General features: G+C 47.0%; 1 protein-coding gene and 1 pseudogene across 1 annotated transcript; both read left to right on the top strand.

Annotated features, from left to right (window-relative positions):
• The first annotated feature begins 37,544 nt into the window (after nucleotides 1–37,544).
• LOC146856181 (coagulation factor XI-like) lies at nucleotides 37,545–122,493 on the top strand. Its single transcript, XM_085654234.1, has 11 exons — nucleotides 37,545–37,638; nucleotides 71,202–71,260; nucleotides 82,862–83,009; nucleotides 90,044–90,153; nucleotides 96,254–96,416; nucleotides 98,532–98,641; nucleotides 100,799–100,967; nucleotides 105,696–105,799; nucleotides 109,862–110,021; nucleotides 118,424–118,536; nucleotides 122,306–122,493. Exons 2-10 carry the CDS (start codon nucleotides 71,206–71,208, stop codon nucleotides 118,518–118,520), a joined length of 1,116 nt encoding a protein of 371 aa, XP_085510360.1. The 5' UTR covers nucleotides 37,545–37,638; nucleotides 71,202–71,205; the 3' UTR covers nucleotides 118,521–118,536; nucleotides 122,306–122,493.
• On the top strand, nucleotides 101,740–102,352 carry LOC146856182 (large ribosomal subunit protein eL19 pseudogene; annotated as a pseudogene).
• Nucleotides 122,494–144,179: the final 21,686 nt, after the last annotated feature.

The raw sequence follows: 144,179 nt of genomic DNA, 5'->3' as shown, positions 1-144,179 counted from the left end.
TGTCCTTTGCTGTTTACCGTGCGAGAGTTCCAGCACTGGTGCTTGCCATTTAGGTCTCTGCCAATTAATGTTGGGATGTGGGGGTCCAATAAAGCATCCAAGTCCTTTGGGCTTAGCTTGCCCGAGGTGAGTAGGCGGCAATCAGCCATAGGGGGCCTGCAGATGTCTAGATCTGTATGCCAGTTGCTTCAATACTCCCCACTGGTGGTAGTGAGATCTCGTGGTGCTTCACTTTTGTGCTGACAATCACCGCTGTTGCTCCGCCCTTGGCTCCGGTGGTGCGATCTGTGCAGTACACCCTGTGGTTTGCTAAGTTGAGCTTCTGGCTTCCTTGGAGATGGGTCTCAGAGATAAGTGCTATACTCACATCCATGGTTTCCATCAGGTGCAGGAGTTCTGCAGTTTTCTTCTGAATGCTGTTAGCATTCCACATCAAGAAGAGGGAGTTTCCTTTAGATTTTGCTGCCATTGCGGGTGTTTTCTTCACCGTGGAAAAGTACGGTGATGAGATTCGCCACCATTGTCACCAAAGGGTGGATGTTCATGTCTGCGACTGTCTTCGCAATCTTCGTGATGAGTTCCTGCCAGTTGATGGCTGAGCCTATTTCACAGGATGGTGCTGGGGCAGTTGGTGGTGGTGATGGTGGTGGGCTATCCTGTTTGGGTCCTGTTACTTCTGCGTATGTTCTTCCAACCACACGCGCGTCGCTATGGCTGTTGTTGGATTGCTGGTTGGGGTCCTGTGTGCCAATGCGGGTTTGTAAGTCTTCCTTTGTCCCTGGTCTGTTGCAGTTGAGTGTTGGGAAGTCTTTTGTGGTTGGGGTGGTTTGTGCGGTCCATCCTTCTTTGCCTTCTGCAGGTAGGGACAGCCGCGATAGCTTGCTGGGTGGGGTCCTGTGCAGTTAGCACATATTGCTGGTTCGGTTCGGTGTGCTCACCTCCACAGCATACGCACTTTGGCTTCTGGTGGCAGAAAACAGAGGTGTGCCCCAAGCGCTGGCAGTTGTAGCACATGACCGGTCCTCATTTCCCTCTAAGTCAGAGGTCTTCAAACTTTTGGATGCCGAGATCCCCCTGTCAACATTTTGAGGCGTAAGGACCCCCTCTTGACAAAAATGTCTAAACCTGTTGACTAAATTGCGTGGGATGAAAATGTAAATAAGGTTATGTGATGCCGCGTATTTTGGGATAGCATTGCTTCATTATTTTGATATTTGTTACACACAGTAACGCTGAGGAAAGATTTCACCCAATCAGTACCCATTTATAACCAAAATACAGCAATTATCATCAGAAAGATTTCAAGTCAACCTTTGTGAAGGGCCTTCCACTCTGCAGCAATACGTGCTGCCACATTAGAAGCTCACCTGGCCCTGACCGGAAGAAGCAGGGGTCCCTTAAAACCCTGGCGGTTTTGTGTAGAGTTAAGCCTTTTACCCATGCAGCTTTCCTCTCACCCCCTCCCTTCCATCCCTCTCTCCTCTCCTAACCCCGGATCCCTCTCTCACTTTGCAGGTCATTTTCTTTCACCCCTTTTTACAACTTCTGAACTCTCCCCATTCAACCTCTCACTTCACCTTTAATCACCTCTTGCCATTCTGTCCTTTCACTGCCCTCATCTCTAACAGTCTCTCACATTTATCTCATGGCCTCTCTGGCCCTGTCACCTCCCGTGCCCCTCAGCACTTCTCATTCACCTCGTCTCTTCATTCAAATTTTTGTCTATTTGTATCTTACACCTCTCCAGTCCCCCCCATTCCTCTTTCACATCTCCCCTATGTTCTAACAGAAGCCCTCACCTTTGGATCACACTCACTTCTTGCGTGTCCACACTTCTCTTCGGCAATTCACATTTCTCCTCATCCCTGACCTCTTCAATCAAATTCTCTCACTCCCTTGCTGTCCTCTCTCATTTTGGGTGCGGATGCAAGTTCAGAATGGGATGAATGAATGTATGATTACTGACGGGCTTGTTTGAGTGAGTTGCATATTGAGTAGTGAGGGGGACAGGTGAGTGAAGTGTCACATGAGTGCAGGATGAGTAGTGTACTCGTGTGACTGCAGTTTGAGGTATAGTGTGAGCAGGACAAGTGCATTTTGAGAGCAGAGTGATCACTGTGAGTGCAAGGTGAGCGGGTGAATGGTGCAAGTGCATGGTGATCAGTGTGAGTGCATTGTGATCACTGTGAGTGCAAGGTGAGCGTGACAATAAAGGGCGAGAATGAGGAATGAGTTGTCTGAATGCAGGGCGCATTCCCAGACCCATGAAGTAACTCAGCATGTTATTGACGGGGGCGTAGACTTTAAGATCTAAGTTAAACTATTGCGGCATTAATCGGGGATCGAGGGTGAAGGAAATAAATAATGTGCTGATCCTGCAACAAACTTCCAGTCCTATGGTTAGGGTTACCAGCAGATTATTTTGATGGCCCAGTCGGTACAAAAAAAAGCAGTCACCTAAAGCGGTATTTTCAGCGCTTATCTGTGCATACTTCCCAGGGCCGGCTTTAGTGCTGGTGGTGCCCTGTGCGACAATGTTTGTTGGTGCCCCCCCAATGACCACCCCCACCACGGATTCTCTCACTAGCACCCTTTAACAGTGACCAAGTCTCCATAACCCCACACTCTCAGATGCATTGAATTAGTTATATAGTGCCACTCACACCAGTGTAGGGTGTCCGAGCACTTTGCATCACACACACACATTACACAGAGACAATCAATCATAAGTGTGTAAATCAGTGTATAGGAAATGTTACATAAACCAAAGGACTAAAAGTGTAGGAGTCACATGTCATCCATACCGGTCGGCAGTATAGTTTAAGAGTGCTTGGTGTGGAGAAGCACAAACTCAGAGTCGAAAAAGAAACAGCATAGTTGGGAGTTTCCTTTAATAATAAGAATTGATTTCTAGCCAAATTAACCCTTTTTGCAACATTAATCAATGGTCTAATAATGTATTCTTTGTAGTGTGCATGCTGTTCTAGGATGAAAGTTAATAGCTCACTATTCTCTATTAGGACTTTAAGTTATAAATTGCAAGTAACAAAAGGATGTCTCTTTTGAAAGCAGTAACCTGCTGATCTGTTTACATCATACGCGCTCTGTAATCTACTTGGTACACGTTCTTTGCAGCAGGCATATTAACCCTCTGCACTAACATCACCCAAGTCAAAACCTCAACTATACAACATTCTGATCTCTCTCCAGGAAGATAATTAATCACACAAGTTATCTTGACATTTATGTGAGGCCTGGTAATTGCCGGGAAAGAAACGCTGCAGCAGGTGCTTCAAAAGCACAATAAACTTTCACTCACGGCGCCCCCAGGAAGCCAACTTTGTATTCCTTTCCATGAAATGCATTCTCACACTACGGCAGTGAATGTAAAATCCAAATGTAAGGAATAGGCACAGTGGGGACCCAGGGGGTACTGGAACCAGCAAAAAAACCTAAGCCTCTGTAAGCAGTTTACAAAGGCATGTTAAATGGTCTTTAAAGACCTGTGAAAAAACACGGGGGTGCCGGAGATAGGAATCCAGACACTGCCCAGCTGAGCCCCCAGCAGCTCAAGTTTCACTGCAGCAGCCCTGGCTGAGACACAGGACGGGAGAAGGGGGGGGGGGGCTGAAGCCCTTGGGCCTGGGCAGAAGTGTGACTGGGAAGGCGCGACCCCCTTTGCATCACTCCACGGCCCCCCTGGGGGTCGCGCCCCACAGTTTGAAGACCCCTGCTCTAAGTGCTTCTGTGGTGACGTGCAACTGCAGGGCCGTGTGACTGCTGAGAGGTCTGCTGGCTTCCCATCCTGGCTTGCCAACAGGGTTACCACAAAGAGGGGAAACTTCTTGTTCCTGTCCGCTGGAGAGGCGATCTGCGTTATATTTTGGACTGGAAGTCCAAGTTACGATAAGTCTTGAGTGATGTGCCCAATTGATGCGTTTGCTGGGAGCCCCCGTATTACAAAGTGCTGGGCTTTTGCAGCAGTCAGTAAAAAGGTGTGGTACTCCATTTTCTGTTCTGTAAGCATGCTGGTCACGCTCCTGTAGTCCTCTGGTGTGGTGAGCATGATCTTGGCGTGGTCCTGCCGGGGCTTGATTGTGAAGGTGGAGGTGCAGTGTTCCTCCAGTAGCTCCACAAGGACCTTGTGGGTGGCTAAGTTCTTCAGGATGATGGGAGGGATCCGTAGTCGCTTTGTGGGACCTGAAGAGGTCCCGGGTTCAGATCCCGTGTGGTCCTGTGGGTGGGCGTCATTGTCCTGGGTACTTTGGAGAACCAGATAGCGGTTTGTGGTTGGAATCGCGTTGCTTGTGGGGGGTGCGCAGGCAAGCTTTGTTGCTTTTTCTGGTGAGCTCGGGCACGAGTCACGTCCTCTCTTTGCCTTAGTGTTCCATTCCATGTCGTCTTCGGTGTTGCCGGATTGAGTAGTGACGTCTTCCTCGATGGTTGGTGCTGTTTGGTGGGGGTGCAGTGGGGCGCCTTGGGTAGCCGGGCGAACCAGAGGGCGAAGGCCGAGCTTTGGGGTTCAGCTGCACAGGGTATGAACTCTCAGTCCCTCTCCACTGAGGTGCGCAGCCTGGCCCCTGTCAAGCCAGGGAGGCGCAGGCCCAGCACCTTAGAGGAGTGGGAGAGAGGGCGGAGCCGGTCGGACTGCGAGTCTTCCCCCGAAAATCTGAGCGCAAAAAGAATCAAGCAAGGCGCATAAATGATGAATCTCAGTACAAAATTAATCAAGCAGAGCGCATAAATGATGAATTGCAGTGCAAAATTAATCAAGCAGAGCGCATAAATGATGAATTTCAATCTGAATAAAAATCAATCAAGCAGAGCACATAGATGATAAATTGCAATCTGAATAAAAAAATCAATCAAGCAGAGTGCATCAATATTACATTGTAATCAGAATATAAAATCAAACAGAGCAAATTAAGCAAGCAATCAAACAAAAATCGGTATGCAAGATAAGTAAAGCAAGGAAGCAGGGCCCATCTATCACAAAGGATAGAAAATGGCGCTTACCAGGTCGACTTGCTGGCTGGCTGCTTGGCAGGGATCATGGGGGTCAGTCATCAGGCATGTCGTTCTCTGCTGCGAAGAACCACGAGCGTCGCTGATCCAGGGATCACCACCGAAGTCCCCACCGATGCAAGAAAGTCCGATCCCCCGTCTGGGCGCCGGCACTGAAGCAAAATGTCCGCCCGCGAACGTCCGATCATCGTCTCCCGAACGTCGGAGCATCCATTATTTATAGGCACGGGGAGATTAAGTGATTTGCCCAGAATCACAGGATGTTGAGCCGATGCCAAGGCTCGAACCCGATTCCCCAGTTCCAGAGTAGGTAGCTCTGGTTGTTACGCCACATCATTTTGTTTTATTTTTTTTTACCTCAAACTAACATTTGTGTTAAGTAAACCTCAATATAATGATTAATTAAAATAAATACAGCAGAGAAAACACATTAACAACTTGGCAGTCGTGATAAACATTTGCGCTGCATGGAAAGGTGTTGAACAGAGGGGATTACTGGATCAATCCATTCACTCCTTCTCAACAATGCATTCTTGTGGGTTAATAAGAATCGTTCCAAGCTCTCTTTATGCCGGGCTGAAGCAAGCACAAGACACTACAAAACTAAAGTGATAATGTTTTGGAGTGCGCACTGCAGAAGCGGACGGGCTCTGGGCCAGGGCCGGTTCTAGAGGTAGGGCAGGTGGGCTAAGCCCTCCCAAGGTAGCCCCCTGGCCCACCCAAGGCTCATTTACAATTAGAAAACTTTTGTTCTGTTTTTTTTTTTTTATGTGTTCCATGGACTTCAGCCTCGGATTTTCAGCTTTTTCAGCGTTTTGCTACTTGAAGTGTCTGGGACAGGTGTGAAGTTAGTCGGAATGGGAGTGTGTGTGTGGGGAGAGTGTGTGTGAGAGAGTGAGGGAGACTGTGTGCGAGAGTGAGGGAGTGTCGTGTGTGTGTGTGTGTGTGTGTGAGAGAGTGAGCGAATGTCCGTGTGTGTGAGAGTGAGAGGGAGTGAGAGTGTGTGCAAGAGTGGTGTGTGTACACTTCAATTACATCAAAAGAGACCTACCTAAGCTCACAGCACTCAAGAGACGCCGTGTAACAGAAAGAATCTGAAAGGATTTTTCCATCCCAAGAACAGTGCTTGAAAGCATATGCACAATTGTACAGCTATCTCCAGTCTGGTAACATCACTTGAACGACCTTAAGGCACAGACACCACACTTCGGCAAGCTGGTGGCTGTTTTTATTGTCTCCCAAAAAACTATCTTGCAAGAAAGTGTCGGATTTAGTTATCTGAGCAACTACAAATGCATTACAGCACTGCTGTAACAGTCTCTAAACTGATAAGACAATATAGCTGGCTAATGCTGAAATGCTCCTACAAGCTGTGGCTTCACTAATTCAAATTTTGCTGCTCACACTTTCATTTCCGACACAAGAGTGCGACTGCAAGTGCTGAAAAAACATAAGTGTCCTGGCATTGATATTACATTTTGGAGTTGCCAGCTGTCCCTCAGCTAGATCACCACAAGTATTTGAGTTTCAAATAACTATGACGTTTTGGGAATTTGAAAACAGAGTGCAGAACTCACATCGATTAATGTTATTAGCTTCTGAGTAACCCGCAGCTGTGGACGTGGCTGCCTTTTCATCAGAAGTCTTGGAAACAAGGCCACAGTTTTCACAACTGTGGTGCTGAAGGATTGAGAGCATGAACATTCTAGAATCGGGACAAGAATAAAGAATCGGGACAAGAATATAAGAAGAAGAGACACAGATAGATGAGAGACGGAGAGTGATTAAAGGAGAGAGGAGGATAGAAAAGACGATAGCAAGGAAGAAGAGAAAATAAAAGAAAAGAGCTGAATCAAATAAAAGTAATGGAGTGAGAAGGAAAATTCACAAGCGCTCGCCAGGTAGCCGCTGTTTATTTTTGCATCGCGCTTTTACTTTAAAGTGAAAGTGAGATGCAAAAATAAACAAGCGGCGCAATGTCTCCTATTTTGTTCGGCCCATCCGGAGTGGCTCGCAGGCTTGTTTACATAACATGCCTCTGCGATAAAAAACTGCTTCACGACAGCCGTGAAGCAGGCGATCCAGTACGGATGGGCCGGATAAAAAAGCCAAAAGGAGGCACCCTAGAAACCTTATTTCCAATGGTAGGCCACCATTTAACATAAACGGTGACGCATGCAAATGGAAATAAGGGGCTGGGCTTCAAGCCCTTTTCTAAAACTCCTCATCTGCAATAAATCTCGCCGAGTGAGCTGCGCATGTGCGCAGCAACGCTAGGTGAGACCTAAAAAGGAAGTCTTAGGAAATATGCAGGATCGTGCCACAGTTGCTCGACGATGATGTCAAAAGCAGCACATTAAACTGGGCCAGTCAGTGCAATACCCATAGCTACCAAGGTTTCAGATTGCTATCTGTGACATTTCCATAATTTCAGTGTAATTATGAGTGGCATTTCAATGACTAGGAGTGACACTTTCTGGCGAGCAAAATCAAGCACTGAAGACGAGGGGAACATACAAATATCAGAAATTCCACCCATTTGAGAAACAAGAAACTCTTAGAAATTCATAAAACTGGAGAGCATCACAGCGACAGTGTGGACTCCAGGGCCTCTCTGTCCCACGTGGTACCCATCCCAAACAGTATTTGAGGCCCCAACAATATTCTTTTCTCAGCCTCCTAGTAGTGCTGCAGGTCAGACTGGCAAAAAAACAATAACATTGATTCAAGCCTTAGCAAGCCTTTGCCTACTGGGCCCCTGGATCCTCCTAGTGGCAACAAATCAAATCAGATGTTGCAGAGCATCACTCAGTGGACTCCAGGCCGGTCTTCTCTGCCCAAGTGGGACAGGATGTGAGGCCTCAACAACAGGGGTCTCTCTGTCTTCTCAGCTGCAGTGCCTAAATAAAATTACAAGTCAGTCAACACAGTCAGCTGACTAGTCAGGGACAATAGGCAAGTCTCAGGCTGAGCCACACAGTCCTGTCACATAGGTCACAGCCGGCAGCCAGGGCGATGTAGTGCTCTCAACCCAAATTATTAACTTGAAGTGATTCCGGTCGGTGTGCCACTACTGGCTCCAGCCCCGCAGTCAGCAGGACAGATGAGCTCTCAGCTCATCTGCCTAAGTATAGTAAGTATTATGGGCCCCATGCATCAAACCAAAAACCGGTCGCAAACGGGCAGATTCTCAGAGTCTGCTCCTTTGCGACCGGTATTTTTGCATTTGGGATGCATCATCCTAATGCAAAAATCGCAACTTAAGAAATCGCTAGAATTGCGATTACTTAAATTGTGATTGCATTTAAGGAATCGCAAATTGCGATTGCCTAAATGCAATGCATTAAGCTAAAAATTATTGCCATTTCGCTATTAGGAATCAAACTAAAGTTGATGGTCATTTGCGATTGCTTTGAAAAATGTGGAAAATGGGAAATTTCAGGGGTGCAACAGGGTATCCTTTTGGAACCCTTTCATTCTTGAAATTGCATGCGCAATTTGCGAGTACTATGGAGTACTCGCAAATTGTGCATGCAATTCCCACTGATTCCTAGGGGCCCCTAGGCCCATAGGAATGAATGGGAATCAATTGCTTAATTGCAACTTGAAATTCGCGAGTCGCAATTAAGGTATTTTAAGGATTTTTTTTTTTTTTTTTTTTTGCGAATCCTACATGCATTGTATTTTGCGATTTCTAAATAGCGTATCGGTCTAATTCGCTATTTAGAAATCTCAAAATGCGTGCTTGATGCATGTGCGCCCAAGAGTCTAGCTGTCAGCGCACAGAGTCAGTACTACCCGCTGACTGACTCGACAGTAGCACCACCGGGCTGCATTGATTGGGCAAGCCTCAGGCTAAGGCTCTACAGTGCAGCAAGCAGGCCCGGTTCTAGCACGTGGGCCGGGTGGGCCAGGTCCACCCAAACATGAGCTTGGCCCACACAAACAAGAGCCTTGGCCCTTGCAGTGAGGACATAAAGGCCAATAGAAAATGGCATCTTTATTTTAAAACTTTCCTCTGAACGTTGTTTTCCTTCCTTTCTGGAAGTTACATGATTGGGCCTGGGCTCTTTCTCACAATCACGCATTTCCTTTTAGAAGGTGAGCTGTGTTGTGCAGGTACAGTGGGGGATGGCAAAGGGGGAAATTATTTATTTTGCAGTGAGTAACTTCCATCCTGCTGTGTATGGAGAAAATAAGTTTGTTTATCCTTATTCACTTTTCCTGACCCCTGCAGCAGCTTATCAGATCAGGCTGTGACACACAGTTTGACTAACCTAGTAGGTAAGAGAATGTGTTACTATTTGTTCTTATTTTTAAAATCTGCACAGGCCCAGCAAGGCACATACTTTGTGTTTGTTTCATTTTCAAAGGTTTTTCATTATCATGGCCATGGATGCAAGACACCAATAAAAATGTCTAGGTAACTGGTGATTAATGATCCTGCCAGAGAGCAATCCTTTGTCTGCTGGTAGTTTTGAAATGCGGAGAAGATGTATTTTATGTGGATAGCTCAGTGGGTTACTACCCTTGTCACAGAGATTATTTTGTTACTTGCAGTTCAGGAGTTACAATCCTAACATAGAACAGTGACCTATGAACTGTCATCAAAGAGTTGCAAACAAACATAAATGGTATAGTTAGAACTTCACTTTTTTGTGTTGCTATATAGTTAGAACTTCCCCGGGCTTTCATTATTTTAATGTTGCTAAAAAGAGTTAGGGCAGATATATATTTTTATTAGTAAAGCCAACCCCTAACCACAGGGGTATGCTTTAAATCCTGAGTTTATGCTTTCCCATCCCAAACCCTCTTAAAATAGACTGCCCACCAGTATAGATGGCAGCTGATTCCTACACCTTGTAATCTTCTTTGGCTTATGTGACATTCTATATAGGCTGATTTACATACTTGTATGATTCATTGTCTCTGTATAATGTATAGATGATGTTATGTACTGTGACACCCTACACTGATATAAGTAGCGCTGTACAACAAATGAAATGTACATGAAAGAGTGGCTACGGAGAGATGAGGGGCACTGTTGGAGGGTGGTAGTAATGGTATACGCGAAGAAAAAACACTGGTGGGGCGCCATAAAAGACTTTCGCGCTAGCGCTAAAGCAGGCCCTGTTATGGCCCTTCTGTTTTTGTTTATTAATTAGCAATTCGGTCATTAGGGCAACTGTGGTATATATTTTAAAATGCGTGCTAACTTTATTTACTGATATATTCAATGTTTTAAGTTTGAAGGTGATTTTAGTAATGTTCTTTACGGTAATAATGAAAGTGGAGCTGGATGGTGGCTGATATGGGGCTGGGGCCCAGGTCAGCTGTGAGATAAGGTGCACAGGAGAGGGATGGTAGAAAAGTGGATAATCGGGCCTGGAAGATCTTGTGTTGAAGCCTGGCCTGCTGGAATTTGAGGGTTTGCACTTAGATCCAGACATTGCTCTTACTTTCAAATAACTCTCCACATGCTCTGTATAAACACTGAATCGATCTGTTGTATCATGGTGACTGTTTGCAAGTAGATATGATGTAATCTAGGTCGTGTAGGCTACGAAATGAAGAGACAAATTGGGGCTGCAGTGGCCCACCCAAATGCACCCTTGGCCCACCCAAATAAAAATTCCTAGAGCCGGGCCTGGCAGCAAGTGCTGTTTTATTGCAAAAAGTACGTCTTCGAGTGGCTCGTCCTTGAACTACACAGTGTGTGACCTGAGACCAGACAGAATGAGACTCTCTCTGTCTCACTGTGTGCGATTGCCGAGAACTTCAGCTGTGTAACACAGCAGGGCAGGCAGCGGATGCAGACTGGGCACTAAATTTATAAAGCACATTTTATTAGCAATCAGTGACATGATTAGGTTACTCTCTAACACACACAGTCACGGGCAGATGGACGGAGACGGGGAGAGGGACGGAGACGGGGAGAGGGAGGGAGACGGGGAGAGGGAGGGAGAAAGAGGGAGGGAGACTGAGAGGGAGGGAGACTGAGAGGGAGGGAGACTGGGAGAGGGAGGGAGACGGAGAGGGAAGGAGAGAGGGGGAGAGGGGGAGGGAGGGAGACGGAGAGGGAGGGAGACGGAGAGAGAGGGTGTGAGGGGGAGAGAGAGGAAGGGAGACAGGGAGGGAGGGAGACAGAGGGGGAGACAGAGAGGGGGAGACAGAGAGGGGGCATATGTGTATGCCGGGTCTGGTGGCTCAGTGGACGAAGGCGTCCGCTGCAGAGACCTGTGTTCCACCTTATGGTCACAGTTTTTTTTGTTGCTCTAGCCCCGCCCCCGCCCCCTCCCCCAATGACCCCGCCCCCAAGGTGCGGCCCTCGGCCACAAACCACACTGTAAATTTGGCCCCCAAGAGAAAGTTTGTGAGTACCCCTGCTCTAGAATCAAGCCCGAGCAGCCCGTTTGCTACAGGATGATTTGTTGCAGCCACTCCACTGCCAGGGCAGTAGGTGGCCCAAAAACCAAATTGTCCGGACTGTCTCACCCTCCGCCTTGCACAGATAAGTACGTGACTGTGTCTCCCTCCCTCTCCCCGTCTCCCTCCCTCTCCCCGTCTCCCTCCCTCTCCATCTCCCTCCCTCTCCGTCTCCCTCCCTCACCGTCTCCCTCTTTCTCCCAGTCTCCCTCTGTCTCCCCGTCTCCCTCTCTCTCTCCGTCTCCCTCTCCGTCTCTCTCCCTGTCTCCCTCTCTCTCTGTCGCCCTCCCTCTCCGTCTCCCTCTCCCGTCTGTCTCTTTGCCTCTCTGTCTGTCTCTGCCTCTATCTGTCTGTCTCTGCCTCTATCTGTCTGTCCCTGCCTCTATCTGTCTGTCCCTGCCTCTATCTGTCTGTCCCTGCCTCTATCTGTCTGTCCCTGTCTCTATCTGTCTGTCCCTGTCTCTGCCTATCTGTCTCTGTTAGTCTCTATCTCTGTCTGTCTGTTTCTGTCTCTCCCTACTGCCCTCTGTCACCCTCTGTCCCCTTACCTGACTCTCACACCCTGCTGTTCTCTTGTCATTCTTTGTCACCTCTCCCCCCCGCCCCCCTCCCCTTTTGCTTGTGTGGCAGCTGAGGCAGCTTCCCTTCCAGGGCACACACACAGACCCACCCAAGTATTTCACAGGTCTTTAAGAGACCATTTGCATGACAACGAGTCTTTGTTGTATTTCACCTCTTAGCGCCCCAGCAGCTCCACTCGGACTATCGCTGGAATCCCCGGGCCCCCACAGAGCAGAGTCTGTGTTTGCTGACACCGTTAAAAAAAAACCAAAAAACACCGGTACGATGTCTGCAAGGTCCGCGGGCCGCTAAGAAAGGCTTGCCGGGATGCTGGCGGCCCACGGGCCGTACTATGAGTACCCCTGTTCTAGAGGGTCATGCTCACCACACAGCAGCAGCTGCACACAGTCAGTGCTGTGACTGCTGCTCCGGACTCCAGCAGCTGCTGTGGTCTGTGGGTTGGCTCTCATTAGCGTGGGACAATCAAGTTTATTTTAAAATGTGACTGCAGCGGTGCAAGCAGCACTGCCATTTGCAGCAGTAACACTCATATACCTGCTCAGCCACCCTAGCTTGAGCCAGAGGTGGCAGCAGAACGTAGCATACGTACCACCTTTGTCGGCCGGGCCTTGACGTCAGGCTGTCACAGTGGCGCCGCGCAGTGTGGGAATGCACTACTAGGCTTTTAAAAAACGATACTCTGTAGCAGCCTCACTGCAGTGTTCTGTGCTGCTGGCAGCGTGCCCCCGGGCTGGCAAGTGACGTCTGCGGGAGCAGCCTCGGCGCAGGCCAGCCACACATGTGCACGCGCTAGCTGCCTTTCGTGGCCAGTAGTGTACTAATTTAGCACTTCGTGTGACGGCAAAGAGAGTGGCATCAAATGCGTGACAATGCATTTCAGTGCGGTGATGCGGAGCACCACACTGAAATGCGTTAATCTAACGCCTGATGTGTGGTACTCGGCAGGACTGAATACCGACCTGGAGGTCCATTGCAGGCACTGAGGGTAACATCTCCATGAGAGAACGCCTCCCATTCTTCACAGGGCCTCTCACGTGCACACACCCAGGCTCTGCCTGAAAGAGAAGGCAACAAGTTTTCCTTTGACCTGGGTCAGCAAGGCCGCAGTACGCTCACACACAACGTACTGATAAGTTGAGGGACCCTCTTCAGGTAAGGGAGGCCGTGGCCCACCCCACATCCTTGGGATGCAAGGGTGTGCATTACACTCCTTGCTAGCATATCACATTCTTTTTTTTGTTTTCTTTTTTGCTGCTAATGCATCCGCTCTGCGCGTACTAGTTCTTCAATTGAGACATCCATGAATTAAGCTAAGGACACTAATTTAATTTTTAGCCTCCAGTTTCAAATTCGTTCACACTTATACAGCGTTTTAAAATTTCCAATTTTGCATTTAGCTTTTTCAGGTGTATATACTTTTTTTTTTTTGCTATGCCTATTTAATTTTCTAAAGAGACCCATGAGCAGGCAAAGCCCCAACAGCTGTGGACCACAGGTTAAGGATAGCTTCTCTAATTGGTTTTCTGGAAAGAACATTTTTAAGTCGAGCCTAGTCAGCGCATGCGCTGCCCTCTCGACATGCTGTATCTCCTTCTGTGGGCTTTCACCACGCCAATCACACGCCCATCACTTTCATTCGTTCCTTGGGTAGCCTTTTAAAATTCCTTTGGTGTGATAGGTAAATGCTTTACTTTGTCCCACCTTTTGGCTGTTTTGTTCCCTCCCTGCAGACTGACCCTTTTACATGGATTATTTCACCATCGGCCATATATAGTGTCAGTGCACAACTTTCTCTTTGCCTCTGCTTCTTATCTTCGTTTATTGCCTGTATTCCAAGCTCCCCTCATGTGGCAAAGTGCCGTCCGTTGTCCGTGTTGCCTTTGCTCCCGCCCCCCTTCCCCTGTCCCTTTTGAAAACATGTGGTGTTATTGTTTTTTTTTCTAAATGCTACTTTTTTATTAGAATACATGTGCCTCTAGCTTCTCCCTAGCAAACACATGCGGAGCCTGCTGCAGGTGCCTACTGTCTTCATTGGAAGGGTTAGCTTTCCCCACCCCCTCACCCTTGTCTTCCGATGCCTCCTTGGTGGCAGCGTGACTTTCCTCCTGCGTGTTAGTGCTTTATTGGTGCTGCCCCATATTTGGACCCATGGATTCCAGATGCTCCTCCATTATCTTGGAGATCCCTCCCCCAAGACTCCTTGTTTGGTTGCGGATCATCTTCAGGGCACGGCAGTCAGCAAACTGCTGCTCAGATGAAGGAGCAGTTTGTTTGGGAGTTCAGCAGCGGGATAGCGTCAAAACACAACCTTTCAACTTCGAGGCACATGGTTGCAAGTCCTGAACATGGCTTGGGTTGTTGTCTTGAAGACTCTAGGATTGTGTTGCCGCTGGGCTGTCAGTTCTTGCAGGATGGTGTTCCTTGACAAGCCTTCGTGGCCCACTGTTCTGCTTGGGTCTTCGGATCAGATAGAACCCGCTCAGCAGAGCCTCTCTAACCCAAACCAGAACGTTACCCCCTCCCTAGGGCCTATTTACACCTAAATAACCACATATATGTACCACCTAAGGACAGGGAATTCCTACTATATATACCAAGACCTACAAGTCACAGCCTTGCGGTCCCAAACGGACCCAGGACTTCCTGCCCAGACGGCAGCCACAGACTTCCTGCCCAGACGGCAGTCACAGCCTCGCGGTCCCAAATGGACCCAGGACTTCCTGCCCAGACGGCAGCCACAGCCTCGCGGTCCCAAACGGACCCAGGACTTCCTGCCCAGGCGGCAGCCACAGCCTCGCGGTCCCAAACGGACCCAGGACTTCCTGCCCAGACGGCAGCCACAGCCTCGCGGTCCCAAACGGACCCAGGACTTCCTGCCCAGACGGCAGCCACAGCCTCGCGGTCCCAAACGGACCCAGGACTTCCTGCCCAGACGGCAGCCTTAGCACAGCCTCGCGGTCCCAAACGGACCCAGGACTTCCTGCCCAGACGGCAGCCACAGACTTCCTGCCCAGACGGCAGTCACAGCCTCGCGGTCCCAAACGGACCCAGGACTTCCTGCCCAGACGGCAGCCTTAGCACGAGTTCATCCTATAATTACCACGACATCAGTGTTACTATATATCAGATCACACAGAGACAGCTAGTTGAGCACAACTTGTTCCCTAGTTCGAAGGGCTCCTTTCTCCCTTACTCAGTTACCACCTACCTGATCAGGATTAACATCTGTTCATGTCAAGTCACAGCTGACTAGAAGAATAGGTTACCCTCTTACACAAGAACACGTAGCACATATTGCTTTACTACAAACTGAATACTTTATTTAGTTATTACATGCACACTCACGGAACATAATACATATCACATAACCTGCAAAGAAAAGTGAAAGATTAAGTTGTACACTCTAATAGTAAGGGGTTGACATCTCCTTGGTCGTATGTAGCCTGCACTCAATGGTCATCTAGGTTCCCTTCTCGTCTGCGCCTCGGCTTCGCCTGGAAGTCACATCTCCGCAATCACGGGTTTACTCCCGTCTCCCTCTCCGAGTCACTGGGACCTCTTCCTCATCGGCTACTCTCTTCTCTTTGGAATATCTATTTCTCGGTTTTTCTCCACCTCCAAGTTTGTCATCTGTCTCCCCTGGAATAAGTAGCAGCTTTACTACTAACGGCCGGGTGCCGCCTATGGACTAGAAGCAAGTGCCAGCATCTGCCTCAGACTTTCACTAATATAGAGGTGCATTTTCTCATGGAAAATTCCAGCCCGTAACCTGCCGCCCACCAAATTCTTGTACCTCCCCGTGCCAAGGACACGTTCCCAGCCGGCCGGCCTGATGTAGTGCCTTCGGCATGAAGAAAAATACAATCCTTCGATAAGGGCCGGCCTGAACCTGTTCTCTCCAAGCGAATAACACCTCATAACTAAAACATCCCCTTTACCCTAGAAACATCTCAAGCTGCCGGAGCAGAAAGAAAGATGGAGTCTCTCCCGTTTGAGGCCTACCAGGCCTGCATTCAGCACGGCTCCATGAAATACCCTCACTACAGGACAGGTTATCCCTAATACTAACGAATCTATCCCCTAGGCTATAAGTGCAAGCCCTGATCTATGGGGAGGAGCACAGAATCATGTCGAAGTGCCTAGTAAATAGGCTCCATTCACTACTCTAACCCTTAGACTTGAATGGAAAGAGACTGAAGTCACCTAAATCACCCTTCAACACGATAAGACCGGAAAAATCGAGCAGTACATTTCACCCTTGACTTCAGTCTATTATACATTCATTAAATGGAGCTAACATCTGTGGAAGAATAATATGAAACAAAGCTAACTGATCTATGTCTAGTACCAAGTGTGCAGAATTGAAATAATGAAGGAATACACTGAATAAAGCAACAGATAGAAATCAAAACAGCAATAGTAATCAAAATACCACCTAATATTTGGCGTAGCAAGTGTATATCAGGTAACCAATTAAAGAGCCAGTCAAACCAGCCCTGGTCAATGTGTTTTCTAACTTCTTCTGTTAAGTCACGCAACTTGTCGATGTGAGCACGAATGGATTGTGTATGGTCAGACAAGTTAAAACAACAGAGACCTTCAAAGTCCGAGCAATCATGTCCATGTTTAAGCAAAAGATAATCAATGGCTGCTCTATTTTGCAAAATGGCCCTACGTTCACCCTGGGCGTCTAATAGCATGTCAGACAAAATTGTAGAAGTATGATTAATAGATTTCACCATCCAGCAGGCCATTTTCCCAATAGATTTGGCATTATAAACCGCCAAAGCAGGAACACCAATAATTGAAACAGCTAAGCTAAGGTATTCAGACTTGGAATATAAATGCAAAGATGGGTCACAATCCTCCTGTAACATTACAGTATCTCGAAGCACACGAGAGTTGGCATTCGGATGCGATGCGAACATCAACAAACTGAGTCTCGTAATGGCACAAGGGCCTCCGGAAATGTTTGCAGGGACAAATGGCCAGGAAGTATTACCACATGAGAAAAGCCATCCGGCAGGTAGTAACATCGTGCGATAGTGACTGGGGGTAACTACCAAACTATTACAAGTCATATTGTTCTGAACTGAAACACATGTGGTCGGTGTCCTTTGAAAGCACAAAGTCCGTTCGTGGGTTGTAAACGAAGTGGCGCCTTTTAGTTTTAGGCGCAGACATTCAGAGATCGCACTAGGATTACACGTAAGAAAGAAGCACAAATCACCTTGTGTGATATTATAAGTAAGTAATTGGGACTGGATGGGGGTTTGCTCGTTCGGCAATTCAATACACAGGGGGCAATATACATGGGTAGCAAAATCACCCAGGAGAATATTGGGACGGGCCTTCGAGACATTAAAAATATGAGTTAAAGTTTCCAATGAGGCGGGGACAGCAACCAGGCAGGTCGCCAGAATGTCATGAACAGATCTCATCGGTGTCAAACAGAAGTGAGGGGCGTCAGTCACCCTCTTAGCCAGTGCGGTCCAAAAGTTCGATGATGAATCCCATGCAGCGAAGGAACGCAACACTCGGGTTCCCAGTTCATCCCGGGTTGATAGGATCCCTCCTTTCTCGTCGTACCAGTCCAAAAACAGTCCGGCTCCGACACATCCTGCAGCAACAATCCAAAGAATGATCTGAAAGAAAACCAAATACAGGCATTAATCATTCTCGTAAATAACATTTATCAGCCGGGACCGCTTCCCAGCTATCTTTCCCTGGTCTCATAACCAAAATGGTATTATCCTGACCGGTGGCAATGACCTCTGCTTGTTCAGGGGGATTCTTAGGCGACTGCACCCAAACTCTGGCCCCAGGATTATCCGTGGAGCCAAAACCTTTCTGGCCACGTACAGTTAGCAACGTTGGAGCAGTGCCTTTCATTAATACACCACTGAAAACAGGCATTATGAGTAATTGAGCCACTCGGTCAGTGCGATGTATCAGTAAGTCAACCTCACTGCTATTCAGCAGGAGCACCTTAATCTCTCCCTGATAATCACTGTCGATAATTCCTCCAAGCACCTGAATGCCTTTTACAGCCAGCCCCGATCTAGGGGCGATCAATCCGAAATTTCCAGGTGGTATCTGAACACCAACACCTGTCTCTATGATGACTCGATCTCTACTTTTTATAACAATGTCATCCATAGCATGCAAGTCTAAACCTGCCGACCCTGGGGTCGCTCTGCATGGAGCCAAAGCTCCGGGAGTAATTTCCCAATACATCACAGTTTCTCTGATTTCATTAGGCATAGCCTCAGCATTCGGGGGAAACAAACGCATAAGTGGAGATTCAGCATTTAAAAAAGGACGATTATTCAAAATCAATAGTGCTTGGGGCAAAAAGTCTCGCCAATTTTTATACTTGTCATCCGTTAACTTACGCAGCTGGTCCTTTAGCAGGCCATTCAATCTCTCCACCAGGCCCGAGGCCTGTGGGTAGTAGGGGATATGGAATATCCATTCAATATTGTTTTCCGCACAGAATTCCTGTACCAATCTTCCACGAAAATGGGATGCATTGTCAGATTGAATTTGGAATGGCACACCATAGTACATCATAATTAATTCTAATGTTTTAATGGTATTCAATTGGGTAGCTTGCTTACAGGGAAGGGCTACCAGCAGGCCACTGTATGTATCAACAATAGTGCAAACATATTGACAATTCCTATTCATGGGAAGTGGACCAATGTAATCGATCTGCCAAATTTGAGCGGGCAGTTTGCCGCGATGTAAATGACCTTTAACAATTTGGGGCACCTTACGCCGTCTGATATGCTGACAAACGGGGCAGTGTAAAATAACATTTTTGATTAAATCTAAGGGAATATAAATTCCTCGATCAGCAGCCCACCTGCTAGTGGCCTTCTCTCCAAAATGTCCTGCCTTCTGGTGTGCCCATTTCGCCAATCCCGCAATATCAGAATCTTGCCTGTCCACCGCTGCCTCAGCAATTTTAGACTTCTCATCTGCAATGTTATGAAAAAATTTGTCAAGAGAATCTATCGGGGTGTGAGCGTCCACATGGAAGATTGTAACAGTACTCTGTGGGAGCATCTCCCAAATTTCTTGCCATAACTCTTTTCCCCATAATTCTTTGGAATGTAACTTCCAATTATGGGAATGCCAAGTTGGCAACCAAACAGCCAGTCCATTGGCAGTAGACCAAGAATCAGTGAAAATATGACATGTACCAGGTAACTCTTGTTTCAAAACTTGGTAAACAGCGTAAAGCTCGGCAAATTGGCTGCTTTTACCTTCACCAGTTGTGCTCAACAATTTCTGAGTGATCGGATTATAGGACACCGCCTTCCAGTGCCGTGTCATCCCTATAAACCTCGCTGAACCATCAGTGAACCAAACATGGTTTCTTTCCGCTGCGGACAAATCATCAAAAGGCTTACCCCACTTGACAGGAGACTCCTGTGCTAAAGGTACGGAACATTCACTCTCAGTCTCAGTCGATGGCGCTCGCGCCACCTGCTCATGTAAAGAAGCAACTCCTTTCGGGCCCACACGTGCCCTGTCTTGTATGTACCATTTCCATTTAATCACACTCGCCTCTTGAGCGTGTCCAATTCGGTGAGTTTTCGGCGAACTCAGGACCCACTGCATGATAGGAATTTCCGGACGCAGAACTATATCATGTTTCAAAGTCAATTGCTCGGTATCCACCAGAGCCCAATAACAAGCAAGTAACTGTTTCTCAAAGGGTGTGTAACGCTCACCAGCATCAGGTAACTTTTTGGTCCAAAAACCTAACGGTACTTTACTCCTGCCTTGTTTCTGCCACAAACTCCAATTTGCATAAAGGCCCTGTACAGACACATTCAAATCCACGTCACCATCACGTACAGGCCATAAATCCAGAGCATGTTGAATTGCCTCTTTTGCCAGACTAAACGCATCTTGCTGTGGTTTATCCCATTCAAATGCATTCTTTTTACGCGTGACCCGGTACAAGGGGGCCAATATTTGACTCAAATGAGGAATGTGCTGGCGCCAAAAGCCAAACAGACCAATGAAGCTCTGGGCTTCTTTCCTATTTCTAGGAACTGCAAAATCAAGAATCTTCTGTTTAACCTGAGGGATCACTTCACGGTGCCCTTCATGCCAATTAATACCCAAAAATTTTACAGCCTGGGACGGACCTTGCAATTTATCTGGGTTGATTTCCCAACCTTTCTCACGCAGGCACTCAATGACTCTGTCTAATTGGGTCTGAACTTCCTCTTGTGTTTCGCCTTGGATCAAAACATCATCAATATAATGACATATCTGAATTTGGGGATGAACCGGTACCTCAGCCAAATGCTCTGCCACCAGCCGGTGACATATCGTAGGACTATGCACATAGCCCTGGGGAAGACTTCTAAACGTCATCTGACGCCCGTTCCACGTAAAACTGAATTGTTCCTGACACTCTGGGGCAATCGGAATTGAAAAGAAAGCATTAGCAATATCAATGGACGCGTACCATGTACCTGGATGCTTTTGGATTCTCTCAATTAGTGTAATAACATCCGGTACTGCAACAGTCAAAGAGGGTGTGTGCTTGTTCAATTCTCGATAATCAACGGTCATGCGCCAAGAGTTATCACTCTTACGCACCGGCCAAACAGGATTATTCCAAGCAGAAGTAACTGGGGTTATGACTCCTGCATCCACTAACTCCTGAATAGTGGTACTAATCTCCTCATGACCACCTGGAATACGATACTGCTTCTGACAAACCACTTTTGTCGCATGGTGAACTTGTATGGGGGGCATTCTTAAACGACCAACCCGTATAGGTCTGGACGATATATAATGCGTTGTTCCAAATTGGTAACATCCGTCATCTAGATGCAAAGTCATTCCTCTCAAAATATCAATCCCAATTATGAATTCTAGAAGTGGCACTACTAGTACAGAATACTCTTTTCTAGGAATTCTACCTATTCTCATTTCAAGCAAAGTTTGAACTGCAGGGGTTTCTTTTCCACCTAATCCGGTAATAGTAAAAGGCTGACCTGTAAACTTCTTCGGTTTTCCATTAATAAGAGTGGCCTCCGCTCCTGTATCTACCAATGCTCGGGCCCTTTGGATATTACGATGTCTCCAATAAATGTCAATATCTACATAGGGTCTATTATCTCTGTGAGCCCATCTGTGTACCGGAGCTTGACCTCTTTCCTAATCATTCTTACTGCATTCTGTATACCAGGATAAATCAGGATAAAGACTCTCACGCTTCTTAGGTATCGGTACCTCCTGTTCATATCCATTCCCAGTACGGAACGGATTCGTATCTTCTGCATTGTACTGCGGGTTACGATCGACCAAACTGTGACGATCCTCTCTCCTCCTCAACTCAGGGGATTGATCCCTATCATCTCTACGTCTGCTGTAAACATAGTCAGTTCTCCCCCTTTCTCTTTCCCCCTCTCTCTCCCCGTCTCTCTCTCGACGGGGGGACACATCACGTGCAGAACGTCGATCATCACGACGAACAGAGCGCCCACGGCGGTCGTCATCACCGCTACCGTCAGAACCACCACGATCACACTCAGTGGTCCGAACACGCCGGGCACCCTCCTTTCGATCCAAGCCACGTTTGCGAAACAACTCCCACAAACGAGCGGTAGTCTCACCATCAATGTCCTCCCTTCGCACACCATCAGCCAGAAGACCAGAAAAAATATCACGTCTAGTAAGTTTATTTTCACCAGGAGTACGAGTGTCAGGCCGGGACTGACGTTCAGGTTTAAACCACTCACCCAACTCACCGAGTTGGCGCACCGATTCCAAAACCGTAGATAACACGTTACCAGTCTGATTAATCAATAAAGTCATCATGACCTGCTTATAGGCAACAGGGGAAGATCGAATGATACGGTTCCGCACAGAAGATGTCAACGAACCATCAAGCAACCTGTCAGCAGTACCCAGAAAAATTGCCGTTTTCATCACCTCCTCTTTGAGACGTTGAGCAGCATCACGCAAAGTATACCACGGCTTGTCATTCACAGGCCAGTCAGATTCAGTAGGATATTTTACATTACAACCCTCAGTCGCCAATTGGAGTAAAGAAATCTGACCAACACCATTATAGTTACGAAAATGATCCTGCACAGTAGAATCCAAACTCAAGGAACAGAACTTTAAACAATCGCCAGTATCCAACATAATACCAGCAGCGCCCAGTTCATAAAGGCGCACCATCCATGTGAGCAAGGACTCACCAGCTCGCTGCCGAAATCGCTGCAAAATGTCACTAATTTCCTGCTGAGTAAAGTCTTCTAAACAGTCCAAAGAAATACCCTGCGGAGCATTGGGAGACTGCTGCAACTTCCGACGGAAAACTGGATGCGCAGAAACCGCGGGACGAGCATCACAAGGAGCCCGATCAGTACTCGTAGAGGGACAATCAGTGTAAGAAGCATTGATCCCACTCGAAGAACGAGCGTAATCACGGGGTGCACCATCAAAGGTGCGAGAAGCAGACTTACAATCATGGCGGGAGCGAGAAGACTCGCGCTTGGCAGACTCCTCACCCGAGGAACAAGAATCAGTCGAGTTCCAGATATTACCATCCCATTCATCAGGATTCCAATCCAGCCCGGCTGTCGCCACGACCAGACGCACCTTTCGCGTCGAAACCCGACCGCGCCTGTTCTTGTATTTATAACGAGCAATTCGCACAGCCGCCCGTTCGGCAATAGTTTGGTAAGTCTCAAGTTTATCAGCAAGCAACTTATTTTGACACCGCAACAAAGTATGAGAATTCTGAATCTCAACAAAGTACGCTTCCACATCTTTAAGAGATATCTGTAACTTCAACAATCTCTCATGCAGAATCCTGTATGCAGACAAAAGAATCCAACCTCTGCGCCCCAAAATGGGAATCTCCTCACCCTTCGATACGGGTGCCTTCTGCAAACAAGCAATCACATTAGCCGGCTCTGCCAGCTCCAAAGAAGAATTCCAATTCTCACTCAAACCAGTAGAATCAGCCCACTCACGGGCCAAGGCTTCATAAGGCGTTGAATCCCATCCGGGAATATCAACGGGCAACTTAAAAGTAGATTTAGACCTTCTAGAAAACATCGTGAAAAAGGAAAAAGAAGAAAAGAAGAAAGAAAAAAAAAAAAAGAAGGAAGAAAAATAAAAACTATACACAGAAATATACAAAAATAAAATGCAAACAAAACCACGCACGCGCCGAAAGCAAACACAAGACAACCACAACGCACACAGGTTTCGTAAACGGTTCGTGACGCCAAATGTTCTGCTTGGGTCTTCGGATCAGATAGAACCCGCTCAGCAGAGCCTCTCTAACCCAAACCAGAACGTTACCCCCTCCCTAGGGCCTATTTACACCTAAATAACCACATATATGTACCACCTAAGGACAGGGAATTCCTACTATATATACCAAGACCTACAAGTCACAGCCTCGCGGTCCCAAACGGACCCAGGACTTCCTGCCCAGACGGCAGCCACAGACTTCCTGCCCAGACGGCAGTCACAGCCTCGCGGTCCCAAATGGACCCAGGACTTCCTGCCCAGACGGCAGCCACAGCCTCGCGGTCCCAAACGGACCCAGGACTTCCTGCCCAGGCGGCAGCCACAGCCTCGCGGTCCCAAACGGACCCAGGACTTCCTGCCCAGACGGCAGCCACAGCCTCGTGGTCCCAAACGGACCCAGGACTTCCTGCCCAGACGGCAGCCACAGCCTCGCGGTCCCAAACGGACCCAGGACTTCCTGCCCAGACGGCAGCCTTAGCACAGCCTCGCGGTCCCAAACGGACCCAGGACTTCCTGCCCAGACGGCAGCCACAGACTTCCTGCCCAGACGGCAGTCACAGCCTCGCGGTCCCAAACGGACCCAGGACTTCCTGCCCAGACGGCAGCCTTAGCACGAGTTCATCCTATAATTACCACGACATCAGTGTTACTATATATCAGATCACACAGAGACAGCTAGTTGAGCACAACTTGTTCCCTAGTTCGAAGGGCTCCTTTCTCCCTTACTCAGTTACCACCTACCTGATCAGGATTAACATCTGTTCATGTCAAGTCACAGCTGACTAGAAGAATAGGTTACCCTCTTACACAAGAACACGTAGCACATATTGCTTTACTACAAACTGAATACTTTATTTAGTTATTACATGCACACTCACGGAACATAATACATATCACATAACCTGCAAAGAAAAGTGAAAGATTAAGTTGTACACTCTAATAGTAAGGGGTTGACATCACCTTGGTCGTATGTAGCCTGCACTCAATGGTCATCTAGGTTCCCTTCTCGTCTGCGCCTCGGCTTCGCCTGGAAGTCACACCTCCGCAATCACGGGTTTACTCCCGTCTCCCTCTCCGAGTCACTGGGACCTCTTCCTCATCGGCTACTCTCTTCTCTTTGGAATATCTATTTCTCGGTTTTTCTCCACCTCCAAGTTTGTCATCTGTCTCCCCTGGAATAAGTAGCAGCTTTACTACTAACGGCCAGGTGCCGCCTATGGACTAGAAGCAAGTGCCAGCATCTGCCTCAGACTTTCACGAATATAGAGGTGCATTTTCTCATGGAAAATTCCAGCCCGTAACCTGCCGCCCACCAAATTCTTGTACCTCCCCGTGCCAAGGACACGTTCCCAGCCGGCCGGCCTGATGTAGTGTCTTCGGCATGAAGAAAAATACAATCCTTCGATAAGGGCCGGCCTGAACCGGTTCTCTCCAAGCGAATAACACCTCATAACTAAAACATCCCCTTTACCCTAGAAACATCTCAAGCTGCCGGAGCAGAAAGAAAGATGGAGTCTCTCCCGTTTGAGGCCTACCAGGCCTGCATTCAGCACGGCTCCATGAAATACCCTCACTACAGGACAGGTTATCCCTAATACTAACGAATCTATCCCCTAGGCTATATGTGCAAGCCCTGATCTATGGGGAGGAGCACAGAATCATGTCGAAGTGCCTAGTAAATAGGCTCCATTCACTACTCTAACCCTTAGACTTGAATGGAAAGAGACTGAAGTCACCTAAATCACCCTTCAACACGATAAGACCGGAAAAATCGAGCAGTACACCCACACCCTGGGAGGGAGGCAGCTGTGGAACCATGGTACCAACTGAGCACTTTGTCAGTTGCCTGCAAGGAAGTCTCCGGTCCATCTATGGTTCTAGTGTCTGAATCGTACAATGAATGTACACGTGTCACACAGGTTAGGCCCGTGTCTATCTGGCGCTTGGTTCCTGTGAGTTACATCAGTTCTGGTGTTGGTGGTGGGAGGCACACATGCACTCTGTTGGGTTTGTGGGCAGCTTCAAGGCTGGCATCCTTTCTTTAACCACATCATTAAGTTTATTTATGTCTTATTAGGTTCTTCATCTCATGGTTTCTTTTTTCTTGCAAATGCTGTCCCTCCCAGCAGTTCCCCTCTTGCTTCTCCACCCCTCCCTTCTCTGCGTTGCTCCCTGCGCAGCTGTAATTAGTTACTCCCCCTGCACCCCCCTGTTTTTTTTGGCTGCTCCAATTTGCTCCAGAGCTCCTCTTTTCTCTGTAAAGCACCTTTGTGTGCTTTTTATTTTATTAATTTACTGCTCCAATATGACTGTCCATTATCTTGAAAGGATACATTAAACACTAGGCGGCAACTCCTGCTCTGTAGGCAGATAATGTTCCATGTGTGAGTTTGTAAAAATTCGACCCACACTTGGCCGTCCTATTTATGCTCTAAGTTCACAGAAGCCGTGCGTGGTGTCAGAGTTTTCCGTTCCATACCGTATAATGTAATCCAACTGGTTCAAGTTAAATTAATCAAGATTAGAAATCCCAGAATGCATTAGGTTGTAAATAATGAATGAATAAATGAATGTGTTGGAAAAACAGTGCCTCCTGTGACCTGGAGTCTTGGCTAACCATTCATGAGACTAGGGTGCGGCCCACCGCCTTTGGTTTACTGCTTAGGCCTCAAAGTACAACCCGGGGCCCCCTGGTCAACAGAAGCACCGAGTTGCTGTTTACTTGACTCAGCACTAACATTCAAAATATGTTAAATAAACAGTCAAGTATTTATTTACAGACTAAATTAAAGTTAAAGAAAGGCAGTAACTAGGGTGTCCTGCACCATAACTTTAGAAACACCTTCATCTAAAAAAAGACAACTTGCAACAAAAGTGTAAAAGTATGATGAAGTATGTTCAAAATTCTAAAATGTATTTCATTAAGATGAAGAACAATTTTACCTTAGAACATCATATTATAGCAGTGCACTGAAAAGCATTTGTTTAAAGTGATAGTTTTCAAATAAGAATTTCAAAACATTCATTTGTCCCCTCCTCCCTCCCCCCCAACCGCTCTGAGAACAATGCCAATAGTGAACTAAGAGGCAATCTGTTATGTGGCTTGGGGTAGCCTTGTTTGCCAACTTGGCGATGCAGCGCGCGCAAGGTACATTGTTTTATTTATTTAATTACTTACCTTACTCCTATCCATTGTATGTTGGACTTCACTACCCCCTCACCCTGCCCCTCCCCCGTCCTGCCCCACAGCACTCCCTTGGCGAGCCGCCACTGCTTTCCTGTCACGCCTAGCTGCACACGCCGGCCTTGGGCAGAGCTCCCACCCTCCATGGCCACTGGCCCATGCAGATGACACAATAAATGGGCCCTTTAACACAGGGTCGAAAATAATTTGTATTTGGCTGGGTCTGAACTGGGGTGGCAAAGTGAGCTAAAGACCGGTGATGGATTCAACCCAGATCTGTGACTAGGGGCGAGTGTCTGAAAAGTTTCAGCGCTCCGTCCATCATCTCCTTGTATTTGCTTTGTTTGCCCTAAGTTGGCAGGGTATGCCCATATATGGGTCCCTTGCTCACTTTGCCACTGGATTCAAACTAGCCTGGCTGATGAGGGGTGTTACCCCAAAACCGGTCTCAGGTTGCTTGTTTTCGGCATAGGAAAGTCCTGGCTTGGCAGTTCGGGCTGGACTGTTCCATGAGGTACAGGATCAAGACTCATTTGCATATGGCCGGGTAACTGGGGCAGCAAAGTGAGCTAAAGAACGATGATGGATTCAACCCAGATCTGTGACTGGGGGTGAGTGTCTGAAAATGTTTAGTGCTCCGTCCATCATCTCCTTGTGCTTGCTTTAAAAGCACAGGCATCAGAGCGGCCACCCCATGAGTTCATTTTACCTAGTAAATGATGATAATTCTGTAATTACACCTACAATGTTTCTTTTTCATAAAAAGCTGTAACTGCGTACATAGAAATAATATTTCCCAGCAGTGAAAACCTCAGAGGCCTGTAAATCTAGACTCGAATCTGTCCAACAGTAGGTCGTTCAATCGTCCAAAAGCCGGTGTATGACCTACTCTGCCCCAGCATTACCAGCATCACCAAGGTACTTGACTTGTCTGCTGTGTTCTCTTTTAATAGTTTCCTGTCATAAATGTGCTATATCTATTTGGTCTGGTTCAAGCTTGTTTGGTTAGTTTCCCTGCCACACCAATCCTGCCAGTCAGACGATCCACTCACTATGGAGAGGAAAGGCTCACAGCCCAAGTTTCCCTTCACATGGAGATACTGAAAATATGTTGTCCCCATCACCCTCTTTTAGTTTTTCAGGTGAACATGACCATTCTGCTTCACATGAACTCAAAATACTCACTGGTCCCACTTCAGCATTAGTGCAGCATCACTTCAGCACCAGCGCAGCATCACTCAGCACCACGTCAGTTTCACTCAGCACTACCTCAACACCACCCCAGCATCACTCAGCACCCCCTCTGCACAAGCACACCACCACTCTAGCCCCACCTCAGTGGCACTCCACACAACCCCTGAATCAATGCAGCACCACCTCAGCATCAGCAAAGCATCACCTCCACACCACCACCAGTGCAGCCTCATCTCAGCAGCAACTCAGCACCAACACCGCACTACTTCAGCATCAGAGCAGCATCACCTCAGCACAGAACCAGCTCAGCACCAGATCAGAACCACCTGTGCACCAGTGCAGCATCCCCACCTCAGCATGCTTCAGCACCACCACAGCATCACTTTGCACCAATACAACAAACACTCCACCTCAACATCACACTGCACCACCTCACCATCAGCACAGCACTTCCTGAGCATCACCACAGCACCACCTCAGCACAGGACCATCTCAGCATCACACCACCTCCTCATCAGAGCGCCATCACCAGTGCAGCCCGACCTCAGCATCTGCACAGCACCACCTCAGTATCCGCACAGCACCACCTCAGCACCAGTGCAGCACCACCTCAACATCAAAACAGCACCATATCAGCACAGCACCATCTGAGCATCAGCTCAGCACCACCTCTGGATCAGTGCACCACCACCAGATTTTCACCAACTTAGCATCACTCAGCACCCCCTCCCATCAGCACAGCACCAGCTGAGCAACACCACAGCACCACCTCAACACAGCACCATCTCCGCATCGCACCACCTCCTCATCAGTGCACCACCATGAGTGCAGCATCAACACTCAGCACCAGCGCACCACCACCTCAATATCAGCACAGCACCATCTCAGCATCAGCACAGCACCACCTCAGCAGCAATTCAGCACCAATGCAGCACCACTTCAGCATTAGCGCAGCACCACCTCAGCATCAGTGCAGCATCACCTCAGCACAGCACTAACTCTGCATCACTCAGCATTACCTCAGCATCAGTGCAGCACCACCACCTCAGCTTGACTCACCACCACAGCATCACTCAGCACCACCTCACCATCACACAGCACCCCCGGAGTATCATTCAGCATCGCCTAAGCATCACCTCTGCAACACCTCAGCATCTTTCAACACCAGGGCAGCACCAACTAAGCACCACCTGAGCACCACCTGAGCAACACCAAAGCATCATTTAGCACAACCTCAGCATCACTCAGCACCATCTCAGTATCACTCAGAACCACCTGAGCACTACCTCCACACAAGCACACCATCTCCTCAGCACCTCCTAAGTATCACTCAGCACCAGTGCAACACTACCTGAGCACCACCTCAGCATCACCGCAGCACCACCTCAGCATCATGACAGCACAATCTCAACATCAGCACAGCACTACATCCTCATCAGTGCACCATCACCAGTGCAGCACCAATTTAGCATCAGCACAGCATCACCTCAGCACCAGAGCAACATCACCTTAATGCAGCACCACCTCAAAATCAGCATAGCACCATCTCAGCATCAGCACCGCACCATTCCTCATCAGTGCGCCACCACCAGCGCCGCCCCACTTCAGCACCAGTGCAGCACTACCTTTGCCCAGGTGCAACATCAGCTCAGCAGCAACTCAGCATCAATGCAGCAGCACTTCAGTATCAGTGCAGCACCACCTCAGCCTCCCACAGCATCACCTGCGCACCGGATCAGCCCCTTAATTTAGAAACAGAGCTGAGCAAGAATCAATCAACACAAATATATCTGCAGCCATACAGTATAAAATAACCAACAAACAATTAGATTGTAATTTGTTAAATGATTTGGATAACTACTTGTATTATCGATACAAAATAGTTTTCAATCTTTTTTGTTTAAAAATTATTAGAAAGCTTCACTTTATTAAAAACATAATTTTCAATTATGTTGTCCTGTACAGTAGTCAAATAAAACAAGCATTGGCATAGCCAATAGGTCTCGCTTTTGGGACCTTATAAGTATTTAGTTATGCAGCACAATATCCTTGGTGCAGCAACATGAACTGTTGCATGGCTAAGCACCTATAAGGTCCCAAAGGCGAGACCTATTGGCTATGCCAATGCTTGCTGTGTTTAGCAGCCTGTGTGTGTTTATCTGTGTGCTGGGGCGTGCATGAGTATGTCTGTATGACTGTCTTTGTGTGCGTGCCGGCGACTTTGTGTGTGTGTATGTATGTTAGCTTGCATGCCTGAGCTCGTGTTTAAGGGTATGTGTTCATGGGTAATTTGAAAGCCTGTCCAACTGCCGGGTGGTCCAATACAGTTTGGAGGTGATTGTCCTACATTGGTGGTCCCATTATTGATGGAGGACTGTAATACTGGCGTAGGTTTCGCCGTTCCTCTTGCATACTCACAGGATCATCTCGACCCTTCTCTCCCACCTAACCCAGTGCCTGCCCCTCCTGCCATCTCGGTGGCATCAGCTCAGGAGATTTTCACATCCTTGGAACATGACATTAGGGAGATAAAACACCCGGAAATCCCATCAGTCCCTCCTTGCAAGATTATGAGTTGGAACGTGGCGGGTATTAGGGCTAAAATGAATGACTCTAATTGGCAGGAATTCCTATGCTCATTCCACATAATATCCCTACAAGAGACTTGGGACACACAAAATAGTTTTTCTATGGATGGCTATTGCCATTTCCACATTCCAGCCAAACAAAGTGTAGCAGGGAGAGCAAAGGGTGGCTTGATCACGTTGTTCTCCCTTGAGATAAAGGGCTCACTTAGGCAGCTTGATGCAGGTTGTCCAAACTGTTTAATTGTGGAACTTTCGGCTCCCGATGTAAATAAAGTTTTATTTATTAATCTATATAACTCAATGGATGCCGACAATAATCTGGACCTTTTAGAGCAGTTTCTTTTATCTTATAGTTCAAGGTCGAATTCCTTTGAGATTTTTCTGATGGGGGATCTAAATATCCACCCCTGCGATAAATTGTGTCGAGGTGATGATCATGAGGATCCGCAATTCTCGGCCGCCCCACATTTTGAACACTCTAAACAGGGGGAAAAATTAGAATATCTCCTCGCAGAATGGAATCTTTATGAATCAGCCTGTGGGGAGGGAGAAAATAGGATCCCAACCTTTAAAGGGAAAGACAAAGGTACAATCATCGATTATATTTTTTTGAGTTCTTTAATGCTAGTCCAAGTTGTACGTTATTTTACAGAGGTCTCTATTTTTAGTGATCACAACCCGGTGATTCTGGAGATAATCCCGGGTGGCCGAACATTAACGTTTAGGCATCCGTCACAAAACTTGGCGAAAGAAGTTGTCCTAACTGATCAGGGTAGGAAACTCCGGTGGACTAAAGTGGTTCCAACTACTTTTTTGTCCGAAGTTCGGTCTCAAACCGAAACGGAGTTTAATATTTGCCTAGATCCTCAGTCTCAAGGCCCAGAGGTTATAAATGCCTTTAACATTATCTGTAAACAAATAAATCAGAATCTATTGGTTAAAGGGAAGCAAAAACCTCAGTTGGAAAAAAGATGGTTTAACAAAAATTGTTCCCAATCCCACGCTGACCTTCTTAAAGCCTTGAAAAAAATCCCCAGAGATAGGGATCTTGTAATTTCGAAAAGGCTAGTATATAAACAGGCCTTAGCCCAAAGAAAACAGGAACTAAGGGAGGAAGCTTGGGCAAATCTTCTATCTACTGACACCCTGAAAGATAGTGGGAAATTTTGGGCAACTATAAATCAGCCCTTGTTCTCTAATGAGGATACAAATCACGAATTTGATTGTAATATTCCCGACGAGGCATGGCTAACCCATTTCGAAAAAATATACAGCCTGCCTATAGATGGTAATCGTGCTTCATCAAGCTTGCCACAAAGTAATTCTTATTCCCTGGACTTTCAGGTTCCTGAAGTAGAAAGGGCCATAGAAGAAATGTCGCGAAACAAGGCCCCGGGACCTGATGGGGTCCCTGCGGATCTGTTTAGAGCTGATCCACATACTTGGGCAAATATTTTAACCAATGTATTCAATAGGACTGGGCTAAATAATAATAGTTTTCCTGCTACCTGGGCAACCTCAATCATTATTCCAATTTTTAAAAAAGGAGACCGACAGGACCCCTCCTGTTACAGACCAATCTCCTTGATAGATTCATCTGTCAAAATACTGGGTAGAGTGGTCTTGAACAGATTAAGCGAATGGTTGAAGGGGAGTGGGATCCTGTCGGATGCACAATACGGTTTTAGACCTAAACGGAGCACCATTGACCAGTGCTTAAACTTGCACCTTTTAATAAATAAATATACAGTGGCCAAGGAGGGGTTTTTGTACATGGGTTTTATGGATCTTTCCTCTGCGTTCGATCTTGTCAATAGATCTAAACTCTGGAATATCCTATTGACCATGGGCCTCCAACCTTCCCTTGTATATTTTTGGGCCGATCTTCACTCGGATTTATCAGCCAAAATTAGAGTCAATTCAAATGGGCGATGCACGAGGCACTTTAGGTCAGACAGAGGTGTCAGACAGGGATGTATCTTGGCCCCCTTGCTGTTCACCCTTTATATAAATGCTCTCGATTCCCAACTGGGAGAGGTATCTTTAGACATCCCGCGTATAGGAGACCAGGTTGTCCCGGTTCTCCTATATGCGGATGACGCAGTGCTTCTGGCTCGCACTGGAGTAGGGTTGCAAAAGTTGCTGGATGCCTTCGGAGATTTCATGCAAAATCTGGACCTTAAAATAAATGCGAAAAAATCTCAGGTCCTGATTGCGGGGAAGGGAAGGCAGAAATCCAGGGTTAAAACTTTCTTTTGTTGTGGGGATGTGGTAAACAGGGTCTCAACATTCCCTTATTTAGGGGTTGTTTTTGATGAAAAGGGCACCTGAAACCCACAAATCAATAGCCGGAGTGTGGCATTTGCTAGGACAGTTTCGGGAGTCAGAGGCTTTGTTAAAAGATTAGGGGCTAGACCAGTTGTAGCCCTACTAAAAGTTTACGAGGCAAAATGTCTAGCTGTTGCAACGTATGGTTGCCAGATATGGGGCTACACCAACCATAATAAAATACAGCTTATTGAAAATAAGTTCCTACGAGAAACCCTTTCTGTTCCACAGTCCACTCCGACTTTCTCTACACACACGGAAGTGGGGATTGGTTTTGTGACAGACCTGATTAGAATCACCCCTCTCCTTTATTGGCTCAAGATTTGGCTGAACAAAGAAATTACTTTAAACCATGTAATATTGAATAACTGTTTAAAACTGGATAATGTAAATAAAATATCATGGTTAGCATACATAAAATCTGGGTTCCAAAAGATAGGTCGCGAGGCCCTCTTCCGATCACCAGAAACTATCACGAAGAAGGATCTTGCAATGATCAAAACTGCCCTTGAGACCTTATTTTCCTTAGAACGTGAGGAGCTAGAAATGACAAAGCCAACAGTTAGAGCCAATTATGCCTTGATCAGTTCCCCTGGTCCTGAACCATATCTGATTGTTGTGAATGCCTCATACCACCGGTTCCTCCTAATCAGATTTAGGTTTAACTTGGTGCACTTTTCTCTGGGCTTTTTTAAAACCTGGTGCACTGTGGACCATGCAGAACCCTGCAAATGTGACAATAGTTCAAGACAGGACACTCTACATTTTTTAATGTTCTGTAGTTTTTACAAGGATTGCAGGAGGAAGTTTTTGCTGCCGATATTGAGGGAGCTGGGTTTTAGACAGGTTAGGCCAGCACTTATATATTTACTGCAACTAAGTACCCCACGAATTATGTTTCACGTCGCAAGCTTCCTGGTCGCAGCTATGCGTATTAGGAAAAAAATTGTTTTTCCATTGCAGGTTTTAAACTAGATCATTTTTTAACTTTTTACGTACAAATTTTATAACTGTAGTTTTTACATTATTTATATCTGAATGCGAAATAGGTCATATTATGATCGGGATTCATGGCATGAATTGTGTGTTTTATTCAATGTTTTTAATTGTGTTTGTTAGGATTGTATGTGTCTTTTATGATATTAATTTATCGAATAAAGGAATTTTGACTGACTGACTGACTGAAAGCCTGTGAAGGTATACGGCCCAGGGGTTGGCAAAGCCTGAAACTGGGTGCTATGGAGTGATTTGAACTCTGAGGCGTTTGCTGCTGTATGCCCAGGCTCACCACTTCCAAAATCCACCAGCCACCACTGCCACAACCCCTGGCATTCAGCCCTTCATTGAGGAGTGAGGCTTCTTGGAGGGTAGTGTGCTGGAGTGTGAGGGATGTAACACGCCCAAAGGGATCCACAGATGGACAGAAAGTATACTCTGGTACTGTTCAGGGCAGATCCAGTTAGAGACGCAAATGTAACTAGTCCTGAAAGGGAGCTGTAGTCTGAAGGATGCAGGTGCAAGTAAACTATTGTATGCCACTTGTGTACTAAGGGCCAACATATTAAACATTAAAGTATGAAACGTGCTTTCCTGGTCGTTGGGTGGGTGCTGTAGAGCTTGTATATGCTTGTTGGCCCCCTCAGCACTTTTGATGTTCCTGTGATCTTCCGCTAACCTGTCTCGGAGCCTTGATACTGCTGCTAGTCCTTTGAGCTCCAGTATTCACATTTCTTATTTAAAAAAATTTGATGGATGCCCATTGCGTTCTTGACAAAACTGTGGCTGAATGTTGAAACTCGTCAGCGTAACAAAGGAAAGAAAAAACAAATTAAACCCCAGTTGCCTTGTGTGGTGGCCAACTTAGAATGCTGGGTCTCATTGTATATAAAGTGGGGATTATTTGGAAACTTCTGCACCTGTACTGGAACTCAGACTGTAATGATCGGTACCATTCTAAAAAACAAATATGTCATGCCGCAGAATATCCCATTATCAATAGGAGACGAAGTTTGTTTAGTGAGAGTAAGCCCATATAAATCACAGAGAAATGCGTTTCGCAAAAGAGCAGTGCTACGGAATGTCTGATTGTAGTGAACCACTTTCAACAGTGAGAGTAGAAAGGAGTGCAGCAAACAGTATAAAAAGTCTGTGTCTCAAACTTCTAACCACGACACTACCGCGTTTCAAAAAAAATAAAAAAATGTGCAGTGCTGTTGAAGTTAAATATTCTGCTGATTTTCCGTAGTGGTTTCCACTAGTAAAGGTAAACGGGACGGAATTCAAGTTCCTCGCGTCAATGTTTTCCTTTGTGACCTAATTCTGTTCGCATTACATTAGTTCTTCAAATTTTAATACAATGGCAATTTAGTCCAAAAAGTGATTGATATGAATATCTAGCAAATTAACTTTTTTTCCAATATGTAGGCATATGAACTGGCGGTATGTAGACACTATGCGCGAATGCCTTCATCTGGGAGCCATCACTTCATTCGCTAATGATGCGACCCAATTGTCCAATGTCCAATCAATGGACAATTGAATGCAATATGTCATTCGACAATATTTCTTCCCGGGATTACGTCGTTTTATCGGGTACTAGATCCATTGAGGTTTCTCCTACTCGAGGAGATCAAATGGGCAAAGTTAAATGTTGATTGCTTCAGACAGCACGGGTGATTACTTGGCTAATACTCTTCAGTTGTTACATACAGCAGCTGCTGCCTTTAGCAACCCCACAAGCAAAACAAATGAGTTCTTGCTGCTGCCCAGTTAGACAGCTCAGTCAATGTGGCTATTCGCACTCGAGAGTCATGGACTGGTGAGGCGAGCCTCTCTGCTGTCCCCCGTCCCACCAGCTCAGCCCCACCTGAGCACCCATGCAGCACCACCACATCAGCACGACTCAGCACCACCTCAGTATGACTCAGCACCACTTCAGCACCACCTCAGTATCACTCGGCATTACCTGAGCACTACCACAGCACCACCTCAACATCAGCACAGCACCACCTCAGCATCAGCACCACCTCCTCATCAGTGCACCACCTCTGCACATGCGCAGCACCATCTCAGCACAGGCGTAGCACAACCTCAATATCAGCACAGCGCCATCTCCTCATCAGCACAGCACCAGCTCCGCACCAGCGCACCACTACCAGTGCAGCACCACCTTAGCACCACGCAGCTCCACCTCAGCAGCAATTCAGCACTAAAGCAGCGCCACTTCAGCATCAGCACAGCACCACTTCAGCACAGCATCACCTCAACACAGCACCAACTCTGCCCTCTGAATCTGGCATCTGATTCTCCCCTCCTGTCCGTCCACTGCTCGTGTTGTAAATCAGGTGCTATTTCCGAACCTCCACCCTCCCGCTGGTTCTGTCTGGCCCCTAACACACAAAAACGCCATAACAAACAAGCATCAGAACAGCAGGAAGAAGTTGCCAGCATTGCAAGGATAAAGAACTAGAAGACATTTATTATGTTAATTCTCTGAACAGGGCTGTTCAGTCATACATAATGTCTTCTTGGTTATAGATAAGGCAACAAAAATGCTTCTAACACTTTTTTGTTATAACCTTTCAACATGCTGCACAGCAGCCACACTGTTCTACACCGCAGCTTAAAGACATTGGCAAAGCCAATAGCTCTGGCTAAACACTTATAAGGTCCCAAAGGTAAGACCTATTGGCTATGCCAATGAGTGTTTTTCAAGGTCGCCCAGAGGAGTAATTGACAAAATACAAAAGTATCAATGTGGTAACAACCCCATATCCGTGGGGTGTTTCCCTGGGCACAGGTCAAAGAAGCTGAAAGGTCAGCTTATCCATATTTAAATAAATACACTTATCAAAAAGTTATTTTCAAGAGTTCTTTGTTGTGTCAATTATTTTTTACACAGTCATTTGTTGAAACTTCATTTCCCAAAATGCAACATTCCTGGGTTGCTTAATCCAACATCATCCCTATGCATTTCGGCCTGAAGCCTTCATCAGGGCACTGTCTCCAAAATCAAAATGAATCATTGTTTAATAGTGGGGAATTACATAGTTCAACTACCCTTCACTGCAGGCAGCGCTATTTTGTGTACGAATTTAAATCTATGAGTGAATAGGTATTTATATAGGCAGGTATAGAGATATATTTATAGTCGGCTTTTAAGCAAGAGTGCATATATAAATACGCACACCGCTCCTTACAATTGCGCTTTGTAGGTTGCCCCAGCAGTTTTATCTGCGACCCGTTGTGTGTCCAACTTAAATTATCTTCCAGTTACGCCTCGCCCTTTACTTATCTTCCTCCTCGGGTTGTAAGTGGGCCGGATCTTGCCGGTGCCCAGCACCGGCAGTTTTATAAAATAGGTGCTGAGATTGGCCCCTGTCGGGCTCTACATTTTTGCCCTCACCATCCGGATGCAAAAAACATAAATCTCACCTCTGCAGCAGTTGCACCCTACACTGCCTTTGATGTAACTTCAAAGAGACTCGGTATAGTCCTTTCACAGTCTCATCATTTCAGAATTGAGCATTTTTAATCTGCTATACTACGAAGCCGTAGTTGTTACGTTTTTTATCTCATGCAACTAACAACCATTGACAAAGCCAATAGTACTGGCTGGTTGTAAGTGTAATGTTAATTGTTGCATCATTTATTTGGCTGTAATGACAGAAGTTGCAAAATACCAGCTAGGTGGCACACTATGATGATAAGCATAGATTTTCAGTTTCTGGGCTTTTAAGCCACACCCTTAATTACATCCGTCGCGCTCCTTTGAGAGACCCCCAGTTTTTTCATCCCACTTAAAGCACTGTTCCTCCCTGATTTAACGCAATCACCTGCTCCCTTCACTTCTCGGCCTGTCTCTGATTTCATTCACCTGTCCGTCGCCCTCCGCGTTAGCTAGCCCCGCCCCTCAGCCGCGTCTTAAATAACGCGCTCTTTGTCCACAAGAGGCGCTTTCGCAACCACCCGAACAGAGACAGGAGCGCCCGGTAGAGGCTGCACAAGGTGAGGAAAAAAAATTCTCCATCAACTAAGACCATCTTTAATAAGAGGGGCGGGTGCGGATTAGAGTTTCAGGGTAACGTGATATCTAATTGTACGTTTAATTGAAGGTTTCATTGTAACTTGTGGTAATTGGTGAAGATGTCATAGTGTTACCTACGCACAGCGTCATGTTGGGAAGGCGGGTGATTAGCCGGTGCCTAAGGGTCACCTGTGGTCCGTGTCTCTAGGACCTCAGTCAACCTGCCCCAGAGCCTTACTGCCTTCCGTGGCCCCCGCAAGGCCACTGTGGTGTAATATGCAGGCAGAGTCGGCCCTTGCTAACATAGCGCTCCTGGGCGTGGGCGGGAAAATGCGTCGCCCTTGCTGCTGTTAGTGAGTTAAACTAGGCACTAGGGGGTCCCGTTTGTGTTAACTGGTCAGAACCTGCCTGAGCAGGGACTTAGCACAAACAACTCCCTGCTCACCTTAATCACCGATTGCTTAGCTGCCCCACATAGATGAAGGATTTGTTGATGTCTGCCAGCAGGGGTCAGCTGGTGAAGGGAGGGCAAGGAAGAGGACTAAAGGGGTTTAAAAAAAAAAATCCCCGCTGTGTTATACTGAAGGACTAAAACGGCTTTAAACTGCCAAATCAGACAGGGACATGGCTGGCGCAAGATGAGGGGTGCTGCAGTGGGTATACCTTCTGCACTCAGCTCCACGCGCCCCTCAGAAAAGTGGCCCATGACGGGCCCGGCTCGCCTGTGTTGAAGGGCGGCCGGCCCTGATAATAACCCTCGCACTGCGCCTAACCGGTGGAACACATCCACCCCAGCCCCCGTTCCGCTGGCGACCCCAAGAAACTTCGCCAACAAGGATGGTATAGTTGTGGTCGTTGTTGGCCGCAGATTTTATTATGGTTACATACATATCTGGCATGACTTCGGTCATATTGGGTTACTTGCGAACTGCCATGTCTTTGGGACACAAAGCCCTGCACCCCCATTCGCAGTTTGTTGTACATCCAGTTCGTAAATGACCCGACCCCCCCCCCCCTAACCAGTTCTGTCGTTGGTCCTTGGCAGTCCTTATTTGGTCCTGTTACCACCGGGACCACCATTTGGTTGGTCACCCCCGCTCTCTGCGTGTAGGGAGGGGTAGCCAGACTTTAGCGTGATTGCCTTTCGATGCTGCCCAATGCCGGGACGTGATCGCTGCACCAGCCGCTTGCTCGTCACACAGTTTGAGAGGGCCTAGCAGCAGGCTAGACCGAGCCGGGATCCTCTCCGTGACCTGGCCTTGCAGCGGAGGCGCACCTGGGTAATCCGGCGTACCGTCGCGCAGAACTTCATTTCTCCAGCACTTCGTCCTTCCAGAACTTCTTCCCGTTTGCACGATTCCACCGTCGGTGCGCCGCTCTCCCCGCTCCACGAAGTTAGGAGCTGCTTGGGGGAGCGGTTCCTTATATTCCCCTTTTTGCTTCCCACCGTTCCGGGCAGCCAACCCCCATTGGGGGGTTTGTACCCCGCGTCGCCCCCCCATTGGCCGATGGAGGGGGGGGGGGGGGTTAGTCGCCACCAGGCTGGCCTGTGGGTGGGACGGGCTACTACTGGTTGCCGCTTCCGGTCACCTGAGGCGCCCAGAACTGGTTTTTCTTGCCAACTTCTGCGCGGGTTATGGCGCCGGCCCCTGAGCCTTCCCCCCCTCTCCCCCTCCTCCTCGGGGGAGAACGGCGGCCTATGCAATTCTCCCTTTATTGTACGCTGCTCTGCAGTCGCGCGAGGTGTGCGTCTTGCGTGATACTGCTTCTGGAATGTTTGCATGAGCGTCAGTGAATGTATTTATTTCATAGGAATTTTGTAAACGTACCATTTTGAGCACTAACAATGAAACCAGATTATGTAGAAGGTATCCCTTATCTAGAAAGTTCTTGTAGACATGCTTTACAGTAGCACTGCTAAAAGGAATTTAAAAAAGTGGTATGATGCAGCCAGAATTACTGTACCCCCTCCCCCCCCCCCCCCCCCAAAGGGTATATGTGGCGCAGCAGCCAGAGCTGTTGATTCTGGAGCTGGGGATCCAGGTTAAAGTCTCCGCATCGGCTCAACATCATGTGATTTTGGGCAAATTACTTAATCTCCCTGTCCCCATGGACCGCCTGGTAACCCTCACGGTCGATAAGCCGTGCTATATAAATCTACTAGTTTGTGCTGGATGCATCATACTTTTCTTCTCTTCTTTCTCTTCTCCTTTCTCCCTTTTTCCCCCCCCCCCAAAAAAAGTCCCTTTCCAGGTGCCACACAACTCGGAAGGGCCCCAAACACAATGTGGACACATCACATATTTGAACCTGAAACGGCACCTTTTTCTCCAATGTGGGTAGCGGTGTATTTTGGGCCCTAGCTCAGCTAGTACCTAGGCAAGCCAAGTAAACCTGCACATTGTAAAAACTAGACACTGGGGAGGGGTGGGTTACAGCTTTGTGACTTGTTTGGCTCCCACTAGGTTTTATCCAAAAGCCCTTGCAAACATCCAACTTTCGTAAGAAACCCATTTTCCTCATATTTCTGTGATGTAAAGTTCTGGAATCTGAGGAGTCATTAAATTCCCATTGCCCTCGGTTTGGTCCACTTCTGTCGTGGGCACTAGGCCTAGCCACACAAGTGGGGCAGCGTTTTTTCGACACAAGTGGGGTAATGCTTCATGGTAGGAAGTTTGTGGATTCTGCCAAGTCCAGATGTTTCCAACTCAGAAATGTAAAACTGGTATCTTAAGGCATAGTTTGAGGTTTGCATGGCATTGTGATTAAGAGAACCTTGTGAGATCCATGCAAGGCACACCATCCTAGAATTCTCCTGATTTATCTAGTTTAAAAAAAATTCTGTGTTCTTCAGGTTTGCATGGGTGGCAAAACACAGCCCGTATACCCCTATTGCCGATCACTTGTAGATTTTAAGGCCTTTTTTGTCTTGGTCTCTTAGTCTACCCACATAAGTGGGGTACTAGTCTTATCAGGAGACATGTGGGAACTCGGTGTGGTAAAACAATTTGTGGCTCTCTGCAGATTCCAGAACTCCATCACAGAAATGTGATGAAAATGTGTTTCTTAGCAAAGTTGGAGGTTTGCATGGGCTTAGTTACCTAGTCTGAGCCATGCAGGTAATGTACCCCTGGACTCACCTGAGTGTCTAATTTTAAAAATGTGCAAGTTTTCTTGGTTTGCCTAGGTGCCAAATAAACTAGGGCTCAAAATTCACAGCTACCCACATTGTACAAAATGGGTACATTTTCAGTGCAAAAAATGTGATGCATTTATGTTGCGTTTGGGGCCCTTTCCTGTCACTGGCACTAGGCCTAGCCACACAAGGCATGTGGGAATACTGAGTGGTAGGAAATTTGTGGATTCCCATATAATCCACCACTTTCTGTCACAGAAATGGGAGGGAAAAAACCCAGTTTCTATAGATAAACTGAGGTTGCATGAGACTCTGGGTAGAATTATCGAGTCACACAGGTCACAGGCCCCTGGACTCACCCGGTTGTCTAGTTTTCATTAATTTGTGGATTTGGTAGGTTTTCCTGGGTGGCGACCCAGGTAAGCCCCAAAATCCATAGCTACCCACATTGCAAAAACTGAGTTGTTTCAGTCAAAAAATAATTTGCTATGTCCATGTTGCCGTTTTTAGCTTTTTCCAATCATGGACCACCCACCAACAAATTGGGGTCAATTTGTATATGGAGACATGTGGTAATGCTGGTTTGTTGTCTATTTGTGCATCTCAATAGACAGCAGAAATTTCAAACACAAAATATAAATAAATAGGTGCCTTATCCATCTATGGACGTAAGGTTTGGGGCCTTTATGGGAAAGTGAGCACAATCAAAGCAAGTTACAGCAGGCTGGACACCTGCAGTTTAGTTTGGAAAAACAAAAAGGCTTTCTTACTAACTGCCTGATTTAAATTTAGGTGGGCTGAGAAGACTTTGCTGGCTTGGCGAAAGATTTAATTTTTGCTATGCTGAGACTACTCCACCTGCCAATTTTAGAAACTGCCTCCATTGGCAGGAGCCACCACTAACGTGGTTCCTGTGGATGCGTTTTTTTATGCTTGATGCAAATCTCCATCAATATGATGGGAGCTGTGCATCAATTTTATTTCCAAAAACAAAATCCCAAAGCTGTATTTTCATTTTGAAAATAAAAAACTTGACCCACTCACCATAAGAGGTACCTTTCGTGGCGAGTGAGGGTCCTTTCAGTGCTGCTTACCACCAAGGAATTCCAGGTGGTGACGGGCAGTGAAAAAAGACCTGTATGCTCACCCATCTAAATTAAGTGGGCAGACGGAGGTCAGCCTCTGATGGCCCCTTACTCAGTCGGGGCATGACCATGCCAGAGATGGCAGTACTTGTCACCATGGTTAAACCAATGGTTGTCTATATATAAATCGGGCGGGCAGGCAGACCATTAACTTGGCAGTAAGAATACTCTGCTGCTATTGCAAGAGTATCCATAACACAATGTAAATCTGGCACTACATTTTTAAAGTTAATCCACCACTTACAATTGGCTGGTGTTGGCACCTCCTGAAAGTGCTTGCTTCAAAGAACAGATACTAATCACAGTATCATAATATCGAAACTAAGCCTACTGAAGGCTGAGCTATAAAGCCATGTCAAGGCACCAACGGCTTAAACCCAATGTGTTCACGGGCTAGTCACGCACCACATGCAAGACTTTCATGCTGCCAGCCACATGGCACAATCCCACAGAACAGTGTACTGACATCAACATGCCTCCGCCATTCAAGGGCCCAATGCATTCACATGCCACAGCAGCTGCGGCTTGCCGAGGGAGTGCAGCGGGGCGGATGGGCCGGGGTGGGGGAGGGGCAGGGCGCGGTGTAGTGGAGTCCGCCATACGACGGTCAGGAGTAAGGTTAGTGATTAAAACTATTTACCTTGCGCTCACTGCATTGCCAAGTTGGTGATGCAGCGAGTGCAAGCTAAATAGTTTTATTTATTTAATCACTTGCCATACTCCTGTCTGTGGTATTTTGAACTCCACTACCACCCGCCCGCAGCACTTCCTCGGTGAGCCACCACAGGATGGAATCCCCATTCAAAACATCCTCTCAACCGGTCAAGTTTAGTGACATATCGGCGCCATTAATATCGATGTCACAAATTTTTTGTTAAATCTTTTTATATAAATAATATATTTGAATAATATATTGGAAAGTAGCAGCAATATAAATTAATACTTTGGGCCTTATTATGAGTCTGGCGGTCCACTGAGTGGCAGATTTACAATGACGGTCTCCCGACCACCCTATTACGACTAGGGAGGTCAGACCGCCCTGGGACCGCAACTGCCAGGGAACCACAGTTTCCTGGCAGTTGTGCAGAAGTCCTGATGTAGCAACATGCTTGATGGGATAGCCACCACTGTCCCGCCAAGCATATTATGAGTTTACTCTCTGCCATAATTTTCATGGCTATGAGCCCACCACGAAAGCTGTGCCAGAGAGGAAACCGAGGGGGCCCCCTACATGCCATGCGCCTCCCTGTGTGCATGCACCCCAGTACCTGCAGCAGGCCATGCAGGTGCTGCCTTTGATGTTCCCATTGTGCTGCCTAGTAAAGGCTGGGAACTCTAAAGAACAGCCCGCCAGACCAGGAGAACTCCTGACCTGGCTGGCGGTTTGTACATGGGTTTGTAAGTGCTAGGCTGTCTGACTCCTGCACTGCCAAACGAGTAACAAGGCCCATATACTGTAGCCACTACTATTTGTAAAGCAGTACAAAACATTGAACTCGGGCGAGGGGGGGGGGGGGGGTAGCTTCAGGCTCACTAGCAACACTTAATTTACAGGCCCTAGGCATATGGTATACTCCTTTACAAGGTACTTGCAAGTTAAATAAATATGCCAATTGTTGTGTATACACCAATTTCACCATGTTTAGGGGAGAAGCACATGCACTTTAGCATTGGTTAGCAGTGGTTAAGTGCTCAGTCGTATGGCCAACAAACCGGCCGGGGGGGGGGGGGGGGGGGTGTTAGGATTCGCGCAGGGAATTTGAAATAATAAAACAAGCATTTACACTGCAATGGTCTTGGCATTGTTTAAGTTAGAGCTATTGGCATTGCTCATGACCTTTATTTTTGATTTTGTTTTTAAAACATTTTAAAGAAACTGCATTGTTTACAATGTCAATAGCTTAATCTCTCTCAAATGCGAGACCTATTGCATTTGCACCCACAGAGCCACCTACACAGCTATTCACATAGAGCAACCCACACACAAATAGAGCCACCCACGCTTAGAGCCACCTACAAAAAAAGCCACCCACACAGGCACACACTAAGAGGCCCACACATACACACACATACACACACACACACACACACACACACACACACACACACACACACACACACACACACACAGAGACCTCTGCAGCAAACACATTAACCCACTCAGAGGGGGGTGCATACACTCAGAGGGGGGTGCATTCTTGAATTCTCTCTTCTGAGGGAGAAGTCCTGGCTCATCACAGCACCATCTCTCGGATACTGACGGAGGATATATTCTTGCGTCCTCCAAACACTTTGCGAGAGACGTGCCCTGACCCAGCTGAGCCGCGCCTCCATTTAAAAAAAACACTGGCAGACACTTTTTCAAAAGCCGGGCAGCTTTTACAGCCTCGTCCACACATTCCAAAACATTTAAATGCGTACATAGAATAACTTTTCGTATATATGTTTACAGATAAAAACTAAAGACGTACCAGATTTGGGAGCCAGGTCTTGCCAGAGATAACCCGGAGTGGTAGGAGGGATAGTCCCTCGTTTGTTTCTATGACCTGGGCAGGGGTTCTGTGAAGCCAATGCCTAGACCAGCATTGTATTACTTTTAGCGAGTTATCATGGGGTAACGGTGAGGCAAAAGCCTCTCTAGGAAGGAGTGGGACAAGGAGGAAGACGGATGAGGGGGGAGTTGCGTGTTCCATTCTGCTCCCCAGGGACGGGGTTCCCCACTCTGAATGTCTAGGCGCTAGGTGAGTGCACCCGCTCAAGGTTTCCCCTGCGCCCACTGTGACCCCCGTGCATGGAAGACTGGACTCTCACCTGCCAAGGACCAGCGAGAGGGCTTGGGGGGGGGGGGGCTCAGTCTGCTAGCACTGATTACCGCCGCTCCTGGCCTCGCCTCGGGAAGGTGCAGCTGACTCTAGCTCACCGGCTCCGGATTTAAATCGCCCGCATCCGGCACAAAAGCACAGTGAGCGCGGCGCCGCCTCGCAGCGCACAATCCCCGCTCTCTGCTCGGTTTCTTTTGTAATCTCCCCTCGCTTTTGTCAGACTCCATTCCAGGCTTGGAGGGCCTGGTATTTTCCAGAAATAAAAGCCCGTCTTTCTGTGATTCCACTCGAGGCGATGCATTAACAAACAGAGCGCGGCACCGCCTCGCAGCGCACAATCCCCACTCTGTGCTCGGCTTCTAAACCGCATCTCTCGCTGAAGGACACGAATAGCAGCGTGCTGCTGGCCCATATCACTTTAAGGCGTGCAGTGACTAGTGCGTCATGAGCAAGGCAGTGAAGAGCCAGTCGACCTTTACGGCCTTGGACCCTTCAGTCGAGGTATGAACAAACCAGCATCTCAGACAGGCCACAGTGTGTCTAAGCCAATTAACGGGTTTGTCGCTGATCCACTAATTGCCTCACGCTGATCTGCAGCGCTCGCGTAGATCCCCGGGCTACACCTCGAAGAAGCAGTGTTCGCTCCTTCCTTCGTGCAGTTTGCGGCTGTATTCATTGAACGACAAACATTGAAATCCCTTCAGAACATTTGTGGGGTGATCCTTGGACTAACTAATGTCTGGGCTATTAGGCTTGAAAATGCCATCGCAAGGAGCTTTCAGCAGCACCTCTGCTTGCAGTCTCCTCTCTCTGCCATCTGAGAGCAGGGGGAATGGAAGACGAAACGGCGCGTCATTTTCGCATTGGGGAACGTGTTTTTCTTTCTCTCCTGCCATTGGCTGGAATGTTTACATTCCAGAGGACCGAAAGAATCGAAAAAACACGCCCCTGAATCCGAAAAAGACGGGGCTTAAACGGACAGACACCCCTCTCCTCCAATGGCTGGCCTCCATTTAGGAAGCCAGCCAATGGAGAAGAGGGGCGGGTTCAAGCCCCGTACTGAACTCAGTAAATCTCGCGAGCGAGACTGCGCAAGCGCAGCCTTCGCTAGCCGAGACCTTTAGACTTCACTTTCTCAGTCCTGTGACGTTGCAGCTCCTGGTAGGGTCCTGTTTTCCTGCTTAATAGTAAGCGGGCAGCCTACCTCCTCTCCCCTAAGCCAATTGCAACGCTGCCATGGTATTCATAATGAGGCTTGTTAGTACCTCCTTATTACCACCCTGTCTCCAATTGGTACAGTCCATGATGGTTTGATCTTTTACGGTCTTAACTCTGGAGCATTCATAACCAGGTCCGTGAACTATTTACTTCAATAAGGGACACAGCACCCATGGGGTGCCAGCTTTGGTAATGGTGGCCGCTTCTTAACCTTATTTGCATTTTGTTTTCTGCAAACTTTAATATGGAGCGTGGCGCGAGACCTATTGCATTGTTTCACAGCAGTTCTAATTAATGCTCTGAATATTTCGTTGGCCTGAAATTATTTTAGTGTTGGCTAGAGACATTTGTGCCACCAGTTAAACATTTTGAAAATACGTGCCCGTGTTTGAGGGCCGCTTCCATTTACACAAGTGACAGATGTGTGACCTCTCCTAACCAAACAGTTGCAGGCATTACATGGGCAGGATCAGTTTGCCCACTCTGTTTCCTTGCCCCTTCAGAGTTTGGCCTCTTAGCTGCCACAGAGCCACATAGCTGCATTTGGGTGTCTGTTACAATGACAACGTGTTGCGTACGTATCTGAAACATGGGTAAGAGTGCGTGTACAGAAGTCGAATGCCCATTCTCCTTGTTCTGTAGCGAGCACAACCTTTACGACGAGGAGTAACAGATGCAGGTGGCTAGCCCCACCTTTTGATATCTCATGTTCTTTCCTGAATCTTAATTGCGTATCAAGAGAACAGTCCTGAATAGAGATGTGAGCTAAATACAGACCAACCCTCCCCCCACCCCCCCCCCCCAGCACAGCACGTGCCAGGGATGCAGGATAAATGGCGGCACCGGGCCCCTTCCTTGAGGACTGTTTGCGAAGCCTGCTTCTCTCTTCCCCCCCCCCCCCCCCCCCCCCCACATGCCCTGAATTACTTTGAGGTGACTGCTTGTGAGTCAAGTCTGCAGACTCCGGCAGCAATATGAGTGGAATAGAATACTTCAACCAGCACCTTAGTGAGTCTCCTTGGAGATGGATGTTTGAGGGGTGGTGGGTAAAAAAGTAGGGAACTGGGGGTGGGGGAATTGTGGGTGGAGAATTAGGGGGCGGGAATAACCAGAGGATTGGATCAGTGGGTGAAGTCGGGGGTGTGGCTAGAAATAGCAAAACATACCAATTTTTACTACATTTTGCATTTCACTGACCAGTTACCGCTTTTAACGTTATTTCCATCAAACAATGGATAAACATGTTTATTTAGGTTTAATTCAGGAAAAAGCAAACACTCATAGAGAATGCAGGTTTATGTAAAGCGTGCGAAATATAAGCAGGAACAACGAGTTACCTAATGCTTTTACTCTCACTTTTCAGAAATCAATGAGTATTATTTTTTTTTTGTCTTTAACATTGAGGACATAATAAAGGGGCTCCTCCTGTACACATCTTAAGCAGGGCTCAGAAGAGAAAGGGAGTTTTCAGGAGAATCTGATCTGACTCGCATAAACCCACAAGGGCTCCTTATATTTATGTCGGCCAGCTAGCTGCTCTAACATAGTATAGTACATATGTATTCAAGTTTCACTGCATTCGGGAAGTGAACACAAAGCAGTAACCCACTGAACTATGCACTTAAAATATTACTCTTTGATATGCATGGTACATGTTCTTTGCATCAGGCATATTACCCCTCTGCGCTACCTTAGATGAGTCAAAATAGCCAATAGACAACACGCTCCCATCTCAAGCGGGTACATTGATCACCAGAGTCATCTTGGCACTTTTATTGTTGACCACAACCTGCTGAATATACAAAACTTTGCAGTGTGTTTTAAAACTCCTGCACAGCTACAAAACTGCCCCCACAAACTAAACCAGCCGCCTATCCTTCCAGTCTCCCTGGGAAATACCCGATGCCTGGAACGGCCAGTCTGGCCTAGTTACTTTAAAGCCGTTTTCATTGCAATACTGCAGATATGTATGCATATTTGATATAAATGTCATGGATCACTGTTAGTGCAAGACAGCTTCTTCCTGAATATCCTTTGAATTGGGTTCCTGCCTGAATGATGGTTTTGCACCTTTAACATAATCTTTCTAACAAGTTATGTAATGTTTTTTTAACATCTGGCCAAATTTGTAAATTTTTTTTTTTAGGGCCATGCTGTACAGAATAGAAGTGAAGGCAGAATGCAATCCTCTGATTTGCAGTCCTGTGACTTTGAGTTGAAGAGAAGTTGTATTGTGCAGAGATGGGTTTGGGTCCAGGCCTGGGTAGCTCCCGGCTGAACCCTTGCTGAGGCAGAGGTTCCTGTGTTGTGACAGAGGCTAAGCTCCCCTCTCGCTGGTTCAGAGACACACTTGCCATAAGTGGATTGGAAGCTGCGTTACCCAGACGGTGCTTTGTCTAGGCAGAGGATCACCCTGCTCTTCAGAGTAGGAACAGTGTGTCCTGCCTCTTCATGGCCTTTCTAGTAGTCCCAGATTTGGCTGCACGGTCTAATCCCACGTCTCTTGTGTTATTCACCATGTTTCCAGTTTAGGGTGCACAGGTACCCCGTTCGGTGTAGTCGGTGTGTTAAAATAACTAGTTTGTGTGCCCTCCCTGCACCACAGCATCCTCTACACAGGATTTTACACTCCTTGTTCTGGACTCCACTGCTAATCAAGGGCCGATATTGCATTGTTAACAATCTGCTCTGCCACCAGTTAATTCAGTTGTCTTGTGTTCGAACCCCTTCTTGTGAACAGCATTCTGAGGCCTGCTTGTGTGGAGTTTGCGTTTTTATAAAACAATAAATGGATCTTTGGTGTGGCCTTGCGCGGCATCACTGTGTTCAGGAGCCATCGTATGCACTAGTTCATAGAAGCTCAAGTCATCTGCTGGCTGCTTCAGAGCACTGCAAGGGGATGGAGGGCTGTGTGGAGTTGGTGGCGGGAATTAGATTTATGGCTGACTACGCCACTTTGAAGCACTAATGGAGAGCGGAGAATTAAGTGTAGGTATACGCGAGAGAGAACAAAAGTTAAGAGGGGTGTCAGAGAAGCAAAAGGTAACACTTGTATGCGTGCCACCCTTAACTATTTAGGGCTCCATTCATACATAGGGAGGACTCTTAATTGAGACTGGAGGACATCCAGGCCACGGAGAACGAGTGGGTAATGGGGATGGGGTCAATAGAACGGTCAAGACTCTTCCTTTCGGGGATGGGGTGGGTCTCAATGGACTCACTCAGCATTCTCTGCCACGAGTGGCTCTTAAAATGAAGCTAACATTAGGCAGGAGGCTTCGTCTCATTTGCCTTAATCACATTCCATCCTATAATTGTCCATATGTTAAGGGTAATAACCTGTTTCGTGCCAAGTTTTAACCCAAGCTTGTAAGCATTGTAAATGTTACTGTTACCCTGTAAAATTATATTTAATTTACCATCCTCTGAAGGATTGAGGTCTCAATTAGCCTTTCTGTGGTTCCGACTAATGGCCAGCAGATCTCAGCGGTGAGTGTTTAACTCATGGAACCACCCTACCGAATATCTGCACCTGCAACCACTGGCTCAAATTAAGCACTGCCTGCAGGCTTCATGAACTGAGCAGTGACCACAGATTCACTTTACTGGCTCTCTTTAGTGCAGAGACACAGGTGAGAAACACTATGGACCAGGCCTTGTGATCTGCACAAGTGGCATGTAGTTTTGCTGGGATTTTTTGTACAAATATTTGGACCCTACCACTGGTAGAAAAATAAAATGTTATGTTTAGCTGATATATCAGGGCAAATTTGGATTTGTAACTGATCGTCAGTGCATTGTTGACTGTATAATGTTGTCACAGCCTGTACACAATGGTCCAGCAGGTTAATTACGCATTATTTGGCCCTTGACCTGGTTGTCAATAAAGCTCCACCCATGTGCACTTCTCTACCTGAGTAAATGCGCTCTTCTATATCTGTGCAAGCCTTGTGGTAGGGTGTGCCACGCATGGTTTCATCTTGTAACCAACACAAAGCGCACTGAAATAGCGAACAGGAACCATGGACAGTATTTCTAAGGTGCCAACATACCTCAGTGAATTAATGCTAGTCATTGACGTCTCATGTGTATGGATCATGCAGGCAAAACCAATTAATCCTTCCCAGGTCGGTTAATTTGATTGTATACATAATGCTTAGAAACGGCAGAAGTGATATAAAGCGATCTGCAACTAATATTGACTTGTACACAAGCCAAGTTGATTTATGTTGCAATTTATCAACAAACCACAGGGTGGTGCTGCAACGCTGGCTTTGCAATAGCACAGCTCACATGCTTGGAAACTGATTCTATTTCGTATTTAGTCAGCCCTTTGTCGGTCTGACCTCTACCCTGCTTACGAGTGAACGAGGCTGCTACTGAGGAGCAACTCTAGAAGTAGCCATTTTGGTGCCCTACAAGACTGAAGCTGGGGAACCAGGTTCGGGTCTGGCTGGAGGCTCAAGCATCCTATGATTGTGGGCAAATCACTTAGTTTCCTCGTGCCTAAAAAAGCAAATGTTTGCAATATAGGCCTCGCATCACTAAGTTTGAGCTATTCGTGCGAATTATTTACAATTTCAATTGGTCAAACTTTCAGTACTGTGAGACCAATTGCATTGCAAATGCTTGTTTTACAAGACAACATCCCTGAACGGACAAAGCAGTGGTACACATTAAAAAAATAACATAAGAAAAATAGCAGATAAGACATTTGATATTTTCCAGCTAAAAAAAAATGCACTGGGTATTCTTTCTTCTTAACTAACTTTATCTTTATTTTAGAGGGTGGAGTGCAGAGGCAGTCCAGGCTCCTCTTGCAGGCTCCAGTGCAGGGATAAGAGCAGAGCTGTAATGGAGGTATTGGGGACCTCTAGGCAGGCACGCAGAACAATTTCCAGGAGAGGCTGATGGGCTGGGTCAGCAGTGCCTAAATCCGAGAGGTGAACCCCATCGCCTTTGAGACATCCCGTTGATTTGGCATGCAGAAGGCCGTGCCTGATGAAACCAAAGCCTCTTTGCTCCGTGAACTTGCGCATAGCGCTATTAACCTTTCTTCTAGATGCCTCGATGGCAGCGCCTGAGCGAGCACCATGCCAAATAGTGCGTGGAGTCATCTCAGACCACCACAGCTCACACGGCCCCAACAACACGCTCAACTTGCAGAAAGTATCCCTCATGTCTTGTAGTAGAGCTCTCCTTCCTAGTGATGTGAGGTCATTCCCCCCCAGGTGAACCACCAAGAGGTTGGGCGGGAGCCACCCTCCCCGGAGTCTCTGCTTAACTTTCCGTAACAAGTAGCACCAGCGCAAGCCTGGGAAACCCAACCATGTGATGTCCGTGTTGGCAAAGCCGTTCTGCCACTCTCTTGCCGCCGCCCAATGTGCCAGTCTTGCAATAATTGAGTGACCAATTACCCACACCTTCATACCTAATAAAGAGAAAATTGGTTTTGAGTATATGTTTATTAAGCGGAAAGAGACAACAACATAAGCAAACTTCAGCACATCTGCAGTAAAGGTATACGTCAATCAGGAAACCAGCGAGGGAGGGGAGCCCTAATATGATTGTGGTCACGACAGACAGCCCCCCCCAAGTGACCCACAGCCCCCCCGGCCACCCTTAGGGCCGGATGTACCGCTTGAAGCAATGCGACTGCCAGCGCCCCACCATCATAATACCTTCTGCAGGCATTCCAGCCAGGAACGCTGTGGTGGCCGCACCTATGCGGAAAGAGTGGCTGCTGAATATTTTGCCCCTAACCTCATGGCCGGACAGCCTAAGGCAGGCCTTGAGGATGTGGTCCACTTGAAATCTAGTGACCGGGAGGCCATCCTGATGCACTAGCAGGTAACCCGCCCCCCGCGGGCGAAGCAGCAGGTAGTTTCTGACACAAGCTACCGGGCAATATCTCTCATCCCCCAAGCCATGTAGCACCACTACCCTCCCTCGCCCTAGCTGGTCAGTTTTGGACTGTCTAATGACTATTTTCAAGCACCCCGGTTCAAGTTCTACGTCCTTTACGTTCAGTGCCACCCCGGAGGGGTCAGATTTAGAGCGGGCCACTAGTTCCCCTATCCTGAAGGCCCCAAAGAAGGCCAGGGAAAAACAGGCCGAGAACAGTGTAGCTTCGTACCCCGAGTGAGTGGCCCTATCCATACAGTCCAACATTCCTTGTAGCAGTGAGAAAGTAATGGGGGACCTGGGATCCGGTGATCGCGGATCCAGTTTCGCCCACCCTCGCAGTGCTGCCTTGATCACAAAAGCCTTGGTGGGATCAGCCTGCCCCCTCAATCTGGCGTGGTGGCTGATGGCAGCGAGGTGGCCCGATATCCAGGAATGAGTTTTTCCCTCCCCTCTGGCCCACAGCAAGAATTGTTGGACTCTAAGTTCCAGAGCCACCTGATCCTCCTCCCAGCCCCCTGTAATTGCACAAAAGAGGGTGACACAGCTCCCGTAGCGCTTCGCAGTTCTGGGGGCTAACGACCGTTCTCCCAGCTCCCTCATCCGTGGTCCCACTTCAGCAGCCGCCACAAGTGCGGCGGGAAAGGGGTCCCCTCTTGACGCGCGCTCGGCCAGGCCTCCCGGAAGCGGTGCCACTGGAAACGAGACAAAGAGTCAGCGGCAACATTAGAAATCCCTGGAATGTGCCTGGCCCTGCACTCTACGTTGTTAAATAGGCAGGCCCTGGCAAGCTCTCGCAGTAGACACAGGACTAGGGGGCAGCTAGCAGACTGGGAGTTGATGGCCTGCACCACCGCCAGGTTGTCAGACCAGAAGAGCACCCGTTTGGCGGCCAGGGCCCTGGGCCAGAGATGAAAAGCAACCACAATTGGGAAAAGTTCCAGGACCGTGATCTTGGACGTGACCTTTTTCCTGTGCCAGGCGTTAGGCCACCTCTCTGCGCACCACTCTTTGTCCAAAATCACTCCGAACCCTTCCCGGCCAGACGCATCAGAAAAGAGGGCCAGCTCCCGGCTGTTGGCCCAGGGGTCGCGCCAGATGACAGCCCCATTAAAGTTGACTAGAAAGTCTGCCCACATGACTAGGTCTTCACGCATCCCCTTGTTCAGCTTAACCATGTGGTGCTTCCTGCTCACCGAGGCCGTGGCTCTAGCTAACCTTCGCGCAAATGCCCTACCCGCGGGGATGACTCTGGCAGCAAAGTTTAGCTTCCCCAGGAGGCTCTGAATGGCAGCCAAGGAAACCTTCTCCCTCCCTACCACTTGGCTAATCTGATCTCTCAGGTCCCGCACCTTGTCAGCTGGCAGCCTGGCCTCCCCCGCCACAGTGTCCAGCTCGATCCCTAAGAAAGAGAACTTGAGCCGGGCCTTCCGTTTTCTTAGGGGCCAAGGGAACGCCGAAATGATGCATCAGGACCTGAAAATCAAACAGGGCTGCCCTACATTCCTGAGTGCCATCCCTCCCGATGAATAGGAAGTCATCTAAGTAATGGGGAAACCCCGGAAAAGCTGTACGTGTGCTGGAAGGCCCATTGAAGGAAGGAGCTGAAAGCCTCAAAGAAGGCGCAGGAAACCGCGCACCCCATGGGCATGCACTTGTCAAAGTAGTACATGCCGTCCACCTTGAAACCCAGCAAGTGTTGGCTGCTGGGGTGCACAGGTAGTAACCGAAAGGCCGACTCAATGTCGGCCTTCGCCAACCAGGCTCCTTTGCCAGCCCTCCTTACCAGGTCAAGTGCAACATCCAATGTACAATAGGACACCGAGCATGACCCCTCCTGCAGGCCGTGGTTTACTGAGCCCCCCTCAGGGTAAGACAAGTGGTGAATTAACCTGAAAGACCCCGGATCTTTTTTAGGGACCAAGCCAAGGGGGGGAGACTACAAAGTTGTCTAACGGGGGCTCCCTGAAAGGACCCGCCACCCGCCCCAGCCTCAGTTCCTTCTGGACTTTTTCTTTCAAGACCTGTGGGAGGACCCTGGCAGATCTGAGGTTCTCCGCATCGCGGCCGGACAGGGGACCTACATAGGGGATGGTGAAGCCCAGCGAGAAGCCTTCAAGCAGGAGCGCACTGTCAGCGGAGAGGGGGTACAGTCTGAGTAACTCTAGCATGCGGTCCAGGAGGACCGGGGAAGGACCCTTGCTGGCCAGGGGCGCAGGAGAGCAGGCGACTAGGTCAGTAGGAGGGAGAAGGAGGGGTGGGGCCGCAGCCGGGGGAAGGAGTGGAGGCGAATCAAGCCGATGGTTTGGCGGAGTCAGCAGGCTTCTTGTCCTGTTTGGTTTGGCACGAGGCAGCGGGGTGACGCCCCCCGCACTTGCTGCAAGAGTGCTGGAAACGGCACTTGACCCCCCAAGAGCAAGCGCCGGCATTGAAAAGGTTGCAAGTCCCAGGAGAGACCCGCTTGGCCCCTCCTCCCCTGCCACCCCCTCTACGCCCCCCCCCGAAAGGACTGCCTCGCTTGCTTCGCATTGAACTGGGAGCTCCCTGTCTGTCCGCCACCTCCTCCGGACCCTTTGGGAAGAGAGGCAGGACTCTTGGATCCCCGAGACCCCATGTGGTCCATCCACAGCTGTACCTCTTTCTGGTCCCATTCCATCTCTGGGCAAATGGCCATCTTTTTTCTGAACTCCATGTCATAATTGAGCCACCCTTCCCCGCCCCACTTCTGCGCCTCTGTGTGAATTAGCCTCTGGTACAGTACCAAAGCCTGGCCCTGTTCAGGAAATTTTTCAAGTATAACAGATTGAAGGATGGAAAAGGCGGCTAGCCAGTTATCTATTGTTTTATCCGGCCACTGCTGGAACCTGACCTTCTTGTCGTCCTCTTTCCCCCCAAGCCTACGCGCGTCTTGCCCATGCTGGCCCAGCAGCAGTAGTGAAAAGATGTCTAAAAACTCACGCCTCCAGATGAATTCTTTTACTGCTAAGGGGACCTCCCAGATGAGCGAGCTATGGCCAGACAGGAGCGGGGCATGGGTAAACTCCTTTTTAGCTGGGACCTGCAGGGGAGAGCGTGGTGCTGTAGCGCTAGCTAGTTGCGTGGACGCGCTGCCCCCCGGGGCGGGGGGGGGGGGTGGCGATATCAATGGCGGCAGCAGACTGCCCGGTTAGCGGCTCACCTCCTGCTGGTTGGCGCAGCTCCCCCCCAGCCGGGATGGGCCCCGGGGCCGGGGGGCCAGCGGGAGCCGCCTTCTCCTGCCTGGCGGTCAAGACAGGCCCTACCACCGCCGCCTGTTCTGCACTTCTGGGCAAGGAAATAGGCGGTGTGCACGGCACCGGGGACAGCTCGGGGGCGTGACGACATGTCCCTTGTGGCGCCCAAACAGTGGCTGCAGCGGAGAGGGCCCCTCCCGCGCTGTCAGCAGACGGCCGCCCCACCGCTGAGGCTGCCCGCGAGAAGCCCGCCCTGACCTCATCCATGAAATTTTTTAGTGTCTCATTGAGGTTGGCGAGGTCCTCCCTGGATGCAAAGTTAGTGGCATGAGAGCTTGAACTGCTCGGTGTTGGCGGGCCAGCCGGGGACGTCGGGGGCGGAGGCCCGGAGGAGCCCTTGACGGCGGGCACCGAGCGGACCCTGAGTGCAGTACGTTCAGCCGGGAAGTCTCTAACTGTGGCCCTGCGGATTCGTTTGGGGCGAGGGGGTCCCGCCTCCTCGTTCGACTCTTGTCCCGTTGTATGGCCCCCAGAGATGACCCCAGAGTCCTCAGGGCAGCTGGCCTTGAGGAGGTCTGCAGCCCAGGCCAGTCCTTTGGATTTGGCCATCTCAATAATTGCTGCTAACTGTGCGTCTTGCGAATTGCCCGGCTGGGTCTCATCGACCTGGGACGGCGTTGAGAAGAGCGCTGGGGTGCCCTCACTATCCATCTCGGACTGGGTCCTAACCTGAAAGAGAAATGAACGTAAGCCTTGGCCAATACCACTTTAGACCGGCCCCTAACCCCCCTTAACCAACCGCGCCGTCACACACGCTCCTACTTACTCTCGCGGAAGAGAACGCACCTCCTTCAACTCAGAGCGTAATGCTGTCCCAGATTTCCTGCATACAAAGAACAAAGCTGTTAAAACGTGCCCCAGGGCGATATTGTCCTTGGCCGAGCCAACCAGGAGCCTACTCTCCCCTTCCTTCCCCAGCAATTGCCACACTTACACCCTTTTTCCGGCAGCAAGCGTGATCGTCTGGTACACCTAAAACCTTCGCACGAACCTTCGCACGATCTAGGAGGAAGAGAAGAGAGGATGACACGACAATATTACTTCCCTGCTGCTCAGACCCACATGCATGGAGGTGAGGCGCGCGCAAAATCCTGGATACAAGGCATTCAACACAGGCCTGAGTTTATCTCCCAGTTCCCCGGACGCTACATTTCCTTCGCTACTGAAGAACGGGTGACCAGGAAGAACGAGGAGAGTGCCCTGCTCAATCATACGACCACGGTGTGAGATGCTACCTTTAGATGACGTACCATTAGTTTGTTGGTACTTTCATGTCCTGCAATGGCACGCGACGAAGCACAGCCTTCACGTTATGATGCTAGCGTGCGATAGTGAAAGCCAGTCTCCCGAGCTCCAAGGTACGCCGGAAGGAAACTAGGGCGGATTGTGGCACGCATGCCGAGACGCCCGGGAGGATTTGCCCAAAATTACCTGCTGAGGACGAACCCTGGTGTCCCGACCTGGAGGCGGCAGCGCATCCGACGGACCACTTCCTTCGCCTGGGCGCGACCCCCGGGCTCAGGAAATACACGTTTTGCGGTAGTGCTGTGGGCGCACGAACATACGCCTTCTGCGGCCAAAGTGCGTAACCCCGTAATCTACTGAGCCATCTTGCCAGCGTCAGTACCCTGCGGCTAATTGCCACGCCGAGCACAGAAATGCTGCGAAACAGAATTGACAGGCCCAAGTCGAGCATGGCAGCAATCTGGCAAGCATCGTCCCAGCTGCCCATGTGAGGAACAACTGTGGGAGTGTGCCGAAGCCACTCCCCCGAAACCCCATGACGTCTCCTTCAGCTGGCCAACACGCAAACGTTCCCAAGCTTGCAGGGCCAAACAGGACTGGAACGTGCAAACACGCCACACCACGCAAAAGGCCGCTGCCGGCCACGCACCCAAGACAGCGCCTTCAACCGCAAGCGAGTGAATCGTGCGTGCCCCCCCGTCCGCCTCGATGGACGGGCCGAAAGTCCACTCACTGACCACCGCAGGAAGGGATGTCCCCCAGACACACGCGCGCCCCGAGGCGGCACACATGGCGCCCCGAGCAGTGCCCACTGTGGCCTGATCCCGTCCGCTTCGCGACGCACTTTCCCCCCCCCCCCGCGGGCCCCCAACATGGCGGCCGGGGGGGGGGGGGGCCAAACGCGATAAGAACGCATGCCGGGGCAGCTGATGAGAGCTCGCAGGCTCGCAAGCGCAGCTAACGTACAAGCTTCCTAAACCCGCGAACCCACGTCCGAGGCCCCTGCGTCCCCAGGGCAGTCTGTTGTATGCCCCGTGACTCAGGGCCAGGCTCGTAGCCCAGGGTGAACCTGACTGCATACCCGAAAGGCATGTGAGATACCCCACCCCGCCCCGCGATCCACAACATTTGTCGAAGCAGGGAAGGGGGGGGGGGGGGGAGGGGGGAGGGGGAGGGGAGCGTGGGCCGCCGACCGTGACGCCACCCCTATATGATTAATAAAGCAAACAAAATCAGAATTGCAGTGTTTACGGTATTCTTTCAAACAAATGGGACTGGCTACCTTGCTCCATACCGCAGAAATGTACGAAACGGCTTGGGAACACAGCCTCCTATAACGGTATTTTTGGAACACTTTAGGTACACATGCCAAGTCTGATAAAGCTTCTATGAATTGTCGGCTCGTGACAGTAAAGTAGTTTGCGATAAATAGCGCCACCATTCTCACATTTCTCCCTCAATTCACCGCTACTTTTCTCCAGCCAATCACATCACACTTCCTTTGTGTGCATCACTTAAAATGTCCCCTCGTACTCCATCCTGTGCAGCTCTGTCCTCCTGGGATGCGAAGGTTCGTATGACTGGGAAACGGACGGCGCTGTTATTCTTCTCGCGAGGTCCAGGACAGCATCGATGAAAGGAGCCTGGCCCAGGTAACTTTCAATTAATCACAAACGCGCTTTCCCCTCAACGTGTCCCCCGCCACAACTCTCCCCCCGGCTAAAACACCAACAATAATCGCCACGAGCGACCAGGGGGGGAGAGAGGAATCGGACGCTCCTACACCCGAGCGCGACCGAGGCCTCCCGCAGGAGCCGGCTCGATATACACATAACGATGTGGGGATCAAAAGGACGCGGGGCACAGGGCCGGGGCACTGGCCCCTCGCACTCTACTCGACCGCGTGGCCCGCGACCCACAGCATTCTCCCTCAACGCACACCCGATCCTGCCCCCTCACAAACTCTTTCCCGAGCACGGCCCCCCCCCGCCCGTGGCACGCCGACCACAGGGCCCTGTCTCCTGGTACTGCCCAGGGACAAGGCCGGGGCGAGAGGGAAGTAACCGGCAGACTCACCTAAGTGAAGACGGGCGACACGACGGAGCACGACGGACTGCAGGCAAGGCAAACGAGCGGACAAGAGGGCGAGGAGGGGGCGGGGACCGAATATGTACCCCCCCTTGGCTCCTCCCCGCCGGAAGCAGCTACCTGACTGGGGTCTCCCTAGGTCAAGCCCAGGGACACGACCTCCCACCCCTGTGCCTTCCTGTGGCACTAAGGCGGCCGCCCTCAAGGGGGCGGGCCGCTGCGCAACCCCCACCCCGGGCAGCCTTACAGAGCAGAGCTGTAATGGAGGTATTGGGGACCTCTAGGCAGGCACGCAGAACAATTTCCAGGAGAGGCTGATGGGCTGGGTCAGCAGTGGGTACATCGACCAGCGGAGGGGCTCTGCTACAGCAGCCACCGTCCTCCTATTTTCCAGTTCCGGGTGGATAGCAGATTTACAGCAAGCCACGAATCACTTATCTTCCTTTCCAGGTGCTGTCGTTCAGTCTGCATGAGCCTGAAAATAAAGGGCAGGGGAGGTCAAGGGCGGGGCCACCAAAGCATCCTGATGTGACCATTGTATTGGTCACAGTGGGGGAAGGCAGCGTCCTCACTAAATGAAGTGTGAATCGCAGCAGGGCCATCGGGGTTTACAGTTTTCGCGCTAACTTAAGACTGACCCTTTCAGGGTTGCTTTGCAGGCCCCTAGATACAGAGGGGAAGGCGTTGTGTGCACTGCAGAGGCCTTCCTCGATGTGCACCACACAGGCTGAATGAAAGTTATAATTATTAAGTAGGACTACTCTTGCAGTCCCGGGGCACTTTTTAAAAACCAGTTGGGGAACAAACACATTTTTAAAAGTAGGGGCACACCGTGCCCTTCCGATCCCACCCACTTTTACCACAGGGACCTCTTTTGGGTGTGTGGGTGCCAGACGAGGCCTCGTGGTTGGGTACCAGCCAATAACAGCGCGAGGCAGAAAGGCCACGTCTGATCCTGTTCTGTTGAACTCCAGGCGGGCGTCGGGGTTCATGAGGGCCCCGTAGGCTTCCGAGCTGTAGGGTCCATGCAGAACATGGCAAACTCCCTGCCTAGCCCGTGGGAGGTTCTGAGTGAGTCCGAGCAGGAGTGAGTGAAATGGCGAGAGTATGGAAACGTAAAGGACTTATTATTTTTTAAGTCGTATGGATGACGCAAAGACCATTACATTTTACCTGGTAAACCACGAGTTCTCAGAGGCCCGGCTCTTCTCTGCCCCACCCCTCTTGTCCTGGTCCGCAGGTTTGCCGCCTAGATCCCATCAGGGTAAGGCAACTAGCCACGGTAGAGTCTTTGGCCCTATACTAGAGCGGTGCCTCTGGGGGTCAATGTGTTCCCAGGGGCACAGCTCCATCAGTAAGGGGGGGCTTCAGGTTTTCCAACCATCACTGGCACGTAATGTTAAACATTATATGACAAGCAAGGCGCATGAAAGGGGATTCAGGGGGCAGTAGAAGTGGAGGAATGGGGTTTGGTAGGGGGTACTAAGTGAGTGAAAACTACTTTTTGTAAAGTAGTGAACATTTTAGAACTGTTTGTCTGTGCTACTCCACCGCCTCAAACCCCAGTGCTCTTCATGTTCCCTTATCTCTCCCCAAGCTCTCTTGTTTTCCCCATCCTGCATATTTTTCTTTGCCCTCCCACAGGCCAAGCCAGAAGGGCCTGTGTATCGTTTTAATTTGGGTTATTTTTTTTGTTTTATTTTTCGAGGGCCTGGGGGATGTAGTTTGATGTCTATCTGTCTCGTATTGTAAAAGGTGTTTGCACAACTAAAGTTCAACATTTTTTTTTTTAACCGCTTTTAATAGCATCTGGTTGTCCATCTTATCTGCCTCCATTTCTCGCCTCCAGACTCTGCAGCTTGAAGCCCCAGCTTCTTTTTGAGACGCACTTTTAATGATGACCAAGGGTGTTCAAGGTCGGAGCCAAATCGGTTGCAAATTTTGAGGATCACCACTGACTGTAGATTAATTCTTCATTCATTTTTGCTTTAAGGTATCCTGCACACCTAGCATGGATATGCAGACACTTCTGCTTGGACCATCTGAAGTGTGTTCTCTTCACCATCTCTGAAGGGAGTAGTAAAGTGACCCCTTTTAGACTGTCACCCACAGAATCCTTTGTTTTATGAAAAGCAGAGCCTCCCTTTTTAGGCCGAGTCTAGGCAGCACGCATGCGCGCTGTTTGCAAGACCTGTTATCTCCTCTGTCTGCTCTTGGCATCGGCATTAATTGCCATTTGTTCTTTGTGCCATTTTAGAAATACTTTTTTTTTATTTTTTTATTGGTGAGATGGGTCCAATTCTTCCGCCTTTGCATGCTTGGGTCACAGCCAGGGTATTTCACTCATTGCTTGCGTTGGCCATCCCAATACGTCTGCGGTTCCTCCTGGTCATACTGATCTGCCTTTATTTTCCAGGCTATCCACCTTGTTTTAGGCTTTCAGGCTGTTTCAAAGAGGTCGTTTTGTTTGGCACCTGCAAAGTGGCGATTCTGTCTGGTAGCTGAGCTATGCCAATAGCTGTAACTCAAATGTTAGTCCTATTGCACTTCTAATGCTTGTTTAATTTATCACAAAGTAGAGCAGAGGGTTACTGCAAAGAATGCGTTATGCAGATCACAGCTGTATTTTCATAGCTCAGTGGATTCTGATTTTGTCAGATACTCGTCTTACTTGCAGTTCATAACTTACACCCATAATATACCACAGAGAGCTATAGGCTGGCTTCAAAGAGCTGCATGTAAACTGTAAGCCATTTCTTAAAGTTATCTCCTCCCCCCCCCCCCCCCCCCTCCCCCCATCTCATTATACTAATGTGGCTAAAGAGTTTGTTTGGGTAGAAATACATTTGTATTAGCAAAGCTAGCCACTTTGTTTTTATATCCGGCGTTTTGTGCTTCTCCAGACAAAGCACTCTTAAAATATACTGCCTGCCAGTATGGATGACTGGTGGCTCCTATACTGTAGTCCTTCTTTTATGTAACATTTCCTACAGACTGTAGGATTCGTTATCTCTGAATGTTTGTGATGTAAAGCAACTTGACACCCTACCCTGAGTAGCGATATATAACAAATTAAAACCATGCGTCAGATAGGCTATGGGGAGGCAACGGGGCCCCACCGTTGGAGTTTGATAGTAAGGGAACGCCAACAAAGATTGTCACATGCGGCGCCACCGGCGCTAAAGCCAGCCCTGAGTTCAGTGCTTTAAGGCAGGTAAGAACCTGAATGTGTGCTAACGTCAGTCAATGAGCTGAGTCCCATGTGCATTTCATGTTCCTTCTCTCATTGGGTGCTTTAGGCAGTGCTTAATTTGAAGCGGTGGTTGCTGGTGGGGACCATCGGCACTCGGACATTATCCAAGAGAGCGAGGAAACGCACAAAGGAGAAGGGCAGAAGACAAGTGACAGAACCGTCACAAAGGTAGAAAGCCGGAACCTGTGCGAGTGAGACAAAGGGGAAGGAAGTGTGTGGTAGTAGTTTAAAGAAGCCTCAGGGGGGTTTAAGGCTCGGCAGCCTTGGTATTAGGTGTGCCGAACACTATTGCACTGGCCGCAGCTCCCGACATGAGCTTTGGGCACCTACATGCCTACTTTTAAAAATTAGGCTCTGCTCTAGGCGACGGTGAGCTCAGTCCACAATTTTACCAGCATTTGGCCCCTGAAGTCATTCCGAGAGACGTATACCGATGGCACCAAGAGACCAGAGTTATCTAAGCTTCCGTTGCTTGACCAGATTGTGTGACCCTGGGCTCATATATTCTCTCCGTGCTTAGGTTCCCCTATGCACAAGAATGCACCGTGCTTGACCAGCTCTAGCCTTTGTTTTAGTAGAAAAACTGTTACCTTTAGTTTCTAGCGTTGTGAAGTTATTGGAAGAACCGAGGGTAGTGATCCTTTTTATGCACGTGTATAGAGCAAATGAAGAGCTATACTTTCTTGTAGTGTCTCGTACATATATATTTTTTTTAATGTAGAATGTGCCCATTGCTTACATGAATTTGAACACAATGCCTCAATAACTGAGATTAGATTTTGAAATTGCGTCATCTGTTTCTCCTTGGATCCCTGTTTGTGGGTCCTTTTGGGAAAAGAAATATAGGTCGGGCGAGCTCTGCTAATTTTATTTTTATTAGAAGGCAACGCGCGGCGCTCTATAAAGCACCTATTCATGTAGAAGTGCCCATTGGCGAACCGAGGTTGTGCTGCACGTTAGATGTGGGTGTTAAACAGAAGTGTAGCTATCAATATTGCAGCAGTTGAGCATGGAGCGCACTGCGGCCCAGTTAGGGCTGATTTTTTCAACCAAACCAGGTGGTGGGGGCTCTATGTTGCTTACATTGTTGCCCATGCTATCCTTTCCACAGCACTGATGTTCAAGAGTGCACTATGCCTACTCGTATGGAGTTCTGGCCAGTACTACCCCCTCAAAGGCACCAGATTCATCACTAAGAGGAACCACCCTTTCTCCCCCCCCCCCCCCCCACCCCCCCTGCAGTGCCCACCACGGCTCCCCTGGGATAGAACATTGTAGGGATGTGCATGAATGGAGCACGTGCAGCATGTACATTTACTTTCATTTTAAAGCCACAAAAAATTACTGAAAGGCCTTAGATTTAAGGGGCCTATTACGATGTTGGGCTGACTTGCATCAGCCAGACACCGTCTCAGAAACCGACCAACCTCCGGTGGGTGGTCCCGACTGCCTCATTTTGATGCTACCATACATGGTGCGGTTATATTCCCACATTTCCCTATGGAAGCATGTTAGTGCTGTAGTACATGCTCCCATAGGGAAATGTGAGGTGGTGTTAATCCCTGCACTCCATAGCAGGCACATCACGGTGCCTGCCACGTGGTGCAGGGATTAACCGAGGGCACCATAGGTGCGACGAACATCCTAATTGGCCCCCAAATGTCTAGCTGGTTGTCATGCGGTGTAACAATAAGGGTGTGCACGGTACTTTTTAGGTCTCTGCTGTCGAAAGCAGCGCATGCCCTGCACTCTGCTTTCGAGAGCTTCTTGGAACCCACTCAGATTCTGAATCTCTCGGAGGTGGAGTTGAAGCTTTGTCCATCTTTCTAATTGGTTCTCATCATGTTGCATGCAAAACGTAGGCTTCTCATTGTAAAGGAGGATTCTTAGTCCCTCCTTGTTGCCGTCTTGTCTCCTTTTGACCACGCCCACCAGGATTTGATCTTTTTCTACGGCAACACACCTTTATTACTTCCTGCGCACTTTTTTTTCTTTGCATTTGGCAAAGTCAGCTGCATGTTTACTTTCCCGTAGCGCTTTCACTTAAAGTGAAAGCACGATGCAAAAGTAAACACGCGACTGACTTTGCTGTACCGCACTTGTGTTTTTTTTAAGTTGTGTGCCTGTGTCTGCCCCCCTCCCATGGTTGAGACTCCGCTCCATGTGCAACGGAGACAGGGGGGTGGGGGAGGCGGAGGGCACGAGCCAAGATCTTACCGAGACAATCACAGGAACTGCAGAGCATGCAGCAGCGCGGGCGACCATGCCGATGGATCTGAAAGGTATGTGGGGGCAAATCATTTAATCTCACTGCAAAAAAAAAAATTGTCCTTGTGTAATGTAACCGGAGCTCATGTAAAGCGCTCTAATACCTTTGGGTCGAGGTTGTGCTATATGAGTTTGGAGAACTACAAGCCCGCTTTCATTTTAACATTGCAGGTTTAATGGCGACAGCTTGTTTCGCTGGTGTTTAAAGTTGCGGAGGAAGATGGCACGGGAGTGTCTGACTGCTTCTGCCTGCCCTGTGGGGTGTTTGCACCTCTCGTCTGTGCCTGGGAAGCTTGCACCGCTGCCATTACTATGCCTGATCAGTGTCTGGGATGCTTGCACCGCTTGTCATGGGATCTGTATTTTGTGAGGTTGGTGAGAACTGCTGAAGGACTTTACACTACAGACTATAAGGGAGGGTGGTGTGAAGTGTTTCCGTGTCGATCCCTTCACGTGGCCTCCAAGTCCTGCCCCTGGCCCCCATCATCAGCTGGCAGATGCCCCCCTAGAGCATGCGCGTTGAAGTGGTCATGTACTCGTGGCTGAGGGTGCTTGTGACCTCTTGACCAAATGAAGGTGCTTTGTGGCCTGGTGCCATTTATGCTGCAAACAGCAGAGCCTTATTTCCCAGGCTGACACTGCAGTTTTCCCTTCCTTAAAGTGGGGAGGGAGTGAGCCAGTCCCTGCATGATCAGGACCCCAGGGTCAGAGGCTACCCCTTGAATTTCTCCCCCCCCCGCCCCCCTCTGTCGCACAGCTCCATGATGGGGTAGACGTTCGCTGCTACCCATGTCCGCCCCGGGACCCGTAGAATGTCTGTGGAGAGCTGGAAACACTTCGAGGCAGCGCCAGGGAGAAATGTGCGCTATACAAACAAGGGTGTTACTGTAACCTCATGACTGGGACAGGCGGCAGCATATTACACGTCATCTCTGTGGGTGGCAGGACAGAAGGAGCGCCTCCTGCGGCACCCTCCATCCCGAGGAAGGACCCCCGAACCTCTACATAGGACTACATTTCCCAGAACGCACTGGTCGAGTAAATTAAAGCATGGGGCAGTGACATAGTGTCAAGGTGACTTCACACTATCCACCTGGAGGGCAGAGCACAAAAGGGTGAGTGCGCCCCAGCGCTGCACTACAACTTCCAGAATGCACTGATTTGTTCCATGAAAGGCTGGGGCACTAGCTGCACACAGGACTCCTGGAAGGCAGCCATTCTGCCCCTTACAGCCATCTCCACCACTGCCTCTGGGATCCCTACAGACCCAAATCCACCGCCTGTGTGTAAGGTAACCGGAGCTCATGTAAAGCGCTTAAATACCTTCCGGTCGTGTTTGTGCTATATAAACTGCAAAAAACACTGGCTGAACGACAGCAACAATTTCATGCTCTGTAAATATGTAATATATAATTGTACAACCCGAATTGCTTTTTATAATGTAATCTTGATTGAACTTGCAACGCGTACATATGTAACTCTAACCACTAGTATCTGTAGTAGACGTGCGTACTTACTACCATTCTAATGTGAATTTAGAGTTTTTCTGTTTCTAACTTATGTAACTCATGTCGTCCTGAAGTCCTTATGTAATTTAATTGGTTCTTTTGTAAAGGGTTCTGACACCTTTGGGTAAAGTTGGCTCTAGATAATGGCATTAAATAAATAACCGGCATTAAAAATGCAATAGGTCTCGCCTTTCTTTAAGGTAAAGCCATTTGCTTTGCTATACAATACCATTTGCAAAGCAAATGGCTTTAACTTAATCAAAGGCAAGACCTATTGCATTTTCAATGCTTAATTCTGGAAGTTTTGCTAAGTTCCCAATTTTCATCCTTCGCATAGGGCGTAAGGTTTCCCAGTTACTCTTTGCCATTGTGAAGCTAGTAAGTAACGTTTTGTTAATGCATCTGAGCCAAGCGACACATGCCTCAAAGGGCTAATAAAAGGCACAACATGTTTACAATACTCTATAACATGCGAAGTATAGATAGCAGCTCCACCTTCTTTCTTTGGAACAAATTCTCTAAAGCAGTGTATTCCCTGCCCTTCTCTTCCCGGTAAGAATTGATATTGGCATGCATACGCCTAGACTGTGCTACAAGTATGTAAGCCGGTGGATTCTGTAAAGGACAAGTCTTCTGGAATCGGGAAGGGTCGACGATGAGATAGTAGAAGTTGGTCACTTTGTTAATCTGCATCAGCTGTACTAGACACATGTCTTGGAGGGATGCAGCAGAGCTTGAGATTGACTTTATTGGCGCAACTTGACGAGTCCCCATTGAAAAGCGCCAATAACACGATCAGCTCTGTTTTGTTGCTGCGACCATGATTGGGATCTGCTCAAATCTAAGTTACTGAACAGACTGCAGGTGGTGAGTATGGCAGATCAGTCGGGCTTTGTGTGAATCTTTCTAGAGTAAAGCACATTGATACCAAGGGCTTTTGAGTCCCACCATGAGTAAGACTTTCTAGGTGAGTGAGACCCGCTGAAGTATACTTGGCAAAGATTCGGCCATCATTGGAACTGTGTGGGTGAGTGAAACCCATAGTCTGTGGTGACTGGGCCAGACCATGAGGGAGAGCATTTCTAAACTGAATAACTCGTTCAGGTCTAGTCCTTCCGGCTCACTTGAATGTGATTGTTTCTAAAGTAAGACTATTCAAGTACTGGGTGTCATAGGGCCAACCAAGAGTGAGGCTCTTTCTACAAAGACTCCTCCAAGAAACAACTGTTTCCCATTGAGATGAGGCCTGTAGGAGGGCGAGGAGGAGCTCTGTTTATAATTGGATAGCATACAAAACAAGTGGGAATTTAGGCCTCCACCATGGGAAAGTGTTCCATGCTGGAACCGGAGCAACTCTTCCATCATCCAATTTTCTTCTACATTGGACCAACACCGGGGCGCTCCTCTAGTTCTGTGCTTTGCAGGGAAAGCCTCCCATACCTCCACAGCAGTCACTGCTGTGAGGGAGCTCCAGAGATGGTCACTCCTGCCCATAGGGCCCCTGACTCCAACCTCTTAGTTCTTAATTAGACATAAGTTATTTTGCAATGAGAAACTACTCAACCACGTAAACGCCAAGGTTAGCAGCTTTGTCATGTAGCATTTTCTCTGCTTGGGTTTTCAAGCTCCGAGCATAGGGACAGAAAATGTCCTCTTGTCACTGCCTTTAATCCCTCTTTGGCACCCTTCTCTTTTCTCTCTTTAATATGTTACCTAAACGTAAAGCCTCTTCTGTTTTCTTCAAAAAGTCTGACAATTTGTGATGCCACTTCTCCAGGGTGGACATCTCAGCCAATGTAGCACATCTGAACGTATCCTCTCCTATGGGATGTGTCCACTGCTCTAGAAGTAGATTCCTCGGGACTGATGTGGTTTTCTACAATGGCTGCTCCTCTGCCACTCGGGTTGAACTCTATATAGCATTCGCTTGTTGGGTGCCCATTCCTCGATGTGAGGTGCTTGTGTCCTGCTTACGTAAACTACATTCAGCATGTTATGGAAGATTAACCGCCCCATGGAAATAAATGACAAATGTTCTGTGCCTTCTTCTTGACCTCTATTACCACAGCTTTGGTGTTTTGCCAAAACCAATAGGTGGTATCACACCGAACAAACAGCGTAGGCGAGCAGTGCATGTACCAGGTTTATCTAAACAAACCGCTCTGCCATGCAGAACAAATATTTCACCTGTCCAGATTATCAGTAATTCTCAAAGCTCATTTATACAATTGCATAACAATTCCTAGTAAAGTATGCATTGTTGGCACTTCAGTTCTCATCACATCGAAGCTTGGCGCTGTTCAGCTTCAATGCAGACTGAGAAGGAACATGTGGGAAATTGTTCTCACCTCCACCCTTCTAAACCAGTTTTTCAAGACTGTTGGGACAGAAGTCCCTTTCATCTTGACAGGCCTGCACCCTGCCCTGAGGGCTCCAGCTGCAATGATGTATGGATCACTGGTGGTCATTTTTCATCATGGGCGAACTCTGATCATTCATGTGAGCCAGGACCTAGGCCTGTCTCTTGGATTGTGGTCTTGCTTAGACTGGGAGGCGTGCCGAAAGCGCTAGTGGTAAAGAGCTACTAGTCTTACCAAAAAGGGAAGTAGTGTGCGCACAGTGGTGGCATCCATAATGGTGATCAGTAGTGTGGGCATACCTTTTTACCGGTCTACTGGCACTCGTGTAATCACCCTTGGCCTAGATGGAGCTGGCATGTAGCGCTGTGCAGTGCAAGTGTGTGCATGCTGTGATGTATGTGTGCGTGTGAGTGCTACAATACATGGTGGCCTATGGGTTCCATATTGGAAGCCCAGGGTCTTGAGGAGGACATGTGGAGAAGGAGACCTCTCAGACAGACTTGTGGATTTCTGAGAGGTGACGGACACACTAGAGGGGAGACTCTCCTGTGTACTACAGAGGATTTGTTGTTTCCAAAGTACAGCGAGTCTGATTAAAACTGAGGCAGGAGATGGGGCTGATAAAGGAATCCCGTAGAGTGAGGCTGGGGCCTTTGTAACCTTTGGTAGGCATGTCTGTGAGGCTTGCATTTGGGTGTCATCAGCAAGGAACTCCTATGGCTTTGGTTCTGGGGCTATCTGGGTTGGAGTAGCTTGGACTGTGACGGGCTGCTTCCTAGGCAAAGGACAGGACAGAGGAGTGGGCACTTCACAGAAGACACCCGCCACTTGAACTCCACAGCATCCAACACTAAATGTCATCTGTGTCTGAAAATGAATGACAATTTGAGGGCTTTCAGCTCCCCATTTTATGAACGATCGAGCAGCCAGTGGCTGTACCACAACATGGAGAAGCTCAGTAAGAGTTCTGCCTTGTGTGACCAGAAATGGGAATTAAGGCCCGTCTCCCAGCTAGGTGAAGGGACAACTCCCCGGGAAATCCAGACCACCGGCCCTGGAACAAGGAGAATCTGTGCCTGCCGGGACCAGATGACCCTATGAGAAGGAGAGCCTGGTGGGGCAAGGTCCAGTGGGGGATCCTGGTGAGTTGATCCCATTAGTGAGGTGTGATATAGCAGCTGATGCACTGATCGGGCTATTGTCTGTGTAGACTGAAGTCAGCAACCCAAATGCCAGAGCGGACCCCATGAATAAAGCTGCAATTGCTCATATACAGACTGAAGTCTGTGACTCCATACGCCAGAGTGGGCCACCATGAAGAGCAAGGTTCTTTGCCCTGAGGGTCAAGATGGATGGCTTCACTGGGTGCAGCATGTAACCATGATGAAGCATTGGCTTATGCCCCATGTGCCCAGTGTCCCCACTGAGACACAAAGGTGAGTCTGTGCCAGACCTGCCAGCATGATCGTAGGATCCTTTTGCAACTGAAGGAGTGCCCTGGATGACCACCCGCCAATCCAACAGATAACTGAACACTCCCCGGGTCTTTTGCATCCCAATATCACACGGAGTGGGTAAGACAGTGTGGGGCTGGAGAGCCCATGGGACACTTGCTCTGCCTCATAGTGCCATAGCCCTGGAACACTGACTTCTAAGGCTCAGACTGCTAGCCTCAGCACGATCAACATCAGACGAAGTATCTGTTGTGTTTTCCTTTAATAGTCGTACATGTATTTCCCCGAGGACGGACTCCATCCCATTGCTCATAGCTTCATCCTTTGAGTAAATGTCGCCAAACCTGTATAGATGTGTTTTGACTGCTCCGGTGCTACAAAACGTTTGGACCATTCTTGTCTGAGTGCCTGCAGGACACCGATGCAGGTCAGTGATGTGTATCATGTGAACAGGTGGGATATTCAGCAGTATAGACTCTTTGCTGTGGTCTATAGTTATATACCTGACGCATGGTAACGAGGGAGAAACATTACTGCTGTGACTTACCCAGCCGTGGCTCACCAGATACTGGGCAAGGCTGGCTTTAGGGCAGTGTGACTGGTGCAGCCACACTGGGCGCTGACCTGTGGAGGGGGGCGCTGACCTCAGGAAGTTTGCTGTGTTTAGCATTGACATGACTGGAGACATGGGCACTTTTGCCCGGTGGTAGTGAGAATCTGAGGAGGTCATGGGGGTGGGGGCGCCAAAATAATTGTTGCACCAGCGCTAAAACTGGCCCTCGGCAGAAGCAATCCTTTACATTTGGTGCTGCCATTACCCACCCCCTAGGAGCCCATAAACAAGTAACACAAATGTTTCTTCTGCCCACTGTGGTAAACCTCACATCGTCCATTGGATCTTGTGCCAAAAACGAAATATTGAGCATGTTTGTAGGTTCCTCATTATGTGACCAATCGCTTGTTCCCCCCCCCCTCAGCATGAGTTGCTTCAAATGGTGTTCAAATTTCACAGATGAGTAGCTTAGTGGATATCTTCTGTGTTGTGTAGTCCTGCACAGGGAGTAAATATTCATAATGGAAGAGGTAGGAGCTTTAGATACCTCTTGTCTTATAACTGGCCTTGTCACATTTACCCTGGGTCTAAGTAGAACTGACTTGACTACGGGATGATGGCAACGCTCTAATCCATGACCTATGTATATTCTAAATAATACCACTTCTCAAATGGGTCTTGCTGGCTGTTGTGGATTGACCTGCTTGCAGAGTGCATTTGCACTGCTGGGTCCATGTAAGCAACTGACCGAAATAGCTAGTAGCTTTGTAGTTCCCTTCTGCCCAGAACATTGGAAAATACCAAAACCAGATCTTAAGCCTCCAAGACATTCAGTGAAAAGTTGGATGGGTGGTGGAGCATCCATTTGTCATCCGCCTCTTAATGAATCCAAGGGCCTGAGCGCCTGGCCTTCAGATGTCAGGAGGTATCTTGGGGCCATTACTTGGTGGTTGGTCAACATGGAAAAATTAATTCGAAGTTTAGTTATACACACACCAGGAGTGCAGCACATTCCAAATTTTTTGTATTTTCAATGATCAGTGTTTTCTGTAGGGTTTTTGAAAATGCAAGTGTAAAACAATGATAATAAGGTCATTTCAGGCCCAAAATGGACCCCAAAGACATTTTACCCAATGTGTGGCTTCAAACTATTATTTGAACACACACCCCTAATTACTTCAATGCCTTTGCCTGTGTCAATTGGGTGACTTAAACAAATAAACTGTGTGGCGTGATGAACCAGTAGACAGATGTACATTATGTTTTTCCTTCCATCCTCTTCATTTTGTTACTAATCAAGTATAATTATTTTTTACAGAATCATGAAATATTTCATCATTCTTCAAGCCTTTCTTGTGTGTGCAACATCAGGTCAAGGTAAGACATTTACAGAAAGGGAGAAAGTCCTAAAAATGAAGTGGGTGGACTAACCAGGTTAGGCAAAATGCTGTGATGTCATGCAAAGTGATGTCGCTTGCAAGTGGCGTATTGACCTCTAAGGAAGTGACATCCTGTTTAGCAGATTATCAGGAGTACATGTGAGCACATTATGAGATTTAACTAATCATCTTTTCAAAACTTCAGTCTTTGACTTTGGTTTCCTGTCTAAAGGAATTATCAGCCCAAATGGGGATGAAGTTTAAAGTCTATCTACAGTAGACAAGCCACTAAGTGCTATAAGACAGGCATACTAAATGGGGCACCAGGAACGAAGTGCAGTGTCATTGCATACAAATTGTAAAAACTGCAACTGTAAATAGTTAAACTAACGTTTAACCTACCAAATGTATCACTATTATATATACTGATAATTTTAGCACGCTTTGACCATTTATCAAACAATTGCAAGTCCCACTCTGTATTTGGTATTCCGAGCATGGCACTATGAAAGTTAGTTATACTTGGATATTCTGTTTGGGTTTCTGTTTGGCAGAGGTATGCACCCTGTCCAAGCAAGAGCCAGAAGTCAGATACACACCATAAATTAGCCTGCGTTCACCCTCTGGTAGCTTGGCACAGAGCAGTCATGCTTGCCTCATGAGGCAATTTATAAAGTGTTTGTGCAAAGCTTCAAAACAGTGAGTGATGAATTTTTAAAGAATAAACTGAAAAGTAGTGCTTAGAAGCATAACGTGAAGGCCGAAGCTGTCTGGTCGTACCACACCTGATCATTTCCAAACATTCAAGCCGACCATGATGGAGCATGGGTCGGATACAAGAACCAGCTTTGGCCCACTACGAAGAACCTTTGTTCCGTTGTTGAAGCAAAGAGGCGATGTATTGGTGCTGTGCCAAGCAAAGTCAAAGATGCATCTGAACAGTAAGTGGTGCCCCGAGCAGTCGCCGATGCAATGTCCTCGGTCCTCGCAGTGTCGCTGCATCAATAGAGATGTGCTGGTTCGAAGCAGCACAACACCATCTATGCGTGTTTTTTTTGTTGCAGCACTTTACACTCGTCCAAGGGTCCAGGACTAGATTGACACCACTTGAAGGGCAAGACTCGCAGCACTTGGACTCTGCCATCTGAATCAGGTGAATTGGAAGTCTTTCATGCCCCTGAGACTGCGAAACAGGAGGCAAGCCCTTGGAGTTATGATAAAGGGATTTCTTAAGCGCACGTACACCAAGCGGTTTCATGGCAGTGTTACTATGGTTCTGGGTTGGAGGGATGCAGGTCTAGTCTCGCCCTCCCAGGCAAGGAGGGCAGCATGCAGCAGGTCCGTACATGAGAGCAAGAGTCCAGCAGAGTGGTTGTTCTTTGAACAGCACAGCAGTCCTTCTGGCAAAGTATTCACAGGTCCTGTATTGGTGGTGTTGGAGGTAAAGTACTTCTACTTAGTTGTACCTTTTTGAAGTGGGAGGGACGTCAAAAACATCTCTTTGAAGAGCACAGAGTGCCTGCCCTGGCCCCAGTGTCTCCACAGGCTGGTATGCAGCCCTTTGTTGGGGCAGAAGACCGCCTAGTCAGGTGAAGGTGTCTGCTCCTACCTCCCATTCTGCCCAGTCGCACCTAAGCTCCCTTTGTGTGTGGCTGGCTAGAGGGAATGCACAATGCCAAGCTGTCACCCACCCCGGACTTCTAGTCAGATGGACAGAAGGCACCAAAAGGTTAAAGTAATGAAATGCCAACTTTCTAAAAGTGGCATTTTTCTGAATTACAATTGAGAAATCTTACTTTCAATAAGTTGTGATTCCAGCGGCACCAAACTTGTTTTTTTTTAATTTTACCGATTGAAAATTAAGCCTCTAAAATGTAATAAGTTAGTCCCAATGTAATCCTTTGGGATAAATGGGCCTTGCAGTAGTAAACTGGACATGTAAAACCTAAAAGTTAACGTCCTACTTTTTAAATACACTGCACCTTGCCCTTGGTCTGTCCAGGGCCTTCCTTATGAGTGACCTGCGTGTATTAAAGGTTTGTGCCTGGCAAAAAGCTTAACTTGCCAGGTCGACATGGCAGTTTAAAGCTGCACACAGGCTCTGTAAAGGCAGGCCAGAGACCTGTTTAAGGGACTACTTAAGTGGGTGGCACAATCAGGGCTGCAGGCCCACTAGTAGCATTTGAGTTACTGGCCCTGGGCACACTTATTACAGCAAAATATGAAAATTTTGGATAAGCCAATGACCCCATGTTTGAAGCAGAAAGTGCATTCGCTTTACTACTGGTGAGCAGTGGTATAGTTCCAAGTTAGCAAAAACAGGTCTGAAGGCAAAGTCAGGGAAACCACAGCAAGCATGCCAGGTTTGACACTGTAAATACGTTGAGTCACTGTTCCTGAGATGGGAATTAGAAGAACGGGTCAGTCATTTTTGAAAGGTGGAGAACAGTCGGATAGACTTACTTGATGATCTCACACATCCTAAAGGATTTCATGCTTCATCGGGCGTCACGCCAAACAATTCCCAAGCTGGCGGTCTGGTAGGTGCAAGATTCTGTGTTCTCCGACAACTGTCAGCACACTTCCTCCTCGTGCATACATACGTTATGAGTCCACTGGTAAATGCGGCAATAATACCCTTCTGTTATGTAGATGGTGACGGCAAGCTCCCTCTCGCTATGACGTATGGAGCATCCTGCCCCATTTTGAATAGGGGAGCTGCCTTTAGCCATTTTCCCTCCACTTCTATCCCTGCAACCCCTACTATCACGGTGTGTATTAAAAGGCTTGCAAGCAAAGGGAACTAGCTGATTGATCACTACTACCATGATGGTCACGATATGATCATCCTCTACCATACCCTGCCACCCATCCTGATATCTAATGGGACAGTCTGTCAACTTGTACGCCATGAGTATTGCTTGCGACTAGATGATTCGTAGCTCACGTTTTAATTTTATTTTGCTCGGTGAAACTCATTAGTACGTTTTAATTATTCACCCAACTAATCCACATGAGACCACCTTAACTTGTGGCTCACTCTCATATTATGAAACTGTGGTCTGCCAATTGGGGACCTCTAGTTTGCACTGCAATGGCACTACTTCATTGAATTTTGAATTATCCGTTTGTCTTACTTTCCTTTCTTCCTTTTACATAAGGACCACTTTTTTTGCAGTGGACCTTTCTTTTCAATAATGCCATTGCACCACTAATCACTTCCCTACGGTCCTGAATCACGTAGGATCTCCTCCTGAGACCATTCAATAGCATGAAACATGTTGACCTTACCCCCTTTAATAAAACACTGCACTTGTCTAGGTAATGAGGGTCATAACTGCTCTCACAACACAACCTCTTAACTATGACAGAGGGATCACCCTGTTTAAATTAGTCTACCAAAGATACCCTCTAGTCACATTAAAGTTTTACGCCTCTCTTAACACTGCACACAGACCCGCACACCTTATGGCTAGCTCTATAAAAGATCTCCAATAGTGACTCTTCGTGGGGCATTGCAGCGCCGGCCCAACATGGAGCATCACCTGATGATGAAGCATGACGTGTGAGGACATAGTCTCCCTGACTCTTCTCCACCTTTCAAAAGCGACTGACCCTTTCTTCTAATTACTATCTCGTGAACAGTGACTGTTTAGTAACTCATCTACGATTCTGGAGCACAAGCCACTGGACCTACATCCAGCTCCTTGATTCCTCCCCCCCCCCCCCCCCGCCTTCCCAGCATCTATTGAGGCATTAGGGACCATGCTATATTACCACAGAATGTTTACCATAAGAACTCGGTAATTAGGGATTCCATTATGTAAAATGTCTCACTATCATGTAGGTAACAAATCACTTAATCTCATGTTTCTGGTATCTTTTGTTGTGATAGGCAGTAGGATCTACCTTCCCAGACTGAGTATCATCCTCATGACAATGAGCAGTCAGCCACCTGTTAACCTATGTCTATGTCCACGGACCGCCAAACTTGGGGCAGGGGGGTGCCCGCTGGCAGTCTCACCACCTTCCTTTTACGAGAGGCAGCAGCCAGAGAACCAACATTCCCTGGCTGTGAGTTATCCATATGCTTGGCGGGACTATTGGTCCCTCCAAGCATATTATGACTTTTCTCTCTGCTAGGTTTACATGGTTGTTCCTCTTCCATGTAAACCCTGGCAGACAAAACAAAGGGGGGGTGCAACATGTGCTTCCCCCCCCCCCCCCCCCCCCCCCATGTTTACCTGCATGGCATGGACTTTTCAGTACATGGTGTGCTGGAATTCTTTGTTTGCATTCCCATTGCCAGTCCTCTTTACTTATGAGTACACCAGCTTACGGGGGGGGGGGGGGGGGTGTTAGGCCTGACCAGCAAGACTTGACCACAGTGGGTACGACACCAAAAAACCCAGCCTGCGACACTGAATACGTTGCGAAACAGCGAATTCTGGTAAGAGGCTATGCTCCCTGGGTGACAACCCCTTAGGTTTTATCCCTTCCCACCCACCTTTCCCAGTCCCCCCTTGTATCATCGCTTCCTCGCCTTTGATCTCCTTCTGTTCTACCTCATTGGCCTTTGCATTTAGGTAAGAGTATTTGTTCCTGGATAAATCAATAAAAATCTGAACCATAAAAGATCAACAGGTCTGCAAAATATTTGAATTTTAACATTTAATTTTACTTGTGTTGATGGAATATTAGATTAACAAAGTGGTGTACTTTAAAAAGCGCTATTTACAAGGAGAATTAAGCAAATTAACACGTTTTTTTTTTTAAGGAAAAAGCCAAGACCTCATTATCAAGCAGAATAGAATATGCCACCAAATACTTGGATATTTTATAAACCGATATTCTAATTGCACCAAGATTGGGGAACAGTACATTCACGTAGATTAGTGTGATGGTAAATGTGAGCCTTTAATGTAAAATCTTCACTGTATTAAGAGTTATCAGTTTAGGAAGTTTAATTCCTGATGGAGTTGGATTTTAATTATGGAATATGCAGTAGTGCAGTCCATGAGCCTTAATGAATGAACCTTGATCCAGATGAGCAGTCCGAGAAGGTAGCACTGTTGGGGGATACGGCAGTGGCTGATCAGAGCAGTGTGAGCTATTTACATTTAACTAGAGAGCTTCAAACACTGTGCTCACAATCCAGCACATCACACATGCACTGAACACTGACCAACTCGTGTAAGGGAATACAGTTATCTCCCTCGGTTTCCTAATTTTCTTCCTGTCTCCTTTACCCATTGTTTCAGTGGATTTCTCCTTCTGCATTATTTCTCTTTTGCAAAGTCGTAATACTTTTCAGAAGCCTTCTCCCTTTGTCTTTCACTGGCTTTTACTTTTTCACTTTGTTCATTCTCAGTCTCTGCCACCCATTTTCCTATTTGGGATCTTTTTACCCTACATTTAAGGATCTTTCTTTCTCAACATTATCACACCTATGGGCTTGTTTCCTTCACCCTTTCTGCCTTCCTGGGTCCCATACTATTGCTCCCGGAGGCCTTACTTCATCCATCTTCTCCCCATCTCTCAATCAGGGTTTTATTTTATTTTTTGAAGCGTGCTACTCACCCGTGAGGGTCTCGAGGCACTGGGTTGGTGCAGCTCCGTTTCAGTCAGAGCCAGCTCTTGAGGTTCTTCCTGAAGATGTCCAGGGTGGGTGAGCGTCTGATGTTCACTGGGAGCTCGTTCCAGGCCTTGGCTACGACATAGAAGGCTCTTCCGCCTGCTCTGTTGCTGCAGATGCGGGCAGGTCTCTGCCAGGGCGAGGTCAGCAGAGCGGGGGTTCCTTTTGGATACGTGGAAGGCGATTCTCTCGTTGAGGTATTTGGGTCCGATGTTGTGGAGGGATTTGTAGGCGTGGGTGAGCAGTTTGAAGGTTACTCTTCTTGCTGGGGAGCCAGTGGAGGTCTCGTAGGTGTTGGGTCATGTGTTTGTGCCGTGGGGTCCCGAGGACTACTGGCTGCAGTGTTCTGGCTGGTTTGGAGCTTGTGTAGGAGGGTTCTGTTTTAGGCATAGAGGGTGTTGCCGTAGTACAGTCTGGTTACGAGTGCATGGGTGATGGTTTTTCTGCATTCGGGGGGGGGGCTCCATTTGAAGGTCTTGTGGAAGATGTAGAGACAATTGAAACAGGTGGAGGCGGCGGAGTTGATCTGGCGGGTCATGGTGAGGGAGGAGTCAAGGTTGATGCTGAGGTGCCGTGCATGGTCTGTTGGGGTGGGAGGACTCCCAAGGGCAGAGGGCCATCAGGTGTTGTCCCAGGCGGAGTTGGAGGGTCCGAGGACCTCAGTCTTCTCTGAGTTGAGCTTCAGGCAGCTATTTTTCATCCAGGCTGCGATGTCCTTCATTCCTTCCTGGAAGGAGTCTAGAGTCTTCGGTGTTCTTCACGTGAGAGAGAGGATGAGCCGGGTGTCGTTGTCATATGATACTATGCTGAACCCATGCTGTCTGATGATGGTGTCAAGGGGGGCCATGGAAATATTGGAGAGCCTGGGGCTGAGCAAAGATACCTGGGGTACTCTGCAGTTGATCTGTGGGTTCGGAGAGGAAGGGAGGGAGTCTGATCCTCAGAGTTCTCCTGGGTCCTATTTTAAGGTATTTCTTTCACACTCTCATAGGTTGTCTAACATTAGCTTTCTCTCTTTGCTCATCTTCTATTTCCCGACACCGGTCCATGCAACATAATCTACCATCTCTGGCTTCTTTAATTTTCTCTGCACAACATATCCTTTTTCAACCAAAAACGCATTGTTCAGTGAACCTTGTGAGAAGCTGGCTTGTATATGCTGCCCACTAGTTAAAGTGGGCACCTTGCACCAGTCCAAATGACCCTTATTGATTTTGGTTAAAGACCACTTTTATTGAAAGCTATCCTAGAGGTAGCTATGGAGAGCAGCCTTCAGGGTAAGTCTCGAAGGCATGTAAAGCAGCTTGGTTTACCAGATTGTAACCTCTTGAATGACCAAATGAAAGGAGAACCACACTGACTGATTATATGTGCAGTGATATAGATACATGTAGTGAACGTATATTTAAGTAAGGGGTGCATGCACCACCTTACTCGGGCTGCTGTCATTTCGAATGGTCTTCCAGGGGTGTGTTAATATATGCTGCAGCCACTGAGGCCTCTGGGGTACCTATGACCTAGGTACATAGTATACCATATACTAGACTTGTAGGGGTACCCCAGAATCCAATCTGAAGTGTACCTAAAGTACATGCAATCAATATAGAGAAAGTGGCTAGGCTGGGGTCTTGGAGAGGAGGAGGAGCAAGTCAAACAGTTTAACATCAGCAAAAAAGTGGGGGTAACTATAAAAAGCAGATGCTACACCTTGCAAAACTCAATTCATATGCTCTCGTGGCTTAGCTGCCTTTCTCCCTCATTCTCAAGGGTGCCTAGTTTGCTCTTGTGGGTCTCTTTCACTCTGTATGTTGCTCTCTAGGTTTGTCAGGCTCCTTTTATACTTTATCTTTGGGGATTTCTTTCACCTTTTCATCTTGTATTCTTTCTTGCGCCAGAGTTTTTAACGAAGTGCAAATTAATAAATTTCCCATAGCTCTAATCCTTTCTTTCTCACATGTACACATTTGTGCTCTTTAAGATTACTTTTTTCCTCTGTTTTTATATATTCACATCTCCGGTTGCTTTAAGGTTTTTCAGATTTGTGTTCTTATAGTTTGCTGTTGCACTCAAACACTAAACTTATTTCACTCTCCTTTGGTCTGCGGAATTCTCTGATAACAGTCTTCATCTCAAGGCACCTCTTATAATAAAGTGTTCTGTATTTCTATAGTCTCAACGGCTTTACTGTACAAATTTACGTACCTCAAAATGATGGAACTATGACTTAGCCTAGTTGAGATTCAAATTCATGAACAGAACAGTCTTTTTTGATCTCACTATCTTCTCTCACTTTCTCCATCTCAAGTCTTCTCTTCTTAGTTCTCCCACCCTTCGTCATTCTTTCTCCCTCTGCCTCACTTATAATTTTATTTAGCTACTTCTCATTATCTTGCTCCTCCTCTGTTTTGCGTTCTGTTCTTCCTCACTTTCTTCACCCCTTATGCTCTGCTTCGTCTGTCACCTAATCATTTTTAGGTCTCGCGCCTAGCGTTGCAGTGCATAGCACTGTCGTGCAGCGAGACCTCTTGGAGAGGTTTTGAAAATCGACCTAGGAATCTCACAAGCTCGTGCATGTGCTTTTCCTTTTGTGGCACGCTATTGGACTTTGCGTGCGTCTGGTAATAAAGGCAGCACGCCATAGGCCAAAGGCAGGCGCATTACCTACTGGTGTCGGTTACGCGCACCGGCCGTCATGTGGGTTTAATTATCGTGCCCAGACACTGGCACGATAATTGAAACCACATGGCTCGCAGTGGCGCGCACACTACTTGCGGCTTTTTCGGGATCCTTTCACAGGGAAGCGTGGTGCAGTTGCGCGAGCCATATTAAGACTGCGGAGCTCTGTACAAGGTAGTGACAGTAAATTTAAGTGGGGTGACTTCTGAGAGGGAGTGTGGGCTATTTAGTATGTAATGCATGACTCGACGCCTCGCCACGGGTAGCAAGTGCGATGTAAATGCAATTAAAACTGTGTGCAGCTGGAGGTGTGCGACGAACTGGTTCCTATTTGTTTTTTGGAGATGCGTTGCCTTTAGTGTTGCTTTGCCTCCTATTCCATTGGTCTCACTCACTTCATTAGCCCAGATGTGCCTCATCTACTTTCTTGCTGGCGCGCTTTCTGTTCTGATTCTTAACACCTCATCCTCTGTCCTCACAGTGAGGTGCTGTGCTACAGGCAGGGTGGACCAGAGCAGAAGCCTTTTACCAATGTAAATCAGTGACCATCAGATATGCAGCTGGCCATGGACCTTATACTGGGGTGACTGTTACAGGGGCTAGTGCCCATGACAACAATGAGAATAGCGCTGATGATACCAATGGGACTAGTGGTGATAACAGTGAAAATAACTCTAACAATGGGACTAGTGCCGACGACAAAACTGCATGATTAAGAGACCCTATCCTGGACCCGCATGCCTCATCAGTGTGCACACTGGTCTTTAACCATATTCCTCCAACAGATTCTGGCACATTATTACATGTTAATGTGTTCCTTGTGAGGCCTCCTGACTCCTGCCATTGGGATTTAAGTTCTGCCACTATGTTGATTCTATAATTCCAGTGCTGGAGCATTGTGATTTTGGTAACACAAAGCCTTCTCGTGCTTTACCTGAACTTGTTTGTTTTTTGTGAGTAACGTTCAAAGAGCCAACATGCGCTGTGGGAAGGGCTTTTCGGTAACAAGCATTTGCAAGGCAATATGTCTCGCATTTACACGAGTTTGACCTATTGGCATTGTAAATGACAATGGCTTTGATTTGTTTCAAAAACCTAAATAAAAGGCAGTAATTTACAATAAAAATAGCTCAAACTCTCGCAAATGCGAGACCTATTGCATTGCAAATGCTTGTTTTTCATCTGGCTTTTCACATTTGTTTCCCCTCATATTGTTACATTTCTCAATCCTCTTTCCCATCTCATTTTCTTGCTATGACTGACGCGCTCTCAGCTCTAATTTCATCTTCCACTCTTATATTTCTCGAAGTTCAGACTGTGTGGACATCTCGCTTTGCACTTAAGAATGAAAAATAGGGCTAGAATCCCATACCAGAGTAATAAATTCAATAACTCCAAGGACTGCATCCCCTCATGGATAGGCAGCATTCTAATATAACCATGCACATAGGTTTGAACATAATGTCATCTGAAAAATACAAATTGCAGCATTATTGCCCCTACATTGAAACCTGCACTGGCCTTTGTGCTCTTGGTCCTCTGCAGTGTTTACTATGGAGCTGAGGTCAAGGAACCTTTCTCCAGCACAAGTGCTGTCCCAAATGGACTGCTGTGAATCTAAGCACATTTATTACATTGTGTTAATGAGCTCTGGCATCCCCAAAAAATGGAAAAGAGTTCGCAGCCCAGGAAGGACTGTATGTACGACAACAAACCATTAGTTTAATGGCAAGTAAGTGTCTGTTTCAAGAACAGAAGCACTCTCCTTCGTTCACCCTGGAAAATCACTTGGTCTTAAATGTGTTTATTTCAACTTTCCACTACTGGCTCCTTTTTATAAGTTCTAGCTTTTGGGTGCTTAGCAGCTTCTTGCAATTTTAAACACCTGCTGCAGAATTCCTTGCGCATCCCACTTTCGGGCAGCAATAAAAATGTCAAAATAACTCTTGCAATGTTCCTGCTAGAGAAATTGATCAGGGTTGTGTGTAGTGTCCGTTTTGACTCGTCATAAAGTAGCACAGTGTTAATATGCCTGCTGCAAACAACAGATCTGTATTTTATTAGGCTAGGTGAGTGGGTTAGTAAAACCACCCTTTAACAGTGCTTCGAAACAAATTAAATGTGATAGGGGCTATGGAGAGATGAGGGGTACTCTTGCCACATGGTAGTGAGGGAATTCTAGGAGGAGGTCATTGGATGAGGGCTGCCTAAAGACTGTCGCACAAGGCACCACCAGAGCTAAAGCCGGCCCTGGTGGTGAGTGACCTTAACTGAAAGCATTGCATGTGACGAGAGTGCTTACCCTGCCTTCTCAGCACCTCCTCAGTGTCTCGAGTATGAACTACTCTGTCATTGGATGGCTGATGCTGCACCAGTCGCTTATAAAGAATCACAACCCCTGACAAGCAGCCAGAGCACGATCGCAATACAGCCTCTCAGAAATAATCTACAAATTAAACCACTGATCTGTCAATCTGTAGCTGAGTTTTTTTTTTTTGTTTGTGTTTTTTCTGTCCTTCCAGTTTCTTTTTCTCCAGCGAGTGGAAACAGAGGTTGGTGCAGGGCAGATACAAGGAAAAACACATATCTGAGAAGCTTACAAGTTAAAATAAATGCAGTCCACACAGGCAAGATGCCCCCCCCCTCCCATTGCTCCTGAACCCTGGTGTCACTGCACTGGCTGCACCACTGATGGCTCTGCCCCTGATGTTGTACCTTCCAATGCATCTCATTAGAGTCCTGCTCCTGGAGCTGCTAATCTTCTCCTGCCTCGTCCCTTCTCATAGGAGCTGTGCCGTGTGAAGAATGATCTCTCTGAGCCCCCCCCCCCCCCCTTGTCGGGGTCCTAGCGGGCTCTGACTGAAGAGTTGTTACTTTGGTTCTCTTCAGCCCTGGATCCCCGCGGGGAGCTCAGAGCAGGCTGCACTCTGCAGCTGCTTCAGAGTTAGACACAGCTGTCTACAGATGAGCTGAGGGCTCCCCCCCCTTCATGTACTGAAGACTGGGCCCCCGCACCACGGGGATTGCAGGGGTGTTTGTTATGCCCCTTGTACCTAGATTGGACCCTTCTGCACTGCTTTATAATACTTTCTTTCAGAATGTTCCTTATTACCTGCTTTTAAGTCTTCTGTGCTTTCAGAGGGTGAGTTAATATATTGACTGAGGTTCTTTAAACTACAAAGGAAAATGTGCTATTGTCTGGTTTTCCGGTTTGTCCTAAACATTTATTGATACATTTTTATATAGGGTCGTGTGTTTTTTCATAATATAAATTTCTCTCTGTTTTAGATCCTACTCTCTTACCGAATGTGGACTTTCCTGGAAGTGACCTTGAGAGAATCTTTACTCCAGATGCGGAATGCTGCCAGATTTACTGCACTGCCCATCCTCGATGCACATTTTTCACCTTGGTTTTAAGGCATCCCGACATTCCAAGGTATCTGTTTTATCATGTGTATTTATGGGCATATTGGCTGTTGCACAAGAAAGACCTATTACTGGTCTCTAACATGACAGCAGAATTGCAAACTTATAGTGGAGGCGAGTATGGAAGTCCCAAAACCAAACTAATTCCTGGGTGCATCTTTTTGCACCCAATTTTCAGCAAGGTGCAGAAAGGCTGGGAATAACAGGTGCAAAGTATATTTGCACCGCCTCTGTGTGCATCATATATATATTCTGTACAGTGAGTAGTTGGGGGATGTCATCAAGTTGGATGTCTGTGTGGACCAGTACACCGAATGATACCTGTTGTGCACCACAGACCCTTTAGTTAATGGCTTGTTTTAAGTGGGCTTTGTAAGAGGCAGATAGCCAACGAGGACATGGAGAAGGTATAGATCCGAGTTACATTCCTTCCTAGGTGAAACTAAATGATTTCAAGGCACTGCAGCTACCTCGCCCCCCCACCCACCATCCCCTCCCCAGAGAAGAGTTGACCCCTATCTATCACTGATACCCTTGGCTAACTTTAGACACCCAAAGATATGGCAAAGTGGGCTGGAGTAGGGAAGTGACTGCATGAGTCCTCACAGCTGCCATTTTGGTTTCAAGGAGCAGCAGGGAAATTTGGGATCCGAAGTGCTGAAGACCCAGGTAGAGACAGCATCAAATACAGCCAGTCTGATCAGGATTCTGGTGCCCATGGCACTGCGGAAGGGTGGAGCGTCCTGGCAATGGTCAGTCTGACACACAGGGAAGGCACCGGGCTAGTGAGGGTGTGCCTTGTCCTCCTTGCATAGCGGCCGGTTCTGACCAGAGGGACCCGTACATAGTGTGGAATCAACAGCACAAAATTAAGGAAAAGGTGTGCAGAGACAAGCCACCGTGCAGGAACTTGCCTATGAGCCCAGTGGCCTTCGTCTCTGATTTTGCCAACAGGGTAAGTTAGTGAGCCACGTCATCGTTCTACCAGTCTTGTCACGTTCCGCATGCGCTCTTGTTATGTATGCTCTGTACTCGTATGCGTGTTGTCAATCCATAAACATGAAGAATTTCTCCATTTCTGCCCAGTTCTTGAGATGCCAGTGTTCCCTCATTTAGTAGCTCGAACTATGTTAAGAGGTGCTCCTGGTGTGCAATCTCAGCATGAAGCTGCGCCCAAGTCCCCACCACTGTTGCTATGCAGTGACCGCATGCTACTAATTTAAATGCCTCCAATTCTGTTAGTCAAGAAGAAGCAGCCCCATGTTCTCCCTTAAGTAATTACAGATCATGTCCCTCAGTGCACACCTGAAGACTAGGTCGGCAAATGTTGTAGTGTTGAGTTTCGAGGACGGAATGCTAGGTCTGCTCATCTTCCAGTCAAGAGGATGTGGTCAGTTAGCTAGATTGTCGACATTGGTGCTGGAAACCAAGGTTCAAGCCTCTGGGTTGCGTCCGCATCCTGTGATTCTCGGCAAATCACTTAATCTCCCCATGCCTGAATGTGTCCTTGTGTAATGTAACTGGTGCTCATGTAAAGCGCTCCAATACCTTCGGGTCGAGTTCGCACTATATAAATCTGCATTTAAAAATAGTCCGAAATAGCAGGTTATGGTCTGAGTTTTTGCCAGATATTCTGCGCTTTTGGTTCTCCTGTCAGTAGAATGTAAGATAACATCTAGGCGTAATAATAGTTCATGCATACTCAAGTAAAAAAATAAACTCTGCCCTCTGGCTACAAGATTCCCCAGGTATCCTCAAATCCCCAGTTGTTGATCCAGTCTTAAAACAATTGGGTAGTCTTGTGTATCGTGGAGCGGATGTAGGTAGTGTGGGGTTGTGGTCTAAAATTACATCAGCCACACAGTTATTATATCCTGAGTAATATAGGGTAGTGGTGTATACAGGAGAGGAGGGCCGCTGGGAAAAGATGGCTGGCTCCACATTAGGAGCATAAATGTTCACTAGGGCTATGTCTTTGCCATTTAACGACTGCAAATATCACATTACCTTCTGGCAGTGCTTAATTTGTAAAAAGAGTGCTGGTGCTGAAAATGTTGCCAAGGAGGCCACAACTCACAGCTTTCTCCAGTGTACCCAACTTTAAACTCTCGCACTGGTTCAGTCTCTATCCTGTAACCATGCTCTGCTGTCTGTTCCCGAAGTCATGCATTTTACTTCTTTACCTACACCGACAGATGAGTGCAAACTCAAAATGCAAGTAATATTGAGCCCACCACCTGCAGGGTCAGGAATCGTAGCCCTGGCCCTGTGAAAGAAGTGCCGGTGCTGAGCACCGGAAAGCACCATCTCAAATTAAGCACTGCCTTCTGGGTCTATCTCGATCTGTGAGGAACAGGGTCCTGGAAAGAATCAAAGGTAGCATCCCTCTAGTGAGTAATGAATACATGGGAGCAAAGATGTTTTCCCCCCTCCAGCACCAGGCTATATTCTTTTAAGTGAGTCTACTGGAGGAAGGCAATTTAGACCCTCCATTTAAGATCTGTCTGGACCTTGTGTCTCTTGGAAGAGGAATTCCTGGGGAGCACCTCTACAGTGGTGGTAGTGCTAGCCAACGGGGCTAGAGTCAGTCTGAGCGAGTTGTATCCCAACATGCGGCCACTCCATACCTCCCTCCAGTAGGACGTGTGTAGGAATAAAGCAAACGCCCAATTATATGATGAATGGAAACTTCTACAGTCCCCTCCCCCACCACTACTATGCCTCCCCCGGGCAGTCGTTCCATGACACTCCATTCACACAATAATAAGCCATAGCATTAACGCTTCTCTAGTGAGATCTGATGGTACTGTCATTTGAGTTCAGGGCAGGGGAGTAAACCCGCTTAGTGCTGGGATCTTGAGTTTGGGTCCCCCTTCCCCCACCCCCCTGTCCCAAGCACTCGCACATAAACAAGCCATGCAGAAGTTGTCACAGATATCAGGAGGGGTCTTTCCAGCAGATCTCCTGAGTGCAGCTTACTCCTCCACAGCAGGCAAGACTGGAATATTGTACTGTCGAATGTCATCCACCGATTTAGGTGTGATCTCAGGCAGATGGGTGCAGGAGCTAGGGATCCTGTCCACACCAGACCCAGAGTCCTCAGACTGTACTTCCCTGGTCTCCCTTGCTGTGCCCCATCAGTGCAGATGTTGCAAGAGCCTGGCCTCTGCCTGCCCAAGCTTGTTACACTAGGACCTCTGCTTTCTTTCTCCTGGAGGGAAACCATTTGAATCTCCACAGTATGGAGATACCTTTCCTATGGTCTGGACTGCATTGGGGCACCTGGGTGTGAAGCCATTCCTATGCTGCAGTGTGGGTTTTTAAAAAAACAGACTTTTCATTCTGTTGTACACTGAGCTTGGCAGAAACAAAGCATATGGAAGATCTAGATCTCATAGCCTCTCTTTAATGGGTATAAAGGATATCATAGGAAGCCCCGACAGCTACTGTGGTGATGAGAAAAAAAAAATCTTTTGTATTTTCCACTTGTAAGGGGCCTGCAATGCAAGCCTGTTGCAGTAGTCTGTCACAGTAATGAAGACGCCAGGCCACCACAGGCCGAGGTAGTATGCCTGGCACTGGGGAAATTGGTCCGCTATTCTGTATGTTCACTACAGCGCATACATTTTGGACAGGCCTTCTTGGGCTACCACCTCTTGTAGCCAATACTCAAAGGAAATCATTGCGTAACCCTCCATACATTCAGGAAGACCTATTGTTACATTACACTATGCCCTGCCCTCTTGGTCTTCAATTCTGGCCTCCAGTGTTGAGATCTGATCAGACATATTGTGCAATGTAGAAAGTTTTTTTTTTTTTGGGAACCAGGGCCAGGTTAGACACAGTCTCCACTGTGTGCATTCGGTCTACTAATTTTCTGTGATCTGAGTAAACCGAGAGCTGTCGCCACTGATTATCTTGGCCTCCAGCGCCTCTCTGATAGTTGATGGCTGTGAGGTCTGTGTGTTTACTAATGGCTTTCAATGAACTCGGAGGTCTGAGTAAAGAAAGCACTGGGGCCTTCCTGAGAATTTCAGAGGCTAGCCAGGAATGTGGAGAAGTGTGGTAAATGGTTAGAGCGGCAGACCCTGATGCAGAGGTCTGGCCCGGGACCAGGGTTCAATTCCTGCCTCGGTGGGTCTTGGGCTCAAAATTCCACGGACCTGACAACTCTCGCCTCGGTGCCTATTCCAATCATGGAGTCCCACTCTGTCTCTGGGCAATAGCTTGCTTAATCTCCACAATGGCCCCCACAATGCTCAGGATGCCTGGCCTCCACCTTGGGGGTGCCCAGGAGTGGACACCTCACAGGGAAAGCCAGGATGGGTTCCACAACGGTATTCGTACAAGCGCCTTGAGACACTTGCAGGTGAGTAGTGCGCTATACAAGTATCAATTTACATATTGGTTATTTTGCTTGTGATCTCCTGGATGCATTCTCCATATTGTACACAGGGAAGCTCCACTTTGCTGCTCAGGGCCCACGATCTGTCCTAATTCAGCTCCATGCCATTCACACCATCTCTCCATTGTCCAGGCAGTCTGTGATATGTTCAGAATGGGGAATGCAACATCCCCCCCCTACACACTGCACAGGACACACTGACACCAGGTGCCACACCACACACTGGATGGCAATTGGTCCTGTGGGTGGGGGCATCCTCCGCTCCCTGGGACAATCGACCCATAATAGGAAAGGAACAGAGCAAATGCCCCCCCCCCTGCAGCCCCATGCCAAGAGGGTCCGACCGCATTCAAGGATGCAGTCTAGTGATTCCCATCGGGGTAACAGCAGTGGGCCACACTTTGCAGCACAGCCGCAGCTTTCTTCTGGCGCCATCTTTAAAGTACCAGATCAGTTGCATGCCATGGTCTCAGGACAGCAATCTCAAGCGGTGCCTCCACTCCCGAGCAGCCTACCGCCTCCCTCTTCGTCTTGGAGACCCTGGGTCGAGTGAGGAGAGCTTCGAAAGTGCTGTTTAAAGCATGGTGGGTAGCTCTGCCCCCCCCATCCCCAGGATCAGAACTTCTCACTGGAAACATGGCTTTAGATGGGGTTCCTTGAGCAAAGACTCCCTCTGACGGGCACCAGGGTTTAATAGAAATTAGCATTACATAGTTTCACCGATTCAATGTGTGCCTAGCTGAGCAGTAGAAAAATAAATCACCGGTGACTCTGCACCTCAACTTATTTGTGGTCAAAGTCTCTGGAGTCTGCAGGTGCCTGAAGCTTCATTTCCGCAGACTTCAAAAAACGGCACATGACTGTGCTAAGTATCTGAAAAGGATGGGCGTGCTGCTGATATCCTGTTCGGTGGTAGCCCACGTTTCTAGAGACGTGCAAGATCAATGGCTTGAAGCTGGGACCACCACAGTGGGTGACCTGCATGAATCATGCGGTCTCCACCCATTTGATCTAAAGTCCAAATATAAATCTATTGCACAGTTTGTGGCGTAAATGTTCCTCATCCAGGAGACTCCTTTGAGGCGCTGCAGAACATGGGAAGATGAAATACACAGGAACTTGCACCTTATCTGACACCAGGGATCAGAAGGAAGGCTCTTACTTTGCTGTATTGGGAAAGCCTACACACAGGCAAGGTGTCACTGTGTGGGATTAGAAGCCTGTGGTCTAGGGACATTGAGAGTTAAGAGATGACGATTGGAGTAGGTTGGTGGGATGCTGCTGGAGGTATCTCCTAATGCTAGGGTCAATCTGCCGCAATTTTATTTTCTTCGTCGCACTTACAAGGCAACTCCCGTATTTTGTATGATTTATAGCGGTGGCTCTGTACTTTGGCCCAAAATCGCCCAGAAGAGGGAAACCTCATCCATACAGTGTGGTAATGCCCAATGGTGTGGAGCTATTGAGCAATTAATCTCATCTTGATTGGCCAGAACATTGCAGTGTACGTGATTGCCCCCTGTAAGCCGTGGCCCTTTGGCTTACCAAAAGATTGCCATGGCCGGTAAGTCTGCTTTGCTGCCTCTATGGACTGGGTTTCTAGACTGATACGGGAGATCATTTGCTTGAGGTTGTTAGACATTCTGTTTGCAGACCTCTGACTGGGCGGTTTGGGTGCTGTTTACCTACAGCAATGAAATGTTTGTGGATGTGAATACTCTTTGGAGGGTGGTCATGAAGTGTATTTAACTTCAGTGAAGTCTGAAGTGCCACTTCACATACACAAGTTCAGCTGTGTACAAGGGTGAGGAAGCCCAGGGCATATGTAAGTGCCATACAGTTAGATGCAAAATGTGCATAATATGATGCATTCGAGTTTGAGTAGTTCTGCCAGACATCATTCCACTTTACTCCTGTCTGGGTGTGCGACTAATACACTGAGTTGAACCTCAGTACCGTGCGTTGAAGGGGCTCAGGATACATACATAAGTTCTGTACGTAGTTTAGTGCAAATAGATGTATAATTGTAAGTCGATAATGTGTGTGTGGTCCATCGGGCATTTTAATTTTTGAATCCCCTTTGGGATACACTGTGTGTGACCTCTTTGGCTAGACTTTCTTTACAATGATGTATGTTCTAAACATAAAACAATTACAGTCGCACTTTGTCACATGACAACCCTAACACACCACTTAAACAATTGTCGCATGTACGCAATAACACCCCATCCAGACACATGAAAGACCACTTATGCACAGAGTCCTCCATGACAAAATACAAACGACACCCCAATTCCCTTCCTGCACTCATTCATGGAGATGCTTACACAGCTCACATAGGATAACATGCACAAACCTACCCATGTTTTTTGAAACCAGCAACCAAACAGACCATCCATAAACAGGCCAACACCATTGGATAGAATTTATCTTCATACTATAGTTGGACAGTTGAAAACTATATAATGCCATTTTAATTGTTTAATGTTTGTACTGCCAATATGATTGAGTTTAAGAATGTAAGGGTTTGTAGCGTAGTAAACATTAATTGACTATCGAGTGCACATATTCACTACACTAAGTGCTTGATTTTAGGGCTACAGTTCCATCAATAATATTTATAATTTCTTTCTTTGCAGCTATTCCTGTTTTCTGAAATACACGGACAATGGTCAACCATTAAGGAGAGCCTTTCTGGCAAATGCTGTGTCTGGGTTTCGTCTATCCACAGCTGACCCCAACACACATAGTACGTATTGTATAAATGAATGCTTCCTATTGGAATCATCTGTCCAATCGGTTTTATTAGATGAAGGATGCAAATCTGAAGCGTGTGCCTAGTAACTACTTCAGTGTCATCACCATTCATCCTTATGAGGTTATAGTCTGGAAACAGTTTCTAAATTTTTATATATTTGATTGTTTTGTGCATAGCAAACATATATTCTAAACGCGTGATCTTAGATAGATGTTTAATAATACTTTCTATTCATTTGTTTCATTACTTTTCATGTATTTTGTTTCAGTATACATATTACTATTTGCATCAATGTTTAAAAAAAAAAAAAAAAACTTCTATTCTAGACTGAATTGTATTCCTTAATTCTTGTTTTTTATTTATTCTTGATTCGAACATACGTTGTAAAGCAGGGGTCTCCAACCTTTTCTGTATTGAGCTACTTCAGCTCAAGGAAAGTCCTGTTGAGTTACTAGCAAATTTTATCACTGCAAAATATTGAAAGCACATGTAAACCTTAAACTATGACCACCCGAAGCAGGATTATCATAGTGCCACCCAAGTATTCCAGGTGATAGTACCAGAAGATATGCTAGGGAAACATTTATCAATATTAAATGCTAAATGCCTATACCTGACTGATAAAGTAACATTCAAATCTTCACATGCCTTGTGGCACAAAGCACATGACCACAGCAATAAGTCTCCTCAATTCAGCTTGGCTTATCTTTCAAGTATCCACTTTAAATGTTTTGGAATTGCAACCTTTTGTCTTCATCAACATATCAATTTCTGAAAATACACAGATTTTTCTATCACCACTCTCCATTTTGGGCAATCTAAATTTTCCTGAAGAAAACCCGTGTTTGGAAAAAATGCCTTTAAAATACCAGTTTTCATTTTTAGGAAATACATAGTCCCGAAACATAAGCTAGTCATTTTAATTGGGCACTCTCCTGTACAAATGCCTCACATGGACAGACTGCTTAAAATGCTCAGGTATTAGTCATAATCCATGGCACCGTAGCACAGAGGAACACTGTATAATGCCAACCAGTATAAATTGTGCCAAGTCTGGACACCGTAAGGACCAGGATGACCACCATATTAATCATGGTCATTATTATGCAAGGGGCAGCCACAATTATATCAAGGATAAAAAATATAGTGCAGTCATGCTCTTAATATGTCACTTATGGCTGCCAGTATACCATAACTAGACCATAAATATCAAAATAGTAAAGGATGGCCATAATTATGTCATTGGCACTATTATGCCATGAACTGACACAATTGTGCCACAGACAAAACCCATATGATGGGGGCTAGCATACCCATTTAGTAGTCCTTGACACCAGGTGTAGCTTACAGGAAGCAACCGGGTTTATAATGGACGCACACAAAGATGAATGCAGATGAGGCTCTCCATTTGATCTGCTCAGGATCATAGCTTTCCTCAGCCCTTGGCTGCTCCTGCACCCAACAAACATTTTCACTGACTCCTGCAGTCCCACACTTTAGTGGGTCAGCACTGATAACTGCTCAGGCTACCACTCCATTTATGGCCCACTGTTCACACACATGGTGAAATTGATAAAGCAGGGAACTACCACATGGCTAATCACCTTGTGACTTAGTCAGACACTGGATAAAGGTGACCATGTGGCAGACTCAATGGGCCAACAGTGCGTGTTTGAGTGCCTTCCGTAGGCTGGTTGGCTAAAGATCTCCAGGTGAGAAGTGCTGCCTTTTTTAATATGCTGCCTTCGAGTCTCTGCATAGACTCTGAATGGGATACTGGGATTGACTTCACCTCGGAGCTACTTTGAGGGTACTGGCGAGCTACCAGTAGCTCCCGAGCTACTCGTTGGAGACCCCTGTTGTAAAGCAACGCCAATTAATCGATCAGTCTTAAGCACAATAATTGGCCTGAGTGTTCTAATTACATGGTGTCAGTAATTTTTACATTTGGTTAGTTTTCAAAATATAGGTTCCACCTCCATACGTCAGCGAGGTCCCCAACTTCTTTGTTTTTAAACCACCAAAGGCAGAGCTGTTGTCCAACCTCCTCCACACAGAACCTTGGATTTCACTTTTGTTTGCCTTGGACAACCCTTTGTGAAAAATTGGGTTGTTGATTAGCTAGATTGAGAGTCCTGGTGAAGCCGCCACAGTCCCTTGCAGGGTAAACCACATAGTCCCTAAATTGACCTGTGCCTAATCCTGGCTAGCTTGGCACAAAAAGCAGTCCGGTGCAACTTGGAGGCAATGTGTTAAGTATTTATACAGCACACAAACCGTAATAAAGTGAAAACCCAACACAAGAAAAATCCCAAAGCAATTTAGAAAACAATGTATTTGACTCTAAAATGACACCAAATCCTATCAGTAGGACCAAAGTTCTCAATTTGCAATGTTTTAAGTGCAATCTAATGCCTAAAACGTCAAAGATCTCACCAGACATCTAGTCATGCGAGACCTGGTCAAAGTCTAATGGTCAGGCCAACTGCGATGGAGTGCGTTTCGAATACAAGTGGGTTGTGCCCAATCACCGCATAACTTTGGAAAGAAAAGTCTTGGAAGGTAGAAGTTCAGCAAGGCTGCAGGAGTGTCCAAAAAGGGGGCCATCTTTGTCGGATGGCCTTAGAGTGAAGTTTCAGAATTTTTACCTTCGTATTTAGCAGTCATAATGGAAGCAGGAGGCTATAGCTGAAGACAGTCTGTTCCACGAGGTTCATACCCTTTTGGCGAAGGACCCACTGAAATGGATTTGCTGCTTTAGAGAAGGTAGCAGGAGAAGCAGCAAAGTCTAGCTCACCGGCAATTCATGTTTGGTGGATAGACGAGCACGTTGGTCCCAGTCAAATGTTTCTCAAATAACTTTTTGCCTACATTTTGTTTGTCCTCAGTCTTGGAAAATGGTCCTCTTAGCACCCACAACCAAGGGTCCATGAGCAGACGGAGACCTCTTGGAAGTTCAAGTGGGGACCAGGTGTGGGCAAGATGGTGGGAGCCAGTTAGGTCCCCGTGGCTCTGAACAGGTCAGAACTAGCCCTTGGAGGCACTTCTGGTAATCCTGGGTGAAGATGCAGGGCTGACCTCTGAGGGTTGAAACGGGCTCCAAGCAGCAGCAGTCTGGCAGAGTGCACAGCAGGTCACAGAAGCAGGCAGTCCTCTGAACCCCTCTGCAAGTGTAGTAGTTTATCCTCTGGTGGGAGAAGCTTCTGGAAAGGTTCTTTGAAGTGCATGGAATTTCCTGCCTCACTATCCTGGCTCCAAGCTAGATGCGGTGACAATATAGGGCCGTTAAGCTTATTATGAGGAGACTGGATACAGTTGTAAGAAACTGGCTCTATATATACTGCACCAAAGTGAGGTACAGTGTGTATAGAGTCCAGGAGTCTCCAGAGGTTAGTTCTAACCTTACTCTCTAAAGTGGTAGCTTGGTCGAGCAGAAAGGCCGTATTGGAGGATAGTGTAAAGCATTTGATGTAGACAGTCAGCAAATGGTCTCGAATTGTACTCTAGGCCAATTGTTTTGTGTAAAAAGTGTTTTTATTTCTAGAACCATGCCTGGTACAAGTAAGCATATACATACTTTGCAAGGGGGGGGGGGGTGTTGCCCTGGGTACATGGGGTACTATTTACTAGTGACCTACCTGTGGCCAGAGCTGTCAATTGGGTTTTGTTTTGGGGGAAAGAACACAGGCTCTGGGGTCCTGATTGGCAGGGCCCCAGAGCACAAAGTCAAAAAGCATCAGTAGTCTGGCAACAAAGGATGGGTGGGGGTTTACTGCAACAGAAACCCTCTTTCTCAACAGTCTATTCAGTTGCAAGTTGGCTGTGCTCGGCTCCCCCCCCCCCCCCCCCCCCCTTGTCAGTGATGGCCCATTGATTCAGTTAATGCCACTATTGGCCTGATGTGAGGAATTGACAGTCTAACCCAGTCATGTGACTTAAGACCGGCTGCAAGCACAAAGGTTTAAGTGCAGGAAAATGCCAACTTGGTGAAGTGGAATTTTCAAAATTGTAATGAAAAACATTAAAGATGGTTTTATCATTTAAATTCCATATGTACCAAACGTGACCTATCTACCTCAATTAAAAATTAGAGTATTGAATGTAATGAGGAATCTCCTATATTATCTTATGGGAGGTGTAAGCTTCACAGTAGTGAAAAACGAATTTGGGAGTTTTACACTACCAGGACATTTAAAATTTTAAATTACATGTGTAATTAAATGATTAGACTGCACCTATGTGCTATTTAGAGATTACCTCAGGGTTGACCTATGTAATAAAAGGGGACTTTAAGACTTGGCAAGGGGTTTAAAAATGCGAAGTCCACATGGAGTGTGGCACTGCATTCAGGCTGCAATGGCAGCAGTTGAGAACTGTTTAAAGGGCTATTTAAGTGGGTGACGCAAGAAGTTCAGCATGCCCAATTGTAGCATTTAATTTAACCACTCCACAGCCTTACAAGTAAACTAAACTGGCCAAATGGGTATATGTCAATCAAAACCGGTTTAGGGGAGTGAGCAGAAGCACTGATATAGCAGTGGCAAAGTGCACAGTGCCCGAAGGCCAACGCAAGCAAAATTGGAGGCACGCAGGCAAAAGTTTTGGAGAAGATCACATTAAGGTTGACAGATGGAGCACCCTTTCTCAGAGGGATCTTCGGGCAGTAACTGTGCCTTAACCCTATTTTTTTTTAATGCATAAATGTCTGCAGGAACTATATGTAAACATTATTCATTGTTGACTTGAGCCCCTTTCTCTTCTGCCAGACTTGCAACTGGAAAGGTCATTAATAGCAAACTCGCACCTTGTGCAGTATACTGTAACATAGTAAATGCTTTTACATACATTTACTGACTACTTTAGTGTACAAGCTCATTCTTACTTTACATACACTTAGTTTTGAACTTTGATTACGTTTAGAGGAGTGAATAAAGAAAGGTATTTAGACAGAAAATCAGAAACCGAAATATCATGGACCAAAAGATCGTGTCCAGAATATAGTGCTCCAATATTGTGAAGGAAGTCTCTACAGCTAAACAAAGTTTTACTATTCATAACTCCACATATATGTACCTTGACGATATATTTATCTTCAAGGTACTTGGATTTGGGGTCCATAGTAAATGGATAATTAACTATTTGCCCTTACGGTCTCTATTTTGGTCCTTTATTTAATTCTTTTTTTTTTTTATGACCCATTAAGTCCACATGATATTTCTGTCACTGATCCCAAAGAAATGTAGTCACACATTAAACTAAATCATACGTTTGTGGGTGTTCACAAGCAAGTGTAATGTATTTCCTTCACGTATCTTGAAATCCAGTAGATCCAATTACGTATGCCATAGGGATTGCAGAAAAGAGTTCCTAATAACGTTTGAAATAAATGAATTGGTGTATGGATCCGGAACTCTTTTTTTGAAGGAAGTGAAATTCCACAAATGTCCTAACCTAAGGCATGCATGCTATCCGCACTGCATACAATGTGCCTACATAGATTAAATAAAGTCAGTATTTTTTGTGAATCCAAATACTTACACAGCTTCTTTGCACTTTTCTGTAGTAAACGGGAAATTTTGATACCAGGTCTAACAAAATGTTTGAGTTGTAAATGGTTCTGTAGAGCTTAAATCTTGGTTGTAGAGAGAGAGCATAATTTTTCCTTAGTGTTCCTGTTTCCTCAGACCAATGATGAGCTGGGTGTGGAGTGTAATACTACTTCAGGGTAGTCCTATTGGATCACAAGAACCTGCCGAAGGTTGCAGGAACACGGCTGCTTCAGTGTTTTATGAAGCAGACTTCATAAAGGTCAAGTTTTATGTTTGAGAGATAAAATTGATGGTACTATGCTGTCTGGTTCTCCGATCACTGTCTATGGGTCAAAGGATGCATTTGGTCACTTGCGTTACCCTGGCATTGCTCGCTTTTAGAGTCTGGATATTTTATTGGGTATACCTTGGTTAAGGACCCGACTACAAGAATCCATAATAAATAGAAAATATTCTATGTGCCAGTTCCATTGGAATCTACTTTTTAACTAATAAACATTAGGTGAACTCTTTGTATAACACTTTGTTCTGCTTACTTTAAGGTTGTTTCACGAAAACCTACAACAACCTTGATTTCTATGGCGGCGACATTTGGGCTGTCATCCAAGAAAGCCCCACTGAGTGCCAGGATTCATGCACCAACTCCCCTGGCTGTCAGTTTTTCACCTATATTACAGAACAGTATAATCTGGCTCCATACCTGCGGTAGGTACACGGTGGCATGCTATTGTGGAACAATATTGTGTATTGTAGAACAGCTGACGGGCTATAGTTATGTCTCACACCTGTTCACATATGAACTTCAGAAGATTTGCCAGAGGCACATTGGTACCAAATGGAGAAAGAGGCTCCAATACCAAACAATATATGCAATCAAATGTATACCCATCAACATTTGGAGAGCTTTACTTACCCATCACGAATCATCAACCTACAGGGGGAAACTGCTCTTAGTTGACAGGACATTCTAATTTAGATTACAGGTGTTGCAGATTGTGGTTTTCTTTTCAAACCAGTATACCTGCTTTTATTCATTCCAGCAAATGGAAGTCTTTGGCTGTAGAATTCTGAACTCTAAATTCAATTAGGCTAGCAAGCCATAGGTTGGGTTTCCTACGTAACCAATCCACCTAGCATTACAATGGATCTGTGCTGGGGAGAACTTTTTCGGCTACAGATTTTTTCTGGTTGTGACAGACAGAAAAGACATTGCATCACCCACCAGAAATCGGATTTGCGATGTAATGCCTTCCACTGACAGCCCTATGGATGCTTCGTCGACAGAAAACCACAGCTCTGGCTGCTGTAAAGTGAGGCAGGTGAACCAAGGGTTTGCAGGACCAGGTATTTTGTCATGTTTACCGTGGAGTACCCTGTAGACCTAACTCTAATTGAGGCCCTTAATCAACAAAGATATATAATCAACTGGTCATGAGAATTTAATCTTATAGATGAAGGCTATTTCATAATGTTCTATTTCATCAATAAACGTCTTGTATAATATCTGAGACAGAAAAACAGATGGGATCAAAACATGGAATGATGCTTAACCATCATTATATAATACATAATTTTAGATATATTGAGCATATGCTAAGAGGCTGCTGCATTTCAAGTTATACACTTAGGTGATCTTCCAGTCACTTAGTGCAAACTAACTCCTAATCTATGATGGGAAATCTTTGCATTTATTGAATCATAATAAATTTATGTACAGATGTTTTTGTGTATTGGGCGGAAATCGCATTTTAGCTTGTTTACATAGATCAATGGGAAACCTTCATCAGAATAAAAGGTAGACTGGTATTTATAATTTGTTCTCTTATTATTACAAGTTGAGACAAAACATGAAAGCGTATGACAATGGGCCCACTTTCTTGATAGAATTCAAATCAAATGATCCCTGTTGAAAGCATCCCTGAGCAAAATCAACATCTAATTTGTGTATTAATGACAATGGTCATTGGGATTCTTTTGTACTTTGTTTGGAAACAAACTACACCAGTCTAACGCCAAATTTATCTGAGCTAAAAATCGAGCTCGGGAAATTTGTAAGTGTTTGCGTTGTGCAATGTTGTGAAATTTTCTTTATGGGAGACTGGATTGATTAGAATGTCTCACCACGTGAAATGTTTTTGCTTACACCATTGTCCTGACATCTTCTTTCATTGGGTTATGTCCTCATTTGAAAATGTCATGCATATAACAGCCAAATGAAATTTTTCTCCATTTGTGATTCCACAAAATGTAGCAAATTTTATTAAGTTGTATGATTTTGCACACACCCGACCCTTATATCGCATAAGCAGTGGGTTTTGTTGAGTCTTTTCTAAAGATGTACTAAATCAATCTTAAAGCCAAGGCAGTTGCCCATGGTAATGCCACCTACTACAGGACCCTAGCACTCCTCTATGCCCATGGGAGCTGTTTCTCTGGTGAGGAAGGGCCCTTAGCGATCAACACTGCTACTCTGATACATTTTCTGTGCCCTCCCCAGTAGTAGTTTCAGTTGCAAAAGGATGAAGACCGGGCATGGATTGAATGGCTGCGGGAGAGGCTTGGGTCATTGAGCTCAGCAAAGATCGCTTTATCTGGGGAAAGCTCATTTGTTTTTATTAAAGTGAGAGCAGTGTTTCATGCTTACGATATGCACTGCAGTATAGTACAGCCCACTAAGGACACATAATTAAAACGCACTGTGGGATCAAAAAGGCTGTGTATCTAATGAGTTCTGGGATCACCATTTTGTGTGTTTATGTAAAAGCTCTGATATCAATAAAGCAGTAACTTTAATGAGGATTCTTTCCCTTTCAATTCCAGTAAGTTGTGCTTCCAGAAATTCGCTACGAATCTGCCATCTCCACCAGTCATTAATATCCTAGACAATGTTGTGTCTGGGTTCAGCCCAAGGGACTGCGATGACAGCACTTGTAAGTATTGGAAAATAGTTGGTTTGCTTCTGTGAAATGAGTGCGTAGAAATCAATGCAAGAAATATTCCTGGGTTAGCCAGTGTGATGATTATCGTCGGAGAACTTCATGGTATGAATTGAATTTCTTGTCCTCATCCTCTGCCACATAATGTTTGAAGCGACGACATACGCTAAACAGTAAATTCAGACATTTAAAGCTCTATCTGATCTCCCATCACCTCCTAATTACAAATCCGTACTCTTGATGGCTCCATTGCATGCCTCCCCAACCCCACAGTCACAAGACACAACTCAAAACGTTCTTCTCTTTCCGGACCAGACAATCCCCAATCAAGCCTTGTGTTCTGGCCAACAGATCCCAAAGACCCCCTGCCTGCCCATGCACAATGTCTACTCCATCTCCAGCAAAAGGGGTAATTAAACGTTGAAAGCAATGCGTTATTCCACTGCCAGGCCCACTTGGAAGTGAGGTGAGCACTGGCCATGGATGCAGTTTCATTCATGGCCATCCTACTTGACCCCTAGCAAGGCCAGTCGCACAACCACAGCAAATGTGCCTCATTTCATGTGCACACAAACTCTTCAATCACTTCGGAACCCACTTCCATACTATTTTCCAGCCCCTCTGGTTCATGGCTGCAATATATCTCTTGAGCACTAGAAGCACCCAGAAGGACACAGCTGAGGTCTCGCAGTACAGGACAACGGGGTGTGGTGACCATAGAGGAGAAGTGGATTCTTTGGCGGCTGCTGGCAGGAACAAGAGGCTGGGGGAGGAGGATGGATGGCCAGTTGGCTGGGTTTTAAGGTTTGTCTGAGAAGGACAAATAGTGACCAAAAAGCAGCTACAGTGAGGCAGATGGAAGGGGTACTGCAAGGAATAAGGTAAGTGTATGTACTGTGGGTATCGTGGAATTGACATGATTTGCGTCTGTAGGAGTAGGCCACCTACTGCTAGGGTGGTGGACAAACTCAAATGGGATGACCTGGATGAGATGTCTTGGAGGCATCCCCCGTAGGAGATTTAAGAATTACATTAATGACTTCAAACAGTAATAGTACCATAGGCACATCTACCTGGTCTCTCTGCTTTCAACCACCACTTGCTTTTTAAACCAGTCTTCCTCTGTCTGCCCCCACTGTCTTACCCCCTGTATCTACCAGTACTGTTTCTACTTCTGCCTAACCTGCTGACCCTTTCCAAAATTCCTTTGTTTCTGTGCCTGCTTTCAGTCTGTTTGCCCTCAGTTGTGTTGACCCAAAGTCTTTTCCTCTGCTTGCTCTCATATCGCTCCTCGCTACAGCTCCCATTGTCTCTGCCATCACTCTGTTCCTCTGCTTGCTATCACTAATTTGATTTGATCTCCTGATGTTCCTCTGCCATCCATCAGGACTTGCACTGTTTGCCCTCTTATCTCATCCTATGCCACCATCAGCAGTCTCTCATGCCTACCTCTGCTGTGCTTCTTGCCTTCTGCTTTCATTCATATATCCTTCCCTCATGTCTTCCTGTGCCTTCCCTCTCCTCACAGCTTCAGTCATATCTTCCTCTGCCTACGCTCATGTTTCCTCTGCCAGAGTTGTGCTTTCCTATGTCTACTCGTTTCAGTCCTTCTCTGCCTTCCTCTCTTCTCTCATGTCACCTCCCCACATGTCGCTTACCTGCCCTCTCGTTTCAATCTACCTTTCCCTCCTGTTACCCTCTGCTAGCTTTCGTGTCTTCTACTTGCCTTAAGTCACCTGATGCTGAGGTGGAGACGGGCCATGTAATAGATGTTCTAGCAAAACTAATCAAAATAAAATCGGTTTTAAATTATTTTTAGTTAGTGGGAATGGATGTGCATCTCATGGCTTTAGTTGGCTTGTATAGTCTCAAAGTATATCTAGATTTTAGTTTAGATATTTTTGGGGGGCTGTCTGCAGCATGGGCAGATCTGTTTCCTGCCTCCTCAACCAGCGCTCACTGGAGTCAGTCAAGGGTCCTTTCAGTGAGTCCAAACCTCAAGCCTCACACTACAGGTGTGTGGGTTAAGGGCATGCTGTCCATTGAATTGTCCCTTACAGAAGCAGCAGAGTGGAAGGTTGACAGTTTTATATTGGTGAAATGGAAGGTAGTGTTTGATTAAAATGAGTTTTTTCTTCTCTCCCTACTCAGGTGATTCCTCATGTCCTGACTATCTCATTCCCAATATTATTTTTCCGTATAACGGAGTTGACCAGGTTCTGGCTCCTGATGCAGAGTCCTGCCAGCTCATCTGCAGCTACCATCCTCGCTGCCAGTACTTCTCATTTCTCACAGAAGACTGGGCTACTGACAACCGAAAGTAAAACATTATCTGTCTATATACAATATACAGTGGTGATCACCACTATGTAGTAATGCCATTTAACTTTTGACCTTGTGGCTAGATTTGCATGAAACCTGCTAATCTACTAACCATGTAAGCTATGTTTCAGCACGGCACGTTTCTAAGATTTTCATCTTTCATTACCCCTGTGCATTATTCATGCTCATCTCTTAATAGGAAATGTGATCTGGTCTCTTAGAAATCAATTATTTTGAGATTCAACTGTGCTTGATTTTTTTTCCTCCTTCTTATTCGTGGGATACTTTTTGGATGATAGAAAATGTCTCGCAGCAATCTAAATGTCTGTTACTCTTTTAGGATCATGTTATAATTTGAACAAATTCAAACAACACTTCTGAAGTCCAGGCTGAAATACAAAATCGAAAGCAGACCTGGAAAATATTTTCAAACAAAGCCTGCTCCTTCCTCCCATTACCTCCCTCTTAATCTATTCTTTTTCTTGCTGTGTCTGCTTCATTCCACCTCAGGGAGCTGGAGAAAGTCACACAAGTGCATGCAATGGCCGTAGCCTTCAAAAGCTGGCCTCCAAAGCCTCCAGCTCCCAGTGGGATGCTCAATGAGATACATGGTCGATCCGGCTGTCTGGAATCCAAGCTGAGCTCTGTTGCAGGAAGCAAAAGCTACAGCTATAAATAGACTCCATAGACTTGCATGTAGGTTTCTTTACACGTTCTCTAGATATACAAGGCACTTTCACAGACACACCACCAGGAACATAGTGGTTACCTCAGCCAGTTCTCAATATCTGTTCTTTGGCCAGGCTGATGCCATGAGTATTCTTCGACTTCAGAAGAAGCTTGCCTCCAGCATCTTGCACTGTGGCAAAGTATGGCTGGGTCAAAATGAAACAAATAAGATTGCATTGGCAATCTAACCAGCCAATCAGAAAGCTGGTGAAATATGGTCTGATTATCCACAAGCCTGGACTTGTTCACTCCTGTGCCCGCTGCAGAAGGAACATGCTTGTTCTCAGAAAGAGAAGGCACATGGGCCTTAGTAAGAGTACTGACAATGTACGTATGCCAGAAGAAGCTCTCATGGATGAAGAGAGTAAGAATCCTGTGCTGTCATCCCTGAAGATACCGTGAGTCCCAGAAGATTGACCGACTCATATACCACAGTCTTTATCTGAAAGTCCAGGGTAATGTGTTAAACAATTGCATCTAATGTAGCACATTCACAAACTGAAGGCAGACGAAGCCCGCATGCAGCTCCAGTCTCACTAGGCTGAAGCTTGCAGGTCGAACACTAAGGCTCGCAAGAGATGCAAAGAACGCCTGCAAGCAAAGAAGGAAGCGATCATAAAGACACTGTCAGAGGAGGGAGAGACCAAAAAGTAGTCAGTCCTTCCAGTGTGTAAACAGTGAGCGTCTATTGGTGCCAAAAAACATCCAATACTAATGATTCTCAACTTGCACCAATAGAACTCCTCCCAGTAGAACAATCTGTTATCCCACCCAGCCTGACCTGGCTCAGACGCCCTTTCAGTGGCGTCACTAGGGTTGGTGTCACCTGGTGCGGGTAACTCATGGTGTCACCCCCTCACGACTTACCGCATGGACCTCCTCCGCTCCGAGTCCGCCAGTGGACACAGTTGGCAAATGACAGGACCATACAGAATCCTTAGTAACGTTTGTAAATGTAGGTCCTATATTTACAAAATGTGCCTGTTAACAGTGTGATAATTACTCATTAATCAGGTTGTACAGTGGGCTACCTGCTAGTCAACAGTTTATTGGAATTTATAATATTATAGGTATGGTACTTTGTACTGGTGTGGTGTTCCCACTATCCAGCAACACAATCAGTGGTTGAAGTGAGGGGAAAAAAGTAGGGGAACTGTGGGCGGAGAATCAGAGGGCCGGAATAACACAAGGATTGATCAGTGGGCGGAGCCAGAGGCATGGCCAGAATGTGCAAATATCCCAATTTTTTTTGTATTTGTTTGGTTTCACTGCCCAGTTTTATCAACCAATGGATACACATGATTATTTAAGGTTTTAATGAGTTATTGACAGTAAAATGTATTCACAAAGTGAGATATGCTTCTAACCACAGAATGTCCCCAAATACGATAATGTGGAAGCACAAGCCATTTGTCTCCGAGCCATGGAGTTTGTCATCAGCAGTTCAAACATGAATGGCTAAAAATCCTAGTTTGCAAAGGATTTCTAAATAATTGCTCTGCCATATTTGCCTCATAATGCAAGATCTGCAGCATGATCTGACCATTTAAACTAATAAATTGTTTGTAGCTCAAAAGTTAATAAAAATGTGACTTATGTTGCTGTGGAGTAGATGAGTTAATAGCTCACTGTTCTATGTTAGGATTTTAATTTATAAACCAAGTAACAAAAGGATCTCTCTGACAAAAGCAGTAGCCCACTGGCCTATTTACATTATGTGCACTTTGTGATCTGCATGGTACATGTTCTTTGCAGCAGGTACATTAACCCTCTGAGCTACCTTTCCATGAGTCAAATCTTTCATTAGAAAAAATTCTGATCTCTCTAGGAACAACTAATCACCAGAGTCATCATGACATTTTTATTGTTACCGAAAATTGCAGGAGGTCAGGAAGGAGGCAGCTAGTGCTTTTAAAACCATAATATACTTGCAAAAATGATGCCTCCACCTAAAGTCAGCACCTGGTGCGGTCACACCGGTTGTATTGCCCTAGAGCTGGCAATCTCAAGGATCCTGTGATCTCAGTGACGGGGTCACTGTTCTAGAGTGTACTGCTTCATAGGCCTGCCCGCAAGACTGGAGGTGAACTTCAGTATGAATAGTGGTGGACAAGCCTTGAAGGTTAACCTACACTTGTCATGCTAGGGTCCACCTGCTGGTGCTATGACACCGGGGCTTCTAATGTCTTGCGAAGCCTTCTAAGGTCTAGCATGAGTTAGTGCTCTCTCAGGAGAGTGGTCTGGCGGACTGGTTATGAAGGCTGCACCTGGTTCCCCAGTTCCAAATTCAGCAGCTCTGGCCATAGTGCCACATCCTCTCCCCCACTGAACACCATACTGCCCCAGTGAGCAACTCAGAACTGCCTTCAACTACAACCCAATTGTTTCCAGCTTTAAACACCTGGATGCGGCTCAATTTAAATTGAGCACTGGGCAGAGCAATGTGTGGCCTACAAAAAAAAGCGACCGCATCCTGGAAAAAGCAAACTATCATAGGGAATGCAAAATTTTGCAAACCATGTGAAATGTAAGCAGGAACAACATGGTTACCTTAACGCTTTTACACTCCCTGTTCAGAAATCAGTGAGTTCTTTTGCCTGAAAAGTTAAGGACATGACCACAGGGCCCTGAAGGGATTCATTTCAATGGCCATTGCTTATATCCTTACAAAATGTAAGCATTATGGTAAAAAAAGACAACATCCCTAGATGCAGAGCAGCAGTACAAATTTTGTTTTTCAATCCTCACATTGCAGTACCTTCAGGATTGGTGCACTAGTTCCAAGCCCAGGGAAAACCAAGACAACAATAATAGCGCTTCACTGGCAAACTCTGTAAAAGTGGTGCTAATGTGTTTGGGTGTGAATAAAATCAATCTGGCCAGTTTTCTACCACTCTGTCTTTCTTTATTTAGTTATTTATTTTTCATATCTTTAAACTTTTATTCCCGATGCTGCACTTTGGAATTAAATGTCTGAAAAATACGACATTGATTTCCAGCAAAAGTGATTTTCTTTTTTGGATCCATTTCACAGGGGAGCAAATAAAAGGAGAGGAGACGGTGCGCACAGGCACCTCCTCCTACTGAAAGGTTAGGTTGCTCTGCGCACACCGGCCCTGTTGGTGTCACCCCATGTGAGGGTGTCACCCGGTGCTGTCCGCACCCCCATAGTGACTCCGCTGCACCCTGCATGAACTTATAGGAACACTGAAGCTATACAAGACCAAATACCACTCACTTTGCAGTTGCATTGTTGAAGCGTCAACTTCAGATATGCATTAACAAACTTTATTGTTAAAATTCTTATTTCTCTTCATTCCTGCCTGCAGCTTTGAACTGCCCATATAGACCATGTTCGGAATGGGTTTGAAGGCAAGCTGTTTTCGTGTCTAATATTTGCTGGTGCACTATCCATGGGCTTGAAGTCCATTCTGGGCCTTCTATGGGGCCATCAAAGCATGGGCCATAAATGGCATGTTAAAAACATGATTATTTCTGACCACTACAGTACAGGCACATAGGAGCTACTTTTGTGTCCTCTGTCACTGAAATCTGTCCAAGAGGAGCAAAGGAAGACGTTGGCCCACGGGACAGACTCTGTTAGGTCCCCAGACTCCAAAAGGTGCTGAAAGCCAGACCTCTCAAACTCTATGCCTCACTGAAAGGTGAGAGAAGCTGGGATTGGAGACAGAAACCTGAGAAAAGAGGAAGCAAGAGGAGAATCTAGTCAGAGCAGTCGCAATTTAATGTAGGAGTAGAGTGGAGGTTTTATACTCAATAACCTCCCGGGGAGGCTTTGACAAAGTCCACTTCCCTTTTTAAATGCTCTGCAGGTTCTTCTGTGGGTTGTCTACATTAATCAAAGGAGCAGCAACTGGGTCTTTTCAGATGGCTCAGTTGGTTAAACTGTGAACAAACGCACATGATGCCTGTAGCCCATGATAGGGCAGATTTCAATATTTAATTTCTGATTGGTTGTTAATCTGTTTTTCATTAGGTTCTTTTGCTATCTGAAGGGCTCTCCCACGGTGCAGCCAACATTCCTTGAGTTAAACAACATAATTTCAGGCTTCTCGCTAAGAACCTTTGGGATTAAAAGAAGTAAGTTAAATATATTCTCCTGCATGGCTTATGTTTAGGGTGGATTCCAAAACCGGCTTCACATTTGTGGTGTCTGTAAGTGCCATGGGTTTGAAACATCAAATTGTATGGCAAGACAATCTGCCAGGTTCATTTATGATAAATCCTGGTTTCTCAGTGCAATGTTGATTTGTCTGCAGATGTACCTCAAGGGTAATACTATAAATCAGGAGCTAAGGTTTTAGAACCGTTTTGAGAAAAATATGGTCATTATGTGCCGTGTTGATGATCTGCCATTCTTTCTTTCACCACTTTTGTGTATTGCTGACTACGAATTTTAGTTGAGCCCATGCATTGCATGGCTGATGTAAATGGATTCATGCTAACTTTTGAATGTCTTGAATCCATGACTCTCAAATGGATCCACCTCGTGTATGCATTGCCAAATAAAGGATAAAATTATTGTGACCTGGTATCCTAAAAAAAACACCTGACAAAACAACCGTAACCATTTTGATCCTTTGTTTGATACATAATGGTGTCTTTGGGCCTGATTCCCAATGGTAAACCTACACTTTTGTGTAAGTTTGCGATTATTTGCTGTGAAAAAGGGATTTATGAGTAGTATAACAGTGCAGAGTCTCCGCACATAGGTATTTTAATCTGAAGAGACTCTGCACTTGTAGAGGTACCTCTCGTAAATCCCTTTGAATTGCAAACCATCGTAAACTTACACAAGTGAAAGTTACCTTCATAAATTAGGCCATTAATTTCTGGTTACAATTGTACCCTCTGGAATCCAAAAATTAATGGTAGTTTAAGGAACCTAAAGAGCAGTGGCGGCTGCTACTTAACGGCGGTGGGGGAAGCGGAGTTCGGGCGGGGGTAGGGATCTACATATATATTTAAATCATACCTGCGGCCAGCCTTCAGTCGACGGCAGGAGCAGGAAGCACACATGCTCCCCTAGCTAATCACATGCTGTTACAGCAGCATTGTGATTGGTCTGAGCGCTGTGGTTCGGCGCTCGGAGAGGAACTGGAAGCCTGTGCATGTTCTCCACCAGGCTGTACAATACAGCCTGGTGGAGAACATGCAAAGTGCGCATGTCTATTTGGCCGGCCCAAGACATCCAGTCAAACCTTCATGCGCACAAGACTGCTCACCACTCCCCCTCCCCCCTGCTTCTCTAACAACCCAGTCCAGCCTGCTCCATCCCCAACCAGCTTAGCCACGGAAAAATAAAGTGATAATGACAATGCGTTATCATTTTATTTTTCCTTTTTGACCTGCTCGGAGCATTCGTTTGATGCTCCGTCACTTAAGCAGAGGAGCTGACGCTGAGAGAGAAAGGCATTTGGTGAAAATCGGCTGCCAGTGAATTTTTCTGAAAGTGAAACTTTAATGACACATAGAAGGGACCTTTTGCTCTCAGTTCCCTAGACTAAAAAGCCAAATTGGATCCTTTGCAGAGGCTATAGATTCTGTCTTCCTAAATTAAGAGAACACAAATTAGTTTCAAACTTCCAGACAACAGTGTTTACTAGTTTTATAGTTAAAATGGCTTAAATGTCTGGTTTTGGAACTTTGGCAAAACATTTCTTTGTTTCATTAATCATTCAGACTGTAATTTATCTAGGAGTAGTATGCAAGATCATGCATCTGTAAATATGAACACATTTGATTGTGCAGAGTAGAATAGTATGCCTAAAACATTGAACATGGTATTGTCAAAATTGTGTATTGCTCACCTTAAACATACAAATATGACTAAGATGCACATTTCACCTCCCTCTCAAAGAAAAGCACACGCATCAATTTTACAATTGATTGCAAGGATGGCAACCTACCTAGTAGAAAAATTGAGCCAGTAGGAACTTGAAGGGAGTAGAGTAAGAGCAAAATTGGTCGGGTGTGAAATTGGAAGGAAATGGAGGTAAATAACCAAGGTAGTCAATTGTGTGACCTATCCAGTAGATCTAACCCTCTTCCTGCCTGATGCTAATACAGGGCTTTCAGCAATGAACACCATGTGGATATTTATACTTTACTCATGAGGTGTGTACCAAAAATATGGTAATACCAATGGTTTACCCTGATAATTTGTGAGACTAAAAAGAGAACCTACAATTGTCACTTTGAAATTAAGATAATACTTTGGGGTCATGGCCTACTGTGTTTCTGGAGCTGCAGACAATTGTTTTGTTGATGAAATGATACCTCCACTTCCATCCTCACTCCAGGGGTGGTGGATGCATTTAGTATGGGTTAATATAATGTTTTTTGCTCGAGTAAAGGAAGTAATGAGGGTTTTATCTTTACAATTGCATAGGTAACATGACATACCTACCTCTTCTCGGGTAGGAATTACATCTTATTAAATATAATTAGGAATCTCCAGTATTATCCTATAGGAGGGGGTAGGTCTCCCAGGAGTGTGAAATGAATTATAGGTGTTTTTCACTACCAGGGCATGTAAAATGTACAAATGCATGTCCAAACTTTTAATTGCATAAAACCATGACGTATGAACTACCTAGGCCCTACCTTCTGTGTGACACATCATAAAAGGGGACTTTGTCTTGGCAATGAGGTTTAAATGCCGACATTTGAATGACACTGCGTTCAGGCTGCAAGGACAGGCTTGGAAGATGTATTAAGGTGCTAATTAAGTGGGTGGCACAGTAAGTGCTGCAGGCCCACTTGTGCATTTAATTTACAGGCCCTGGGTAGATCGTAATCCACGCTACAAGGGATTTATAAGTATATTAAATATGCCAATTTGGTACATGCCAATCAAACTATTTTTAGGTAAGTGAGCTTAAGCATTGGCTTGAAGTGGTAAAGTGCACAGCCTGAAGGCCAACAAGGAGGTTGATGGTCAAAACTTTTGCAAGTGACCCTGCTGAGAGGGCCTTATCCATCCTTCCCCCTTCATCAGCCATAGTGTCAGCAAATGTATATGAACTTGGGAAAATGCACAATTTGTGTGGTTTTTTTTTTTTTGTTTTTGTTTTTTTTTCTTCCCCCCCCCCCCCCCAACATTTTCTTGGGGGGGGTGGGGGGCATCTTCCCCCCCCCCCCCCCCTCCCCTCCAGTTCTCCTAGAAGAGATCTGGCCCTCTTGCATGTTTCATGCAACAATTTAGTTCCAGTATTGTACTACGCCATTCCACCTTTAAAAGATCAGCACACTAATAGATATTCGTTTGTATTCTATTAATCTTTACATTATTTTGTAACTTCCTCTATGCCAATTGTCGTCTCATCCTGCTCAAGGTCAAGTGACTTCACATCCTTGGTAGATTTAGGGTCAAAGGTCATAGGAGATTGCTTTGATGTTGTATTTATGTCAAAGGTGTATGATGTAATTTACGCTACCCCTGCAATTTTAGTGAATTGGCATCCATAAGCAGTGGGTTTGGACAATCATTTATTATAATGGTGTGCTTGAGTTTAGAGCTCTAGCAGCCCACAATATCACCCTGAGAAGCCTGTGACCTCACTGGAAGTCCACCGCTGAAGGAGTTTTACTTGGTCCTGCTTGCAGAGCCATAGTTGGAAGGACTGCCGGACCACAGAGGCAAACCATCACAAGGTTGAGACCCAGTAGCCCATTCTTGCCCCATGGCCCATGAACACGGTCTGACAGTTGCACTTCTAGAACATGTCTCTAATAGCAAACGTATGTACAGGTTGCCTTCTTCATGCCAGGTGTTCAATACAAATTTCTCATTTTGTGGAAACTTAAATGAGATGAATAGAAAAACAAACATGTAACACTGTCTGTGCCATCAGGATCTGTAATTGGTATAGCTGACCGGTAGATACTAATGTAGAAGAGTTTCCTATTCAGAACTGAAATGTCCAGTGTTGAACCTTTCTTTAATGTATATGTACATTGGTACAATTCACTGCTCTTGTAAAGGGTCCTACAAGCATCAGAGGGGTCATTTCAGCTTGTCAAGGAACCTTAGTAGAGGAGCTAACAGCACAGTAAACAAGAATCCATCAGACTCCATTTGTATGCTTCTCTAGGAGTGTAAGTGTGTGGTCCTTCCATCAGCTGTCACTTTTCTTGTAGGATGCAGTGACCACACTTTTAAAGGATTGGACTTTCCAGGAAATGACCGCTGGGTGGTGAAGGCTGACTCGGACCAACAATGTCAACAGTTGTGCAAAGAAGATCCTTTATGCCAGTTTTTTACTTATGTGGCTGATGACTTCGCTAACGTAGCCCAACGGTAAGTTTTCCTTCTTTAATTCAAGTTTGAATAAATGTCTTATCACACTTGTATAACAAACTAGAATGAAGTAATACATCTGAATATTTTTATTGCTTCTTGAGATGAGCAACAAGGAGCTCTAGGTGGCTGAAGTGTGTTTAGGCTTTTTTTTATTCCATTGTATTGGTACTCCGATTATCAGTGTTGGGTGGCTTTTGATTTATTGTGCTATTGGTAGTGTTTCAAATAGTGCTCAGATCGCAAGTTAGCTGGTTCTGTGCACTTACAAACAGTAATGTGTTACAGGGACCAGGAGATGTGTACTTGTGGTGGGTCAGATACTTATGAGCTACTGTGACCGGAAGGTTTGGCTGCACTTCAAAGGCCTCGTGCCATTCAGAAGTCTGGGGGGTTCGCCAGGAAGTTGTTGGCAGGTACAAAGTTTCTGTTTTCCACTGTAGCCTCAGTTTGTATAACATAATGATATTGCTTGACCATAGACTCCTCAATGATATTCATGGCAGCCAATGGCTTAGTTTATTTACAAGTGAGTGGGCCTACCTGATTAAACCCGGGGTAGATACTGAACATCCCAGTGTACTGGAAGTAAAGTTCAGGACACTGAACACCACTTGCTCCAATAGCCCTCAGGACAGAGTGCTTGGGATAGAAATATGTCCCCGCTATTGAGAAAATGACATTCCATCCGCCTTAAAATGGTGTCCTGTTAAGTGTCTGTTTTATCAATTGGAGTCTGACTACAGCGTTTTTTCTCTTTGGAGAAGATGGTATCCCACTGGTTGATCTTGCTCTGTTCGGCTGCCACGCTCCCAGAGGAGTTGGAAGAGCACCTATTCATGGAATATCTCACTGCTGAGCACCTGTGCTCTGGTGGTCTCTGTGAGAAAGTGGCTCTGTATATACTGTTCCCAAATGGGTACAGAGTCCAGTCCCCAGAGGTCTGGCAGAGGTTAAAGTTGGATATAACCTTGCTCCCTAAAGTGGTAGCTTGGTCGAGCAATAAGGCGGTATCAGGACAGTGTAAAGCATTTGTTGCACACACTGTCAGCAAATGGTGTCACATACTCAAGAACTGAACTCTAGGCCAATGGTTTATATAAAAAATATATGGTTTTATTTTAGAACGAACAATGGGTATCCAAATATACTTTCTCAGAATCAGAGGCTTTAGTTAAATACTATTGCAATATGCAATTGACGTTGCAGGTTGGTGCAATAGGCAACACCATTTCAAACACAATAATACATTGAGCTCAATGTGAGTTAAGTTATTTGCAATATTACTCAGTATTACTTTTCTAACTCCAGGACTGGATCCTAGATTCAGTCCTGGGACAGATCTTGGAAACAAGTGAGTAAATTAGTCTTAGTTACTGTTGTGATTTTTAGGCAATATTTTGCTTTTTTAAAGCTGACACTTCGAAGAAATTTCAGAAGAAACCAGTCCATGTTACCCTATGGAAGAAAATTAGGTTATGGGCTTTTGGGTAAATACTCGACTGGCAGAGTTAAGGTTCTGGGCGCAGACTCTGGTCTCCCAGGGTCAAGGGTCAGGTTGGTACAGTTACACCCTCTGCGGCACTGTGGCGGCCGGGTGCAGAGTGAGTTAGGCCCAATATTATCCTATGGGAGGCGGGGGATGGGGGGCCCTTGGTTGGTGGCTGCTGACTGGCAGGCCACGCGGCTGTGGGAGCTGGGCTACGGGTCACTTGCTCAGGGCAAATGGGGAAGTAACTGCTAGGGCGGTTGGGTGCTTTTGAGCCTTCGGGCGCTCAATGGATTTCAGTGAGAAAGCTCCAGGACTAACAAAGGATGCAAGCTCGTACGAAGATTCTTCAGGTGCCACCACCACTTTGAGAGGTAAGTTGGGTAGTTGGAGGAAAGGTAGGTACCCAGGAGTCGGGCACCGGGGCCGCAGGGCGCTAGGGTGGCTTTTGAGGTCGGCAAATCTTACCCTCTGTTGATCGCGGTTGGGGGGGGGGGGTGTCCCCTGGTTCTGAGGCTGCAGGGGGGGGGTCCCCTGGTTCTGAGGCTGCTGGCATCAGGAGCATCTAGGTGGGTCCTTGGGTGCTGGAATTGGGGTCACAGTCACTGGGGAGACCTCTTCGGGGTCTTTGTCCACTCTGGCACAGGCCAGGCTTGGCGGGTGCAGAGTGTGCAGGGTTTACGGGTCCGGGCTGGTGCCAGGGTTTAGTAACTTGCTTTGAGCAGAGCCGCTGCTCATGGGAGTCCCAGATGCCCAGAGTCAGAAGGTAGCCAGGTCCTCTGGGGTTTGTGAGGTTGCTGGCCACAAGAGGTGCCGGGATTTAGCAGGGGCAGGTTTGGCGGTCGACAGGCCGGTAGGTCTGGGTCCAAAGCAGTTGGGTGTCTTCCTCTTAGCAGCTGCACGGCAGGTCTTCTTTGTTCTTGCTCTTTGCTTTTTCGGAATTTAGAATCTGAGGGAGGAAGGTTCAGGGGGCTCCTAAGTACTAGATTTGGGGGCATTGCAGGTAAAGGGCAGGGACCAATGGGTCCCTGCCCCGGGGTGGGTACACCCCTATCCTGCCACACTCCTGTGGGAGGGGGGCAGTAGCCTAGTCCTGATTGGGCAGGGCTTCCCATCTTCAAGATGGCTTGAGCCCGGAGATGTGCTTCACCTTGCCTCCCTCACCTGAGGGGTGGGGTTGGCTGAGGCTGGCACATCCCCTGTCCTTACTTGGGGTTTCCAGACAGTCTTCCCGCCAGAGAGGGTCAGAACCGGTAGGGGCCAGTTGCTGAGTACAGCAAGTGGCCTGGAGAAGCTCAAAGGCAGCATGCCTTTGAAGCTTCCCCCTGCCCATCCTGGGGGAGGAGCCCTAGCACCTTGCCCAGGATGTGCGTTGTTGCAGGCCCAGAAGAGCGGGGGCTCTCCACCCAGGGGTCCAACATGTCTGTGTGGCAGCCTCCCAGACAAGATATGGATTGTAGGTTGGGTTTCAGGAGGCATATCTAAGATGCCCTCTGTAGTGCTTTGTACATTAAACCCGCACTGATGCCAGTATGGGATTTAATGTGCTGAGAAGTTTGATATCAAACTTCTCAGTGTCGCCATTATGGTGCTGTGGAGTTCGTGTTTGAGCTCTCGGCACCATACACTCTTAAATGGCAGCGCTGCACTTGGTGCTCAGGAATGGACCTGGGTACTGTAGGGGCACAGGGCTCATGCTCCTGTGGCCACACCACTGGCATAGGGCACCCAGCTAGAGGGGTGGCTGATTCATACAAGGGCAGTGTAGGTTGTGGGCATGGCACACAGGGATGTGTGCCATGTCGACTGTTTTGTCTTGTACCCAGACACACAGCCTGCAAGGGCAGTGTGTGTGTTACGGTACAGGGCCTCTAAGGGTGGCACAATAAGTGCTGCAGCCCTTAGAGGCCTTCCCTGGTCACAAGGCCCTGGGTACCTAGGGTGGCATTTACCAGGGGCTGACATGGGACCAGAGTTTGCCAATTTGGGGTTTTGGGTTTTAGGGAAGGAACATAGGCCCTGGGCACCTGATTGTGTGCCCTGGACTCCTGCCAAAGTACATTCAGCAAAACGTGGGGGTATACCATGCAAGAAAGATGGCACTTTCTCAGTCTCACTGCTGAGCACCTGTGCATGGAATATCTCACTGAGCACCTGTGTACGGGTGGTCTCTCCCTGCTGAGCACCTGTGTACGGGTGGTCTCTCCCTGCTGAGCACCTGTGTACGGGTGGTCTCTCCCTGCTGAGCACCTGTGTACGGGTGGTGTCTCCCTGCTGAGCACCTGTGTACAGGTGGTCTGTCACTGCTGGAACTTGTCTATGCTGAACCTCTGCCACTGTTGCGCTACTGTCCAAAGCGGATCTCTGTGCCTGTCTCCAGTGTGCCTTGCTTACTGTTGTGCCCCAGTCTACAATGTATTTCTATCACTTCATCTGTATACAATGCATAGCTGTCTGTGCTGGGACAGACTCGTGCCTACAGTAAATCTGTCACCGCTACGATCCTCCCTACAGTGCCGGTCACCACTGAGGTCCTGTCTACAGTGTAGCACGGTCACTGCACACGAGTACAATGTATGTCTGTCACCATTGACCTCCTGTCTACAGTGTATCATTGTCACTGCACATAGATACAATGTATCTGTTTTACCACTGAGCCCCGGTCTGCGGTGCACCTCTTCCACTGCTGGGACTAATGCGCCTACAGTGTCTGGCACTGCTGAGCTCCAGTCTACGAGGCATCACTGCTGTTGCACCCGCTTACAATGTATCTCTTAGCACTGAGCTCCCCCCTACTCCCTGTGTACAGTGTATCTGCCTCTGCTGAGCTCCTTCAGCAGTGCATTTCAGTCACTTCCTGACACGTGTCTACAGTGAATCTGTTATGTCTGCGCTCCTGACTACACCCAATCTGTCACTGCTGAGGTTACTGTCTGCAGTGTATCTGTTTCTACTCAGACATTTGCCTACAGTGAATCACTGGCACTGCTGAGCTCCTGTCTACAGTGCACCTGTCAGTGTATCTCGGTCACTGCACCCGTTTCCAATGTACGTCACTTTCGAGCTTCATTTTGCAGTGCACTTGTGTCGCTGCTGATGCACCGGTGTACAGTGCATCACTTTCAGCGCTCCAGCCTTCAGGGGATCTGTCACTGGTGCAGGCAGCCCACGGCGTATGTCTGTCACTGCACCTGTGTACAGTGTAGATCTGTCACTGCGGAAGGACCTGTCTACAACGGATTCTGTCACAAACTCCTTCCTAGAGTGAATCTTTCACTGTTTCTATTCTGTCGTTTCATACACTGCACCGTGTTCAAGCAGCGCAGCACGCAGTCAATCAGTGAAATGAGTGCTGTGTAATACGAGTATAAATGCGTTACCAGTGTGAAGTATCACAGTAGTAAAGTGACATTTCCTTCTGGGAATATTTCTCAAAGCTAAGTTTGCTGCAAGCTGCTCTTTCAACCTGTTCAATGCACTGGGGATGATGGGAGTGAGAGGAGGAAAGCAGGGTGCTGTGTGTGCATGAGCGTGCTGTGCCTCCAGCACCGCCTTCGTCCAATCAGGTTAGTCTGAAGTTTCTTTAGTTTTCCGTGGCTAAGGAGTGGATTACAGCTGGTGGGAAAGCAAGAAACACAACTCCCCAGCTAAAACCAGAGCAAAACTCAAACGTGAGCAAATGGAATTTGAACCATTTTCTTATGACCAGTTAAATTGTGTAATGAGGAAGTAGATCCTAATAAATTCCAAAAAATCCCTTTATGTCTTTATAAAAATAGAATGCTGGATATCAAGTACATAAATAAACAATCTGGAAAAATACAAAAACAAATTCAGAAAATAAATCATGCCAACAAATTTTTAAAAAGCACAATTTGTTGATTGCACCTGATTTATTGAGAGATGTATTTATTTTAGGGTTGACATCTCCAGAAATATTTTTTTATATTGATTTGTTACATTATAGCTGTCATGTTTCTTTTTTGTTTCGTGAAAGAATGAAGTTGCATCTAGTAAATATCCCCATGAATTTAATAGATAAATGAATGTTCACAAGTTGTGTAGGGTATTAATGGGTATTAATGTTATGTACAACAAAAATACACTCCTGAAAATATGAGAACTGTAGTAATAGCACATGCGCACAGCTAACTGAACTTCTGTAAGCCATATATTTTTTTTTAATGATATGCACTGTGCATGCACACAGCAAACTGGGAGGTTCCTGGTCACCCTTTTCGGAAGTGTGTGGTTAGTGCGATGTTGGATGTAGTGTGGGATATGTTTACATTGCGGCGCATTTGCGTGAAATGTTGGGAGAATGTTGGAGTCGTCACAGCTGGGCATACTTATTAGTTTGAATTCATCATAGTTAATAACTTGTGTCTATATTGATGCCAGGTTTTTATTGCTTCTGGAATTGGAGGTGGCCTGCCCCTTATGACGGAGAGACTCACAGGAAGATAAAATATTTTTCTGGTTTTAGTTGCATGTAAAAACCAGAAACGGCAGATAAGTGGACTCCCGACATATGAGGGTGGACAATATTGTGTATTGCCACCTACAGAGCTGGGAAAAATCGTGCTTCCACTAAACTATGAAAAAGCGATTAGTATTTACTCCAGATGAATGACCATTGTCTAACATTGGTAAAACCAATAGGCCAGACATTGGCCGCCAGCCTTCTGGCAATTCTTGTTTTGTTATGGTTTTTGCAAAACTTTGTTTTGGAATATGCCTAGCTCTTGTCAATGTTTATAATAATTTGCGACTGGCGCAACTTTTTGGGTCTCAAACACAAATTATCATAGTACTATCTGGCACTGAAGGGAACTACATAAGTTAATTAGTCGATTGGCTGAAGGAAGACTTCAAGAAAGAACCAGGTCAAGTAAGAGGGAGGGCAAGAAGGCAAGAGAATGAGGGCAAGTGGGTAAAAGAGGATACGTAGGCAAAGGAAGAAGGGAAGAGGGGAGAGGGGAAAAGAAAGGCTAAGAAGAAATTATGATGGCTAAAAAGAAGCAAGATGGCAAAGGGCAAGAGGGCAGGAAAGTTAGGAAGAAGGAAGGCAACTAATGTGAAAGAAGGAAGGCAAAAACAAGGAAATACGGAATGATGGAGGAAAGGAAAAAATGGTAGGTAAGAGCAGGAAAGAATAGAAAGAAGATGGGAAGATGGAAAGAGGAGAGTAAGCAAGTAAGAGCAGGAAAACAGAAAAGGGAATAAGAACAGGCAAAGGTTAAGCAGGCAAGAAAGGAGGAAACAGAAGGAAGTAAAGCTATAGAGTGTTTAGGAAAGTAAGTAAAGGGCAAGAAAGAAGGCAAAAAAATGGGAAAGATGGAAAGAGGAGAAATGGAAGAGAAGGGGGGGGGGAGGGTACAAGGGAAGTTGAGAGTGAAGGAAAGACTGCAAAGTGGGAAAAGCAAAAGGTGATAAAGGCAAGCATGAAAGTCAAAACCAGGGAAGATGGGACAGAGCAGAGGAAAGAAGGAAATAAAGACAGAATGAAAGGCCTGAAAGCAGGCCAGAATGAGAAGGAAAGAAAGCAGTAAAGAAAGGCAAGAATGAGATGGCTAGAGGGGGAAAGGAAAGAAGGAAATCAGACCAGAGAATGAAGAAAAAGGAAGGAAATCAATAAGAGGGTCCAATATACAAAAACTACTGAACCGTTTCAAATGGGCATAATCTGGTATGCTGTGAAACAGCAGCAGTCAAATGCAAACCACTCCCTGATGAATTTACAACAGCATTGGCAGGAAATGGGATCTGATCAAACTGGAAAGGTCACCAGAAGCATCCTGCTATCACATCAAGTTCTAAATACAAAGGCAACACTAAAATTATACGGTAAACACCAAAGCACTGCACCTGAAGGACTAGCTTGTGTGCGGACGTGCTACTTGTAAGAGCAAACTGCAGTCACTCAAAGTAAAGTGAACCTGTGGTTTAAGTAGGCTGACCCGCTGCCGCATGGTAAATGCTGTGGTGGGATGAAGCAAAAATGTAAATGACACGACTGAGCAATGGTTGAAGATTGGTGACTAAAAGCACCAACATGTATGTATTGTATACATATTTAAAAAGAATCAAAAGGTCTTGGCTAACGCCAGACCTAAAAATAGGATCCAGGATAAATCCGCTCCTGTCCTGAAACAAAGCATGCAAATTGAACCCAAGCAGCCTTTCAAATGGAAAATACCACATAATATCCCCTTTCAAAAGATTGTCCCCTTAAATTTGTCAGTGTCTAATTGTCTTCTTGTGATGCATGATGCCAGCAACACATTAACTTCCAAAGAAGGAAATCGCACCTCCTGCTGGATAAGAGAAACAAAGCTTCACGGAGAAAAATCTGATCGAAGTAGCAATAGTCAATTGCCTTTTATCTTTAAAATAATTTACTATAGTCTGATAAATTTGAGAACTATTATGACTTTCTACCAGTTCGCAGAAAGATGGTTTGCAACATTACATTTTTCAATATCAGTGTCAACATTTATTTTTGGGCATTTGTGCGTTTTGCAGATTAGTGGTTTATGACCAAGTGGAAGCTCAAACGTCAGCAAGTCCTAAATCCGTGCAAGTCCTAAAATGAACAAAAATACTCTGCGCCTGTTCCAACCATAACACCAGTAAATAACCCCACCCAGGCCTCATTTCACCCAATGAATTGAGTACGAATGTTTGTTCCTGTTTTAGCAGTTATTATTTTGCGTTGTGTGCAAATAGAGCAACGTAGTAGTCCAATAACGAAGTTCTAAATTTGCAAATTATCTACTAAAACCTAGTGACAATCCAGTGTAAAACATAATTGTGTCATGGAATTTTAGAGCCCGTTTTAAGCCCCTGCTCCAAAATGGACATTGATTACGTTTTAAATCTAATAAACGTGTTTTTTTTTTTTTCACCTTAGGAGGGACTGTTACATGAAGAGCGTGATTGCGCTCCCGAAGCTTTCTCAGATAAATGACCTACAAGGCGCGGTGTCTGGATTTTCGAGAACACCATAGGAGGATTCCATCACAGGTAAACCAGACATGACCTGGTATGGCCATATGGATGTTAACTCACTTTCTATGGTTCTGGCCTAAAGGGCTAAGGCCACTTTCAGGTAGCCTGGGTTAGCGGTCATGAGATTTATTTGATTATTTTTTATTGTTAATACCGTTCTACCTGTAAATTGGCTAGTAGAGGACTACGACCAATTTACAAATATCCCACAAGTTAACACTTTGTAGGGAAGAAAGAGAATTAAATGGTTGATGGAACAAATGTCAGTAGATCATGTGGTATTAAGTTCAAGTACAGTAGGAAAGGAGAGACCACAGATTAGGAAAAGCAACAGGTGCAGTGAGGGGCAGGAGGAAATATTAATTAATGAGGGAATGGAGACAGGGTAGAAGACAACCGGTGAGGTCAGTGGGAGCAAAACAGTTCCACAATTGGGCAACGGGTGATCAGGTGGGTTTTCAGTTTTTTCCTGAAATGAAGATCTAAATGTAATGTGCGGAGACCCGAGGCACAGCTGGATGAAGGGTTCTCTTTCCCTGAAAGCAGACCTGGGCCCCAAAAGCCAGGCAACCATATGGCTGTGAATATAAAACCTGGTTTAAACGAGAGGAAGGAAAAAACTGAACATCAAAACAGGGCATTGCAGCGGGGGGGGGGGGGGAATGGAGGTCTAGAGAAGTTTGTAATCAAATTAAGAAAAAGGTGCATATAAACTAAATTTCAGTCAACAGTTCAAGAGCAATACTTTTAATTTAGGCTACTAATGAAAAATTTATTAAAAAAACACTTTATAAACGGACCATAGTAGCAATGGAGGCAGAATTCAATTCATGTAACATTTGAATGACATTTCACTCCGCAGAAGACGGAGATATATTTTACGTATTTGAAAACACTTTGGACCAATATGGATATGACATGGTTCATTAAGGGTCATCCACGTGCATTTGCAGACCTCTTCTATCGGACGCCTAGTGCTTCTCTTTAAATGAACTTCTAGGCACACACCCAAAAGCACCAAGAGATGGGTCAGGAACATACATTAATCAGTAGGACACCACATTACTGAATTCTCCCAGGCTAACGTGATACTACAAAGTTTTCACTTTCATGCAAGTCCAATCATTTGCAGCCAAGGTCCTTCCTACAACCTCTCCTCCAGGGGAATAACTGCCACCTTAGGAGCTGATATTGCACGTTTTACCAAAGACCTTTCCACTTCTGGGTTAGTTAAAAAAAAAAAAAAAAAAAAATGAAAAAAGTAACTCGAGAATGAACTGCATCTCCCTTCTCAGTCACTTTAACATAGTAGTCATTCGATGTGACCAGAACATTAAACTCTGTGGATAAATTAAAAGTTTCAAAAGACAATGAGAAGAGAAAATTAAAATCACAATGGGAAGCTGCAGGCTGAAGAATGGAGAGCTCGAGGCCCCCATTTAAACCCCTACCCTATTGGTAGACCAACTAGGAGCTGAGTATTAGAGTGCGAGAAGAGAAATATGGCTCCAGAGAAAATACGTCACATGTGTTCTGGTGTAGTTGTGTAGGACAGTGGGCATCAGATATCAAGCCTTATACTTGCTAGTGAGTGCAAAATCTGAGCAATCTGCCAGCCATGGAAGCCCATCAGAGTCACTTGTCCCCTCCCCTCCCCAAGTCACCACAACTCAACACTCAAAGTGAGACTGCACAAGACTAAAAATTCAGCCTGTGAAGACAGGCCCTCGAGGAGGCCTAGCAGACTTCTAGCATATATACCATCCATAGCAGACCAACGAGCCATCCCACCACATTTGAAAAAGCAGATTGTGATGGGAAAAGGTCAACCTTGAGTGACCAGATAAGAGCCCGTTGCTGGGTGTTTTGCATAGATGGATGCAAGCTCAGAACAGATGACTTGGGGTAGCATGCATGGAACAGATGACTTGGGGTAGCATGCATGGAACAGATGACTTGGGGTAGCATGCATGGAACAGATGACTTGGGGTAGCATGCATGGAACAGATGACCGCATGCATGGGATGACGACAAACACTTCTGCAAGCCGCTTGTCCCTTTCCTCAAGGTCCCAGAGCAGTCCAAGTGAGGCTTCTGGAGGCTAAAGAGCAAGTGTATGAAGACAGGAGTCAGGAGGCCTGGCACACTTCCAGCAGGTGGACAAGCCTTAGGGGCCCAAAGATCCATGCCTAAAATGTGGGAGGGTTGAACAGGTCGCCACTGAGTGACAGGAGATTACCTATACCAGGATGTGTATCTGTTTCTAGGTAAGGGTGTGAGTTCAGAACAGGTTGGCCACAGATTAGCACAATACGACCAAGAAGTTCTAGGTTCGTGGAATAGACCTTATTAATATCATTGACTCGGCTGTTTCTTTTGTGGTGTGGGTGGGAAATATAGCAGAGCTTTACCCCAATTTTAGTGTCAGTTTTGAAAATCGCTGTTGATTCCACTGCCCAGTTTTGAAGCAGAGCTCTGCTTCAACCTGGCCTTTACCTTCTCTGATGCTTTTCTTCTACAATGAGATGTGAAAACTGCTACATTACTTAACAATATAATAAGAAATAAGGAGTCCAGCGTCTTGAACTAGGATTGTGAAATCAATCCGTTTAAAATTCAACACATTTCTCAGTGTTTGCCTCTGCGGTACATGGTGAGGGGAATGAGTGACACCACTTCCACCCCCCCTTGTCCTCTGTCTTGCCCTGCTCATCACCCACACCCCTGTTTGTCAGGTATGTCCAGTGACCCTTGTTTAGGCATCATCGACACCACCACAAAGGTCTTTATTTTCACTTAACACTTTAAATTATTTCTCTTATGATTTATGGCTGTAGCTTCTGGTTTGAAAATGTAGTTTTTAAATACAATGTGAGGTATAATTTCTCTTTATGATAAGGTGTTTTTTGAACAAATGTCGAATTGTTTACACATGTGAACAATCATTTTCTATATTAGGTCTACCACATGCATGCAATTTAATATAATTTTAAAAAAAATGTTTTCTTAAAGGATTGTTGAAGGCAACGCCCCAGTCAATCTAAATTGTTTTCATGCGAAATTCTGAGACCAGATAGTTACTTTGGAGTGCATAGAGCCTTAAATGAAGACCAATAGTCTCCTTCAATTTGAAACAGTACAATTAACATTTAAAACAAATTTTAACCACAGCCCTCCCCCCACAACTTCAATGATCTAGATTTCCAAGAGGGTCCTGCATACTGAGTATAATTCATTTCCCTATTTAAAGTAAACGGCCAGTGCAAGCTTCCCCCTTTATCTGCGCCCCCCCCCCATTCCCCCCCATTAATAGTTAAGCAGCCAATCCGTGTCAATTGGTAAATAATGGTGGCCAATTGTCCAGTGATTTTTGCTGAAAGCAAGTATTGGGTTGGTTAGACCAGCAGCCCAACACTAGTCTAGTAGTTGTCTGCCTGAGCCTGGTCAGTGCTTGCCACCCGAGTCCTGCATGATACTAGCCGCCATAGACCTAACCAGTGCCGGGTTTTCAGAGTTTCCACTGGCTGTGAATATTTTGTATATGTAGATGCATGTTATGCAGATCTTCTGAAAACTGGGCTTGGATCTGGCCTTCGTTAGGCATCTGTGGTTAAGACGTTGTGCATATTTGGCGGGCACAGCTTTCAAATCCACATTCCTCAGTGAATAACCCATCTTATCTGACTTACTTAAATGGTGACCAGGTTTCTGAGCTGATGTTCTTTTGAGAATTACATATGTCTTCTTCAACACACAAAGCTGACTTGTTATCTTCATTTGACAGGTTGATGAACACCATCCCTGAGCTCCTGCTGGGCTCAGGAGAAAAGGCTGCTGATTGGTCCAGCCAATAACGAGATCACACTCCACCTGATATTCTGAGGTCTTCTGGGTGCCGATTGGTGAATCCTTTTGTCTGTAGAAATCAATACTTTTTACATTTAAAAAAAAATAAACCCAGTAAAATGCAAATCTTTGAATTGGCTGTTTTTTCTTGTATGTTTAGTTTGTCTGTAAAGCATGAGTTGCAGAACCGGATTAGTAGAGTGCACTGGTTCATACTGTGCATATTCCGCAATCTACTGGTTGGAGCCGGAAAGTGCTTTACTTTTTTTTTTTTTCTTTCTCTTGGATGGTTGCCGGTTTCCCACGGTCAGGCTACAACCCCCCACCTCCCCACTGTGTGTAAGCTCAGATTTATTGTTTTTTCCACCATGGTGATGGGAGGTGCACTGAAGACGTCTGGGAAAACACAGTAGGCGCTGGCAAGAGGGAAAACACACCAGAAACTCCGGAGAGAGGTGGTACCTTGGAAGGTTGCATGAGGGAAGAAATCTTTGGGCAAAAAAGCCCTTTTCGGCACTGCTCACTTGGTTCCTCATGCACGGCTGCAAGTAAATTTTTCCCAGGCAGAATACAGCCTCCAGGTATTTAGGGGGGGTTTCCTCGGAGGAGCTGAGGCTTCATCAGAAACAAGTTAAGAATTTGCTCTTTCATATTTAATATGAGCGAAGCACAGATGAATTGCCCCAGGTGCTAGCTAGAAAACTTGAAATAAAATTGCCCTGACGCTTTTTTCATTACAAGGTTGGAAGAATCCAACACAACTACCATGCAGCGCCTAAGGCAATTTGTCAATGTGATACACTACGAGTGCGTTCTTTAAGTTATATTAAACGTATTTTCAAAGTTTTGTACTAAGTTAAATACGCACACAACCTCTACCATGCTGCACCTCTGGCAATGTATCCATGTACTGTTTATACACTACTTGTGTTTTTTTTCCCCAGTTATTCCAAACCTACTTTCATAGTTGTTGTATGTTTGAAACACACAACAGTGGCGCTTCCAAAAAGCACAGCGCACAACAATTCTAGGAACAAATTATTCCTGATTCTTTTCTGTTCCTAACCTGGCTGGGGCTCAAATTTGTGCACTAGGCTTACAGGGGGTAAAGGAAACACAAACTGGTTTTTTAGGTCTCGGCTAGCGAAGGCTGCGCTTGCGCAGTCTCGCTTGCAAGATTTAATGACTGAAAAGTGGGGCTTCAACCCGCCCCTCTTCTCTCCTCCATTGGCTGGCCTCTTAAATGCTGGTCAGCCATTGGAGAAGAGCTTTGTCTCTCCAAACAAGCCCCGTCTCTTTCGGATCCGTGGGCGTGTTTTTTCGTTTCTTATTTTTTTTTTTAACACTCCTACACCACCAGTCGGCTCTCTGATTGGTTGGCAACTACCAAATAAGCACTGATTGGTGGACCTTGTCAACCAATGAGAGCCTACTGGCGCGTGCAGGCAGCATGAGCAAGACACGCTGTAGACTCGCGTGGTGCGATGCAGGTGTTTCTCCCCCCCCCCACTGGCTGGCCTCCTCGTGGTTAGTGCTTCCCTTCTGATGTCTGTGAATAGAGCCCTTAGAAGTCAAGTGGATCCGTGTAACTTGCTACAGAGGAATTGGCATCCTTGAAACAAATGCGGAAGTTACGTCGATCTTAGCAGATATGGGACTTGTGATTTTCATTCCATGACGCTAGTGCTGATTGTCACAAGACTTGGTTCGCACGAGGCAGTGAGTCACTTTTCTTGGCTCGTTTTCAACACGTACACACAAACTCAAAATCAACATCTCCGATAACCTGAGAGTCCAGTGTTCGAGGGCAGTCGAGGGCTTGAACCTCAAGTCGTCGGCTCAGACGGCCTCCATACATTTTCTTTGTTTTGAACAGTGTAGTGCATTTTCGAAAAGTGTGCAGGGTGTAATTTAGTGCCTTTAGGCGCTTTTGACGAATCAGATTGTAATTCTCTTCACTGAGGTAAAGATTAATGATCATGTACATGATTACGTATGGCGCTTCAATACTTCAAATGGTTTGATTGTTTACTTAAATTCGGCCCAGATGTTATAGCGCCTCAGCTGAAATAAAACAATGCAATTGCCTCCTGCTGGTTTTCCCTCTCGGGTAACCACAAACACAAGGTAACCAATAGGGACAAAGCTAGATAGTACAAAGGGTGCATCTGCACCAGGGACCAGAACTCTGAGCCTAATGGACGTCATTGGAGCTGTTTTGGTTGCTACAGGATCAAGGGCTGTGGCGGCCATTTTCCTTGGCTGCATTGGGGCCTCGTGCCCTGTTGCTGTGTCACTGGGGAGCCGTCGAACGGAGGCTGCAGCGGCGCTGCCTCCTTTCAGGTCTGTGTAAACCCACAAGAAGCAGAGGTTACATCAGCCGCGCTCGACAGTGCCAAGGCCAGCCTTTCAAGGTGCTACCTGCGGGGGCTGCTCTGTAGAAGCGAGAGTGCTGGGATTATCTGCTTGCCCATAGACCGCCGCTTCGGGGTGTCTCTGCACGCTGTGCTCGGTGCTACAGCCCATCTCTGCTCCCGCAGGATGTGTTTTGAAACCTCTGGTGGTTATGGGGGTTTCACAGGTAAACTGATCACTTTATGTTCTCATATTTTGCTTTTTGTTTTCGGTGGTACCTCCAGTCCTCTCCCAATTGTTTTAGTTGTTATGACTCTTTGCATCCCCGCTCTTGATGCAGCTCGATCACGTTCTTTGTGGTTTTCCAAAAGTGCTTATCAACATCCTTGCTTGTTTTTAAAGTGCATATAACTTCAATGAAGCGTTGCATCTCTGCTCCCATGTGTAATTTTTTTTTTTTCAGGTTAGGAGCACTTAATTGTGTTTTTGTAGTCTTGTCATCTGTTTCCTGAAAGCATCTGCTGATGTGCAGTAAACCTTTCACATAAATTTGTCCTGCTTTGTACGGCTTAATCGTACTACATTGCAAGTAGTACTGTCACAGAAAAATAGTATTCTGCTTCAGCCCCGTTAACTTTATTTACTTAGAATGATTTCTACTGGTAAAAGCTCGCGATAACTTAATTGTTTGTCATTTTTCAGTTGCAACAGAAGTTTCATTTCTCTGCATAGGAGAGTTATGAGATGGTACTTTATAATGGAACATCTTGAAGTTTGAGTGTGTTTAATATGTGGGATTAATTGAAACTGGGTGTCGTTTTTAGGTCTCGGCTAGCGAAGGCTGCGCTTGCGCAGTCTCCCTCGTGAGATTTAATGACTCGGAGAAGAGGGGCTTGAACCCGCCCCTCTTCTCCCCTCTTCTCCATTGGCTGGCCTCTTGAATGCTGGCCAGCCATTGGAGAAGAGGTTTGTCTCTCCAAACAGGCCCCGTCCTTTTCGGATTCGGGGGCGTGTTTTTTGCTACTTTTCTCATTATCCCCTCCAGCCAATGGCAAGAGGAGAGAAAACGAAAAACACGCCCCCGAATCAACCGCTGCTGCCTTTCTCGAGGCGTTTCTTCTTCGCCTCGGAGAAAGGTGGCGGGGTTCCAGGCTGCCTGCCCCCTGTTTAAACCACTGTCTGCAACATGTGATGCCCCCTCCGCCTACACTCGCCCCTGATCTTCATGCCACAGCCTAGTGAAATACAACTGATGCTACAGGATATCGTGGAGTACAAGACACGACTTGGGTAAATGATTTCACGGCGCAGTATTGGTGTGGAAACAAACGTGTTTGGTGCTCGTTGTGATCACGAGTAAGTGAAGGAAGTGAAGAAAAATTAAGGGTGCAAATGACTAAGCGGCGGTGACGCTCTTCTTGCCTCAGTTTTTAAACTCATTTGGCGGTGCTTTTAGGCATGGGTTAAAACCAAAAACACGTTCTCTGATTACTTAGATGTTGCTTCTCAATTATTTCCATATACATCTTTTTTGTGTGTGATCACCATAAGCACAAACACTTTTGCTTCTGTTTCTGTCCCTATGTTCAGTATTAAAATCCGCATTAATCATCCGCTCCCGCCCCTTCTCTGTCCCCTTCACCGTGCTTTCTCTTTTATTTGACAAGCATGTCCTAGTCTCTGCGCTTTCCCTTTAATCTGCCGACCCTGTCCCATTCTCTGTCCCCTCACTTTAATCAGCAGTTCCTGCCCTATTCCTCTGTCCCTTTTCTTTGTCGGCCGCCCTCTGTCCCGTTCTTTTTTTCTCCAGCCGCTTTTGCCTTCTCGTTCCGTTCTCTGCCCCTCAATAACCCCTCGCCTTACCAGCTTCTCTCCCCTTTCTTCTTTGCAGCTCTTGTTAGTCTTTCTAGTCTTCCATTCTCCTCAGCTGCTCCTTTCTCTTGTTTCCCGTGCATCCCCATAGCAGTAGTTTTACTTGTCTATCAATTTTCGCGTCCTCAGCAGTTTCTGCTCCACCCCTCTCTGCCTTTCCTCTCAACAGTAACTACACCACCTCACTGCCCCTTTCCTCTCAGCATCATCTACTGTCCCCCTCTCTGTCCCTTTCTCTCATCACTCGTCCGAGTAGTTACTGCTCTTTGTGCTTCGTCTCTTTTCAGCAGTGCTTGCCAGCACTGTGAATCTGTCCTCTTGGTAGTTCTAAACCCTACTCATTTTTCTTTTCAGTAGGCCTTGCCCCCTCCTCGTACGTCTTCCCAGCAGCTCCCTCCTCTTACCGCCAGAGTAGTTCATGTACCTTCCTCATATCCCCTTATTAGATCCCGTACCCCCTCACACTAATATCTTCTCTTCTTAGTTCCCTTTTATTAGTTCCTGCATTAAAGCTCGCACCTTCCTCATGTCTTTGTTCTGTGCCGTTTCTGCCCCCTTGGACACACTGTAGTTCTCTTTGCAGCGCAGAATAGAACGCTCAGAAAGCGTTATAATAGTGTTTATGGGTTTCACATATCTGTGACCCCCCCTGTCCTGGCGCTACAGCCAGTGTCACACTCCTTGTCATTGCCACCCGCTGAGCCTCCCTTATCTCATAACTACAAATGACTACAAGTACATAAAGGCCAAAGAGGCCACATGACTGCAATTTGAGGATTTTGAAACCTGATTCACTGGGGCTGATGTACTATTTGAAGTACTAAATCTCAGGACGACAGATGGAAGTCTTTGTCGTAGCACAATATGGCCAAACAAAAATAATGTCATGAGCAATGCCAATAGCTCTAATTTTAACAATGCCGAGACCGTTGCATTGTAAATGCTTGTTTGGGACTGTATACGTTTTAAACCCTGCACTTCTCATCAAGTTTGAATTGAAAACCAGTTTTCAGCACACATCCACTCACCTTCTTGTATAAAATAGTATTGGTATGCATACAGTTGAATGATACACTTTAAGCCCTGGTGACAACACAACGATGTTGCTGCTCCTGAGTTTGAAGAGAAGGGCAATCTTTAAAGGATACAACGCTAAAGCTAATTTCTCCACCACGGAGAAGTGAGCACGCAAGTCAATGTGCCGGCTGTGACACAAAACGGACAAAAAACAGACCGCTGGTGCCAGGGCACAAAACAGAGCCCGATAGAGACCTGTTTCGAGGCCCAATTTAAAAAAACTGCCGATGCTCTTCACTGGTGAGACCCGGCCCTCTTAAAGCCCTGGCTGTAGCGTATGTGTGTGGGAGGCTCTAGGCTATGTGTGTGGGAGGCTCTAGGCTATGTGTGTGGGAGGCTCTAGGCTATGTGTGTGGGAGGCTCTAGGCTGTGTGTGTGGGAGGCTCTAGGCTGTGTGTGTGGGAGGCTCTAGGCTATGTGTGGGGGAGGCTCTAGGCTATGTGTGTGGGGGAGGCTCTAGGCTATGTGTGTGGGGGAGGCTCTAGGCTATGTGTGTGGGGGAGGCTCTAGGCTATGTGTGTGGGGGAGGCTCTAGGCTATGTGTGTGGGGGAGGCTCTAGGCTATGTGTGTGGGGGAGGCTCTAGGCTATGTGTGTGGGGGAGGCTCTAGGCTATGTGTGTGGGGGAGGCTCTGTGTGTGTGGGGGAGGCTCTGTGTGTGTGGGGGAGGCTCTGTGTGTGTGGGGGAGGCTCTGTGTGTGTGGGGGAGGCTCTGTGTGTGTGGGGGAGGCTCTGTGTGTGTGGGGGAGGCTCTGTGTGTGTGGGGGAGGCTCTGTGTGTGTGGGGGAGGCTCTGTGTGTGTGGGGGAGGCTCTGTGTGTGTGGGGGAGGCTCTGTGTGTGTGGGGGAGGCTCTGTGTGTGTGGGGGAGGCTCTGTGTGTGTGGGGGAGGCTCTGTGTGTGTGGGGGAGGCTCTGTGTGTGTGGGAGGCTCTGTGTGTGTGGGGGAGGCTCTGTGTGTGTGGGGGAGGCTCTGTGTGTGTGTGGGGGAGGCTCTGTGTGTGTGTGGGGGAGGCTCTGTGTGTGTGTGGGGGAGGCTCTGTGTGTGTGTGGGGGAGGCTCTGTGTGTGTGTGGGGGAGGCTCTGTGTGTGTGTGGGGGAGGCTCTGTGTGTGTGTGGGGGAGGCTCTGTGTGTGTGTGGGGGAGGCTCTGTGTGTGTGTGGGGGAGGCTCTGTGTGTGTGTGTGTGGGGGAGGCTCTGTGTGTGTGTGTGTGTGTGGGGGAGGCTCTGTGTGTGTGTGTGTGGGGGAGGCTCTGTGTGTGTGTGTGGGGGAGGCTGTGTGTGTGTGTGGGGGAGGCTGTGTGTGTGTGTGTGTGGGGGAGGCTGTGTGTGTGTGTGTGTGTGGGGGAGGCTGTGTGTGTGTGTGTGTGTGGGGGAGGCTGTGTGTGTGTGTGTGTGGGGGAGGCTGTGTGTGTGTGTGTGTGGGGGAGGCTGTGTGTGTGTGTGTGGGGGAGGCTGTGTGTGTGTGTGGGGGGGAGGCTGTGTGTGTGGGGGGGAGGCTGTGTGTGTGTGGGGGGGAGGCTGTGTGTGTGTGGGGGGGAGGCTGTGTGTGTGTGGGGGGGAGGCTGTGTGTGTGTGGGGGGGAGGCTGTGTGTGTGGGGGGGAGGCTGTGTGTGTGTGGGGGGAGGCTGTGTGTGTGTGGGGGGGCTCTGTGTGTGTGGGGGGGGGCTCTGTGTGTGTGGGGGAGGCAACTCTGTGTGTGTGTGGGGGAGGCAACTCTGTGTGTGGGGGAGGCAACTCTGTGTGTGTGGGGGAGGCAACTCTGTGTGTGTGGGGGAGGCAACTCTGTGTGTGTGGGGGAGGCAACTCTGTGTGTGTGGGGGAGGCAACTCTGTGTGTGTGTGGGGGAGGCAACTGTAGAATGCTCTGTGAGTGGCTGTGTGTGTGGGTGCAAATGCAATAGGTCTCGCATTGGAGAGTGATTAAGCTATTGACATTGTCAATAACAATGCAGTTTCTTTAAATGTTTTGAAAACCAACATACAAGAATGTCATAAGCAATGCCAACAGCTCTAACTTTAACAATGCCGAGACCATTGCATTGTAAATGCTTGTCTTTGACTTGAGATTGGATTTAACAGATGTTAAAAAATATTCAGGCCTACACTGGAGGGTTAACTCCCAAAAATATTTTCTTCTATCAACCTAGAACACATGCAATAAGCCATCAGATATTATTCGGATTCACAGCAGAACAAACCCTGTGTTTATCGCAAACAGTAAATATCTGGGCACAACCCTGCTAACTCGGCACCAGATTCAACTCAGGTTTGCATAGGGTTTCTAGGCAAACAGATATAGGGTCACAACACCCGCGCCCCACACTCCACTTCAAAAGTGGACACAAGGAATTCTTGGGGTGGAACAAAAGGACCCCATAAAACTTGTGCTTATCCCCAGGAAGTGCATTCCTCAAAGGCTCTCTGAAAACAGGCAGAAACGCAGGAATGAGGCCCCAGCAACAACACAGGTTGTTCGTGGGCTGTTACCAGAGCTCTCATAGATATTAAAGCGTGCATTAACCAAGGGGGGAAAATGCAACCGTTGGCAATTTCACTGAAAGGCATTTGACGTCATAGAACAGAACACAACTAGTCTGTGCTGCTGCCTCAAACACGCACTAACACACGTGCTACATTACCGCAGCTTAAAAGTAAAACAAGCGCCTTACAAACATTTCATATGTGTAATAATAAACCAACAAAGGTACAAAACAAGTATATTTAGGCAAGCAACTTATTTTTCAATAAATCGCAAAATATTTAACAGCTGATACTATTTAACACATGGCACACACAAGGTAAACAATGTATGGCCCAAAATAACACACTATTACTTGTACTACGTACATTTTTACCAGTAACTGCAGCAACTTCAACAAATGTAATAAACTTGCTGCATTGCTTTACAACAAGCATTGTAACAGAGGAACATAGTACTTAAAGGTACAAATACGTGCAGTATTACCTACTGAGCCTCTACAAACGCTCAGGTTGCGATCGTGGGATATTATATGCTAGACTGCTTATACCAACAAAACCAGGTACACTGGCTCGAGGACAATACGAGTTTGGCTCATACCCCAAAAAACATGGACTAGGCCTACATATAGACAAGTGCATAGGGCCATACACATTTCCCTTCAAAATTACCCCCATTAAGGGCAGGGTAATAAAACATAAGGGTTTATATTTATTCTGCACCCAAAAATAAGGGAAGTAGGTCATTTCCAGCTCAAATATTTGGACACATCCCTAAATAACAGTGCACAATAAAAATGCATCATGGTATAGTTGTATATAGGTGTATATGCATGTGTGCATAATCTAGATATCTAGATATTTCATTGTATACAGACCTACATATATGTAAACCTATAATCAGGAGGGAGACACATAATCAAGTACATGTGCATATATAGACTATTATATATATATATATATATATATATATATATATATATATACCTACTGGCGGTCGCCAGTAGGTAGTTATAGTTAGGACCACGTTTCCATAGGAAATCCGCAACATTCTATTTTGAATAACTTTGGCGCCGGTCGACGAATCCTTGCGAATTTTTCAAAATAGGTGGGGCGCTACGCTCCGCTCCTACCCTGAAAGTCTCGGGGGGGATTCGTCAAGCGGGGGCTGAGATAAAAGGGGGGTCCCAAAACGCGTTTTTCCCATGCATTTTTCCATAGGACCTTTAGACACAGCTACAGCCCGAACGGCTGAACAGAATTACTTGAAATTTGGCAGAGAGGTAGTCCTCGGGTCAAGGAAGTGCCTTTTGTAGGTTTGGTGTAAATCTGTTCAGTAGATTCTGAGAAAATAGCCTTTAAATCAATATATATATATATATATATCTGAGCCAGCTTACGGTGCGCTTACGGTGCGCTTACCGTACGCGTACGGTGGCGTGCGCAAGCGCGATTTTGATTGGCTCTTAGCTCTTAGTAAACATTCGAATCGGTCGAAACCAGGAAGCGGCGGCCGCCATTTTCTCTCTCGCTCCCTGAGTTGGGCAGCAAAAACGAACCCCAAAAATGTGTAAAGAGGCAGTTTCATGAGATCCTAACACCCAGCATTGATACAGGGGTCCCCAAACCACCCCAAGCCCAAAAAAAAAAAATTTTTTTTTTTCGGAAAATCGCCGATTACGCTTACCGTACGCGTACGGTAAAAATTAATAAAACAAATTATCCACATTCTCCCCACCCCGTGTGCAAATGGTGCCCGAAGGGCACCATTTGTGCATGGCATATTACAGCTATGAATTTAACAAAGAATACATTTCACAAAGATGCGCATAATATGTCCCCCATGTGCGCACGGTGCACGAAGCGCATCGTGCGTACATGGCCCATCCCGCTTAACGTGGGCACGCGGTGCGCGCAGCGCACCGCGTGACCACCGTGCGTGCACGGCACTAACTGCGTAAAGTGGGCGCGCGGTGCGCGAAGCGCACCGCGTGCTCACTGTGCGCGCACGGTGCGCGAAGCGCACTGTGCGCGCATGGAATGAACTGCGTTAACTGGGCGCGCAGGCCACGAATGGCGTAAAGTAACTTAGCATTTAAAAAACCGTAGAAATTCACTGAAAAAACCATAGGTTTCACACACGTTATAGTTAGGAATTAGCATTAAAAAAACCTTGCAAATTCACTGAAAAAACCATAGGTTTCACACATGTTATAGTTAGCTGTACATTTCACTCGTAAAAAACCAATGAAATTCCCGCGTTATAGTTAGTGCAGGCAACTATAACTCACGCGACCGCAATCTTCTGCTGATGACATATGTGTCTTTATGAAAAAAAAATATTTGTAATATATGTATAGCTAAAATTTAATGGAAGAAGACATGGGCAAATAAGTGTCGAAATACAGTATTAGCATCAGCAGAGGATTGCGGTCGCGTGAGTTATAGTTGCCTGCACTAACTATAACGCGGGAATTTCATTGGTTTTTTACGAGTGAAATGTACAGCTAACTATCATGTGTGAAACCTATGGTTTTTTCAGTGAATATATATATATAAATAATCTACTGGCGGTCGCCAGTAGATAGATAGTTACAACCCAGTTTCCATAGGAAATCTCAAAATTCTATTTTGAATAACTTTGGCGCCGGTTGACGAATCCTCGTGAAATTTTCAAAACTAATGGGGCGCTCCGTTCAGCTCCTACCCTGAAAGTCTCGGGGTGATTCGTCAAGCAGGGGCCGAGAAAAAAGGGGGGGGTCCCAAAACACGTTTTCCCCATGCATTTTTCCATAGGACCTTTAGACACAGCTACAGCCCGAACGGCTGAACAGAATTACTTGAAATTTGGCAGAGAGGTAGCCATAAGGTCAAGTAAGTGCCTTTTGCAGGTCTGGTGTAAATCTGTTCAGTATTTCCTGAGAAAATAGCATTGAAAAGCATATCAATATCTATACGCGCGCACCGTGCGCGCACTGTGCGCGCACCCTCGCGAGCGCAATTCTGATTGGTTGTTAGATGTCGGTAAGCATTCGAATTGGTCGAAACCAGGAAGTGTCGTCCGCCATTTTGTCTCTCGCAGTCTGAGGGGGTGAAAAACAAAGGTGAACGTGAAAAGGGGGCAGAGCGGACAGTTCCTGACCCCCTAGCCTTGGTCAGGGGGTCACAGAAGGACCCCCAAGGGAGAAAAAAATTATTATTATTTTTTTTTTAAATCGCGAGGTGCGCGCACTCTGCGCGCACTGCGAACGTTATAGTTAGGAATTAGCATTTAAAAAACCTTGCAAATTCACTTAAACCATAGGTTTCACACATGTTGTAGTTAGCTGGACATTTCACTCGTAAAAAACCAATGAAATTCCCCTGTTATAGTTACTGCAGGCAACTATAACTCACGCGACCGCAATCCTCTGCTGATGACGTCAGATATTACATCACTGATGACATGCGTGTCTTTCTGAAAAATAAATATTTGTAATATATGTATAGCTAAAGATTAATGGAAGAAGACATGGGTAAATAAGTGTCTAAATACAGTGATGTAATATCTGACGTCATCAGCAGAGGATTGCGGTCGCGTGAGTTATAGTTGCCTGCAGTAACTATAACAGGGGAATTTCATTGGTTTTTTACGAGTGAAATGTCCAGCTAACTATAACATGTGTGAAACCTATGGTTTTTTAAGTGAATTTGCAAGGTTTTTTAAATGCTAATTCCTAACTATAACGTGTGAAACCTATGGTTTTTTTCAGTGAAATATATATATCTGATAACCAAGAATCCTGAAACGGTTCCAGATAGAACCCAAAAAGCAGGTACGGACCACAGTGTGGAAGTTGAATTTTCTTTATTTGGTGTGCAGATTAAAGTGCATAGTGCAAAAAAATAATTCGCAAGTGCTCAGCCTGACGCGTTTCGACTGCCCCACGGCAGTCTTGATCATATATATACTCCCTTTAACACTAACACACCGCATTACACCAGTGTTAAAGGGAGGATGTTTTTTTCTACCGAGCCTCTTTTTAAACCCAGTCACACGACATACAACGCATATCAACTCCCTGCATCATTCACCTCTACAGTGCCTCACAATCTTGTTTTACAACAGGCTTAATTCCGCAGACCCCCCCCAAAATAGGTCTGCACATAGAAGCACTATACACGCTTCGTACGTATACCTGTCAACTTTTAATAAGGAAATGGGCTTTCACTCAAGAACTTACTATCCCCTAAATACAAGTGCATATTTTAAAACGCTACATGGCATCTTTTTCATCAAACAGCATATATGTATAACACAAGAAGGTGTTCACCCAACAGAGGCGAGTAAGTTTCATCGCACACACGTTCATTGGGCATGGTGACCCCAAAGTGAGTCTCCTCCTACCACAGAGACAGATCTCACCGTAAGGTAATCGGCAACTCTTCTATTGGAGTTGACCGAGTTCCAAGGTTATCCCATATAGCCGGCTACTGCGGTAGACCGCGACCATCAAATTCACCACAAAGTGGGGGGGGAATAACACCCTACCATGACATAAAACACCTAGGCACAATAAAAGGAAAATATTAATCGCCTTAAAACATGCATACACATACTGTACAACAAAACTGGTTAACCGGCACAAAGATAAGGCCATACCTCACATCTTATCCACCATATAGGGCCACCTACTCAAGATGTATTAATGACAATACAAAAATAACAGCCCTTTACCAGGTTTTTACACTTACAATAGCTAGTAACCTGCATAAAAGCAGATTCAAACCTTTACAAGGTGCATTATCTTTTTTTAAGCTGACTTACTAAGTTCTAAAGAGTGCAAAAAGTGCACACGCACACTCCATTGTTACTGTTTCTCTCCCTTACTTATTACCACAGGGGTGCTCAATACCAATCAGAGTATGAATTAGCCCACGTAAAGATGGGAGCCCATTCGCAAACAGTTGGACAAGGGACCACTGCACACCCTACATTTAGGGGCGTAACCCAGATTCAAAGGCCAGGGGCCCAGTTATGGCCGATAGATACAGAAGGAGCACACCCTTCAACCACATCCCAGGGAAATCCACCTACCTCCTAAATACCTCCAAACCAACAGAAGGAATAAAACGGAGATGACACCAAAGCATGCATAAACGTACGTAAGCATACTCACAGCACACATACATATGTACATGCGTTTACATGTACACGTCAACAGCTTTGGTATAAAAGGTGGGTTGAGTACTTCACATAAGGGAAAATATACAGGCATATGTAGGCCTGTGTGTGTGTGTGTGTGTGTGTGTGTGTGTATATTGGTTATAGGTACAAACTAAAAGTGCCCCACAAACTGCCAACACTGCCTTACTATCCAACACATTCTTTCCTCTCTCCTCAATTGCTCATATGCACAGAGCATGTGATCATGACACCGTCTACGTTTGGCAATACCATAAAGAGGGAAAGGTAACAGCTAACTTCAACACGTCAGAAGCATAGTCTTAGCATTTCATGTTGCTACCCAAAGCAAGTATCAACAAGGGGATACTTACACACTTAAAGCAACCAGACACCCCGAACAACCCTTCAGTTACATCTACACAACACATTAAAGCCTGCCCATTGCATCCAAATAAAAGACCATTTCAAGCAAAATACAAAGAGGAGCTAGTGGTTGGTAAAAAAACCATATTCTATATAACCAGCATTGGCATAGCCAGGTCTCGCCTTTGGGACCTTATAAGTGCTTAGCTATGCAGCATATAATCCTGGGTGGTGTGCTGCCAGGGATTGAATAGCTATACAATTACTATTTTTGCCATTCACAAAGCGCATGAGAAGCAGCTCGCTTCCTAGGACATATACTTACTGGTACAACAGGGTGCAAGGGCCTGCAGCAGCCACCTTGCTGTTATGTAAAGTTATTTATATAAATGCCAGTCCGCTGTGTCCTACAAATGTACCAGGGCAGGCTGTCCTCCCCTCACCCCATGGAGCAGGCTCGAAGAATGCACCAAGGCGTAACTTTCATCCAGATTCCTTTCGGCTGCAAGGCCCAGACATGCTGACATTAGGCCGGATCACTCTGTATTTCTAAGGCTAGCACCGCCCACCCCAACTGCGGCCGCCTCACCAGCATGCACATATATACACATCACTTGCATATGCCGGTATACTGCAGGGCCGAGGCGCTGCTCCCTCCCGGGCACCAAGCGCTAGATGGACATATTGTAAGTACCCGGGGAGGGTTGCCAACTGTGGGGGAAGGGAGTACCACAGGTTGAAGCACCCGGGCATTGCCCTGCTACAGTAGCACCCCTGAGATTGAACACAATAGGGAGGCTTTGTCAGTGGGGAAGTGCACACAGGACATGTAGGACAGTTCACAGAGGTAGTGCATTCAGGGCAGTGCACACCGGACGTTCACACAGGACAATACACATACGACAGTGCACTGAGGTGGTGCATTCAGGCCAGTGCACTCAGGACCATGCACACAGGAAGGACGGTTCTTCGGTGGCGTGCTGGCATCCTTCACCGAGGAATGCCGCTGACCGTGGCCCCCACAGGGGGCCACTAGAGCGGTCGGTGCCCTAGTGTCGCCTGGGCACCAGTCACCCCTCCCCTCCTCCTGGGGGCAGGGACTCCGGTCTGTGTTCCCCTCTTCCTGCCCGGAAGTGACACGAGGGGCGTCGCTGCCGGGGCTTCTTTGTGCGGGGGGTGCTATATAGCCCTCCCTCACCATGCTGGTAACCTCTTGACAGACGGACGACACATTTCATTTTGGCGATGACCATGACCGGATGTACCCTGTGCCTGCGACGACGATGATCCAACGCTCCTCGAGGCCATCTTGCCAGCGCCAGCACAGTGACGATCGGACCGCGGACCTTCCTGCATCGGTGGAATCGGTGGATCGGATCTCCGGTGGTGGTGATTTCTGCACCAGCGACGCTCCTTTTCCGAGCACCAGGGAAGGCCTGAGGACTGACCCCCGTGATAACTGCTTAGCAGCCAGCCAGCAAGTCGACCTGGTAAGCGCCATTTTCTATCCTTAGTGATAGATTGGCCCTGCTTTCTTGATTTACTTATCCTGTATGTCGTTTTTTGCTTAATTGCTTGCTTAAACTGCTGCAGCTTGATTTTCTTTTTCATAATCTGATTACAATGCATTATTGATGCTCTCTGTTTTACTTATTTTTATTCAGATTTCTTCAGATTGCAAGTTCTCATTTATGCGCTCTGCTTGACTGATTTTACTTTCAGACTGCAATTTATGTGCTCAGCCTGATTGATTTTTATTCAGATTGCATTTATCACCTATGCGCTCTGCTTGATTGATTTTTACCCTGATTGCATTTTATCATTTATGCGCTCTGCTTGACTGATTTTACATTCACATTGCAATTTACGTGCTCTGTCTGATTCATATTCAGATTGCATTTTACCAGCTATGCGCTCTGCTTGATTGATTAATTTTGTACTGAGACTCATCATTAATGCACCCTGCGTGATTGCTTGAAACCCTTTCGCGCCCCGATTCTCGGCGGGAGACTCGCGGTCCGACCCGCTCCGCCCTCTCTCCCAGGACTGAGAGTCCATACCCTGTGCGGCTGAACCCCAAAAGCTCGGCCCTTGCCCTCTAGCTCCCCCCACCAAGCAGCTCCAACCATGGAGTCCGACGTTACGGCTCAACCAGACAACACAGAAGACGACATGGAATGGAAGACCAAGGCAAAAAGGACGCGAATCGTGCCCTAACTCGCCAGAAAAAGCATCAAAGCTTGCCCGCGCACCCCCCACACACAACACGATTCCAACCTCAAACCGCTACCTGGTTCTCCAGAGTAACCAGGACAATGACGCCCAGGACAACACGGCTTCTGAACCCGGGACCTCTTCGGGTCCGCCAAAGCGACAACGGATCCCTCCCATCATCCTGAAGAACTTGGCCACCCACAAGGACCTCGTGGAGCTACTGGACGAACACTGCATCTCGCCCTTCACAATCAAGCCCCGGCAGGACCACGCCAAGATCATGCTCACCACACCGGGTGACTACAGGAGCGTGACCAGCATGCTTACAGACCAGAAAATGGAGTACCACACCTTCTCACTGACCACTGCAAAAGCTCAGCGCTTTGTAATACGCGGGCTACCGCCAAACGCATCCCTTGGGCACATCACTGAGGACTTAGCGGAATTTGGACTCCCAGTCAAAAATATAATGCAGATCGTCTCTCCAGCGGACAAGAACAAGAAGTTCCCCCTCTTTGTGGTAACCCTGTCGGCAAGCAAGGATGGGAAGCCAGCAGACCTCATCAGTCACACGGCTCTGCAGTTGCACTGTCACCACAGAAGCACCTAGAGGGAAACGAGGACCGGTCATGTGCTACAACTGCCAGCGCTTGGGGCACACCTCTGCTTTCTGCCACCAGAAGCCAAAGTGCGTACGCTGTGGAGGCGAGCACACCTCTAACCAATGCACTAGGAACCGTGAAACCGAACCAGCAATATGTGCTAACTGCACAGGACCCCACCCAGCAAGCTACCGCGGCTGTCCCTACCTGCAGAAGGCAAAGCAGGATGGACCGCGCAAACCACCCCAACCACAAAAGACTTCCCCACACTCAACTGCGACAGACCAGGGACAAAGGAAGAGTTCCAAACCTGCATTGGCTCACAGGACCCCAACTGGCAATCCAACCAACAGCCATAGCGACGCGCGTGTGGATGGAAGAACATACGCAGAAGTAACAGGACCCAAACAGAACAGCCCACCACCACCAACACCAATGCCAACGCCACCACCTGCCCCAGCACCATCCTGTGAAATAGGCTCAGCCATCAACTGGCAGGAACTCATCACGAAGATTGCGAAAACAGTCGCAGACATGAACATCCACCCTTTGGTGACAATGGTGGCGAATCTCATCGCCGGACTTTCCCACGGTGAAGAAAACACACACAATGGCAGCAAAATCTAAAGGAAACTCCCTCTTCTTGATGTGGAATGCTAACAGCATTCAGAAGAAAACTGCAGAACTCCTGCACCTGATGGAAACCATGGATGTGAGCATAGCGCTTATCTCCGAGACCCATCTCCAAGGAAGCCAGAAGCTCAACCTAGCAAACCACAGGGTGTACCGCACAGATCGCACCACCGGAGCCAAGGTCGGAGGAACAGCGGTGATTGTCAGCACAAAAGTGAAGCACCACGATTTCTCACTACCTCCAGTGGGGAGCATTGAAGCAACTGGCATACAGATCCAGACATCTGCAGGCCCCCTACGGCTGATTGCCGCCTACTCACCCCCAGGCAAGCTAAGCCCGAAGGACTTGGATGCTTTATTGGACCCCCGCATCCCAACATTAATTGGCGGAGACCTAAATGCCAAGCACCAGTGCTGGAACTCTCGCGTGGTAAACAGCAAAGGACACGCTCTACTTGCCCACTCAAAGAAGGAGGACTTTGTAGTGGCTGGCCCAACTCAACCAACACACTATCCAGGCTCTGCACTGCATAAACCGGACGTTCTGGACATCGTCGTCATGAAGAATCTCTCCCAGTCTATGGAGCTGAAAAGCTTAACTGCACTGACGTCCGACCACAACCCAGTGTTGATCACAGTTGGCGACGTGCTTGAAGACCAACAGGGCACCAGACACAACTACAAGAAGGCAGACTGGAGCTTATACAGAAGAAGCCTGGAGGAGACACTGGCCCCTGGCCATCTACGCTGCATTGAAGACATTGACCAGGCGGTTCACCACTTCACAGCTGCAGTCCACACTGCCATCGAGCTCAGCGTTCCTGAGCAGAAACTCCAACGCTGTTCTATCTACGACCTCCCGAAGGGCATCAAGCAGTCGATTGCTGACAAGAACAGAGCCCGGAGAGAGTGGCAAAGGAATCGCACCCCTGACCTGCTGAAGAAATACGAGCTGACAAGACAGCTGAAGATGCAAATAAGCCAGCACAGAGGTGAAAAGTGGGAAGCAGCTATGGCTAACTTAAAGGACTCGGACAACTCTCTCTGGTAAATGACCCGACGCTTGACCGGGAAGAAGGAACCAAACCCACCGATACAAGGGAAGACTCACCTGGCATGCAGCAACAGGGACAAGGCTGAGGTCTTTGCTGACACGTTGGAGGCATCCTTCAGGCCTAACCAGGCTAGCAAACTGGCAGCAGAAGTTGAGCAAGAGGTCGCTAAGCACCATCGGGAGCACCCACCAGAAACCGAAGCTGCAAACATTGAGGAATGCTCCATAGGCGAGTTATCAGCCCTGGTAAAGACACTAAAAAACGGCAAGGCACCTGGAAAGGACAGAATAGTCATCCAAGCCATCAAGATGCTTCCAGACGCTGCAGTGGATCACCTTGCTGAGATATTCAACGCCTGTATGCAGCACCAGTATTTCCCTAATGCCTGGAAAGAAGCAAGAGTCATCGTATTCCCCAAGGCTGGGAAACCACTACGAGACCCAGCAAATTACCGCCCTATAAGTCTGCTATCTGGCCTATCAAAGCTCTTCGAAAAAGTTATCCTTGCCCGCCTTGTGGACTTTGCGACAAGTGAAAACCTACTCGCCAAAGAACAGTTTGGGTTCCGGAAAGACCACTCGACAAATCACCAACTCCTCAGAGTTGTGGACATCAGCCATGGATTCAACATCAACAAGTCCACTGGAATAGTCTTTCTGGATGTAGCCAAAGCATTCGACCGAGTATGGCATGAGGGACTGCTTTGCAAACTTATCAAGCTCAAATTTCCAAGCTATCTGATTAAACTGCTGTCTAGCTACCTGTCAAAACGGACCTTTCACGTGGCGGTACGAGAGGAATGCTCAACGCCACGCCCAATCCTTGCTGGAGTGCCCCAGGGATCAATCCTAGGACCATTCCTCTTCAACATATTCACAAACGACATCCCCACGGACCTAAAGAAGACTGATCTGGCTCTTTACGCCGATGATGCAGCAGTCATCTCCCAATCCTTCAGCGAACAGGAAGTGGCCAAGAACCTTGAGGCATCACTCGGCAGACTCTCCGAATGGTACAGCGACTGGCAGATCACCCTGAACACTAGCAAAACCACAGCAACACTATTCACCAGGAAGCTGAACAGAAAACACCCAGCGATCCTCCTCAACGGGGACGAGATCAAATGGGAAAACAGCAGCTCCTACCTGGGGGTGACTCTGGACTCTAAACTCACATGGAGAAACCACATAGAGAAGACCTGCCAGAAAGCAGCAACAAAACTGACTGCATTATACCCACTCCTGAAGACCAAGTCGATGCCCTTGCAGAGCAAGGTGCGAGTAATCACCGCAATAATTCGACCAACCATGACGTACGCTGCACCAGTTTGGAGTGGCTGCCGCCCGCAACATCGGCAAGACCTGCAGAGACTACAGAGCAAGGCCTTACGGATTGCAGCAGGTGCTCCACTCTTCACAAGAACAGCAGACCTCCACAGAGACCTAGGCGTTGAGATGTTGGACGACAATCTCCGCAAACTCAACAGGACATTCTACAAAGGACTGGATCAAAAAGATAACCCACTGATCAGGAAACTTGCAGACATTTCTACGAACCCATTTGACCGCTACCCGAGGCCCATCGAAGCGCTAAACTTGTGAAACTGAAACAACACCGCATCCAAAAAACCCATCACTGCCTGAGGGCAAATCGCCCCGGCAGGTACCCAAAACTCATCACTGTCAGAAGGCAACCGCCGTGGCAGCCATCAAAAGCTCATCACCGCCAGAAGACATTTGGCAGACTAATACAAGACTCTGCGATAAAACTTGCTGACACTTCCGCAAACCATATTGACCGCAACCTGTGGCCTTTCACAGCGCTGACCTTGTGATCCAACCTCAACTGTGACAAAGCGTCACATCAATAAGACAACCGAAGCAGCGACTAAAAAACTCAAATGAATGTGGAGTAATGAGGCTATCGCCTCGGTATCCAAAAACTCACCGCTGTCAGATGGAATCTGACAGGCGAAAACAAGACACACTGACTGGCGACCTCTTGATTGCCTTGCACGCTGCATAGAGGGGCTGTGTGTCCCGTCCTTAGGCCTGGTAGTGCCTTGTGTGCCCTTGCGCGAAATCGCTCACGGTGAGTGTGGCTCCATCCCCATGCCCCGTCCCTGGGCATGTCCCAGGTTTTGCAGGGGCCATGGTACGGCGTGCCATGGGGGGGGGGGGGTGCGAGGTCGTTGCAGGCACGTGTGGCGGGGATGCGGGCACTTTATCTGTGCTAGGCGAGTGCCCCTCGTAGGGGAGCTGCCACTGGTGTTTGGTGGGGGGAGATCCGGGGACAGCGGTGCCCCCCCCCCCCCCCGATGCGATGTGGTGGTAGCACTCTGTATAAGTGGGCACTTAGGTCCTTGTGTCGTATGAGTTGTGCCCTGGACACGCTGTCGGGCAGGTCACATTTCTTTGAGATTGTTTTAGTTTTACGTGCAGGGTCAGTGGGGCGTTAATTTCGCACAGGGACCACATTGTGGAGATTGTAGTAGGTGTTGCGTTGAGGGGCAGTGAGTCAGGCAGGCTGGCGAGTGTTACGTGGCGTACGGTTGATGGGTTGGCGACAGCGCTGGGTCAGTGGACGCGCCACCCTCGACACCCACAGGGCGGCATGCTCCTCGGAGTGGTGCAACTACCGGACACCGTTGGCCTGCGTTTGGATTATCGGCAAAAGATGTACAGGCGCTTTGAAGTCTGGAGAGACTGCTCCAGCCCCAAGACGGACTATAAATTGAGCGCTAGCAGTTCGATGTGCGTGGCTGTTTGTTAAGTGCTGACCCAGCCCTTAAACCTGCCGTAAGCAGAATGGACTGCGCGCTGTCACTAGGTCATACGGCTACACAGCGGTGCAATTTTTAATGAGGATGTGTCTATAGCACTGGGTAATTGAAAAGAAGTATTCCATAAGTAAAGTATGTTAGGAAGCTCCAATGAAACATTTGTGTACTCATTAGAACCTCATTGTACCTCGAGTCCCGAGATCCGTGCACTGCTTATTGAAACTCGATGTATACAACCCCTGCATACAGTGCGCACACCATGGGCAAGTATCTGCAAGATGCAAACGTTCTCCACTGATACAGGCAGTGCCCTTAACTTGTAAAACGATGGTGTTAATTACAATTTTCATACGGACGAACGAGCTCACCTGCATTTTTCCATGAAGCATGTGATACTTTGGCAGAGCCCTACACCGAATTGCCAGAATCTATTTAGCAAGCAGCAGCTTCCGCCCGTACACAACATTAAAACTGAAAGGAAGCTCCTGACTTCCCTAATGTGACCACGATGGCCACTTTGCTTTCACTTCGTTTAAAGATGTGAAAGGAGTTATTACACAGGATGCAAGGAATTTAAGAGCTGCCCCAGTGTTTACCCGCAGCAGAAGGCGACCCATTTATCCTATCCCCTCCACCCCCCCCCCCCCCCCCCATAAAAACTCGACCCGTCTGTGCATCATGTAGTTGAGAGGCCTTTATAGTGCAGATCAAATGAGGCCAATCGCTTCCCGTGCGCGACTCTTGCGCCTTAGCAACGGTTTTAGAAGAAAGGCAGCGGGATTTTAAAACTGACGTCACGCAGCTACTTAATTTCTTGTCATATTTGTCTGCTACTGATTGTAACTAGATATACACTCTGACCCACATAAGACTATCTAAGACACCTGCCCGCAGATTTGTACCGCCGGAGGTGCCTCGCCGTTGGCAAAGGGGATAATTTGAGAATGCACAGATAATAATAGCCCGGAGAGGCTCTTTGTTGCTTCCTGTCATTACGTCTCACTCTCCTGATTGTCTGGCGTAAGGAGCCAAATGCAGATGTAATTGTCCATTGCGACCGATATTGGCTGTATGTAGCAACTCCTGGAAGGCGCCCCCCCCCCCCTTTTTACGTTGGAGTATTTTCACTGAGTCCAGATCTGACGTGGGCGCAAAGATTGACAAGGTGTACGATGGTTCATCACTGGTGTCGGGCGGCCGTGCTTGTGGTGGGGCC

Source organism: Triturus cristatus, chromosome 4_1, assembly GCF_964204655.1.
Source record: "Triturus cristatus chromosome 4_1, aTriCri1.1, whole genome shotgun sequence".
In the NCBI taxonomy this organism is placed as follows: Eukaryota; Metazoa; Chordata; class Amphibia; order Caudata; family Salamandridae; genus Triturus; species Triturus cristatus.
The sequence above is the reverse complement of the archived record's forward strand: the minus strand, read 5'-3'. Positions and strand labels throughout refer to the sequence as shown.

Bases quoted from the DNA above. Each gene is read 5' to 3' on its own strand.
- LOC146856181 (XM_085654234.1), top strand. From the start codon at position 71,206: ATGAAATATTTCATCATTCTTCAAGCCTTTCTTGTGTGTGCAACATCA. The intron at 98,642-100,798 runs GTAAGTATTGGA...CTCCCTACTCAG, and splicing joins GGACTGCGATGACAGCACTT to GTGATTCCTCATGTCCTGAC. The intron at 110,022-118,423 runs GTAAGTTTTCCT...TTTTCACCTTAG, and splicing joins TTCGCTAACGTAGCCCAACG to GAGGGACTGTTACATGAAGA.